Source organism: Marmota flaviventris, chromosome 1 (genome assembly GCF_047511675.1).
Source record: "Marmota flaviventris isolate mMarFla1 chromosome 1, mMarFla1.hap1, whole genome shotgun sequence".
NCBI lineage: Eukaryota > Metazoa > Chordata > Mammalia > Rodentia > Sciuridae > Marmota > Marmota flaviventris.
Window position 1 is genome coordinate 197,064,221 of NC_092498.1, and position 144,179 is coordinate 197,208,399.

The following is a 144,179-nucleotide window of genomic DNA, read 5'->3' on the forward strand; positions in this document are numbered from 1 at the left end:
TCATTGTCTGATGTTCTATCTTCTAAGTGTTCTACTCTGCTGGTAGTATTCTCAATTGAGTTTTTAAGTTGGTTTATTGCTTCCTGCATTTCTAGGATTTCTGTTTGTTTGTTTTTTATAACCTCTATCTCCCTGTATAGTTGATCTTTTGCTTCTTGGATTTGTTTATGTAGTTCATTGTTGAAGTGATCTTTCATTGTCTGATTTTGCTGTCTGATGTCTTCCTTGAGACTCCAGATCATCTGAAGCATGTATATCCTGAATTCTTTATCTGACATTCCATCTGCTGCAGCTATTACCTCTTCTAACGTTGAGTTGACCTGCATTGCTTGTGGTCCTTTCTTTCCTTGTCTCTTCATACTGTTCGCGTTCCTTTCTACTTGGTGAAACTGTTGTGCTATTGAATTTTCCCCCTATATATTTATATTGGTCTTGTATAGTTGCAAAGTCTCCCTTGCAGGTGCGGGCGGCGGCTCTGCCCCTCCTCCAATTGGGGCAATGTGCCTACCACGCCGGCAGGCCACTGGGCCTGCTCTGCCGGTCGGTAGCAGGTCCGCCTACCTTGCAGGCGCGGGCGGTGGCTCTGTCCCTCTGCGGGCCGCTAGGCTTGTTCTGTCGGTGGTCGCAGTTCTGCCTACTTTGCAGGCGCAGGCAGCGGCACTGCCCCTCTGCAGGCCTCTGGGGCTGTTCTGCCAGTGGGTCGCAGGTCCGCCTACCTTGCAGGCGCGGGGGGCGGGGCGGCTCTACCCTTCCTCAGGCCACTGGGCCTGTTCTGTCTGTCGGTTGCAGGTCTGGCCTGTTCTGATGGTGGTCACAGTTCCGTCTACCTTGCAGGCGCGGGGGGAGGGGGCGGCTCTGCCTCTGAGCAGGCCGCTGCTCCTCTTCTGCCGGTGGGTTGCAGGCCGCCTACCTTGCAGGAGTGATTGGAAGCTCTGCCCCTCCGCGGGCCACTGGGCCTTTTCTGTCGGTGGTCACAGTTCCGCCTACCTGGCAGGCGCGGGGGGTGGGGGGCGGCTCTGCCCCTCAGCAGGCCCCTGGGCCTGCTCTGTGGGTGGTCACAGTTCCCTCTACCTTGCCGGCGCAGGGGGAGGGGGCGGCTCTGCCTCTCAGCAGGCCGCTGCTCCTCTTCTGCCGGTGGGTCGCAGGCCCGCCTACCTTGCAGGAGTGATTGGAAGCTCTGTCCCGCCGCGGGCCACTGGGCCTTTTCCTGCTTTTTAACTCTTAAGATATATTAGATATTTAACTCTTAAGATAATTAACTGATATTCTAGATTTTAATGTAGTCCATGTCATTGTCTTTTACTTATTATCTAGATATGTATGTATTTCTCTTTATTCTAAAATCTTAATAGATTTTCTTTTCACATTTTGATATACCTGGAATTGATTTTTGAGTATGGTTTTGGTAGGAGTTTATTTTTTTTCTTTTGAAAACACAATTGTCCCAGCATCATTTATACAAAGATCCTCTTCTGCACTGCTAAGCTATCCCATCTTTTCCATATTTTAAGTGTTCCTATATATGCTTGGGCCAATTTATTTTTGCTATTGATTCTCAGCAAAGTTGTATTGCAGTCTGAAATGTACACTTTATCCTTTTTATCTTTTGAAAACTTTTGGAATCTTATTCTATAGCTAGGCTCATGAACTATTTTTGTAAATGTTCCTTAGGTACTTGAATATGTGTTTTGCACTTAGTTGATAAATATTTGCACAGTATACAATTTCTATTCTTTTATTTTTATCTTTTTGTTAACCTAAGGTTTTAGGTATATCCCTTGGTAAACATCATTTATTTGAATTTTTAGAGTCCTGCCTGACATTCTTTGTCTATATTCTGAAGTATTTGATCCATCCATTTACATTTAATGTAACTATTGATATATTGGTGTACAAATATACTATATTATTCTGTCTTTTCCACTTGTTATTCTTGTTCTACATTTCATATTTTTCTTCCTTTTTACCTTACTTTTTAAATTGGTGGATTGTTTCTTAGCTGATTTTCCCCATCCTAGTTTTGAAATTATAGACTCTGTTTCTGTTTTGTTAGTGACAACTCTAGTAACTAAGTAATGCATTCTTAACTTACCAAAGTCTAACAATAATGAAAACATTTTTAAAATTTTGTTTTAATATTTATTTTTCAGTTCTTGGCGGACACAACATCTTTGTTTGTATGTGGTGCTGAGGATTGAACCTGGGCCAAACGCATGCCAGGCGAGCGCGCTACCGCTTGAGCCACATCCCAGCCCAACATTTTTCTATTCTTCCATGTAATAATAAAGTTTATTAACCTTACCCTATTTATGTCCTCCCAACTACCTGATATTATTGTCTGGGATTTATACAGAGCTGTTGATGTTTTCGATGGGAGGAGGGATTTAAATAATCTACCCTATCACTACTGTAAACCTTGGAATTGCTTTTTAATTAATTTATTTTAAAATGTTCAACCTGTGCTCAACTCTAGACTGAGTGTCTGTGTATTTGCATCCCCAGGACTTTGGAAAGTGACTTGACCTTATCTTAAGGCAAATGCTTTAGTATACCAGGCTCTCCCTCTACTCACTCTTCTAGGTTGACTGAATGTTCTTGAATGGACTTTGCCGTTCATGTCTATGTGCAACATAGTTTAGTGGCATAAAAAAATCAGGGCAGAGTTTATGATGGTAGCATTTTTAAAGAACCTGCAGGTCAGCACCATTGTTCTGTGCCTTGTCTCCTTTCAGTGCTGAAGTGTCCATATATATTCTGGGCAGAGGTTGTTCTAGTGCCATCTCTGATGGTGAGGTTGATGATGTACCTTTGGCTTTCCATCTTCCTTGGACATCCTCAGGTTTGCTGCCCTGGAAATATAATTCCTACCTTGTAATCAAACCCCTGAGTAAACTTTGGAACTGATTTTAGTGAAATTTTTTTAACAATAATCTAGCATTTGCATTGGATACATTTCCAAAAACTCCTAGTAATGCAAGGTCTATTGTGTCCCTTTTCTAATGGTTCCCATTATAATTTGGGAAATGCATGTGTATGGAAAAAAATTGTAGAGTATATTAGTTTCCTAGGGTTGCTGTAATAAATTATCACCAACTGGGTGGCTTACAACAGAAATTTATTCTCATATTTCTGGAGGCCAGACATCTAATATCAAGGTATTCTCTGGGCTGTTCTCTCTTTGGAGTCTCCAGGGGCGAATCCTTGCCTTCCTCTCCTCCTCCTAGCTTCTGATAGTTACTGGAAATCTTTGCTATTCCTTAACTTTCAGCTTCATCTGTTTTCACATAGCTGTCTACTTTGTGTTTCTGTGTTTCACATTGTATTCTTCTCTGACCAAACTTCTCTCATATTATATCACCAGTTATTGGATTAGAGTCCACTCTAATCTAGTATAACCTCATCTTAATTTGATTATGCCCCAGAAGACCATATTTCCAAAATTTAATCACATTCACAGGTACCAAGAGTTAAGATTTCAATATATTTTTTTTTGGGGGGGGACACAATTCTACCTACAACAAAGGGCAAAAGATGTGATAAGTATGCCTTTGAGAATAATATTATCTACTTAGTAAAACTAGTCTTATGGCTGAATACATTTAATGGTTGCAGCTAACACTATAAAAATAAACCAGTCCCCAAGCTCTCTGTCTTCCCAGCTGTCTTATAAACACTTGAGCTATTATCATTTCAGTTGATGTTTTAAGTGACCACATGGGATTGAGATGCTGAACAAGCTGTATGGTCAATACCTGGGCATCCTGGTTCGCTGACATTAGGAAGGAAGGGCCATTTGATTGAAATTGTCTTTCACATACAAACCTAATACCAGAGGATAGCTGCTTTGGGATGCTAATCCAGCACCATCTTATTTTGTATATGTAGGTGTTGGCAACCTCCAACAAGCATCTTGAAAGCCTTTAGCTTCTAATAGGTCAACTGTGAGAAAAAGTAAACCCCAGAAAACTTGCTTTCAAGAGGCATATCCGATGGATCAACCTCTATGCTTTGTAATTGTACCAATGGAAAATTTCATAAAATGATCAAATATATGTCCAATTAATTGACCTGATCTTTGTGATTGTGGCTGGGAATATCCCAAGCATTAATACAAGACAAGATCACAGCTTTTGTTAAGGTTCATTATGTCCTATGTAGTCACATGAACTCTTTGTTGTGTCCTTCATCTGCCTAAATATATACCCTTACTAAATAACTCTTACTCCATTCACTGCATAATTCCAATTCATCTCTTGGGACTTAACTCCTATTTTATCTCATGTCTGCCATATCATAGGACTTTAATAATATTTGCAGATGAATAAAAAGAACTACTGGCCATATCTTTTATTTACCAGATCATCTTTCTCAAAATGTCCCTTTTCTTTTGGTTATACTAATTATGAAGTACTAGTCCCAAGGAAATATAAAAACTTTCCTTCTTAAAATCTGATATGAGATGTAAAAAGGCTCTGGAATGTATCCAATAGCTGCCTTGGTAGCCTCATAGCAGAAAGATCTGACCATGGGAATACAGAGTGTTTTCCCATCTCACGGGGACAGGGCACCACTGAATTATACAACACAATATTCAAAGGCTATGCAAAACCAAATGTTTCCCACTCCCACTGAATTTTATATATGGGAAAACAGGTTCATAGGGGAAAGAACTTAGCTCTGGTCAGCCAGGCAATTGGTGGAAGAGTTAAGATTAGAACCAGACTCTCTAGATTCCAGGACAGTGCTCCCTGCTGCCCTCCCCAGCCTCAAACTCATACTACAAAATATCTGGATCCCTGAAAGTGAGGGAGAAATGACTTACAATACATGTCAGTATCACATTAAGAAATCAATCAAGAAAAAGTGATGATTTAACATATGACATCAGTCTTGACATACTTTTAAAAATATTAGTTTTAATGGAGATCTCAAAGGTATTTCATGGCATAGACCACAGGTGTTAGTCTGGGTTGGAGAAGTTGTCCAGCAGCTCTCAACATGCAATCATGCAAAAATCCTAAATAACTGCACATCTCTATGTGGTATTTACAGGAAGACAACCTTAGACCTCCAGCAGTGCCCTTGCCATATCTTTGAAAGTTCTGGTCCTGAGAAATTTGTCTAGGTAGATAAAATCCCTGGTCACAACTAAAATAAATAGACCAGTGACATTTTCCTGAAAGTAAGAGAACCCCATCATTGGATATTGAAATTCAGAAGTTTAGTCAAAATAGAGATACTCTTGGCTTCTGACTATTGTTGTATGGAGACATTTTCAAAGGTAGGTACCAGCTACATTCCCTGCCCAGTTCTGACATTGTGACCAGTGACATGCATTGGTGAGGTTGTAGCTGGGGGCCATCTGTAGTGGGAAAGTTATGGCAGCCAAGGAACACATCAGAGCTGGACATGTCCAGCTGGAGTATCCTCACTCAGGGTCAGGTGCAGTCATCTCCTTACTGGTGGCTTCATCTTCATTTTGCATTGAGCTGGATGTGCTCAGGTTGACTCTATCACTGAGGCCTCTAGTGACGCTGTCATAGGATGGCGGGAAAGATGTGGCAGAGGCAGTTTCAGATTTGTCTGGAAGGACACAATTCTCATTTGCCATAAATTCCACAAAGCCTTCATCTGGGTGTGACAAAGCCTCCTCCTCAGTCCTGGGCACTCCAGAGGGGTTGGAGAGTGTCAAGGAGCGATATAGCACATAACTCCGATAGGCCTTTTGAATGACAGTGGCTGAAATGTCTTCTTGCTTCCACCGGAGGGTGGTTGCTATTGGTTCATAGGATGCTTTTGAAAGATTAGTTGCCATAAACTTCTCCTCCATGTTTGCCTTTAGTGAATCCAACTCTCCAGATTCTCCCAGCACGTTCTTGGTGAAGGCAAAGAGGATGTCCAAACAGTGGATCTTATCTCCAGGGACCAAGGGCATGTCCATCTGGATTAATATTTTCTGATTGGGTTTTGGGATTCTCAAGGGGCCTGAGAGAGTGTCTGCAAAGTCTGAGAGGGCAGAAAAGGTAATGAACTGGGTGGCTTCTGGGTCGAATTTCTCCCAGGTCTCATAGAACATGTCGAAATCGTCCTCACTCAGGGGCTCTGTGCTCTCCTCTGTGGCTACATTGAAGTTCTCCAGAATCACTGCAATGTACATGTTGACCACGATGAGGAAAGAGATGATGATGTAGGTGGTGAAGAAGACGATGCCCACGGCTGGGTTCCCACAGTCTCCTCTAGTGCCATTGCCATTGGGCAGATTGGGGTCGCAGTAGGGGGGCTCTGTGTTGAGGATGGGGCTGAGGAGGCCATCCCAGCCGGCTGACGTGGTGATCTGGAAGAGGCACAGCATGCTGTTGGCGAAGGTCTGGAAGTTGAACATGTCATCGATCCCAGCCTCCCACTTGACGTAAGCGAAGCTGGACATGCCGAAGATGGAGTAGATGAACATGACGAGGAAGAGCAGCAGCCCGATGTTGAAGAGGGCAGGCAGGGACATCATGAGGGCAAAGAGCAGCGTGCGGATCCCCTTGGCTGCTCGGATCAGTCTGAGGATGCGGCCGATTCGGGCCAGGCGGATGACTCGGAAAAGTGTTGGAGAGAAGTAATTTTCTAGTGATGTAAGAATCGCAGAAAACACTAGACCTTTGAAAGAGGGAGGAAATTATCTAATTAGTATCTCAACCATGAGCCCTGACCAAGTTGGATGTAAGCACATTTCCTCATCTCTTCTCAGTATGAACTTCCTCTCGGTTATCCACATTTGAGGACTCTGGGCCCCGTGAACCCGGCATGGTAGTTGACACAACTACCACTCAGTAAATGTTCACTGCCTTAATCCCCCCTCCATCAAGTTGATCTTACCCTTCTCACCATGTTCTTATCTTTTCCTCTACTTAGAACGACCTCTTTAAAGTCAGCCTCCATGGTCGACACCCCATCCTCTGCAGTACTGTGCACATGCCCACAATACTTTATTTCCAATATGACACAGACCTGCTCTCCTCTGAGTTTTCAGCTTTGGCCATCCCCATTCTTCCTTCTCGGTCCTCTGCTCTGGGAAGGCCGGGACCCCCTGTGATTCATCTCCTTATATCCTGCTGCGAAAATTGACTCATTTCCTGGCACATGGTCCCATAGATAATTGTACGGAGCCTGGGCTTAATTACAAGGGGGAGCAGGAGTTGGGCAACTTGCTGACAGCTAAAGCAGAATGGCTTTGAATGCCCAGCTGCCTGCATAATGGTTTTAATTTCTTTCTTTCACTTCCAGCTGTGCTTGAACTCTATGAGAGCCTAAGGATGGGCTTTTTAGGGTCAGCTAGTGCCCCTAACCCTAACTATGAGAAAGGTTAAAAAGATGATGAATATATATGTCCCCTTACATGATATCGAACATGAAGATTTTTGAAGCTTGGGTAATTGGGACCAAAGACCTCCACTGGGAATCAAGCAAGGCCTTTAGGGTAAGGGGATTAAAAAGAGGTAGAATCAATTTCTCACTCCTCATAGGATTCCCTTGACCCTCTTTCCTGCTATCCTTTGTTGTATGCAGATGGGTGGCCATGATATTGTGTTGAAGGAAACTGGAGGGAACTTAGGAAATCATGATAATTCTGGATTATAAAAACTTTGCAAAAACTCTTACAGTCCAGTTTAACTGGGGCATTTTTTAATAATATAGGTATATTATGTGTCTATATAATCTACTAAAAATTTCTGCCAGACAACTGTCTACATCTTAGTTTTAATTTTTTCCCAGTACTTTATTTCAGGGTAGAATGAGTCCTCATACTTACAACAGTTTGACACTCAGTATGTGTCTTTATGGTGGGAAGGAAGAAAGGGAGGCAGGAATGAGGACAGAAAAGTTAACAGGTAGATTCTTCACTTGTCTTTTAAGTTCTCTGAGAGATTTTTGCCTAAGGAGCTGCTGTGTTGGCCTCAGAAACTGGTAGCTTAAGGTGTCCTCTTCATAGAACTAAGTATGATAGGTGTATTTTATTTCTAAATTACTGATGTGGGAAGTTACATAAGCAAGCTCCTTTCTCTAATATAAAAGCAAAATGGACTTTCAAATATCTCACTTCAGAAGGCCAACAAAACAAAACAACAACAACAACAAAAAAAACCCCAAACAACCAACAACAAAATTCCTGTTATTCTAAGTGAGATAAACCTGAGATGTTATTTAAGAGTATTTCGCAATCAACTACTAACTAAGTAATGTGGGAGAAATTTTTGGAGGCAATGGATATGTTTATGGCATTGATTGTGGTGTTGGTCTCATGAGTATATATTTACCTGCAGATGTTTTAGATTATATACATTAAGTATATGTGGCTTTTTGTATGTCAACAGTACTCAATAAAGTGCTTTTGAAGAAATAGCAGCAATAGAAAACAAAACAAAACAAAAATGAATTTAAACCCTCCAAACAAATAAATGCAAACTAAGGCTATATTTCTGCACCAGGGTGGGAAGATTGATGAAATGCTGCCAAGCTGTGTTTGGATGCTATTAGCTCTTGAGGGTAAATCAATGGAAAATTAAGTCTACAGCTATGCCCTGACATGAAAAGCAAGCAGGTCAGAATATAACTGATTGGGATATACTTAAAATGACAAGGGAAGCTGGGGAACTGGGATTTGGCTTTTATAGCATCAAACTCTGGCTAAACCACAAGAAATCCAGGGATAGTCTCTTGGATGTGGGTGAGAAGCAGCTAGTTTATAAGAACTTAGCCTTGATATTTATCCAAAAGAAATGAAGTCAGCATAGTACGAATATACATGCATGCCCATATTTATAGGAATGCTATTCACAATAATCAAGTTATAAAACCAGCATAGATGCCTGTCAATGAATGAATGGATAGAGAAAACATGCAAAAGATGCACAATGGAATTTTAGGCAGCCATAAAGAAGAAAGCAATTAAGTCATTTGCAGCAAAATCGATGGGACTGGAGAATATCATGTTAAGTGAGATAAGGCAAAATCAAAGTCAAAGGTCATATGTTTTTTCCCTCATATATGGAAGAGAGTAAAAAAGAGGAGAAAGGAGAGATTTTCATTTCAGAAGGGAATAGAGGTTGGGGATTGGCAGGAGGATACAGTGAAAGGAACCAGGGGGTAAACAGGAGATAATGGGCAATAAAATTGACCAAATTATATGTTATGTGCATATACAAACATACCACAGTGAATCCTACTATTATATATACTTGTAATGCACCAATAAAAAATAAAAGAACTTAGCCCAGTCAAAATTCAGCTCCCACTCCTTACAAACTCTGTGAATTTGTATAACTTTCTTAATCTCTGAGGCTCAATTTTAAACGTTTCAAATGAGGACAAAAATATCTTTTTTATAGGATTGCTGTGAAGATTCATGAAGCCCAGGCCAGTGCTGAAGACTCAGTAGGTACTCAGCTCTTGTGGCTCTATCCCCACATTAGCTTCTTACTCTACCAATTTTCTCTGGATACTGTTGGGTCCCAAAATACTGGGTCTTTCATTCAATGGTCCCCAGACTGGACCTTTGAAGCACTGATCTCTTGATATTGATCAGTTGACTTTTCTGACACTCATATTCTCTAAGAGGATGATTACATATATATTTGACTTCAGACCCTCAATTTAAGAATCTTCTTTGAGGACTTAACATCAGCCTACTATAGTGACGCAACCACATCAAGGTTTATAACAGCTCAATTCACAAAAGCTAAACAATGGATCCAACCTAGATGCCCTTCAACAGATGGATGGATAAAGAAAATGTGATTATATATATATATATATATATATATATATATATATATATATATATATATATATATACACACACACACACACACAATGGAATATTAGCCTTAAAGAAGAATGAAATTATGGCATTTGCAGGTAAATGGATGGAACTAGAGAACATCATGCTTAGTGAATTAAGCCAATCCCCAAAAACCAAAGGCTGAATGTTTTCTCTGATAAGTGGATGCTGATCCATAGTGGGGGGTGGGTAAGGGAAGAATGAAAGAACTTTGGATTGTGCAGATGGGAGCAAGGGGAGGGGTGAGGCAGTGGGGATGGGAAGGACGGTAGAATGAGACAGACATTATTATCCTGTATACAAGTATGATTACCCTACTGGTGTGACTGCATCATATACAGCCGGAAGAATGAGAAGTTGTGCTCCATTTGTGTACAAGGTGTCAAAATGCATTCTACTGTCATGAATAACTAATTAGAACAAATTAAAAAGTTGAAAAAAAAAAAACACCCCCAAATGAAAAACAAAACAAACAACAACAACAACAAAAAGAATGTCCTTTGAAGGATCTCCTTCTAGACTTTCCCCACTTTGCTGGCAACCCACTTCCTTTTCTGGAAAGTATTTTACAAATCACTTCACATAACACCATCCACCCCAACTGCTTTGAAAACTATAATGGTGAGTCCCATTGGAAACTTCATCATCTTAGACTTAGGTGCTCAGGAAGAGTGATTGTTCCCTTAAGGTTCTGGCAGTGGGTTATGCACATAGTAGGTGACTGCAAACATTTCACCATAGTATGGTGAATACCAATGGAGCCTCTTCATTGTCCTGAGAAAGCATCCTAGGGGAATTTCAAATCGGCTGCTCTTGGAAGGCTGCATGAACGGGGCTTTTCTAACACATGACACCTATTTGAAAAATTAGTTGGTTGTCCTCCTCTTAGTATTAAAAGAGCAGCCAAAACATTCCCAAGCCCAGCTGGGCTTCCCTATCACGTGGCCCTACACTTACTCCCGATGGAGAGGATCACGACAATGAAGTCAAACACATTCCAGCCATTGGTGAAATAGTATTGCCTCAAGGCGAACATCTTCAAGACGCACTCGCCCGTGAAGACAGCCACGAAGAACTGATTGATTTTGCCGAGGATTTTTGTCTTTTCTTCGCTCTGCTCATCTGTCTCCACCATCATGGTGATCATGTTGAGGCAAATGAGGACCATAATGGCAATGTCAAAAGCTTGCCTGGTCACGACATCAAAGATGAATCCCTGGTACCTGTTCTGAGGAAACAAAAGGTGGTGGCATCAGGACCTTTGTCCCCACATAAATTAAACATCGGGAGGGCCTGACTTCTCCAGACATGAGTTTTAAAAGTCTGTCACCTTTGTCCCATTCACATTCCACCTCCAAACAGAAGCCACCTCCTGTTCACAGTCTCACCTTTAGTTGATTCCACCTCACTGCCCCATTCTAGTCCTCATCACCCTCCCAGACGCCCACCATCACCAGGTACCTCTTTTGTCCTCACCCACGATCTTCCCTCCCTTTGGAATGCTCTTCTAATGTCCCCTCTTGCTACCTCAATCCCAATACAGATTAAGCCATCTCTCCTAAGCCCCACTTCCTCCAGGGAGTTTTGCTTTATCACGTTACACCTGTCCCTTTGGCTTCCAGAGCCTTTGTAATCAGTCTTGAGCTAGGATTTCACATACGCCTCTCTTTTCTACCAGACAATGAGCTCTTGGAGGACAGGGGCCATGCTTACTCAAACTTGTGCTCCTGAAGTACCCCGTGCATAGCAACAGTTCAAGAACTGCTTGTGAGATGGTTGATTTGAGCTGCTCTGCTAAGTACAAAGTCAAGTGCAATGGTTTGACCCCCTCCTGGAAATGTTCCCTGAAGAGAACATTCTTGGGGTTTGTCAGATGTCTAAGCAAATGCAAGTGCAGGGCATGGGGTCAGGTCTCAGTCTTTTGCATTCTTGGAGGAAGGCAGAGTGGCGGGGGTAACCAGTAGATGATTTATATCCAGTTATCTTTATGATGGTTTTTAGAAAGTTCCTAGTGTGGCCCTCTCTTCTTTCTGTTGGTGTTAACATTAATGCTCTGTGAGTCCTTGGCCCACTCTCATTCTTCACCCCTCCCCTTTACCCAAGCCCTTCTCCTGACCTCTGTGGTGCTCACAGTCCTCAATCAACAAAAACCATCTTCCACTCAAAGGCAATCATCTCCCCCACCCCACGTGCCCCAAGGTAGGGGTCAGGCCTGGGGTCTTCCTTGTTCCCCACGGTTCCTTCTAGACCTTTGCTCTTCCTGTGTCTTGTAAAAGCCCTTCCTCCCTTGAAGCTCTGTCATCTAGCTGGTCCACCTTTACCTCTTCAATACGACCACTTACCCACCTCCTGTTCCCTCTGCTCCATTCCTAATAAATCAAGCTCTTGGCCATACTTGCCCACTTTGGGCTATTATCCTAGGCATCTTTAATGTCCATGGAAATGACTCTTACTCTTTCTGTTCCTTGGACAATCTCTAATGATTTGGGTTTTCTTAACCTAAAACAAAATCCTCCTGAGCTTCCCACTCCAGGTCTCTCCTCACATGAACAACTGAAGTTTTTGAAACTGTCTCCCACTTACTCCAACAGAGCTTTGGCCCCCTGCCTGCCACCAAAATGGTTCTCACTAAGATCACCAATAACCTTCATAATGTTCAAGGCAAGGACAGTTATTTGGCATTGTTCATGTCCCCTGCTCTGGGAAGCTCCCCTTTCTTAGTTTCCATCCATGCCTTACCCTCTTGGTTCTTGCCCTTCACATGGCTCTGTTTCAGTCTCCTTGACCAAATGAAGATATTAGCTCCATCAAGGCTCAGTCCTAGACACCCTTTGCCTTTCACCCCATCCTCCCTTGTTTATCTCTTCAGCCTGTGAATTATCTTATATGTGATTTTTCCTAATTATTCGCCTTGGTCACAGACTCGTAATTTCCTGCGAGGGCAGGAAATTTGTCCATCTTTCTCACTGTTCTGCTCCTACTGTCTGCATAGTGCTTTGCATAAAATAAATTGGTGAGTAAATGGAAGACAGAATGGACAGCTCCACCTTATGAGCTTTGATTAAATTTAATTCTATGCAGTGGGCGCTTACAGAATGGGTCCTATGGGCTGGGTTCTGCGTAAGTGGCCATGAGGCAGGAGGAGAAGACCATGTCATAGTCTTGCCAGGAAGTTTCAAGGAGTTTCTAAGCAGGCTGGGGGGTGGGTGGGGGGGGGGTGGACAGTGCTATGATGAGGCTTCTGCTTCAAGTCAGGGTGGGTTGCTATCCTGCTGGTTTAGAGCAAAGAATCTGACCCAAGTGGGCCCAGCTCCATGAATAATGGCTGGCTAGCTCATGTCTTTCCTGGGGTGGAAGGAGAATTTCTGAGTCACTAACCCTTTATTTCATCACTGAAAATGGTTTTTAAAAAAAAGAAAGAAAGAGAAATAGAGGCCCATTCATGGTTTCATGATTTCTAATTAAACAAAGCAGGCAATAGTATCTATAAGTGTCTAGGCATCAGGTTTGCCCTGGATATCCCAACTTTAGGGAATGCAGCAGCTTTTGGCTGATCCTGGTTTGGCCTGAGGGCAGAGATCACATCTTTGTGACTCAATGCTCTCAGAGATGATGAAGTGGGTGATTGAAGATGTGATTTCTGGAAACTGTTATGTCACAATGAAGTAGTTCTGCTTTTAGTCTGTTCTGTAGAGGTAATGTTACAGAATAAAATATACTGTTTGGTGGAACCCTTAGCTGTTGCTATGAGGAAACAAGGTTGAGACCCTGGGCTTTGCCAGAGGTGGGGAGTTGTGTTTGTGTGTGTGTTTGTGTGTGTGTGTGTGTGTGTGTGTGTGTGTGCATGTGCATGGGGCGGGGGTCCCTATTTGGTGTCAGTTTAACACGGCCATGAAACTTGGGGTGCAGAATTCCTCTGCCAAGGCTCTGCTTATCTAACCAGCTTTCCCTGTTGGGGCTCCCAAGAGAGAGAAGGAAATGAAAGCTGGGCCTGAGAAGATGGATTCTCAGGAATGGGAATGCCTTGTTTTTCTTGGGTTTCTTTCTTGGTTCTAGACTTTAAGAGGCATAGCTGATCAGGCTGGGTAGGGAGTGCCGTGATGCTGCCTGCCATCTGGATACCAGACAGGAGTTAGGATAGGCCAAAGCCTATGGGCTGTGGAGAGTTTTCATATGCTGTTGCTGCTCGAACCTTGCTCTGCTGGGTTCCCTAAGACTTCAAAATTTTAATGTTCCAGCCTTGCCTCAGCTTTGACGGCCCATGGAACAAAGGAAACAGTGTTTTTGCATGCTTAGGCCATGTTATTAAGAAGAGAGCCACGTTCCTGCATTAAGGGTAGCATCGTGTTGGTGCCTCTCCCTGAAAATAGGTGGAGAATCTCAGGAACAGAGTTGGGCTCTGAGATTCCATCCCCCACCCCCATTTGCAGGGCCTCCCTTATTGCCACTCCTGGAGGAATTGGAGAGCCTTGGTTGTGGCTTAATAAGGGAAAAGATGAGCAGCCTGGAGTCTCACTTGTGTGTTATATTGCTTGGAACTCCAGCATCAGGTTCAGACCTTTGTATTTAGATGTCCTCTCCAGGGTCCCGTTTTTGAAATGCAGTATACCCTATTCCAGGGACAAGGAGAGGAAGAGGCCATGGGTAGCCTGTGGGATTAATTGGTAAGAGGAGAGAAGCTGGGATGTTGATTGGTTGATTGAGTAGTGTGTAAGGGAAGTGCTCCAAGCTTTCAAGATTTTGCCAAAAGTTTCCCTAGCACAGGACTCTGAGGTTCAAATGTGAATTCAGCCTGAATCTAGCCACAAAGAAAGGACTGCAGAGACTCAGCCGCTTGCTTCTCACTAAGTCTCAGGATCATCTTCCTAGAGCCCTTGACTTGAGTCTCCTTGGCTGGGCTCAGTCTTTTCACCTACATCTTTTAATTTTGAGCATCTTCTTGCCCATTGGACTTCTTGACAGAGGGACACTCAGTGAACCTTGCACACTTTTATTCAGGCTCATTCAAGCCCATTTATCCTGATTTTATGAAAGATCTGGAAGAAATTCTCTACCCCTACAGAGGTTCTGAATCTTCTATCGCGCCCTATTACAATATTTCTTAGAAGAATCTAAATAGTAATAATTTTATGACCACTATTTCCAAATAAAGTGTGTCAAAAGTCATAACTTGCCAGGCATGGTGGTGCGAGCTGTAATCCCTGCAGTTTGGGAGGCTGAGGCAGAAGGATTGAAAGTTCAAAGCCAACGTCAGCAGCTTTTTAGTGAGGCCCTAAGCAACTCAGTGAGACACTGTCTCTAATAAGATATAAAAAGGGCTGGGGATGTGGCTCAGTGGTTAAGTGCCTTTGGGTTCAGTCTCCAGTATAAAAAAAATTTCATAACTTTTTAAAAAAAATCTTGTAAATGTTTTTGAGACTTTGTGCTCACCAAATTTGGAGGCACTCATGTAAGTACCATTACTTGATTTAGAAATCCTAATGCCTTGGCCAACAAAATGAATGTCTTTTAACTTCCTAATTCCTTTAGGGAAAGACCTGTTTCTTTATTGAAGGTCCTTTGGCTCTGCTCTTGTGTGGGGAAAGGGTTAATAATGAGATTGTGTCGTAGGAAGTACCTGTAGTTTTCTTCATAAATGCTGTATCTAAGCCATAGAAAGGTTATGCAAAAGGACAAGAGCCAATTCCATTCACTGCAGTGGATGGCTCAGAAATTCTTTGAAGAGGTTCATCTGTAATTCCTGACATATCACATCTTCATTCCCAAACCTGTTCATCCACTCCCAACAGGGCTGCCATCCTGGGGCCACCCAGAGTTTTGATATTTCCATCTTCTGGAGAGGACTGAGAAGAATTTAGGTGATATCAAGTATAGTTTGGGTACTGCATGTATGTAATAGAGGAATAAAGGGCATATCTCTTGAGATCTTTAGGAAAAAAGGAATCAAAGTAGAGTCTGGTTCTAATTTTTGGCCAATCTTTAAATTTCAGAATGGGATATTTTTTTAGTTCCTGCTGGGCCACTAGAATATGACCATGACTGTATCCGGCCATTTCCTCTCCAGTCTACCTATAGGCATGAGGTTGGAATGCAAGGTTAGTCTGGAGATCCATTACAATCTAGATCATGATGTATAACCACTCAGATGTTTCAACTCTGGATTCTAATCATCCTGTTATCATTTAGCCTAATCTGTTTCCAAACCTGTGCTTGAATCCTAAAATTGCTGGGAACTCACTGCTTCCACGAACAGGTCTATTTGTAGCATCTTTAGGAGTTATTTTCACTCCCAAAGAACAGAGTTTCTTCATCTAAACTTGTCATTCTTAGGGCCTATGTACCCTCATCACCCTCTTCACCCTCATCACCCTCATCTCTAAACACAGTCCAGATCTCCTCTACAGACAGTACTGGTCAGGCCTCTCCCAGCCCAGGCATAGCAGTACTCATAAACACAACATGAGAGAGAAGCTGTGTGGCTCACCAGGGGCCGTGGGATGGGCTTCTGGGGCTTTTTGGAGCCCAACTTCTTCATGGCATTGTAGTATTTCTTCTGTTCCTCTGTCATGAAGATGTCTTGGCCCCCTAAGTGAAGGAGGGAGACATACTATTGTTATTAAAGTAACAGGATCCCTCTGGGAAACCAAAGTCAGAACATTCTATATGAGAACCTTCTCCACTTCATGGTAGAAAAGACATGCCCAGCCTAGAATCAAGGAGAGTCTTGCCTGGACACCACAACCAAAGACAGTGGTAGGACGGAGCTCATCTTAGACTTCCTGCCTGGGTTTCTGAAGCCAAGCTTGTTTCTGTTCTCCAGAAACACAGAGACACTGCGTGGACAGGGGGTGGGGAGAGCTTGGGAACAGGACCCAAGGAGAAGATACATGTTCGTTTAATTCTGAGCCTTCATTTCATTTCAGTCAAACTCAGAGGACTTCTAGAGTCAGTCTCTGCTGGGGGCAAGAATTTCTAAGCAAAGATTGAGGACACAGGGTCTCAAGCCCTTTCTTGAGAGGAGTTGCTGAGGACAGTTAATACCTTATTCTTGAGTTCCTGGTCTTTAAGGGACCTTGAATGGTTTTTCCAGAGCCTCCGAGTTGCACTGCCCCTGCTGTTAGAGTGTCACATATGGTAATGATTGACTCTGTCTCCCTCACTGAAGACTGAGTGTTAATTTTCTTTAAGGATCCTCTGGACCACCGTCATTCAATTCCTCACCTTTCAATTCCTATTATAATCTGAAAGCCCACAGCATGACTGTGTAAATGAGTCTGCAAATGCTGAGAAATTGGGCTGATATCTATGGGATAGGAGAGGAAATATCAAAAGGCTTCTTGGGAAGAACATCTTGGTGAGGCCAGACAGGGGCTGGGGCAGTGAGTAGGTGAGCACTGGGTGGGGTCAGACTGAGACTTCTGGGCAAGGAGTCTGTGGTTGAAGTTCTTATCTCAATCTTGTCATTGGCTTATCTCACTCTATCAATCACATAACATGGCTAGTTCTGTTCTCTGGACCTCAGTTTCCTCATCTGGAAATAGGAGAAAAGATTGTTTGAATGCTCTCAAATTGCTGGAATGGAGTACTGATGATGATGGTCACTGCTGACTTGCAGAGCCCCTCTGGGGCTCCCATAGCTCTCTCCTGCTCTTTTCTAATACCTAGGGCCCTGAGCGAGGATTTTCTGTAGGTGGGATGCCTTCTCTAGTGGATATACATTCTAAATTATAATAGTAACACTTAGTATCTAGTGCCCACTGTGTGTTCAGTTCTTAACTAGATGCTCTTTGTATATGGTTTTATTTTTTTCTCATCACACTCCTGATAAATATTATTAACTCCATTAAATAGGTAAGAAAACTGAGACCCAGGGAGGTATATGATATTTCCAATATCACCTATTCAGCTGGTGACTGAATCAGGAACACATATCTGGGCTTATGTAATGCCAAAGGCTATTCTGTGCTATGTGACTCAACCATGTGACCCCTTTTCTCTTTGGATCTCAGTTTATACAAATCTAAAATGGTGCCACATCTAACTCAGGGGTATAGAGTGTAATTAACAAAAGGATAGTATGAAAGCATTTTATGCCTTCAATACTCTTATATTTTACTATATTATAAATGCAACAGTTTCCTATTAATCTGAGTCAATATTCATGGAGCCAAGATCCTTCCTCCCCATCCCAAGGATGATTGGAATTCTGCCAAAATCTGGGTCTTGGCCCTTCCCAAGTTTTCCTGACTTAGTCCTCTGTGAGTCAGAGCCCCAAACAGAGCAGCAAATATTGGATCCTAATCCTTCCCTGTAGATGTTTCCCAAGGTGTCACCTGTGACAGTCTCAGCACACTTGGTTCCAGCTGGGAAGACTGAGGTCATTTTGAGAAGGAGAATGGGGACCTAGGGAGGGGCATTTTTGACATGGGGTGCATTTCTTGTAGCAGCAGCAGCCCCAGGCACCAGATAGGGGTGAGGCCCACAACCAGGGGGCAAAGGTCAATTTGATGTTAAGTGCCAAAATTAGGTTCTGGGTTAGGCATAGAGGCCTATGAGTAGCATTGACTTTAGCCATGAGGTCAGGCCAGGGGGCAGCAAGTATAAGATTCCCAGAAACAATGGAGCTCCACATATCTTTTTTTTCTGTTGATTGAAGTTGTCAATTATGACCCCAACAAAGAGATTCAATGTGAAGAAGCCACCAAAAATGATGAAGATGACGAAGTACAAGTACATGTACACGTTGTCCTCCCACTTGGGCTGAATGTCGACCTGTGACCAGACAAGAGGGAATAGGAGAAAGAGGTTGGGTGTCTTAGCTTAGGTTTACCCTAAAAGTCAACCCTGGGACAAGAACCTGGGAGCAGGTAATTTTCCAGGAAGCAGGATTGAGGGAATTGGGGAGAATAAGCAGAAAGTGAAGAAAAGTTAATGAAGCAGGTGTTGTTAGGCAGACCATCATTGTGGGTAACTGATGCTCAATCCTGTTGGGGCCCCCTGAAGACTGTGTAGAACATACCTCAGAATGGAACCACCAAAGGACAGGGAAGCTGGAATATTTATTTATGACTCCCCAAGCTTATCAGTGAGGGTTGTGCCTAGGGATGTTAAATCCCCCGTCCTTGGGGGACAGGCTGCTGAGCACGGAACACGGGTCAGGGCATCACTGGGTCTGTATCCCCCAGGGCTGTATCTTTGGTATGCCTGGCATACCAAAGCTACTTGGTTATCATTTGTTGACTATGATGAATAAATGGTGGAATGAGTGAACTCGTGGGTAAATACATGACAAATGTATAAGCAATTGTATCAAAACTTGAGTGAAAAAGGGACTGAAACACTGAAGAAAGTCTTGAGACAGAGAATCAGAAAGGCAGAATGCAAGCGAACTCAGAAGTGGGCTGAGGGAACACCGGTCAGGGCATCACTGGGTCTGTCCATTAGCATCTCCCCCACTTCCCGAGGCACCTGAGATTCTGTCTTATTCCTTCAATGTCCCTTTTTTCTAGCCATTGCCCTGGTTCCTATTCCCGTCTAGGAGTGGCCTCCCATATACCATCCTTCAGAGATTACCTGGTGCTCTCCTGGTGAGCACAAGAAGAGTATGAGAGGCCTGGGAGAGTACATGGGAGGGGAATGGGCTAGGTGGGCTTAAACACAACGCAGAAGGCCAGCTGGGCACTACTGCAGGGAGGGACAGTTGAGACTGCTGGATGACCACACCTCTTCTGACACCAATGCCATTTTCATTTCATTTCAAATACAGACATGGACATGATGCTCAGAGGGGAAGGCTGTAGATACAATGAATTGATGAGACTTACCTCTCGGGAATCAACAGCCGCATACATGATGTCCATCCAGCCTTTAAAGGTTGCCTGGAAACAAGGAGCAGAAGCCACTCAGTGCCTGCCAATCTATCTGCACTGGACCCCTGCCAGGCCATGGTGGCCCAGTGAAAGAGCAGGATGCTTAGGAGGCTTGAGGAAGAAAGGGCTTGGGCAGAAAGTGAGAAAGGAAAAAGTCCTTTGGGTGACTTGACCAATCTTATAAGATAATTTAAAGTAATCCACATGTGGCTATTTCAGAATAGAGTGGCATCAAAGACATGGAACCTTCTAGAGTTTGGCATGATTGGCTATCTGGATGCTGTAGTGCCATCTGCTGAGACTGCTCTGTGCTCTGGATCAGGCTACCTGTCTTGGGGCTGCCATTTTCTCAATCACTTTCCCACCAATGCACATGACATAAGAATGGGATATAGCTACCTCTGGAATATCAGGAAGTTGGGAGTAGAAGACCTCCACATTTTTGTCTCCAGTTTTATTGTTCTTGAGGTCTTGAAATTGGGCATGCCTTTTAACATATGCTGGTCATGAAAGACATCTCAAGTCGTGCACTCCTAGGCCTTTTATAGCGTTAAATGGACTATTCCTATTCATGTATATGTCTGTTTTTCTCATATAGCATTGGTGCCTGAAACCAGTTCTGACTGTATCCCCCAGGGCTGTATCTTTGGTATGCCTGGCATACCAAAGCTACTTGGTTATCATTTGTTGACTATGATGAATAAATGGTGGAATGAGTGAACTCGTGGGTAAATACATGACAAATGTATAAGCAATTGTATCAAAACTTGAGTGAAAAGGGGACTGAATAAATAAGTGAATGAAAGCAAGGGATGAAGGAATAAATAGAAAGCATGAATGTGTTTGACTGTCATTATGAAAACATCATATATTATAGTAAGAAACTTAATTAGACTTGATTTATTACCATCTAGGAGACGATATAAAGTAGAAGACTGAGCACGTGGCTATACAATGGTCATTTTGTATAGGCAGTATGTTCTAAGTAATCCCTTGATATAACCCCATGGGAGTCCCTTCCCTTTATTCTATGCTCTTAACCTAGACTTGTCTAACTGCACCGCTGAAGATGGCACTCATTGGTAATGTCTTCTAGCCTAATGGGTATCATTTGTGTAGTCTATAGGAATGAAGAATGACCTCAGCCCACACTTAGTGATATCCCTAGCAATATCTCTATATAGCATCTTCTGGAAGATTCCAGACTTTCTTCACTTGTTGGGCATCCAAAGAAAGAGAAATGGTTGATCTCATAGTTGACTCACCACCTGAAGAAGTGCGAGGTAACCCATTGCAACATTGTCAAAGTTGACTTTCACGTTGACCCAGAAAAAGTTGTCACTGTTGTTTTGATTCTGACAATCAGAAATGTTATTCACAATTGACCAATGCACAAGAGAAAAGTCTTTGTTGGTATTGTTGATGCACCTCCAAAACTTCCCTGCGAAGAGGTTCACGCCCATGATGCTGAAGATGAGCCAGAAGATGAGGCAGACGAGGAGGACATTCATAATGGATGGGATGGCGCCCACCAAGGCATCTACCACCACCTGGTGGGAAATAGAAAAGGACCTGGGATACTGCAAATGCCCCTCCCTACTGGGTCCCATTTCCTTCTATACTCATTCAAGCTACTTCATGAGCCAGTGGGCCTTTGGAAACAGCAAGAGAAGTGTGTTAATTAGTGCAATAATTCACACTCAGAAGATTAAGAGACATTGGTCAGCTGAAGATGGGTTTAGATCTTGTTCCCCTAACCTCACTGAAGGAAGGTTTCAGTATCTTTCCTTAGGACTGAGAATATGGATCATTTTGTAACCATAAGCATACTCATTTAGAGGTATAAGTATATGTGTTGTATTCATATATGCAGGCTTTTCAAACCTTACTTTATTATCCTCAATTTCTGCATTTTAGAGAATTTGTACAAACATCAGTGAAACTAAATCTATATTCACCAACTCACTCATTTGAAAATCAGCAAACAAGAAAATGGGTACAAGCTGGGCACAGTGGTGCATGCCTGTAACCCCAATGGCTCGGGAGGCCGAGGTAGGAGGATTGTGAGTTCAAAGCCAGTCTCAGCAAAAACAAGGCCCTAAGCAACTCAGTGAGACCCTGTCTCTAAATAAAATACAAAATAGGGCTGGTGATGTGGCTCAGTGGTCAAGTGCCTCTGAGTTCAATCCCTGGTACAAAAAAAAAAAAAAAAGGAATCTGGGTACAAATTAAAATAAAATTCAAACTATTTCAATCTGTAGTTCCTAGTATTTGTAAAGATATAAATTACTTCTAAAAATCCAAGTTAATTTTTGAGCCGATGGTGGAGAAAGGGCAAGGTGGAGGCTGATAATAATAGATAGGGGAAGGGTGGATGGAAGGGAGTAATTCACAGGACGTGGAGACTGTGTTAGGTTGGAGAGAAGGTGCGTTCCAGTGCGTGGTGGCTGAGCTGCTGAATCGAAGATGTCACTCTATTTAATTGGACCACCAGAGAAAAGACTCATTCATCAGGGAAAGGTGGAGAGCTTGGGATGTTCTGGAGATGTTGTCAATAAGAACAAGAGGCAGAGTTGGGAGACTGAGATAATAGATGCTGTGGAGCTTTGAGGCAAGATCACTTCACAAAGGGAGTGAATCCTGGTGGGTGTGATATCTATGAATGAGAAGGAAAGAGGTTCTCACACAGGGTCTTGGGGAGAACCTGGAGAGTTGGGACATGCAGTACCACCAAAGTGGGAGCAGGAAGGGAAGATGCAGAACGACCTTTGGAGGTGGGGGTCAGTGGTATGAAGGCATGGGTAAGGGTTACCAAGTAAAAGTTTATAAGAGAAGTTCTGAAATAGGTCTTACCCGCATGCCTTCGAAACGTGACAGAGCCCGCAGTGGTCGCAGGGCGCGGAGGGTCCGAAGGGCTTTGATGGATTCCATATCAGAATATTCCAGGATCTTCGCTATGAGGCTCGTCAGTGAGATCTGAGTGCAGGCAGAGAGCGAAAGCATCACACTAGGGTTCCAAAAGGGCAACCTGGTGGAAGAAGACAGGAAATCTCTGCCCAGCCTCCCATTTCCTGCTCTGTCTAAGCCACTGTCCTGGCTCTGACCTTATTCTGTATAGCAGTGAGAGGTAGAGAAAGAGCCCAGTCCCTCCTCTTTTAGAGAAAATTTTATTCCTTACTTACTTGGACCTGTGAATAAGAAAAACACATTCTCCCACATTGCTACACAGGTGGTCAAACTTTCTTTCCTTTCTAGTGTCAGGTAGACCCCCAAACCTTGAAATTTTGATTGACTTTCAGGGATTTGGAGAGATGATGCCTCTTCATGGTGGCTATGCTTATAGTTTATTTTGAGGGATATAAAATGAGTCTTAATTGAATTTGCTCAGAAAAATGCACTGGAAAGAGTCCTGTTCTGGGTGGGATCCAGGTCCCTCTTTTCCTTTTCTTTTCTTTTTGGGTGGTGTGGCTCTTGAACCCAGGGCCTTGTACATGCTAGGCAAGCACTTTACCGACTGAGCTATATCTCCAGCCCATCTCAAGGTCCCTCTTGATCCCGAATTTTTTGTGACCTGCTAGTCCAGGATACTTTTGCCCTTTGTAAAATGAGGACGACAGACTAAAAGAATCCTACAGTTCTTAGAGCTCTGCAGTTCTCAACAAGAACGAATGGCAGGGGGGTCTAGCTTCAATAGATGTCTGAGATATAATGACTGAATTGTGAACCCCTGTTGGTCTGTCAGCTATAAGTTTTTTTTTTTTTTTAAATGATAACGGACTTCAAAGGACACAAACTGACATGGAAAAATGGTTACCCCTTCTAGGAATTTTGAAGGTGCTTGGGAGACACTCTGTGTACAGGCTCAAGCCTGCAGGGGGCTGTGACCTAATCCTGTGCTTATTCTGGTAGCCAGGTAGGGTTGTACACAATAATTTTAGAAAGCAAAGGGTTTACGCTTGGGTGCTTGAGCCTTAAATAATAATACCCATTCTCTGAATGGATGGCTCATTTCACTAGGACAAAGAACTGAAATGGAAAGGACCTCTTTGTTTCATTACAGAAACATCCAGACACTACCAGGGAGCACCCAGCTGCCTGGCTGGTTGAGAGAGATGGGAGGTTTGGGGCCAGTTCCATGTTAGCCCTAGTGAGTCTTTTGCTCATCTTTCTGGGAAGCCTGGATCATGTTGAACATTTACAGCTGGGGCACACAGGGGCTGCCACTTCTCCTGCAAATCCCACACACTCATCCCAGCTCTCTTCCCACTGCTCAGGCCACTAGCCTCCCAATTGGTCTCTAAGCCCCAGTATTTTATCCATCTCATTCATACTCTACTGCCAATTTGATTATGATCACATCTCTCTTATAGGCCCGACCTTTATTGGTCCTTTATCACCCTTAGGAAAAGTTTCTGTCTCCTTAGCCTATGTTACATGACTACAACCTACTCTTCTAGTCATATTTCACCCATGTATCCTACCCAAATCAAATTGTTCCCCCAACCACCCTTGTGTCTGTGCCTTTGTTCAAAAGCATCCTTTAGCTAGGATGGGCCTTGCCCAGTAACTCTGCACCTCTCTGCTCTTGCTCATGTGCATGCATCATATATAATACCATCTCCTGTATGAAACCTTCACAGCCGCCTCACCTCCCGAGTGAAAGAAAGTTCATGTTCCTATCTCCTCAAGACACTAACTGGCCCCAACAGTGTCCACCACATCCCCATCTTAATACACTAATTTCCTTATGTGTGTCTTAATCTGATGAAAGACTAAAGTGTAAACTCCTGGAGGTGGGGAGTATTTATCTCTTGCTTTTATTCCTCTGTGAGCACTTTGTAAAATAATCTTGTATTTGGTAGATTTGAATAAACACTTGATAAATAGATGAAAAGGTCTAAGTGTGTTGGGATAGATGAAAGGAATAAAAGAAGGAAGAACATCTGAATGGAAAGCCAAAAGGCGATTGGATAGAAAGACGGATTAAAGTTTACAAAGACAGATAGATTTGGTAGTCAAATGGAAGGATGGAAGGTAGAAATCAAAGGAGAAAGGAAAAAGTATGGAAGCAGGGAAGAGTATAAGAATGGATGGCTGAAGAATGGATGTAAAATGACTGATGGATGAGTGGAAAGATGCAGAGTTAGAGAGAATGGAAGAATGGGAGAAATCAGTGGATGATATGAAGGTTGATTGCGTAGATAGAATAAAGGAGATAAATGGACATGAGTAGATGAATATGGATGGGTGGAAGGAAGGAAGGGGAAGAGATGAATGAACAGTGAAACACAGGAAGGACAGTTGGATGGATTGAAGAATAGAAAGGTGGAAGAATGAATGGGTGGAAGAATGAATGGGTGGCAGATGCATGAATAGGTGAATAGAAAGCTAGATGACTGGATATTTGGATAGAAGGGTGAATCAAAAGAGAGAAAGATATAAATGTCGAGGATCGATGGATGAATGGATAGAAGAAAAGAAGAATGGGAATGGATAGCTAGCAGGAAAAGACTGGTGGAGAAGGACACATGGAGGAAATAAAGATAAATCAATGTTTAGGAGGAGGGAATAAAAAAGGGTGAATATTTGATAGATTAAAGGAGGAATGTAAGGGAGGAAGGGCAGATGGTTAGAAGAAAGGTTCTGTAGGAAGATGGATGGAATTAGGGGGTGACCATTTAAGGTGATTAGGAATGAAACTAGTGAGATCTACATAGGTAAGAATTACTACACCCCTAAAAGGGTGGGGTCAGAATAAACATTTTCCTTTCATGTATGAATAACTATTTTATATGCACAAATTAGCACCCATGACTCAGATTTTTAGACCTCGCAGCTAGTCCCTGTGGTGCAGGAGCCAGATGATGCTAGCACTTTGGCATCAGGAAAGAAGAGAGAAGAGAGTCGTATGCGCTGGCCTGCTGTGGAGGACCTGCCAACATGGGAGGCTGGACAGAATGTTCTGTTCTGAACTCCATCCAGTTTCAGGAGGCAAGCACCAAATACAGACACATTTCCTGACACCTCCAATGTGTAGACCTTGATGCTGGTGTCTGCTGGTTGGGGGAGGCTGAGATAAACAGCACTATGCCTCACCCTGCTTACAGGAACCCTCAGCTATGTGGCAAAGCCAAGAGTGGAGAGAGGGTAGGTGGAGGGAGGGAGGGGGGGAGGGAGGGTGAGAGAGAGATAGGGAAAAATGTATTGGTTAAGATACAGGAGAGGTGACTCCAAGGAACCACAAGTCTAATGTATGTGTGGGAAGCACATGGTAAATTCCCTAATGCAGAGGTTAGTGGTCACAGGTTACTGGGAATCTGAACACATGAGCTCTGGATCATCACCTCTCCAAAGGGACCCTCTTTCCTTTCCAATGGGAGGAGCCAATGGTATCAACTCAGTGGTTTCCAATCATAGTGGCACTTTGGAAATGCCCAGAAGATTTTACATAATACTGATACCTGGACCCCACCCCAAATTAGAAAGATCAGAATCTCTGGAGTAGTAGTGTTTGGTTACTGTATTTTTAAGAGTTCCCCAGGTGATTCGAAAGTAGCTAGGGATGGAGACCATGGAACTAGCAAGCATGCAGATTCTCTGTGCTCCCCAAGGTCCAGAGCCCTGGCAGTGGATGCAGGGTCTTAAGACCCTGGATAGCCCCTGAGTCATCTTGCTTTGGATATAAAAATGCAGAGGACTCTGGTAGTCTTTCTGGTTGGAGGTCTAAGAACTGAGGGCTCACTGGAGGGTCACCTTTGTGTTGGAGCTTACCACTCACAGGTATTCTCAGACTCAATTCGGTATTTAAAGATTTTCTTTGGGATTCCTCTGCACTAGCTGTCGTCATTAGTCAGAGGTGAGAACCCCAAGCCCCACGTGTTCCCACTGAGCCACTCACATTCACAATGAGGAAGTCCAGCCAGCACCAGGCGTTGGTGAAGTACTTCTTGAAGCCATAGGCCACCCACTTGAGCAGCATCTCAAACACAAAGATAAAGGTGAACACCCTGTCAGAGTATTCCAGCAAAGCTTTCACCTTGGGCTTCTGGTCCAGGTAATAATCTTCAAAGGCCTGGAGGGAAAGGAAGAGAGAGACAGGCTGCACAGGGGCCCAGGCAGACAGGGAAGGACCCTGCCAGCCCTGCTCACAGTCCCTGGGAGCAGTATCATTTTCTTGCCTCTGTTCCTGGGAGGGGACGTGGAGACTGGAGGAGGCATTGTGAGATATAAACCAAGACTTCCTCAGCCAACAGGGACATGAAGCCCTGCTGATGCTTTGCAGGGTTGTTGAATGCAAGTGAGAAAGGAAACCTTCTCGAATAGGATTTTGGAAGCCAACCAAAGGGATGCTAACAGTGACTTGGTTTAAAAATAAAAGCATCAAAGGATGTTCGCAGGCAGTTCACAAAAAAAAAAAAAAAAAGAGAGTAAGAAATGCCAACAAACTTCTGAAAAAAAAAAAGCGTTTTATCTCACTGGTAATCAAGGAAATGGAAATTAAAAGAAGATGCCATATTGTTCTTTTATCAGACTGGTGGAGATCAAAAAGAATGGAGGGGAGACCCCAGCACTGGTGTGTGACTGGTGGGAAGGAAAATAAAAATAGTTTTGGGGAAGCCAAATTGGAAACATGACTCCAAGGTTTTAGAAACCCAGTAATTCTGCCTTCAAGGACTTGTCCTAAGGGCACTAGATGCCATTAGGACCCTCTTTATGAGCCAGCACCCCACTCACCAGCACTGGGAGTGACTTTGTTGGGCCCACCTTGGGGACTACTTTGCGGATTAGATATCTGTTCTCTACCCAGGGCAGCCAATGAGGATTGACATGTGGGTTTATCAGGTCATCCCCTTTGTTTCAAGGGGAGGGCTTCCTGTGGGAAATTCATGGCTGAATTTCAACTTCTCTTAGCTCCTTTCCTTTGCTCATTTACTCCCCTCATGGACTTTATCTGAGAGTACCCCAATAAACTGCCAGCACAGGAAAATTGCTTGGGGTTCTGAATCTAGGACCCAACCTGACAGGCAATCATTGATATCTCCAAGGCGGTGCATATGGCTACGTGATGCTTATTAGAAGTAAACACAGGGGTTGGTTGAATAAATAATGGCACATTTCTCTAATAGAATATGTTGTAGTCGTTAAGTGAGATAGTATGAGAACAATTCCTAAGAAAATTTCCTGGGAAATCACAGACTCACAGATGTGATTTTAATTTTATAATATGTATTATGTATTCTGTGCATAAGAGAGATGGGAAGGAGATATACCAAAATGTTTTCAAAGTAAGCTTCACTTTGAGTGATAGGAACATGGGTAATTTTTTCCTTTTGACTTTTGCTATAATTTCCAACTTGGTTTCTCTCTCTGTCTCTCTGTCTCTGTCTCTGTCTCTCTCTCTCTGTCTCTCTCTTTTTGCATTTTACTTTGTCAGATGAAAACTCATGTTATATTTTAAAAAGTACTCCAAGTAAAAGCATAAAGACTAAATTTGGTGCAAGCCTGTTTGGCCCCATGGGGAAGGAGATGGGGAGTGAAGCTGCTGGGGTGGGGTGGGCTGGGGCAGAGTAGCTGTTGCAGGATCTGAGTCCCTGCTGGAAATGGGGAGGGTGACAGCTGGGGTGTGAGGAAGAGCAAGGGAGAATGGAGAAAAATGGAGAGAAATCAGCATTATCATTTTATCCAGGAGATCAGAAGGGAGAGAAGGGAAGGTGTGGAGAAAGCCCTGTCTCACCTCCTCTGGCTCCTGCAATGTGGCCTCAGCATGCTTGCAGCCCAGGTGGACAGTTGGCATCCTGTCCCATTGCAATGGCACTTTCAGAAACTGCCACCTTCTGCAATTGCCATGACAGCAGGCCAGTCCTCTTACCGACACTCTCCCCCCTTGGCTTTGTGTCATTCCTGCTGGGTCCTCCTCCACCTCTCAGGGTGGAGCCTCGTCCCTGCCACTGCTCTACTCCAACGTTGAAGCCACACTGAGCAGTTCTGGCACCTACATGGGAAGTCTGGCTCTGAAGTCCAGTGCTCAGATATTCAGTAGATTATTTTCAGGGCATCAATGATAGAGGAGGAACAAGACAAGTGAAAACGCTTCGAGCTGTGGAATCAAGACAGTGCGTCTCTAGTCCCAGACCTTGAACTAGTTATCTGGGTCCCCACGCAGTTTCCTTCATGTCTTTGGGCTTCAACTTCCTCACCTATAAAGTATGTACAACTGGGGATGACCAGTCCCTTCCGGTGTCTTTATCATCTATCTTGTTCTGTTGAGATGAGCACTAGAGATTGAACCCTGAGAGAGAAGGGATCCTCCTTCTTGTCTGACAAAGCCTGGCATTCAGCCTGGGGCTTCAGGAGTGTCTTGAACTCTGAGCTTCTATCCCTGAGGCCTTTCAGGTCAGTATGCAACGGTTCATGGATGATAGTGTCAGCCTCATCTGAGAGCGTGTTGGAAATACAGGCTCTCAGGCCCTGCCACCAGTCTTCCAAAGCAGAACCTGCATTCTAGCTAGCTTCCCAGGTGATTCAGTTTTGAGAAGCACTGCCATAGCAATTTCCTGTTTTGAGGGATGAATAGTAGCATTTGCAAGTGGTTTGATAAGATAAGAAGAATGGTCTCTGTAGGCCTTCAGGGAAAGCCAGTATATTTGGGGAGGTCAGAGGGAGGGAAATCAGGGATATGGGACTCAGTTGAGGGCAAAATTAGGTTTTGTTACTGCCAAGTTGGGTGAGCTTGGAAAAGTCCCCCAAACCTTTGTTTCTCCATCCATAAAGTGTGTGTGTATGTGTGTGTGTGTGTGTGTGTGTGTGTGTGTGTGTGTGGTAGGGAATATGCACTCACTGTTTACAATGCAATTTTGCAGCAGCCAGGCTGAGCAGGCCATGTTGTGGACCATCTAGAACCTTCCATCCCCTGCTGTTAAGAGGAACATTGACCTGCAACTCTCCTTCTCCAGCTTCAGGCTGAGAACTTTAAGGCCAGGATTGAGAGGAGCCCACTGATGCAGCTCCAGGGCTGTTAGATTGCAAGAGATCCCATATGGAGAGCTTAGGGGCAAGGACCCCTACTTCCCCTTACCAGAGACCCACTGCTAAGCAGGATCATGAAGATGATGAAGCTCTCAAACCAGCTGTGCTCCACGATGCGGTAGCAGGTCTTACGCAGCTGCCAGCCCATGTCCCACGGGAACTTGGTGGCATCCACTTTGCAGCAGGGACAGTGTCGCATGCAGCCTGTGGAGAGAGGTGCCTCATAGTGAGTGATATTCCACTGGGATCACTTCTGATCCAGCTCTGCAGAGAAACCACTCTTCTGGGAAACCCACTCAATGCACTTTTGGAAAAGAATCCTCTCCTGGAATAAGAGAGAAGGGGTCCCTTCCAGGTGGTCCTCCAATTCAGCCCTTTAGGTGATTCTCTCGAATTTTGTGGTCTAGCCCACTCTGATGTCCTCCTCAACCATCTTCCTTCTTATAGATGATACCAGTGGTCCCTATCTTTATGCTCAATCATCCCTGGAAGCCTGATGAACCAATGGGCATGGGTCTGGTGGTGTCTGATGGACTATGCTCCGAGCCCACACTGAACTAAGTGGCCACTGCATGGCTAGGTTGTGACCCATCCTAGCCCAGGGTCAAGTGGTACAAGAAACTCAATGAACATGATTTTTGTCCTAGCCCTCAACTTCTACTTCTTTAAAGTTATTGAGGCCACAATAACTGTCATAGTGTAAACTATTTGTTTATTCATTCATTGCACAAATATTGAGAATGTCATATGACTCTGTTTTAAACATGAGGGAAAAGATGAATAAGATACAGGCTGTGCCTTTAAGGGCCCTAAACCCCTCAGTTTGTGGGGTCTCCCTCTTTTCTCACTCTCCTTACAGCCATCCAGGGATGAGGTTCTGATGATGGTGTGTGAAAGCTGAAATTTACAGATTTGCCAGAGGTTGGCAGGGACTTAAAAATTCCCAGTATGAAAAATGAAGTTATACAAAAGACGGAGGGAAACAGATATGTTGTGGCCATCCTCCGGGTCTTTTATGTCCCAAATCAAGAGTTAAGGTAACGATTTTGGTAGTATCCACCTATTCTCTTTTCAGTCTCAAGGAGGCTGGCTTATAACTCAGTGAGGTGTTCTCAAGGGAGAAGGGGGAGGCTCAGCTCCTGTCCTGGGTCCATCTGATGTGGCATGAGGGGCAGTGAGTCATGTCATTTGTATCTGACACTGAAGCCCTTGAGCCTGGGATGAGGCTGTGGGGGGCCCAGTTTTTCTGGCCCCTGTGGACCCCAAGCCAAGGCCCTGGACCCAGAGGTGCCTTAGTGAGTATCCACCTGGGTTCTGGCCCTAATGAACGGCAGCGTGAGGAGGCCCCAAGCTGCCCCTTTACCTTCTGTGAAGCAGTCCTCTGGTTCTTCCAGGTCATCTGCCAGCTCAGGGATCTTCTTCAGCATCTCCTCGGGGTCTGGGCAGTCCACGGTGCTGCCCTCTGAGGAGCTTGTATCGTCCACTTCCTGCAGGGAAGAGGGCCAGGGCAGTGAGCTCAGTTCTCTGAGGGACCCACACGCAGTGTGGCCCCCACAGGGCCAACTGGCCGAGATCCCCAGAGGTGCAGGGCAAGCCCCTCAGGGCCCAGGTCCTGCCGCTGGGCCTGACCGGCATCCTGCATGCATTTGGTGCCTCAGCAGCTGAGGCCCGGAACACTGCTGCTCCCTGTGGAGCCCCCGAGGCTTAGCTAAGCGAAGCTGTAAACTTCCAGGCCCTGATGGAGTGCTGGCGATGGCCCGAGACACCATAATTACACCCATAAAGACTCTCAGCTTTCACTGGGCTTGAATATTTAATCGGGGAGCAAGGCTGAGGGGCCTGCTGCCCTCCTGGCAGCTCTGGCCCTATAATGTCTCCAGTGAATTCAATTAGGAGTTGAAGCTGCTCTCATATTAGTAAACCTGATAGCTTGGCTAATGGACCCAAATGGTGGGGTGGGTCCCCATCTGTCGCTGTCAGGCCCCTCCCTGCCTGGCCAGGGTCATAGACAAGAAAACAAAAACAAAACAAAACAAAACAAAAAAAATAAAACCAACACTCAGATGTTGTGTACTGAAAACATCAAAGAGGGAAAACTAACAGAGTCCTTAGAATGCTTAGAAGGGAACGTGACAGCCAGGTGTAGAATGTGACAATCTTCCCCACTGGGGTCCATCTGGCTTGTGTTCACCCACTGCCCCCAAATCCCATCTCAGCCCTCTCTCTTATCTTACCTGCTAGGGTCAGCCTTGCCCAAGGCATGCAGCCAGCAGCTGACAGGCCTCGTGCTGGAGGGCTTGATAACTTTGGGGTGATTTATGTCTGGCTTATCTTTGCCTAGTCCGGTGCCTGTCACACAGTCCACACTCAGGGACTAGGTGTCACGTTAAATTCTCTAATTCGTTAACCGGGGTAGTGAAGATGCTAAACCTTTAGAGGCACCTCTTTCCCGGTGGATTGTTTTCTTCCAAGATTTGTAAGCCACATTGCAAAGTTTATTTTTAGCTCCTAGAGGACATTCCTAAACCTGAGTCTTCTTCCCTCTCGCTCGGTCCCTGTAAGGCTGTCACTTCACCACTCACCGGCAGACAGCCTCTCTCCAGCCCGGATCTGCTTTTCGGCTAGGGGAAAAAAAATCAATGTGGACAAAAGAAAGCGGGGGAGCCTCGCAGGGGAGAAAGACTTCCCCATCCACGAGCACCTCTAACTTTTATCTGCTGCCTCTGAAAGGTATTTGATTCTCTTTGTGCAATGTCTTTTGTTTCCCTTTCTCTTAGCTGTCATTTTCTGGGCACTTACTCCATTTCAGGCAGGAGCTAAACACTTGACAAGCAGCATCTCATTTAAGCCTCAAAATAATCCTGCCAAGGAGGCATCACCCACTTCCCAATGAAGAAACAGGCTCAGAGAAGATGAGGAATGGCCCTAACCCCCCCCCCCCCAGCTAGTGAGGTCTCACTCTCTTCTCACTGTCTCTACAGCCATCCAGGGGTGAGGTTCTGGTGATGGCGTGTGAAAGCTGAAATTTACGGATTTGCCGGAGGTTGGCAGGGGACTTAAAAAATTCCCAGTATGAAAAATGAAGTCACAAGGTGGAGTGTGGTCTGGAATACCCTCCCCCAGCCCCAACTTCCACTGGTCCACCGGTCAGTACAGAGCTGGCTATCTGGACTCTCCAGGAAGCTCACATACCCACCTCTGCAGGAACCTGAGGAGCAGCTGTGTCTTTCCACTGCTCACCCACATATGGAGTTAGGTCCTCAGAGGAGATACCAGAGCCTGGGCTCCTAGGTGCCAGGTGGTCCTCATACCTCCCGACTTGCTGCAGCTGCTCCTGCTAGTGAGAAAGGGTCCCAACTTGAGTCAGTTTCAGCTGAACACTTGAAAAGATCTTGCGCACCACAGGCTGACAGAGCTAAGGACTTCATACATGCAACTGACACACATCCATCCATATGTACATTTGTGTGAAATGAGCTCAGACGCTATAGCCAGATAGATCTGCATTTCACGCCTAGCTCCATTGCTTAGAAGCTGTGTGAGGGTAGGCAAATTATTTAACCTCTCTTATCTTCTTTTTTCTCCCTTTGCAAAATTAAAAGGCAGGATCTACATCATTCCATTATTTTGACAACTAAATATGTTAATGCTTACAGAATACTCTGTAGGAAGTGCTTGGCTCAACAGATGTTAGCCATGACCATTAGTGCTTGTGCAGAAGTCAGACGGCTGGTGAACTTGGCCAAGTGGACCCCTCCAGAGAACCCCAACGTAACTGAACATGCCTCTTGGTGGCAGACAGAGTTCACGTCCTTTACTCTGGGGATGGTGACGCCCTGCCCTCGGCTGTCACCCAGACAAAGGCATGTAAAAAATGGCAGCTGATAACAGCAGCTGCTGGAGCGCCAAAGAAGTGACAGCTGTAGGGTAAGAAGGCTATGGGAGAGCTGCAGACTCAAAGCACAGCTGTCTGAGGCCACTTAGTGTCCTGGCCAGCAGCCCTCTATGTCCTTAGGGCCCCCACAGGGATCCTGGCCCTCCCACACTGTGCCAGAGGACGTGTCCCGAGTCAGTGAGAAGAGGTCAATAGGGTTGATGTACCAGCTTGAGGTAGTAAAGAACTGTGCAAAAAAAGTATAGACTATCAAAGGTTTAAATGTGCCTTCAATTTTTTGATGCTGAAAGGAGTGTCATTTCCCGATGACATCACTTGTCAGGAAAATCTCCTCAAATGAGTCACCTAATAATCAGGACTTCTTAGGGTGCTGGTGAAGCTTAGATGGGCCTGCTCTTGGAAAACATCCTGTTATTGGAGGAATATCATTAGTGTCTCATGTACAAAGTCTGAGCCAGGCAGAGTGAAGTGGCAGCCGTGTGACAGAAAATGCCCAAGCACCTCAGAGTAGCCTGGGATTCATCTGTGGCCCTGCCTGGACATTCGGACCCTTTCTTCCAGGCCCTGCTGATGGGTCACCTCCTCTGGAGAACTTGGCGTGGTTTTAGCTTCTTTATGTCAAGGTCTCCTATGCCTGACTTGCCAGGGGCTCTGTCAAGGCTGGGCCAGCCCTGATGCTGGAAAGCCTATGTACCTTCATTTCCCTTCTGTCCTTTGTCACTCTTACCCTGAGGCCCCTCCCTACCTTGTGAGGATGTCTCCCAGGGAGCACTCTTACCTGTACTTTGGGGAGCACTTCCTGGCAGGAGCTCTGAGCATCCTGCTCACCATCATCCTCCAAGTCATCGAGGTCAGATTCACCCTCAGCAATGGGTACAGAGACCCACACGTTAGGATTGGTGATGAAGTCACTGTGGTCCTCCCTGGGGTCTCTGAGAGCTGGCAGCCCTCCAGGGCTCCTCATAGGAGTAGCATCGGCAACAATGTGGTTCTCGGCTTTGGAGATAGAGATGGAGGGTTTCATCCACAGCGGGGGCTCTGTCTTGGGCCAGTGGGGCAGGCAGGGCCTGCTGAAGAGGCCGCGAAGTGCCTGCTTGGTGCGACGGCCAAAAGCCTGGATCCGTGCCAGGGCCACCTGCAGGTTGTTCACTTCCCCGTCATCCTCTGGTGCAGTGAGGTTGTCGGCACTGAAAGAGTTCAGCAGCAGGGCGATGAACAGGTTGAGCACCTGGAGAAAAGGAATGGAAGGGAAGATGGCTCCATCAAGCCTCCTGGTGGGCAGCAGGATGGTAGGACCACCATAGCCTGACCTCTCTCTCCTTATGTGCCCAGGATGCCTTGCTTCTTGGGAGAATGAGCTGTTGAGGGGATGTCCCAGGGTGACCTGACACAGAAGGACAAAGCTTGGAAGGACATTCTCCACCACAGTGGAGGATCACCCTGCTGAGCAAAGGGACACTCAGGGACAATACAAAGAAGCAGGCAGGGGCTTGCCCTTGGGTCACCCACATCTGTTGAAGCCCTGCTTTCTGTTCCCCATTCTGGAATCTCAGGCACATCTTGTTGTTTCTGACTTTATGTTCTTCTGTGAGCAGGGAGTGGAAGCTCCTTAATTTTCAGAGTAGATGTGAAGATAGGAGAGATGTCAAAGTGCTCAGAGAGACAAACTTTCTGCATGAGGGGTAGGTGTTCTCATAGCTCTGCAAGGATGGTGAGTGAGCTGAGCCTGGGAGAAAGGAGTTTCAGGCTGGCCCAATTCAGCAATGCAGGCAGAAAACATCTCTGGCTCGGGGACCAGGCTGGGAAAGATTTGGGGGTCTGGATATGTTCTTTCATCTCTTTGTTGAGCTTTCTCCTGTCTGTAAAACCTTATACAAAAGGAATCCAAAATGGTGGACTTCAATGGCAATAGGAAAATGGCTCTTGGAAGACCATGTCCTCCCTTGCTCACTTCTCCCACCACAAAAAACCTAGGGCTAGTCAGTTGCTCACAACTAGAGTGGGTGGTGCCAACTGAGGGCAAGGAACCAGGCTGGGATGGAGAAGGAGTGTTGGTACTAATTGGTAGGAAGGTCTGCAGAGGGATTCCCCCAAAACCTGGGAATAGATTTGAAAAACTATGATCTGCTAGACATGGTCCAATTTTTACTCTCTCCTCTTGTGCCCTGGCTCTTTCCTCTTCTTTCCTGAAGAAATGTATCCTCTGAGCACCCCCAGATTGCGGGGGAGGGGATTTTTCCTTCAACAATGAATAGCTACCGTTTATTGAGTTCCCAGACACTGCACTCGGTAATTTGCATATGTCATCTCCTGTCATTTAATTTTCCCAGCAAGCCCATGAGTAAGCACTGTTTTTTTTTTTTCTTTTGATTTTTAAGGAAATCAGAGCTCAGGGAGAATTATTAGATCTCTTGTTCTGGGTCACCCAGCTAGTAAACGGTGGTGGGAAATTTTCCCACAGGATTTTCCTTCCTTGTTACATGTGCTTGTCCCTACATATCAGTTGCTTCCTGAGGCATACTTCTTATTGCATGTCCCAAATGGCTTTGAAAAGTTTTAAGACTTCTCAACCAGGGGGGACAATGTAGGCATAAAAATGCACAAGGTCAAGCAAGGTTTTTTTTTAGAGTGACCCAGAAACCTCCTTCCTTGCCCATGATGTGGGACCCCAGTGGGGACTCACCACCAGGTTTCCCAGCACCATGACTGTCAAGAAGAGGATGAGGCATATGGATTTCTGGCTGACTTCCATGCAGGCCCACATGTTCTCGATCCACTCTCCACAGAGGATCCGGAAGACAATGAGGAAGGAATGGAAGAAGTCATGCATGTGCCAGCGAGGCCACTCGTCCCCTGGTACAGCAATAACAGAACGGTGATCCCCGTAGTCTTCCCCGAGCAGCTGCTTGCCAACCAGAGCGAAGATGAAGACAATGATGGCGAGGATGATGGTCAGGTTCCCCAGCGCCCCCACCGAGTTCCCGATGATCTTGATGAGTGTGTTCAAGGTGGGCCAGGACTTGGCCAACTTGAAGACCCGCAGCTGGGGAGAAGCAGAGACTGTCAGGCCCTGGCAGCTCTTCATCACCTCTCATCTAGTCTTGGCTGGAAACCAAAGTTCTGAGAAAAGCGCGAGGCAGCTCATCCCATAAGTTGGGGTGCTCCCTGAAAGTTGTTTCAGAGACTTCTTTTTATAAATTACTCAAAAAATACCATCAGCCATCTATGGTCCCTAAGTATCAATGTACTTCACTGACTGTCAATCAGGGTCTTATACTGTGGAGGGAGTCTCATGATCTTTGTTCTATTAGCCACAGGCCTGATCCCTCCCGAATGTCACTTGCAAATAATGGGAGTCATTGGGTTCTGATTGATAGAATGGAAATGGAGACAAAAGGAACAGACATTATGTTCAGGCATAGCTATAAATTTTCCTGCACTTTCTCTTCCCCTTTCATGGTCACCACAGAGGCTACCTGTTTAAAGCCATGGTATCATAAAATGGGATAATCCTGAATCACTGAGTTACTTCTTGGAGTAAACATGCTCAGGAAAGCTTCCCAGACAGCAATGGATGTGCTGTGAGACATCGACTTCTGATGCTATCTCACAGACTTAGGGGTTGTCACTGGAACTAGCTGCATTTATTTTGAGCAAGGTAGAAATTGGTATGATGAAAAGAGAGGTATTGCCATTTCAAAAACATCGACTGTGTGGCATTGGCCTATGATCTTGTGGTGGACAATGAGGAAACAGATGTAGGAAGACTTGGAAAGTGTTGATCTGTGTGATTCATTGGCAAAAATATTCTTTGCAATAATTCTGGGGTAGATCATATGCCTCATGAGCCAGCAGCCCCAGGAGAAGGATTGGCAAAAACCTTAGTATTGTGAGTCGCTTGTAATTTGGTTTTACCAAATAGTACAAGAAAGAGATGAGGAGTCCAGGAAATATTTGGTTGATTTACAAGAAACGAAGGGAAATAGAGTCCAGAATTTTAGGTCCTTGAATATTTGGGAACGTACAGTGCTTCCAGGTCCCAAACAATAAGGATTAAGTTTCAAAGTGTTGAAGACCTGTCAAAATTTCCAATGAAAAGAAGAAACTCTCAGCAAAGATTGCATTAATGTGTAGCCATTAATTTTTTTTTTCCTTTTGAGAGAGAAAGACACGAGGACAAGAAAGCAAAGAAGTTAGGCAGAATTGGGGACTATGTCAAATAATGTGCTTTGAGTGTGTAGCAATAAGAGGTCTGAAGCCATTTACATTTTTGAAGGAATTGTATTGCATAATGATCCCTGAGTGAAAAGCTTTTGACTGTTTAAAAATTAAGGCAAACCTTGGCCTCCCATGTTTCCACAAGCAGGAAGAACTTTGCAGACTGTAAAGGCCATCTTGAGAGGCAGCAGAGTCAGTTCCTGAAGGAGTGCTAGCTATAGACACCTGACTTGCATCAGGCTATGAAATGACTAAGACATAAATCTTTATGAGATTCAGCTACTGAGTTTGGGGGATTACTTATACAACAGCTAGCATTATTTGTCACTGATTAATGACAAAGTTTTTGGTCCTGGGTTTATTCCCATATTAGGCATGCATTCTACCACTGAGTTATATCTCCATCTCCCTAATTTTTTTTTAAAGAAGATAAAGTTAAAAAACTTAGTGCAATAATAAGCTGGGAAAGGATAATTGGAATGAAACATTTTCTGGAGGAAAGTGGAGAGACTTTAGCTAACTTTTGACTTTGACTAATTTAACTGTTTATGCTGTAGTTTCTAAGGTAACTACTCAAAGAATAAACACTGAGTATTTAGTTTTCAAATCAGTAAAGGGGAAAATAAGACAAGCAAAAATATAAAAATATACAATCTAAAATAAATCAAGAAGTGTGCGTGTGTGTATGTGTGTGTGTGTGGCGGTAGGGGGTGGGTGGGAGATTGATCCGTCTAATGATAAACGTATATTCAAATATGTCAGTATTTACACTAAAACAGGTAGACTAAATACTTTGGTTAAAAGACAAAGACTGGACTGTCAGAAATGAATAAGAACACAAACTCTGTCTCTATGCTATTGGCATATAAATACACGATTGTCATATAAAGACTATAAGTAGAAGTATGGATAAAAACATATTGGGCAGATTCTAAATCAAAAGAAAGAAGAGTTATGTAATTAATAGCAGGCAAAGTCATTTTTTAAAGGCAAAAACATATATAAAGATAAAGAAGGTCAATTTTAATAATATAAGTTTCACTTTACTGGGAAGACATAACAACTTAAAATATGTATGCACTTAATAGTGCAGACTCAAGGCAAAGCCAGATGAGAAACAGACCTGCTATAATCATAGTGGGAGATATTTTTATACACCACCTTCTCTGTAATTGCTAGAACAAGCAGTAGACAATAACAACCAGGGATATAGAATATACTGCACAATAAAATTTCTCTACCCAATGGATATATACAGGGCATTGTACCCTACAGCTAACAGGAAGACAGATTTTATTCAAGTACATAAGGAACATTTTTAATATGCTGAGCCAAAGAGAAATTATCAATAAATTCCAAAGCATTAAAATCATACCACATATGTTTCTCCAACTATAATACAATTAAGCTGGAACTCAATAACATAAAGATAACTAGAAAAACCACATATGTTTTGAAATTGAGAATCATACTTCTAATTAACCTTTGAGTCAAAGAATAAATCAAAGTTGAAATTAGGAAATATTTAGAGCCAAACAAGAAGGAAAATTCTACATGTGAAAGCAGTTCTTAGAAGGAAAGTGAAGTCTTAAATATATTGGAAAGGAAAATGGACTGAAAATTGCATCTTAAGAAGTTGGAAAAGAACAAAATATGTAGCATTGAGGATGTAATTAAGATAAGATGCAGGATTAATTGAAATAGGAAAACATCAATGATGTAGAGAGAATCAACAAGATAAAAGCTGGTTCTTTGAGAAAACTAATTAAATTGATGATCTTTGGCAGGACTAATGAAAGGATGAGAGGAAACACGGGTTACTATTATTAAGAAAAAGGTGGCAGAGGTATAGTTGACAGAGATCCTTGAAACACAGCAGGGGATGTACAAGTCTAGGCAATAAAACTCGAACATTTCTATAGGAAGGAAAATTCTTAAATAAATAATAACCAAAACCAATTTGAGAAATAGAAAATCTGACTAGTTTTCCAACCATTAAGAAACTTAAATCAACAGTGAAAAATCTTGACATCCACAAGTCTTCACTAGTGAATCCTACCAAACCTACAATGAAAAAAATTATACCACTCTTACATAAAGATTGGCAAGAGAAAAAGAGAAATATTCCTAAACTCTTTTTATGGAGATAAGCATAGTCTGGATACCTTGATACCCAACCTGACAAGGACAATGTAATAACAAAAATCACAGGCTAACTATTATTCATCAATATGGATATAACAATGGTAAGCAAATTATCAGCAAACTGAATCTTGCAATGTGTTAACAAGATGAAGATCATTTTGGGTGTATCCAGATCAAGTTGGGTGTATCCCAAGAATACAAAATTCTTTTAACATTAAAAAAATCAACTAATAAAATTTGCTACTCTATAGAGTAAAGGAGAAAATCTTCTGATTATCTTAACGTGATTATCTTTACAGGCAGAACAGTGATGTGATAAAATCAAGTGCCTGTTCATGATAAACAGTCTTAGCCAAATAGAACTTCCTAAACTGATAAAGGTTTTTTTTTTTTTTTGTTTGTTAAAAAAAATTAAAAAAAAAAAGCCTGCCACAAATGTCAGACTTAGTGAAATATTGAAAGCATTCTCTTTGCAATCAGGAAAATAGCAAGGATGCCTGCTATTAATGCGTATTTTCAACCGTGTACTGGATGTCCCAACCAGCACAGTAATACAGTGAAAAAAAAAATCAAATGGTAGAAGGATTAAAAGAGAAGAAATAAAACTCTTCATTTGCACATGACATGCTTGTGTTCAAAAATTTAAAAACTATATAGATAAATCATCAGAATTAATAAAAGAGGTTTTTGGATTGCAAAATATTAAATGTCAAAATGCTAACAAAAGGCAAGAAAAGAACATTTTAAAAATTTAAGATCCTTATGGGGAAAATCATGAAGACTTTATAGAGACGGGCATAGTGGCGCATGCCTGTAATCCCAGTGGCTCGGGAGGCTGAGGCAGGAGGATTGTGAGTTCAAAGCTTGCCTCAACAACTGTAAGGCACTAAGCAACTCAGTGAGACCCTGTCTCTAAATAAAACACAAATAAGTGGGGCTAGGGATGTGACTCAGTGGTCACTGAGTTCAATGCCTGGTATCCCCCATAAAACTTTATATAAAAATTATAGAACTTTATTGAGAGATTAGAAATAAATCGATATACTGTCTTCATGGATCAGAAGACTACATCTTGTAATGGTTACATTTCTTCTCAAATTGACTTAGAGATTATTAAAGTCCCAATGTGAAAAAAAAACACCCAAGAGTTTTGTGTATATGTCAGTATGTAACATGGCAAGCTGATTCTCATTGAATATGGAAGTGCAGGGGCCAAGATACTCAAGAGTAAAATGAGGTGGAAGACTTATAATGCAGACATATTCAAAGCTGCAGTGTTGGTACAAAGACAGAATTAATGGAGCAATGCCTTGGACACTGTCATGAGAATTGATGCTCTTCTGGAAGGGAGGAAAAGCAGAAAGACAGACTTGAAACTTTCATTTCTTCCTTCTTTCCTCTTCCCTTCTGACTTTTTTCCTTTGATCAATCAGCAGATGTTTATTGAGTTCTTACTTATGCACTGGGCCTTGGGCTAGGCCCTGGAGATAGAAAGGCAAACAAAAAGACTGTGTTTCTAGCGACATGAGGTATTTGGATGTAGTCATCATACAGCGTGAAGGACAGGTTGATTTGATGAGGGAATCCCTTGTTAGATAACAGGGTGGGGAGGTTCTCTGTGAGAGGACATGAGACTTAAACCCAGAAGGCTGAGAATTACTAAGCTCAGTGACTAGGGGAAAAGCATACCAGGTAGAGGAAATAAGTATAAAAGGCCCAAATCTAGGAAAAGTCTTGTTTCTAGTGAGGGAGAAGAAGAGGTCTCTCTGGCTGTTGCAAAGGAGGCAAGAGGAAGTTTCTTGGTAAGACAGGCAGGACCAGATCATGCAGAAATTTTACACCATATTAAGGACTTCAGATTTTATTCTCAGAGCAATAGGAAACCATGAAAAGTTACTTGTAACCAATATACCTTACCAACCTAAGATTTTGGTAATAGGGGAAACCGTGTGTATGTGTGTGAGGTTTTGTTTTTTGTCGGGGTGAGGGAAGAGAAGGGGATGATGGTATAAGGGAACTGTTCTATCTGCCCATTTTTTCTTTCTGAAAAAATTTAAAAATAAAATGTAGTGATTAAAACTGACCAACTGGACTTTGTTATTCTCTAGTAATTCCCACAGTTCAGGTGCAGGCATGGCAGTGGGAATATTTGACACCAGAATAGTGTTTTGTACAACAAAAAGATGCTTGAAGAACAGAGGAGAAGGATGATTGAGTTTGTGGTCAAGGGCATAATAATCTTAATGGACCATGAAACCTAAACCAAGTCATGCAGGAAGTGAAACAGACCTCAGGTAAGTGTGGTGCAAGAGAAGGGGGAGTTGATCAATGGATTAAGATCAGAAGGTGGGCCAGATGCTGTGGTGCACGCCTGTAATCCCAGCAGCTCAGGAGGCTGAGGCAGGAGGATCGCAAGTTCAAAGGCAGCCTCAGCAAAAGTGAGGCACGAAGCAACTCAATGAGACCCTGTCTCTAAATAAAATACAAAAGAGGGCTGGGGATGTGGCTCAGTGGTCGAATGTCCCTGAGTTCAATCCCTGGCTTCCCCCATAAAAAAGAAAAAAAAAAAAAAAAGATCAGAAGGTGGGGGAGACAAGTACTTAGAAAGGAGGGGGACATGCACGTGGAAAATTCTGTTGGCCCAGGTTGTAAAGTAAATCTGCCTTTTTTTTTTTTTGTCATTACTGACTTGAGACTTGTGGGATCAGAACAAAGTAGCACATAGACCTTAAAGCACCAAGCTTCTGTTTCCCTAAACTCCGTCCAAATATTCCCAGTCTATTAGAAAGCTAGCTTTGGGCCCTCCTGGGACAGAGGAGTATAAAGTCCTGCTTCCATCTGACATTGGCCATCAGCATAGGGGCCTGTCACTTGTCATCATCTTCTACATACTTACAAAAATTTGCCCTTCTGAAACTGTGACTTAATTATAATCTAAAATCTCCAGGTCACCCAGAAAGAGTCCTGGAAGCCCACTCTGCCCTTCTCCTCCCTGGAATCCAGTGCTAAGGGTGGTGGGAGGGAGGCCCGACCTGCTTAGGCAGATTGCATCAACCAGCGGGTTTAGGACACAAATGTCTCAGGACATTGATCTTTAAGTGTGATTGTTTAAAAATTGAATTAGTAGTCCATATTAATAATATTCACATAGAAATAGAGATTTCTGGTTTCTCATGAAAAATCGGAAACTCTGACAATATTGGGCAGGTCACTTCTTTGATAAAACTTGCATTGATTTTTCTGTAAACACCCCTCCCTCGTGTTGTGAATTGTGCTGGGTCTGCCTGGGTGGGAGTGAGTTGTCCTTGCCTGATTACCTGAGGCAAATATCCAGGGCTAGTGCCTCTTCCTTGGCCAGCTTTATTGCATGGTCTGCAGGCATTTGAGTTTGCCACCTCAATTCCAGGGCATCTAGGCTCAGGGCTTAGCTCTTTCTAGCACCATGATAAGGTCTTAAGCAGACTTCCTGTCCTAGGTCTCACTGTTCCCCTGAACCAAGTGACCTCTTCAGCCCGTGGATGTCCAACACTTAGCAGAACTTTCTATTCTCACTTGGAGAGATCATTGGTCACTCTCTTCTTCATTTTGTCACTTCTCTCCAAAACTAGACACAGGGTTCCTAGATGGCACCAAGAGAACACGGAGAACAAGGGATTCCTGTGCTAACAGTCATGTCAGTTCTTCAGGCCTCTTGTCTACTCTCAAGAGTCAGCAAGACATCAAGCTTCCTCCAGATGGTCTGGGGGCTTGGGAGACTCCAGTGACCCCAGCCTGGCCTCCTGGGAATCTGACAGATTTGGCTAACAGATGCAGCTCTGCTCAGAGTGGGTGGCCTGCAGGCACTGGGTCAGGAGCGCCTTGAATAGGGGAAGTTCTCCTGCAGGGGGTGTCCTGGGGCTGAGTCTGGAGAAGAGCCGGCACAAGAGCCTAATAGGCAGTTCTTGTGTGGCCTGTGTGGTGTGCCAGACATTGGGATGTGATTTGGGGAACCAGGGAGTGGGAGGATGTCTTTATTTTTTGAGGCAGGTAACTAGGGAATGAACTCAGGGGTACTTGACCATGCCACATCCCCAGCCCTATGTTGTATTTTATTTAGAGACAGGGTCTCACTGAGTTGCTTAGCTTCTTGCTTTCGCTGAGGCTGGCTTTGAACTCGTGATCCTCCTGCCTCAGCCTCCTGAGACGCTAGGATTACAGGAGTGTGCCACCACTGTCTCAGGTTTGTTGTGTCAAATAAGAGACATAAGGTCAAGAGTATAGCAAGATGCCCCACAAAGCATAAATGCTCAATAAATATTACTGCTTCAATTTATTGTCATTATTGCTATTTGATAGGAGAATAGGATGGTGCTTGGAAGGCTTCTGCTGGTGTAGATGAGGGGGCTGAGGACCAAAGAGGAGAAAATGTGTCCATACTTGGGACCAGAGAACCAAGCTCCAAAGCCATGCCCTTGAAGAAAGGGATGTTGGCTGGTAAAGTCCAAAGGACAGTGCATGTCCCTGGAGGTCAGCTTCCCTGCATCTGGGTGGCCATTTCCCAAGGGGCCAAGAGAAAACATTACCAAGCGGAAGGTCCGCAGCACAGACAAGCTTCCCTTTTTGGCCACGCTCAGCTCCAGCAGGCTCACGGTGACGATGACACAGTCGAAGATATTCCACCTCTTCTGGAAGTAATAGTAGGGGTCGAAGGCAATGATTTTGAAGACCATTTCAGCAGTAAAAAATATGGTAAAGACCTGCAGATGGAAACAAGTTGTCATCACAGTGGGGTCTCTGGGGTCAGGGATAATGACAAAGGGACAACAGGGAAAATGTCTGGTTTACAGTGTAGTAAATCCTCTTTGTTTTATTCCATTTCTGTTTTGTTTGCAGGCTCTTGAGGATGGGGGATGGCAACAATGTGGCAGAACATGGGAATTTGGGGGCTCATGCTCTGGTATGTGCATTAGAATTAGAAGGCAGGCCTCAGTTTTCATGTATATATGGTGGCAGGGTGGAGCAAATGGAGAATCATAAGATAATATAACGATCTTGTATAATTATGTCAATTCAGAGTCCAGCTTGGTTCAGTAGCTAAAAAGTGTGGGTGGGTTGTGGGACAACACAGACCTAAGTAAAAACTCCCAACTCAGCCGGGCGCGGGGATGGATGCCTGTAATCCTAGTGGCCCTGGGAAGTTGAGGCAGGAGGATTGCAGGTTCAAAGCCAGCCTCAGAAAAAGCAAGACACTAAGCAATTCAGTGAGACCCTGTCTCTAAATAAAATAGAAAATAAGGCTGGGGATGTGGCTCAGTGGTCGAGTGCCCCTGAGTTCAATCCCCAGTTACCAACCCCTCCAAAAAAAAAAAAAAAATCCCAATTCAGCCATTTCTGGATGTGTAAGCTTGGAGAGGTAATGCATTCTTTTTGTTTGTACCTCAATTTCTTCATCTGTGTGATGGGTGCAAAATGAGCTAATGCTTATGCAGTTGTTAGCAAAGGGCCTGGTGGGTTGGTAATTCCCTGATAAACAATAGTAATGAAGAACAATAATACACAGCTTCTTAGATTCTTTTTGGCTCTGTGTTTTTTTAATTGCCTTAAATAGGACAGAATTCTGACATTCAGAGAGGTCAGTGTTAGGCTCAGGTGGTTGAAGCCAGCAGGGAAGCAGATAATCAAGGAAGAAGGCAAAAAAGGGTGCAGTGGCTCCCCTGCACCCCTGCCTGTCTATTATCGGGGCCTCGTCTGGCCTGAGAAACCAGGGACCTGGGAAACCAGTGATCACATCCCTGTTCAAGAAGGGAAAAACTTAAGAATGTCCGTTACTTGCCTAACGCCACAGCAGTGCAACCGTGCAGTACAAAGGGCATTTACCAAGTGCCCTCTGCAGGCAGCATAGTGTGGGGAGTGGCCGTGGGGTGAGGTCCTGTGCCTTAGAGAGACCTGGCCAACTCTGCTTCCACTCTCACCAACTATGCAACCTTGGGCAGGATACTTACCCTCTCTGAGTCCTATAGCTTTCTTTTGTAAGAATTATGAAAACCTCATGGTGTTATGTTGAGTAACATTCCTAAAGCCCTGGACCCATCAAAGGCACACCTTCCTTCCTTTTTTCTTCCTTTCTCTCTGAAAAATGATCCCATATCCTGACACATGGGGAAAGGCCTTTTTTCTCTCTTGCCTCAACTTCTCCAATGGAAAATCAGGGTGTGAGTTCAAATGTCGACTCCCTAAGGCTCTCTGTGGTCTAATATTGACTTCTTAGGGGTAAAAAGGTATTCCCTCTATTTCCATTTTCCCTTTTCATGTCAACTTTAAATAGAATATAACCTCTTTTTTTTTTTTTTTTTGGTGGTGGTGGGGGGCAGTACTGGGGATTGAATCCAGGGGCACTTAACCACTGAGCCATATCCCCAACACTTTTTTGTATTTTATTTAGAGACAGGGTCTTGCCAAAGTTGCTTAGAGCCTTGCTAAGTTGCTGAGGCTGGCTTTGAACTTGTGATCCTCCTGCCTCAGCCTCCCGAGCTGCTGGGATTACAGGCGTGCAGCACTAGGTTTTATTCCAACGTAACCTTTAGCTTAGGTGCTGCTCAAAGAGGGGGCACACGTATGCCATAGTATGCTGAAACCTACTGCAGCCCACTTCACATCTGGGCTAAGGGGAAGGGACAGGTTTCCAAGGAAGTAGTCACCACTCCTTCTGGGACCCCCTCTACCCTTTGGAGTGGTCAGAAGACCCCTCAGGTCCTTGTAGACCTGGTAGGCCAACTCCAAGTGGTGGTGGGGGAGCCCAGCATGGACTGGAGGCAGAACCCTAATCCTTCCTAGTGTCTGCTCAGCACACACAGTAGCAGGGCCTGCGGGGTGGGTCAGCCCACGGGTTAGGAAGTGTGGGCTTGGGAGCCAATCTGCTGTGTTCAGATCCTGGTGCTGCCATGAACTCACGCCTACATTTTAGGCAAATGATTTAATCTTCCGTGTCTCAGTTTTTTCCATCTGTGAAAGGGGATAATAATAGTACCTACCATAGAGGGTTCTAGTGAAAAAGAAGTTGGATTAGCCTTGAAAAAAGCATCTGAGACCATGTCTTGCCCTGAATAAGTGTTCAAATAAAGTTAGCTATTAATATTCCTGTGAATCGAGCAAGGTCGGGGGCAGCTGTCTCCTTCTGAGTCAGCTACTTTATTCAGCATGCATTGAAACCCAGTACGGACTGTATCTTGTTAAAGCATATCATGCTAAGGAGGTAATGGAGGAAAATTTAAATTAGCATCATGTCTAAGCTCGATGCAAGAGCAAAGTTCTGACTCCTTGATGCTTTGGCTACAACAGCACATGTTTTCTGTGTCCTCCCCCCCACCCCCACTATCTTTCCCTTCCCTCCTCCACTCTTTCTGTCCCTCATTGACAACACTGAAAATCATAACCATATAACCATGGTTCATAGGAGTCATACAAGTAATCAAAGAGGAAAGAAACTTACAAGTTCATAGATTGTCTTTCAATGAGAAAGTGACATTTGTCCTCATTTGAAGGTAGATCACTGAGATCCAGAGTATTCTAGTGGTTGTCCTATGTTCTACAAAAAGGGAACCAGTTGTTTCTAGCTCAGGACTTTCTCCATCCACTTTCCTGTGTTTGCTCATCCCAAAGCAATTCTCCCTTCTTCACCCTCGCTCCCCCAGACGTGACCTCCGGAAGCCAGTGTCCACACATCTCCTGCACTGCCACTGTGCCCTCAGCTAATGAGATCACCAACTACTGAAGGCATGCTCCCCGACCCCAGCCACGGCAGCCCGGCCATCACTCACAATGTTGCCTACGTGGAGCATGGTTTCGAAGGCAGAGCTCATGCCGTGATGCTCCATGGCCATGAAGACTGTGTTCACCACGATGCAGAAAGTGATGGCGAGTTCTGCAAAGGGGTCTGTCACCAGCCCATAGAGCACTGTCTTGAGCTTCACCCATGTCGGGCAGCACTTCCAGATCAGATATTTCTGAGCCAAAGTGGTCAAGCAGGGTGGGCACCGCTGTTGAGAGTCCTCGAGTTCTGCATTATGGGTGGGATCAATGATAGCTGTTAGCCATGGGTCACTTTAGAATCCCATCCTGTGGTCATGCCCTAACATTTCCATACTAATAACTACCACCTCCAAGATCTTGACTTCAGCCCTCCCTCTCCCTGATGATCATTTCCTGCTAATTGAGCTCCTGCAGTCCTGTAACCACAACTCAATCGCTGCCCTATGGAGTCCTTCAAACAACTGGCCTTACACATTTTTACCGCCTAGTTCCAGTGTCATGTTATTACTCCTCAACTTCTTTTTTTTTTTTTAGCTTACAATAAAAGCTTTCTTTTATTGATTGTTCTGCATATACGTATGTTAATAAAGCAAAGTTAAAAAAATATATTACAGTATAAACATCAAAAATAATGAGTGATCTTTTTTAGTTCATTAATGTATTTTTAAAACGCTAGATGTACATATTGGTTTGCTGTATAAATGAATAATGTTGGTTTTTAGTTGTAGATGGACATAATAACTTTATTTTATTTTTATGTGATGCTGAGGATAGAACCCAATGCCTCACATATGCCAGGCAAGCGCTCTACCACTGAGCCCCAACCCCAGCCCCAGAAATGAATAATGTTACAATTAAATAACAAATAACAACAAGGACAGCAATTAAAGTGAATAAACTTTTAAGGCCAAGACTCAAATCTGTAGAATATTGCAGGTACGAGTGAACATTTGCCCTTACCAAACAAAAATATTATACCTCACAGTGTTACTGTTTTTTATTTATTTATTTTTATTTGTACTAATTAGTTATACATGACAGTAGAATGCATTTTGACACATAATACATAAATGGAGTATAACTTCTCACTCTTCCAGCTGTACATGGTCGTGTAATCATATGTGCACATATAGGGTAATAATGTCTGATTCATTCTACTATCCTCTCTACCCCCAAACCCCCTTGCCTCCCTCCACTCCCCTCTGTCTAATCCAAAGTAATTCTATCACCCCTAGAACCACCCTGCATTGTGAACCAGCATCTTACTTCTCATCTTACTCAGCTAATTCCATCTCTACCTACTCCCTTATAGACACCCTCAATTGCACCTGCCTGGCAAGCACCAACTCTAAATATAAACAAAATTTGCTGACTATTCTGCACTCACATCCAACCAGCTGAACCCGGTCAGACAAAATATACAGCCTTGCTTACTGGTCACAGTGGAGGTCCATGACTCCCAGCCTGTCCCTGCCTGGGAGTCCTGCTGTGTCTCTGTGTTTCGGCCCACTCCTCCAGCCTTCTAGGCCACTATTTCTTCCTCTCTCCTCTCTTTCAATCCCTAGCTCCTCACTTTCTGCTCCTGAGCTCCCTTTTATGTCACTGAAAATGCAAAACTGCTTACAGATGAACTTCCTCTTCTTCCTACCACTAGGTCTCCAAGGTCTCAAGTCCACCCCAGTTTCTTCCTTCGCATCCCTCTGTGCCTCCTCCTCTCACCTGTGAGGGGCTCCTACCTCTCTTGCCTGCTGAAGCCCTGTGCTGTCCCCTTCTCTCCCTTCTGGACCGGCCCCATCAGCACGTAAACATGCTTCAATTATATCTCAGCTTTGAAGAAGGTCTCCTAGGGTCCCATGTTCTCCTTCATCTACTGAGTCCTTATAGCTTCTAAGAGTTTTCTCCACCTTCTCACCTGCTCTTCTCTTTACACACCCTGGAATCTGGCTTTTCCTCCCAAACGCAAACTGTTAATTTACAGAGCTCTTCTTATTTCACTACTCATAGCATTTGACAGAATTTGTAATACTCTCCTTGAAACCTGGTGTCCATTTGGCTCCCAGAACATCATGATCTCTTGTTTTTTTTCTCCCATGTCAGTGACCACTTCTTCTCAGTTTCCAATCCTGTCTCACTCTTCCTTTCCTGTCTTAAATGAGGGAGAACTCAAGAATTCTGTCGTTAGCCTGTTTTTTTATCCTCTCTCTAGATAATTTCATTGAATCCTATGGCCTTAAAAAATGTCTATGCTGATCCTCCCAAATTATAATGCCCAGTTTCTTGTCTCTCCTGTGAACCCCAGGCTCATCTCTCTCTAGCTTCCTCTGTCAAATTTCTACTTGTATATGAAGAAATCAAAGGTCCACCTTCATGAAGGGCAATTTGGGTTAAATTGAATTTAAATTATAAATTCCACCTTCTGGCACACACCCTGTAGATATACCAGCCCATGTGGGCAAAGAAGATGATGTATTTTATTTACAATAATCATAAAAAATGAGGGGCTGTGGTTGTGGCTCAGCGGTAGTGCACTTGCCTGGTATGTGTGAGGCACTGGGTTCGATTCCTAGCATCACATATAAATAAATAAATAAATGTCTATCAACAACTAAAAAATATATTTAAAAAAATAATCATAAAAAATGAAATAAACAGTAAGGTACATTATGAAAAAGGATGAAGCAGATTTGTGATGATGTAAAAAAAATCTTTATATGATTTTTATGATTCATTCTACTATCTTCCCTACCCCGTATCTCCTTGCCTCCCTTCACTTCCCTCTGTCTAATCCAAAGTACCTGTGTGTGTGTGTGTGTGTGTGTGTGTGCTTATATATGCATAGAACATTGCTTGAAGGACTCAAGAGAGACTGGAAGGAGGGGCACTGGGAGGCTGGGGAGCAGGGATTGTCTCTAGGGGGAGGGACATAGTTTTCATTGTATACACATTTGTAGCATTTGCATTTTTTTTACAACATGCATTTTTTTTTTCAAAATAAAATGAGTTTATAGAAATAGTTGCATGCTCCCAAATTCTGCTAATGCCTCATTTTAGTTAAAATTTTTGTGTGTAATTAGATTTAGCTGACAGTGCCTCCTTGGTAGTTAAAATTTTTGTATGTAATTAGATTTATCATGTGTTTCCTCATGTGTTCTTCCTCTGCATATGAAGCCTTTCTCACTGCAAGGTTTAAAAAACACTATCTGTGTTTCCTTCTTTTCTTTGTAGTTTTACTTTTTTTTTCATTTAAATCTTTGGTACATTTGTAGTTTATTTGGGGTAAGGACTAAGATATTGATCCAGTTCATTTTTCTCAATATCTGCTTATTTGTATCAACAAGGATTCAAAATATTATTTGGTCACAAGTATTTATATATATATATATATATATATATATATATATATATATATATATATACCCATATATTTTCATAAACATGTCTATTTTTCTTCCATTGATCAAATTATTCATCTTTTACTCTCATGCTGCTTTGATTACCTACTGTAGATTTTTGAAACTACAGATATCAAAACTAGCAGAGCAGAGTTCTGTAAAGAAGTTGGCACAACCTGGGAGCAAAATCAATAATCTCTATTTAGAACAGAAGTGGAGCTTCCCCAGACTATTTTGGCACTAAAAAAGAAACACAGGACATAGTATTGAATGATGAAGCTTGCTGACATGCCATTTTGTCGGAAAGCAGCCTAACTGTGAGGCATCACAGGAAAAGAGAGACAGATTTGTGAGCAACATTTACATGGCTGATATTGATGCCTGGGAGATACAGAGACTAAAACAACCACATGCTTACTAGCTTGAAGCATGATTCTTTTCCTCTCCAGAAAAATCTTCAGAAAGAATTTCCCCCTGCTACAGTGAAAGAGGTGTCCTCTTCCTGATAATGGCCAATGTCTCCACTTGTGCATACTCTCCTGGGACCTTAGGAATCTGTTGAACATTCCCTTTTCTCCCTTAATCTTCAATCTCTCCCTTTCTCTCAGATCCTCTCCATCAACGGATAAATATGCTCAAAACAAACACCCCCCCCAATGTCCTTTAACTTTGCCCTCTCCCTAGTGTCACCTTACTCTCTCCTCCCCTTCCCAGGTAAACTTCCTGAAAAAGTTGTCTGTAAACAATATCTCCATTTCTACCCCTCTCACTCATTCTTCAAGCCCCTTCAAAGTGGCCTCTGTGGACTCATTTTCTCTGCCATTTGTTTGCTCAGGTTGCCAAAGACATCCATGCAACTGAAGACCCAAGATGCCTTTCAGGTTTCATTGTACCTAAATAGCAATGCCTCTGTTCATTTTTCTATTAATCCTGAAGGAATTTAGACTCTTGGCTCTGCATTGTGTTCTGAGGCCTCTCTTATACTGACCCTTTCCTTCTTAGTCTCCTCTGTTAGCTCCATCTCTCCTGCTTAACTATTAAACATTGTAATTTCTTAGAACTCTGTCCTGGGCTTATTTATCTTCTTACTCGATCCCCTCTACGGCATCTTATCCTCTGGCATCTTTTCAAAATTACCATCTTGCTTCAAAGCTCTATCAAATATACATCTCTGGGCCACACACTTCAACGAATTTCTAGCATCATTTATCACAAAGCCAATTTCCTACTGGACATTTCTACCTGGATGTCCCCAAAACACCTGACATCCAACATGTCCCAGACTCAACTCCTAATCTCCCCAGCTTATCTTTTCCCAGTGAAGCCTCCTCCCCCACAAAGAGCTCCCTCCATAAGCATTTGTACCCGCCACCCTTCCATTGCTTACACCAGAACCATGTGAATTATCAGGACCTGAATCGTATGCTCCTTAGGTTGGTAAGCCTTCCATTTTCCATTGTCTCTGCTGCCACCACCCAGAGTCTGGGAATTGCAGTCTCCCACTTGGTTCCTCTTAACTGATTTCCCTTCCCCTCCTAATTCCATTTTCTCCAAGTATTCAGAGTAACCTTTATAAATGCAAATGTAGCTCCCCTGCCTCCAGTCCTTTAATGGCACCTTGCTGCTCTTAGGATGAAGTCCAATGTCTTTAATAAGGTCTAGGAGGTTCTGTAGACCTGGCCCCAGCCCATCTCTCTAGACTTATTTGAGCCCCTCTCCTCCCTGGTAGATGTGTTACAGCTACATTAGGCTTTTTATTTCAGCTTTAGGGTATTTCTGCCTGGAATACTTCCCTGACTCCAGGCTGAACTTATCTCACTTCTCTTTGCATCCTGTGCTTCTCCTTCAAGACTCTCAGTACCCCACTAACAACTTGTTCCATGCCAATCTCTCCTGCCAAGCTCAAGGGCAGCTGTACTCACTGCTGTGATCCTGCTTCTGGTCTTCTGCTTTGGACAACTGTCAAATCTCAGCTTGTATGCCAAGCCTAGACAACTCAAGTGCCTTGAGCTCAGTGAATTGCCAAACTCTTGGCCCAAACTTTCTCAGGTACCATTACTCCCGGAGAGGTGGCTTCTGTAAATCCTATGCTGACTATAACAGCATCCTTCGTAAGTATAATGGAAGTAAAATCCAACCAAAGAAGGTCATGTGCCCAATGCTCTGGAATCTTTGACCTAACCTAGAAATGTCATTGCTTCTCCTGCTATTCCTAGCCTACTCTCACAGTCAGAGGTGATGTCTATCTTGCTCCAAGATGTCTGACTTATTTTGTTTTAGTTTTAGCAGTTCAGATAAATATAAATTGGCACCACTCTCCAAATATCACCTTTGAGTACTACCCTCATTAATTCAATCATTCAACAGTTTTTTGTTGAGTGTCTACAATGCACAATGCGCTGCCTCTCAAGGTACTAGAGATTTCCTTTGAGCAAAATGGGCACATCTCTGCCCTCGAAGAGTTTGCGACCCAGTGAAGAGGAACCCACAGCTGAATATTACTATGCACTTGACTTGACTCATTTAATCCTCCCAAAGTACTGCAAGATGAGTGTATTTGAACTTTTTTACTGGTGAGAAAACTGAAGTACAGAGAAGTTAATGGAGCTCAAAGGTCACGCCATTTTCCATAAATGGCAGGGCCACAATTCAAACCCAGGTGGTCGGGCTCCAAATCTGGGTTCTAAGCTCTGTTGCCTCTCCTTCACCCTGAGAACTTCTTCAGTCTTACTTAAATTGGGATGTGTTTGGGATGCATTTCACTCATGTCTCATTCCTGCAAATAGTATAGGCTGCTGATGACTGGAACTCTTTCCAGGTTCTCACATGGCTGATTCTCTTACTTCATTCCGATTTCTGGTCTCCTTAGGGAGAATGACCTTCCACAACCACTTATCAAAAACAACCCCTACTCTTCATCTCCTTCCTACTCTATTTTTTCTCCTATTTTTCATCACTACCCAAATATCTATTTGTTTTGCATCTGTGCCTCCCTTACCCCCAGTGTGAGGGCTCCATGAGAGCAGGCTTCTATCTTGTTCACCACTGAATTCCAAGCACCTAGAACAATGCTGGACACATAACAGGTGCTCAACAAATGTGTGTGATGAGTGAGTAAATATTACAAAGGGGGGGGGAGAGAAAGAGCATGTTTAATAGTTCTAAGGAATAAGTGAAAAAGAAAGATGTTTTGTACTTAACATTTGATTTTTGATGACTAATGGGAAGATAAAGGAAAAAAATCCACCTGGCCAACAAAAAATTGTAGGCAAAGTAACATGGTGGAACTCTAAGCAGTCATGAAAAATAGTGGGAGTGCTCAGTACTACAGTAAAAAGTGATTATTAAATAATCATCAACAAGGAAAAATGATTTAAAGTTGGTATTCATTCTTAAAACCAAAGCTCAATTCCATCCATTTACCAGCAAATGCCATAATTTCATTCTTCTTTATATATAGTGTATATATACCATATTTTTGTTATTCATTCATCTGTTGAAGGACACCTAGGTTGGTTCCATAGCTTAGCTATTGTGAATTGAGCTGTTATAAACATTGATGGGGCCGTATCACTGTAATATGCTGATTTTAAGTCCTGTTTTCTCTGATTTGTGGATGCTAAACTATAAAAAGGGTGGGTAGGGAGGGGAAGAATGGAAGTCCATTGGATTAGACAAAGGGGAATGAAGGAAAGGGAGGAGGGACGGGAATAGGAAGGACAGTAGAATTAATAAAACATAACTTTCCTATCCTTGAATTTGAAATACACGACCAGGATAACTCTGTATCATGTACAACCATAAGAATAGGATTCTAATTAGAATAAGTTACACTCCATGTATGTATAATACACCAAAATACACCCTATTGTTATGACTATTTTAAAAAAAACCCAAATAATTAAAAAGATTTAAAAAAAACCCAAAGCTCAGGCCTTCAAGAAACATGACTTAAAGGTGTCTCCCATCCCAGTAATTGAATCCAACTTAGACTTCAAGCTCCTAACCTGGGAACTTTCTTTTGGCTAATTCAATGCCTGATGCTATTTCATTTTCTCAGCTTTTTCTTGGGCTTTGGGAGTTCAAGTTTGGTGGAACACTGAGCTGTTCCTCAGTCAGTGCTAAATGTATTTTACTTGAATTTGAGTTCCAATGTAATCTCTGAGGGGACACTCCCTGCAGGTGGTTCTTTGCTCTTTCCTCTCCACCTTCCCTGTTTGGCTTTCACTTGTCCCCTTCCCTAGCCTTCATGGGTGGTGAAGTGTCTGTTCCACCACTCTGCTGCCATTCTGGAGACCCAGGATGTCCTCTGAAGGCCTGAGGTCTTCTCCACCAGGTATGTTACTCTACAGTTTCCATGTCATGATGAGCGTATAGATCTGTCTTTAAGCCTTGCCACCTCTGGCTTCACCCAGAAAGTAAAAGGCAAATTGGTTCTGGTTTCAAATCCTCCAAAGAGTTTCTGCTGCTCACTACACCCTACCTTGAAATGAAGCTCTAGCCGAGGGCTGCAAGGAAGGTACACTGGGTCCCCTCTCAGCAGCACATCAACATCAGAGTCCCTTTGCATCCACTAGACCTAAGCAACTTAGTGTTTCTAGGGCAGATACATAAGTGGATATAACTAGAACAATACTCTCCATACCTTGAAGTAAAACAAAGGTTGGATTAAAACAACCTCACACCCAGCATGAGGAAGATGTAGCCATAAATACGGAAACTTGTGTGAACTGGAGTCATGAGCCAATGCCACCCCCGTCTCCTCCTCCTCCCCTTGACTAGGTGTAACCAGCTAGAACTTAGACACATCCCTGAGGATATTGAGTGGATTCACAGTTGATTGGCAGAACCCAGAATTGACAGGGGTTTAGAGAAGTGAACCGATTAATTTACTTAAATTATCTTTCAATATTCAGCATAATGGGGACTTGAGACAGAAATTAAGTTACCACTGTGAAAGTTATAGCCATGAAAAGCATGAGGGTAATTTTGCCATGCTAGGAAATTAAAGACTGCTAAGTCTTTTGCACACCTGAGAGGTGACTTGAAATTCTCTGGTGCCTGTCCAATTACTTCTTTGAAAATCTAGTTTTGTGAATACATATGAAGGAGATGCTAATTTGAACAAGAGATGAATGAGGGCATTTCGTTTATTGGATTCTTTTGTTTTGAAAAATTATGTACATAAGAACTACATTAGTGAAGGAGGATGGGCTTGAGGCATAAGAGAGAGTACGCAGGTGAGACTTATCACTGCACGGTGGACGTTTGTCCAGAGTGCAACACTTACCCTCGATGACAGAGGTCATGATACTGACCACACTCATTGCTCTTTGGACTCTGAAAGGTTCATTCAAGTATTCTGCTGACAATAAAGTTTTCTTCTGTCCTGCATCGAATGCCTGCTGAGACACAAACAGATAGGATACTCCCCCAGCCTGAAGTCTTTAACAGCAAAGAACATCACCCAAGCCTCCTCCTGCCCAGTCTCCCATGACTGAGATGCTCTGTGAAACCATAATCCTTTGCAGACAGCCTTGGAGAAACAGGGCTGGCCCTTGAGTTTTGGGGAAGAACTCAGGCATGAACACAGGGCATAGAGGTGGGATGGAACCAGAGTGCAGGTTGGAGGCCAGTGGGGTGACTTGGATCCACCTGAGACTCTGCAGACTCCTTTTCCTAGGATGGGACTTGGATATCCAAGTGGTGATGGGGTTGCCTCTGAGGTCTCTGAGATTACTATCAAAGGGAGCTAAAAGCTGCAGGGGCAGTGGGCCAGGAAGTGGCCCTCTGGGAACTGCCCTCTGGGCAGTGCATATGACATTTACATGGAACTCTTACTCCACAGTGAAATTTCCTGACCTCCCTTCTAATAGACCCATTTCCTTCCCCAGCACACAACCCACTTCCAATTTCACATAGTCTCTTTCTTTCTTCAGGGAGCATGTGTGTGTCTTGATTGCCTATCTGTTAGTTTTCTTTAATAGACTGAATGTTTGTGATCTCCTACCCCAAGTTCATATTGAAATGCTAACCTTCTGTGTAATGGTATTAGGAGGTGGAGGCTTCAGGAAGTGATTAAGTCCCAAAGGTGGAGCCCACATGAATGGGATTCATGACATTATAAAAGAGACCCCAGAGAGCTCTCTCACTTCTCCCACCCTGTCAGGACACAGCAAGAAAGTGCCATTTATGAGTCAGGAAGGTGGCCCTCACCAGACACAGAATCTGCAGGTGCTTTGACCTTGAACTTCCTGTCCTTCAGAACTGTGAAAAATGAATTTTTGTCACTTATTTGACACCCATCCTGTTCTAAGAGGCTGAACACACATTGTCTATCACAATCTTTTTGACCGTTTCCTCTTTAAACCTTCATTGGAGGTTTCGCCTGTATTCTCCACCAGAGCCACAACTATTGTCATACACAGACTCTGGACATGGAGAGTTCAAGTTCCACAGCAGCTGACAGCTCTGCACAAACCTTTCAGAGTCCATAGACAACAAGCATTTATGAAATGCTTATCACAGGTGAAGCCCATAGGTATGTAGTTAACAATAAATACGAAATTTAAAGTTTCCAATCCTGAGGGCTCGGCAAATATTAGCAGCTATGCCTATTAGTCAGCCATGTATATAAATGTAGACACTTTATTATTTCACTGAACTCTCCAATTCATTAGGAAGCTTTTTACAAGGGGAGATGAGAAGGCAAGAAGAACAGAGGGACTTGCTAAAGGTGATTCAGTTGGTAAATGGCATAGCTGGGACTGCCACCCAGGTCCTTGCAACGTGGAAGGATTTAAGGAGTTAATCTGGCACTAGCTGAATAATTTAACTAGAATGAATCAAGGTTAGAACACTATTACTCTCCATCTCCCTGCCCTGCTCTGTGTCCAGGGAGGGCAATCTGTACAAAAATGCTTCACCCTTACCCTCTGGTTCTGTTCAGGCTTGGCCAATAGGAGGTACAAATAGGACATTAGAGAATGAAAAGAAAGAGAAGTCAGGTATTTGTCCCCTGACTTCTTCCTGCTGGGCTATGGCTGGGCAGCAGCTGTGATTCTCTCTCTAGGATGGCAGATTCTATTCCACAGCCTCTGACACACAGCTGCAGCTCTTGATAGGTTCTGATTCTGCTCTTTTCCTTCTCTCTTTCAGCACAGGTATGTAATAGCTCCCCACTGTTGCTCGTCTCCAGTGCCTTCCTTATCAGTTCCCCAAACTCAGCCCACACCTTTCTACATACTTTTCTAAAGTCTTTCCACTTTGCCACTGGAGTGACCGTCTTGCTTCTTGCTGGGACCCTGAATCACATGGCATCTAATCAGACTGAGTTAACACATCTCAGTTCTTAATACTCACTCAAGTCAGTAGAACCATATAATGACCTCTTGACAAGTCTGTTTGCAAATTGCTCTGTATCTCTAGCTAGCCACAGAGGGCACATGAAAAACACTAGAAGCATCTTTACTGAAACTGGATGGAGAGCACAAATTAAATCACAGCTCTAATCCAGTAAGTAGTCCCTGATTTACCATTAAATCTGTAATTATTCTATTAAAGAGTGCTAGACATTTAGTCACTGTTGTCTCATTTGTGCATTTTGTTTAGTTATTTCTTCTGTGAGTCAAGCAAGGGACACTTCATTTCTATTGAGGTATGTCCTGAGAACCTCCCAGAATTTTTCTGGGTCTCATTTGCCAAGTCTTGGGTAGTTTGCATATAACCAGAGACAAGTGCAGAAGGGCCCTGGGTTTTTCTCATACCTCATGCCCCTAGCAAGAAAATGGGATGGTCTCCAAAGCAGTGATGGTGAGTGGGGACAGAAATAATGAGAGGAAATATGAAGACAAATGGAAAATAATTGGTATCACTTCTCTGCACAGTAAGCCAGGAAATTTCTTTGACCTCAGGTAAAACCAGTTGCTCTGGGTCTTACCTACCCTGTCAAATGGGAGTCAGATGGGATGCAGAATGGTTCAAGGACTCCTCCATTGGTAGAACTCAGGGCTTCTTGGCCAAAGGCCTCTGGCTTGAGAAAGGTGGTTTTGAGAGAGTCTAGATCATGTACAAACTCACCGGAACTTCTGTGGCTCCAGGAACAAGCTCACTAGTGGTCAGCATTGGGTGTCCCTCTTCTCCATGCCCAGAGCCAACGCTGGGAGTTTGAGGCAGTGGGCCTGGCGGTCCAACAACCTTGCTCAGGAGCAGGGAACCCCGTCGGCTCTCATGGTCTCCATGAAAGACTCCATCATCTGTGATCCCATCGTGGAATGAGACATCTTGGCCAGGGGCTCGGAAATGAAACACACTGCCATGGCTAGCCCGACGCCTTCCAGGAGCAAGGCCTAGGAAAGACTGGGCATTGCCCCAGATGAGCAGGAAAGAAGGTGGGCTGGAGGCTGGTCCTCTGGCAAATCTAGAGCACACTTCCCTCCACCCACTTCCACTTCCTGACCCTATTCTCATGACCTTCCAGTAGCTAAATAATGACACAGATCTGAAGGGTAGACAGACTCAGGGATATTCTAGACAGACTCAGGGAAAGGCCAGGAGAGAGGGGAGGTTATGAGTGCTGAAGATCAGCTAACAGGTCATTATGGCCACGATCGGAGGACAACCTTGCATTGGATGGATGGGTCAGCTGTTTGCCAAACTTTGACCATAGAGCTGGACAAAACTGCCTTAAGTTCCCTCCTCTACATGCAAAGCTGTGATCTAAGAAGACTCTATTATGCACACCAGGACGGGCACGTGCTTGGAAAGTGGTTGTTGAATGGACAAGTGCACTCTATTGTCTGGAAATTAGGTTGTACAATTCATTACATCTTGTCTGTAAGAGAGTGAGAGTTTGTATTGCAAAGGAGGAGACAAGAGCTTTATAGCGTAATGAGTTTCCAGGATCCCTCGAGGCAAGCTTTGAACAGTCAACAATGGGAGGATTGAAGGAAGAGTTGCAGCCTAATTTCCTGGAAGAATAATGCCATTCTTCCAAATCAATAAACATTTCCCATCAAAATCTCCCACTGGGAGAACTGTGTGGCTTACAGGTTCCAGAGGAAAAGAGCTAGTTCATAGGCCTGGAAACCCAGAAAGTTAGTGCGTGAGTTAGCCAGGTCTCATGACCACTGTGGGAACCTGACCACAATAAGCCCTGGGTCCTGTATTTGGATCATACATAGTATTTCTGAAATCTAAACATTGATTCCCTATTCTGATCATACTGCTCAGCTCCTCCCATCCTTAATTCCTTTTATTTATTTATTTTTATTTTAAATTGTTTTTAGTTGTAGATAAACACAATACCTTTTATTTTATTTATTTCTTTTTATGTGGTGCTGAAGATCAAAACCAGTGCCTCACACGTGCTAGGCAAGCACTCTACCACTAAGCTACAACCTCAACCCTCCTTTTATTTATTAAACCACAAAAGTTGAATATCTTGCCAATTGGTTTTCCTCACATCTCTCCTTATTCCACAAAACTGAAGTTTTTCCTTTCTTGATGATTTGGAGCCTGATCTTATTCAACAACCATCATTGCAAGAACAGTATTATAACTTGAACATTCTTTGCTTAGAACACATGGCCAAGGACCCTAGAACTCAAAAAAATCCATGAATCTGTCCCACTTTTGAAGGAAAGGTGAACAACTGACCAATTCATATTTAAAAATGGGAAAACTGACTTATTTGTACTGAGACAACAAGTACAAACCAATCAAGAAAGAGAAAACATTTAGATCTAGTATTTGACAGTCAGTGCCTGCTTGGCTACCATTTATTTCAGAATTAACCTATTTGGTAAATTGTGGGCAATGACCTTTGAGTCTAATCATTGGTATTGCTTAAAGTGCATCAATCAAACAGGTCAACTAGTCTTCTGCATGTTCCTGAAAATCCCTATAATCTCTCCTGCCTTACCCCCAATCCCTATCTCATCACTCCTGGTCAGAAAAATGGCTTTATATAAAAGCTGTCTAAGGTCTATATTCCAGATGTCCATGTCTGGGAAAAGAGGAAGGGATGCATTCTTGTAATGGACCCCAACCAACCAGTTTGCATGCAAGAAGGACCCACATACTTTCTCCCTGTCTTTGTTCATACATGTTCTTTTTGTCTGGAGAATATCCTCCCAAGTCCTCCCACACCTTCAATTACTGAAAGAACCCTATACACTCTTTGCTATTCACCTCACTTTTCCCTCCTCCAGGAGGCCTTTCCTGACACACATCCACCCCCATATGAGAGGAAGTCTCTTCATTTATGTCTAAAACACCACATATATGCCTCTACTATAGTACTTAACACATAAGCTGTTTTTATATCTGCCTCCTCCACCCAATGGAAGTCCTTGGGAAAGAGGCCATGTTTTATTTCTGTCTACAGAACTAAATACACCAAGCACCCAGTATTCTTGAATGAATAAGACAAAGTCTCTCTTTTTTTTTCCTTAAGCAGGTAAGTCTAAGTGGAGAGACAAGTGCATACATCAAACAATTCTTGGACATCCAAATGCTAATCTGTGTGGGGCTGAGTGAATGGGAGAAATTAAAGCCCAATTCAGAGTGTCATTGACATTTCCATGGAAGCTGTGATTCATCCTGCTCTGTGATTGTCAGAGCTCTCGTCAAATTTCCTTTGAAACATCATCTGAACTGTGCCCTGTGCATGGCAGGTGCTGCTCAAAAAAGGCAGAGCAAGGAATAAAAGGGCACAGATGCAGATAAATTTTTCAGTGTGGGTATGTCACTAGGGTCAGAGTTCATAAAAGTGTGTCTGTGTATGTATATGTGCACACACATCTCAGGGTTGGAAATGGTGTTACAGAAAAGTAGAACATCCTTTAAATGAGAGAGATCAAGAAGAGAGATTGAGAGGGCAGGATGCCTGGAGAATAGCTATGTTTATCGTCCTTTCCACACTATTAGTGTGGTGACTACCCTTCCATAAAAGGAATATTATGGCTCAGGCCTATGGAAAGGGAATATTTTTTGTACACTGGATTTTCAAGGGACAGGGAGGTGGTGGGAGGAAGCCTGGTGAGGACTTAGAGTGCGGGACCTTGGAGTGGGAGCTAAATATTCGAATGGGGGTAGAATTGCTAAAGGGAATAAGGTGAGATTCTGACATTATTCCTGGGCTGGACTGTGTCACAGAGATGGGTTCTGGGATCTTCCATGCCAACAATAGGTGACAACTGTAGCTGCAGGCCCGGAAGTATGAGGTCGGAAAGACAGTTGTGAATGGTTTCAGCACCAAGGACAGAGACCGCCTGCCCCCTCCTCCCAGGAGCTGCAGATCAGAGTGTCCAGGGAAGCTGACCTTTGATGTTCCCAAACATTTCAAGGTCGGTAGGTCAACATGGGCTCCCTGCCTTCCTTACAACCCTGGATTCTTCCTCCAGTGCCCCTGCTTTAGAACCACCGCTCAGTTAACTAAAGATGACTCCTGAAACCCTAGAGTGATCTTGGACTCCTCTTTTTCTACATTCCACAATCCCAATCTTGTTGGTCCCTTCCTTTCAGAAAGATCCCTGTAATTTACCTCTTTCCCTATCTAACATGCCTCTGTCCTCATTTTTTCCACCATTGGGATGGAGCATCTGGATTACTAAAACATCCTCCTGATCTCTGTGCCTCCGGCTTTCTCCCTGCTACAGACCTTTTCCCATGTCAACCCACTGTCCATAACAGCTGGCAAGGTGGGGAATCTTTAAGGCACAAACCAGAGCCCCTTACCATCCTGCGTTGGTTGTAAGTCTCAGATTGGGGTGATCTGTTGTCATCTGTGGAGCAGTCCGACACTCTTGATTTCATTCTGTGCTTTCTCTCACTGGAATTTTTGGAGGCTAAAGGTGATCCATTGTGGGAATGGAGAGAGGCTGTGTCAATCCCCAGTGCTGTCAGCACCTGAGGAGAAAGAACAGCAGCTGCAGCCAGCAGGATCTGGTGGGCTTAGAACAAATGTGTCCCCCTGACATGGGGTGTCACAGGGATGGGGGATTTGAGACAGAGGAGGTTAAGGGTTAGGATCAAGGTGGTGGTGAGATTGAGACACAAAAGAAACATCCACCTCTGGGTCACCTCCCTCCCTCAGACCCTGCAGTCGACTCTTGGTGCCCCATTCAGTCCTTTTTACCAGGTTTGTATACTTGTCCCTAGCTGTTTGTGGCGGCTGTTAATGCACACACCTACATCATGGAGAAAAACTCCATAGGTTTCTTTCAGTGGTGCAGATATGGGGGTACAAAAGACCCAGACACTTGCCTCAAGGAGGGGCTAACTTTGTGGTACAAATCATGCTCCAGAGCTCTCCATGGACTCAGGCTGAAGCTAGTCTTGGATTGAGATCACTTCATTGTTTAGTTCTGTTCCCACGCCACCCTGCTTCCTTTATTCCACTTCTCCTGAGAAGACTCCCTGAATAAATTACTTGTATAAGAATCCTCATTCAGGTCCTCTTTTTGGAGAAAAAACTTCACTAAACAATCCCTGAGGTAAGAGGCATCCTCTTGCAGTTACCTAGAATGGCAGCTTATTCTAAGTGAAACTTGGTAATTTGTAAGTGAATCTAATTCAGACTCTATCCAAGAATATACACTGTGCTGTTGTGTTCATAAAGCTCTTTTTGTGTGTGTGTGCTAGAGATTGAACTCAGGGGCACTCGACCACTGAGCCACATCCCCAGCCCTCTTCTGTATTTTATTTAGAGACAGGGTCTCACTGAGTTGCTTAGCGCCTTACTTTTGCTGAGGCTGGCTTTGAACTCACGATCCTCCTGCCTCAGCCTCTCAAGTCGTTGGGATGACAGGCATGTGCCACCGTGCCCGGCACTCACAAAGCTTTTGACCCTTACAAACAAACCTCCTGCTCCTTCCGGAGCATCTCCAGGGCTTCCTGGAACTTCTTCTCCTTTGCTTCGATTTCAGCAATTGTTGCTTGGTTCTGTTCCTCGTACGCCATGGTGACCACAGCCAGGATCAAGTTGACTAGGTAGAAAGATCCCAGGAAGATGACCAGCACAAAAAAGACCATATAAATTTTCCCAGAAGCTCTGAGAGTCTGCAGATTCAAGGTAAAGAAGAGAAACCTGTACTCATAGCACGTAGGTCCCTGAGGTTAGGTGAGGATCCTCCAGGAGGAGTATAGCCATGCAGTGTACCCACCAGCCTCCAGCTTAGTCTGTGTGGGGACATGCAGATCAATACCTGCTGGTAGAGGCGTTCCCAGGAATCCTGTGTCATGAGGCGGAACAGTGAGAGGAAAGCCCAAGCAAAGGAATCAAAGCTGGTATAGTTAAAATCTGGGTTTTCAGAAGTTTTAAGGCAGATGGAACCAACAGGGCAGTGGCTGCAGCAAGAACAGAGAAGGTCATTGATTGTGCAGCCCTGCTTCTTGGGGCTGCAGGGAAATCACGGGGTTTGAAGTCAGAGATCAGAGTCAAAGGCCAGGCCTTCCTCTTATTAGCCGGATGACTCTTTTAAAAATGTTATTGGTTCTTTTTAGTTACCCATGATAGTAGAGTCCATTCTGATATAATTATACAATTGTGGAATATACCTTATTCTAATTAGGATGCCAGTCCTATGGTGAGATTCACTGTAGTGCATTCATATATGAACTAGGAAAGTATGACAGATTCATTCCACTGTCTTTCCTATTCCTATACTTCTTCCCTTCTTTCTCCATTCCCCCCTTGTCTATTCCACTGAATTTCCTTTCTTTTTAATTCTTTTTTGGTTATATTTTTATTTTTTAGGTGTAGATGGACACAACACAATGCGTTTATTTGTATGTGGTGCTGAGGATTGAACCTGGGTCCCGCCCGTGCTAGGTGAGAGCTCTACCGCTGAGCCACAATCCCAGCCCCTCCACTGAATTTCTAATCTCCCCCTCCCTAATTGTCGGTTAACTGCCACATATCAGAGAAACTAATCTATCTTTTCTTTTTTTTTTTGTGGTGGTGGGGGTGGGGGATGGATAATTGGCTTATTTCACTTAGCATGGTAGTCTCCAGATCCAAGCTGAATGATCCCTAAAATGGAGATGCTAGTTCTTTTACTCCGGAATTTTATGTCTAGGGGAGTATCCTGGGAAGGCCAGATGACTGCCCAGACCTGATTCCATAAGGTGTCAAGTTCTTTTCCAGTTCATACCAGGATAAGGAGATTCCGTAATAATAATGCAGAATGTAGTCATGAGCCTGTTGGCATTGTCTGCACAGCTGCCTATCAAAGGAAGACTGACCAATTATAGATAACAATAAAAACAGCACTTTCCATTTGCTTTGCTAACACTGCAATTTGTTCATTTCAATAATCCTTCTTTACAGATGAGGAAGGTGGAGCTCAGAGAGAAGTCAGTTGGCTAAATCCACAAAGATGCCAGCATATTCATTAGAGAGGAGAAATGTAGCCATAAAGGAGCCCAATACTTAAGTCAGCCCAGTCTCCTCCTGAAGACAGAGAGGCTGATGGCTACTTGGTGAGGGCTGGGGTGGATGTGCTGGACTTTCTCTTATATATATACACACGTGGATAGATGAAAAGAAGTATCTCTCAGCTCAGGACATGTGAGTAGCTCCCGTCCACCCCAGTGGGGATGGCCTGATCAGGGACACAGTAGCAGAAATCTTGTGTGAATTACAAGATTATTTTACTCCTGGGTGTCATTCCCAGCACCAACCTCAGGGATTCTTCTTATTTCAGACATCCATGTGAACACATAGCTTCAAGACCCATTGAATTGATTAGAATGCTAGTAAATTAATTACCATCAATTCCAGTTCCATCTCCACTGTGAGATTTGCAAGTTCCCTGACTCTGCCGACCCACATTTAAAGGCAGTCTCTTGGGTTGTTCTCCCAAGGAGGTAGTTTTCTAATGAACTCTGAGGACGGGCTTATTTCTAGGTCTTCTGTAGGACTCACCCTCGTCACTGTACATCGACAGCTTACCGCTCAGTGTAGCAACAGTTAACTGATCTGAGGATTTAACAAGATCATCGTGCACAGTCTCTTGCACAGTGCCTTTCGCATATTAAATATTATATTTAAAATGCAAATTAAAATTCTGGCTATTGGGAGCTTCCAAAAGGAGGGACTGGAATAGCACAAGTGAAAGAATGCTGAAACTCCTCAGGTATTGCAGTACTCATTCTCCACCTCGAGACCCCAGATTTTCCTCCCATGGTGCCCTTGACCCATGGAGGACTTTACTCAGGACCCTGGCTCTTCTGTGGCCCAGCATCAGATCCAGGTTTGGTGTTCACAGCAGGCTCCCTCGGGGCTCACTGTGCTATCATTTTGAGCTGACCTGTCAACTAACTTCCAAGCTGGGTCCATTCCTCCACTGCCTGGTTTGGACCTGCCCAGGGGGAGGTCTGGCTTCTCTGTGAGCTGAGGAGGGAGGCATAGATGGACCCTTTACAACTTTATAATGGGAAAGTACTTGGGTTGCTCTGGAGCTACTGCCTTGAGAAATGCCATCATCTAGACACAAAAGGGACATTTGAGGTGGGGGGCTTGGTTTAAATCCAAAGGAAAATGGAAACTGACATCAAAACAACCACCCTCCCTGAGCCAGAGACCCAAATGCCAAGTGCATTTGTGAGGACAGAAACCAAGGAATCGGATGCAGACTAAATTCTCTCTCTTGTCCCCACCCCTCAGCTCTATCTGAGATTATTTTCCTAGTGATCGGATTAAGGTAGAGCTTTATAGGTCCTGCCCAGTTCCACTTGGAGAATGGGGAGCTGTCAGATGATCAGGGAGTGACAGCACTGTGAGTGTGGATATTCCAGGCTCACAGATATGGAGGCGGGAGAGAGGGACCTGACCTTTCTGATCTGCTGCTTGAATCTTTTCTGCTCATGTCTCACTCCAGAGGCCTAGAACTGAGGGATGCTCACCCCTTAGCTTCATCTCACTTTCTGTTCTGCCACCTGGAATGGTCCCCATCCAAGCATCTCTTGGAAATCCTGCCTGGAAGCATCCTACCTGCAACTTGACTATTCAACCACTGCCTCTAGGAAGCCTTCTCTGAACTGCACCCCCCCACCTCACTATCTTTCCCCAGCCCATAGAGCCTGTAGCTCAGCACTTGTTCTCCACAGTGCAACATTTTTTTTTTTTTGTGCGTGCATGAGAAATAAAACACCAAACCCCCCTGGCAGCTTACAAGCCGAATTTAGCATGTAGACATATTTTGTTTGGTCAACACAATATGTAGACATTTTGGGGAACGAGTAACCAAGTTTATAGTCGGGGAATTTCACTTAAAAAATCAAAATTTCCTGTCTTTCTTTAAAAGTGAAGAGAGCTAAAAGCAGTGGGCCCACATTTCCACATGGCAACCACAGGCTAGACTGAGCAATGACTGTTCCCTTCAGATGGGGAATGAACTCCCAGTTGCTATGGTTCCCTCCTGGCTTGCTCTACTCATTTGTTGTTATGTGTCTGACCTCTGAAGAAATTTGAAATTGCAAAGTGTTATGCATGTGTTTCTTCCTCTAGTATGCAAGAATAATGAAACCCATATAATGGAGTTAGCTGTGATGGTTAAATGCAGAGCATTTGACATAAATATACTTAATAAATATTAGTTTCTTCCTGGAGTAGGTCATTTTCAAAATGACTGTAATTCTCCCCCTTTCACTATCTTACCTCACCCCTTTGCAATATGACTTTGCAGCTCTTTCCTTGAGCCATGAAGTCTATTTCCTCACCCCTTGGATCTGTACTGGTTTGTGACTTGCTTTGGTCAATAGAATACAGAAAGTGTGACATCATACCAGTTTTAAGTCTAGACTTCAAGAGGACTTTCACACTTCTACTATTTCTCTTGGAACTCTGGTCCTGCATGAGAACAGGCTCAGGCTAGACTGCTGGGGAATGAAAAAAAATCACACATAGAAGACAGGTGTTCTATATCAGCTGTCTTGCCATTGATCTGTCCACTGTCTGCAGATGCTCAAATGAATCTATTCAATGCCACCTGATCTCAGCCCAAAATGCTGGTGCATACAATCATGAGCTAAATAAATGGTAACTGTTTTAAGTCACAAAATCTGGGGGTTGTTTGTTACATGGCAAAAGCTAACTCGTACACTTCTCTAGTTTTTTCCTCCAAAAAGAAAAAAAAAGTATTTCCTGCAATTTCAGAATCCTAAGCAATCACTCCACCTAATTCCTATTCATACTGATTAGGTAGAGTTGATTAGGTAGGTAGTTATTCAGTATAGTTGATCTAGTATAAGCAGTTGGTTCTGATGATTTTTAAAATTTGTTCTAATTAGTTATACATGATAATAGAATGCATTTTGACACATTGTACACAAATGGAGCACAATTTCTCATTCCTCTGGCTGTACATGGTGCAGAGTCACACCAGTAGGGTAATCATACATGTATACAGGGTAATGATGTCTGTCTCATTCTACCACCCTTCCTATCCCCACAATCCCCCGCTCCCCTCACTCCCCTCTACACTATTTCCATGAAGTCTAGGATGGCAAAGACCATGACTTATCCATCTTCCTCACAACCTGCAACCCAGACTGCTGGGCTTTGGGGCTGTCATGGGTTGGGTACTCACCCTGCATCAGATCCATTGCCACACAGTAAAGGATCAGAGGTGCCTGGCTTAATAACATAAGATACATCTGCCAAAGAAAGGAAGAAATAAAAGCCTTACATATACGATTCTGAATCTTCTGACACAGGCCTATATAGCAAACACAACACTTTCTAAATATTCTCTCAGAGTGAAGGTGAGCTCCCTCAGCTGCATATACTCAGTGGGCACTCAGCTGACATCCTGAGCCATGCAGAAGGTGTGAAGTCCCATCCAAGAAGGGCTGATCAGAGACTTCAGCTCTAAGTCCTCCCCAGCACAGTCAGAATGACTTACTTCTGGATTTAAAGCTAATTTCCTTGCAAAAGGGATGCTGAGCAACAAGCAATGGTGACCCCAAAGTGAAACAACTCAGAGGAAGCATTTCAGCAGCATTGAGGAATCAAAATATCTGTCTACACAGATCTGCAGGGGCCTCCCCCTCCCCCTTGTCCCTATGTCCATGTGGTCCTGCTGTCCCAACCAGGCCTGATCTCCATGATAGAAAACCCACTCACGTGTTCTGTGAGATGAGTAATTAGAGGCATCATCTGGAGCTGTGTCATTCCTGACACACTTGTTCTTGAGGTTGCCCTTGAAGAGCTGCAGGCCCACCAGGGCGAAAACACTCAGGCAGAAGACGGTGAGGATGGTCACATCAGCCAGTTTCCTCACCGAGTGGATCAGGGCTCCTACAATGACCTTCAGCCCTGTAGGAGGATGAACATGATACTCCCATGTGAATGAGGCACCCCACAGGACACAGGCATGCATCTGAGCCATCCTCCCCACTCTCTCCTTATAGGTGTGAAATGTTTATAAATTCCAGGGCAGATCCAAGCCCAGCTTCTCATCTGGACCTTGCAATAGCCGTGAGAGACAGGCGAGCAGGGGCTATTATTCTCATTATAAAGATAAGCAATTGAGTACTAGGCAATGCATTTCTTATCATCTCAGGGCTAATAAATTTCTGATACAAGCAATTCAATTTTAAAAATTGCTGAATAACCACTATGTTCTCATGTGAGGTTACTCACTTAACTCCAATCATGTGTCATCTTTCAGTGCTCATCTTAGTATCTCTGTTCTGGAGAGAGGCGGTTCAAGGCATGGGACTCATGAATCTCAGTGTGTATGTGGGTGGGGGGAGATATGAACTTAGCAATAGAGTGAGACCATGAAAACCACTGAGAATTACTGAGGTAGAAACCAAGAGACATTGAGGAAGAATATCTCTGAGCCAAGCAGAGCTGGCAGCAAAGGTGTGGGCCTTGCTCATTGAAGAAGGGGTGACTGTTGCTCCTGCAAATGAAATTAACTTCTTTGGTAGGGAAGCTTCACAGGCAGCCGAAAGAGCTTTGTCTAGGGAAGCAGTCAGGGCTGTCTTTATGGTGAACCAGTAATCCATCGAGCACTCCACATGGCAGTCCCTAAGCTGAGAGCTGAGTGACAGCTGGGGCACTGGTGTGCAGTGGGTGGTTTGACAGCAGAAGGGAAACTTCATAGTGCTATCAAGAGGAGGAGCACACAGAGGAGAGTTCTTAAACTGAAGTTCACGATGGGAATGGGGTGGCTGGAGTGTGGGGAGGTTGGAAAAGACCAGGGGGTGTCCTTACCACTATGTTACAAACACTTTGTCCTTGGCAGAGCCCTGAGAAATGAGTGTGAGCTGAGTAAGGAAAGGAGGAAGGACATTCGAGCCCCAGGCTGGGAGATGAGCATGGGTTTGGAGTATTTGTGGAATCACGGGTTGGATTCTGGAACATGGTGGTGCAAGGTAGATAGAGGTGAGAGAGGAAGCCACAGAGGGAGATTGGACAGGCCAGGTCTGTGAACAAGACTCAGGATCTTCTGGCTAAGAGTAGGTGAGAGAGACACCAGAAGACACAATTGTGGTTTCTTCATGGACTTTGTCTGGGGGAGTTGGAAAAAGGGTTTCAAATCTCTCCCTGCAGAGCCAGACATGGACTGGTAGAAAAGGATTTCTGCTCTAGAATTGGTGTTTCTATTTACCCAGTGAGGGAAGAGATTTTCAGTGGAGAGGGGACATCCTCCTCCAGGCCACAAGGGGGTGAACAGAGGGCTGTTTCAGGGTGTTTACTTTATCTCTGTCTTCATCATCCCCACCATCAAACTAGTAGGGATTGAGTAGTCACAGAAAGGTGACAATAGAGATCTTGGAGACCCAATAGATGAGCTTTGGTGGACTACACTTGTTTCTGAATTCTCTGTAATCAAGATTGCTTAGTTTGGAACTGGAGAATGTCAGGCTAAGTGAAAAAAAAGCCAGATTCAGAAAGTCCTGGGCCCCATGTTTTCCTCTCATATGTGGAAGCCATAGAGAAAAAAAAAAAGGAATAAAAAGGGGGACCTTGCAAACACTGAAGGAGGATAAGGAGTAGAAGTGAGGGGCCAATGGGGAGGGAGGAGGGAAGGGAAAGGGGATGTATGCACGTATGAACGTATCACAATGCATTTCAATTTTACATATAACTATAATACACCAACTAAAAAATAAATAAATGAAAGATCAATAGAGTGGAGGCAGAGGATCAGGGAAGAGAGTTGGGGAGGGAAAGTGGAAGTATTGGGAATTGAAATGGAGAAAACTATGTTATATGCATTTATGAATATGTCAAAATAAATCCCACTATTATATATAATCATAATGCACTAATTTAAAAAATTTTTTTAAAGAATTGCCTAATTTTTTTCTCCTCTATAGGTCTAATGACAGGATTGTGGCTCAGGCTTTTAGATCCAAAGACCTGGTGAAAATGCCAGAATCTAGGATTGCTTGTTCTCTTCCTCCTCACTACCAAGATGAAATCTTCAGTTCAAGGTCTACGTGAGCACACAACTGCGAATTTTGTCTCAACCTCAGAGCAAGAACAGAAAACGAGGACGTGGCCTTCTTGTCATTTACTGATGGCAAGGCATGGGGTGTGTGGACAGTGCATGGCCTAAGAGCAGGACAGTGGCTTTCAGCTCACACTTTTTTAGTGGGGGCGGGTACCGGGGATTGAACTCAGGGACACTCAACCACTGAGCCACATCCCCAGCCCTGTTTTGTGTTTTGTTTAGAGACAGGGTCTCACTGAATTGCTTAGCTCCTCACCATTGCTGAGTCTGGCTTTGAACTTGTGATTCTCCTGCCTTAGCCTCCAGAGCTGCTGGGTTTTCAGGCGTGAGCTACTGTACCTGGCCTCCAGCTCACATTTTGCTCTTACTAGTAGTGACAAGGCCTAGAGATTGTGTTTTCTATACTAAGAGCCTTGGTTTCTTTTTCTCTTAAATAAGGACAGTAGTCCTTACAGGTTTTTTTGTGAAAACCAAAGAAGGGCGTTAGGCTGTGAAGACTAACATTTGCTCTGTGAATACATGTGCTGGTTAAAGCAGCTCACCTGGAATCACGGAAACTGTTTTTAAAGCTCTAAGAACTCGGAACGTCCTCAGGCCAGAGATTCCTCGGAGATCTATTGCTGTACCAACATATCTGTAAGACAGAAGCCAGTCAGCATTTCTGCAAGGAGAGGGCCCTAGGAATTCATGCAACATAAGTAAGGATAACGTCCGATAGCGTGAACTTAGGAAAACTCAGGACAGAGACTTAGAACCTGGAGGCACTACCATCTGTAGACACAGGCACTGATTTAATCATCACATTCTCTTTTGGAAAAGACCATTTCAGAAGATGCACCATGATCTAGAGGCTCTGTGCACCATACAGATGATGAATATTCAAGCACGCAGCCTCGGCCAATCTATCTGCTCAGACATGGTTCCTCTGGAGATGCCTCCATGTTGGCTAGTTACCCAATATGGGCAGGATGAACTTTGCCTCATCATTATCAGGTCAGAGCTGAGGTCTTTGACTTGTTCCTGTGGATATGGAACTAACCTAAGTGACTTCAAAAGCAAAACTCAATGGCAAGAAAACCCCAAGCCAGATAAGGAAGCTGAAATGAGGTGAGGAAACATGTCCAGAGCGTGAGCCTGAACACACAGGGACAAACACAAATCAGTGTGGGCAAGTACTCACGCCAGGGTGATGACGCTAAAGTCCAGCCAGTTCCAAGGATCTCGCAGGTAAGTGAACTCATTTAGACAAAATCCCCTTGCCAGAATCTTGATCAAAGCTTCAAAGGTGTAAATGACCGTGAAGATGTACCTGGGGAGGAGGGTGGAAAGGGACATTAATGGGGCCGCGGAGAGAGCTCAGGTGGTTCCTTCTGGATCTGGGAGGGGAGATGAGCTGCTGTGGTTGTTCCAGGGCAGCAGGTGCAGAGAACATCACCAAGATGAGGAAGGGGAAGAAATTGAGGGAAGGAGACAAGACACAGAGTGAGGAATATCAAGAGTTGCACAAATGGGTGGGGTGGGGTGGAGTGGGGAGGGGCTTGTGTGGCTGAGATGCCAGTAGCCTCCGAAGGTAGACAAAGGGCAGTGAACAAGGATCCTCCTGTTCCAGGAGCCTTCCAGAGGCTGCTGTCTTATGGATCTAGAGGCTCCTTTTCCAACCTGTTGGTAGTGGAAGGAGTAGAAGAGGGATGAGGCTCTGCTACATCCCTCCTCCCCAGACTTCTCTACTTCCGACTCTCATTCCTTCTCCCACTTTGTCTGGTCTGCCTGGGTTCCTGGTCTAAGTGCTGTGAAAGAAAAAGGCATCTAAATCCACAAGTGTTTTCTCAGGAGGATAGATCCAAGCAGAGGAAGTTATCTCTAAACGGCCTCTTTATTTGACTGGGTGCCCTGTTGGGTTTGGATTTGAAGAGATGACTGTGGAGTTCATGTTGGGATTTAGGTTTCTCAAGTATTTGGAGTCCCTCCATCACCTGTGGCAGGTTCTCACATTCTAGCAAGCATCGGAGCCACCCAAAAGTCTTGCACATTTCTAGACTCTGTCTTGAGGGTGTCTGAATCTGATCCAGTAGGTCTGGGGTGGGACCCAAGAATGTAAATTTCCCAACACATTCCCAGCTGAGGTTAATGCACTGGCTCAGAGAACCACTCTTTGATAACCACTAACTCGAAGAATTTAGTTGCACACAAAAATTGCATATAATTCTGGATCTATTGAAAAAAACCTTTAAATTATAAATATATTCCTATTAAAAATAGGAAAGGTTTTGATTAGATATGGCAGATAGAACACATGTATTTACCTTCATCCCTCCTGAAACCCTTCTCAGATGACAGCTAAAGGATTGTTTAAAAAGGCATGAACCTACTAGGACAAACACGATGGAGAGTACAACCATAGTCTTCTCGAAACTAGAGAATAAACTGATGAGTTTATTCTGGCAGAGCAGACCTCAGAAAACTGATAACTAGCTACAAGTAGGATGCACCCGAGCAAGCCAAGCTCTCTATAGAACCTCCAACAGCCCAGGCCTTAGAGATGCTCAATGGCTCCAAGGGTGGGCTTTGGGACAAGAGGCAGGGGGAGCTGAGAGGACTGTTTGAAAGTCTCTACAAGAAGCAATAGGACTGTCTAGACCTCACTGTACCCTCCACTTGGTGATGAACGCTCTCCTCTGTTCCAGAGGGAGTGGATGTTCATTCTCAAGGGCTGAACAAGAGGAAGAGAGCCGCATGCTGAAACATGGTTATAAAGAAGAGTTTGTGTACTAAAAGGTTGACATCCCTCTTCTGCCCCTCATTAAGTTTCAGAAGGCAGTCAGGTTTATGACTCATGAAGATTATGCACTTTACCATTCTGGAAAGCAGCATGGAGATTTCTCAGAAAACTTGGAATGGAACCACTAATTTGACCCAGTTATCCCACTCCTTGGCATATACCCAAAGGACTTAAAATCAGCATACTGTAGTGATATGGCCACATCAATGTTTATAGCAGCGCAATTCACAATAGCTAAGCTATGGAACCAATCTAGATGCTCTTCAACAGATGAATGGATGAAGAAAATGTGGTGGTATATATACACAATGGAGTATTTCTCAGCCATAAAGAAGAATAGAATTATAGCATTTGCTGGTAAATGGATGGAACTAGAGATTACCATGCTAAGTGAAATAAGCCAATCCAAAAAAACCCAAAGGCTGAATGTTCTCTCTGATATGCAGATGCTAACACACAATAGTGGGGGGTGGATAGAATTTCATTGGATTAAAGGAGTCTGAAGGGAAGGGAGGGGGAGTGGGAATAGAAAAGACAGTAGAATGAATTGGACATAATTTTCCTGTGTTCATATACAAATACATGACCAGTGTAATTCCACATCATGTACAACCACACAGTTAAACCCTGTGTATGTATGATATGTCAAAAAAATTCTATTGTCATTCATAACAAATAAAAAACCAAAAAAGTTAAAAAACAAACAAAAAACAAGACAACAAAAAGAAAGATGCTGAACTCTGAGTAAGAACAGCCAGGCAAGGAGAGTCAAGAATTTCCTGTTGAAAACATTTATATTCAGTGTACAAAAATTCAAATACATCTTACATCTTATAATCCAAATGTTTCACCCAAAATGAAATAAAAGACTATAAGCAAACCTATATTTGTTTACTTGCTAGTTCACTGTACCTGAAATATCGAATAAAAAGAAGAGAAAACCCAGAGTCCTCCAAATGGCTCTCAGAATGCTTTTCTACATCTTGTCTGTGTGTGACACCTTCTCTGTGACTTTGATTAGGCGGGGACTGATCAGGGTGGTGTTTTGTAGCTCCAAATAACTCTTGAATTCCAGTTCTATTCAGCCTCCACTTGTTCTCTTGACTTCTGATATGTTTTCTCAGGGGGAAAATACAAGATATTTTCACAAATTGCTGATAGCTAAAAAAAAAAAAATACTAGAGTCTGAGAAGGGCTGTCTTTGAACAGTCGACATGTCTGCTGCTCTCTAGAAGGGGTTTGCAGGAGGGCAGTCTGATGGGCTAGGCAAGTGGGGACTAGTGAAGGCCTGGCCCTCCAAAGCCTCTTCAAGGGGCATCAGGAATCTGAGGGACACTTCTGACACTCAAACCCAAAGCAACCAAAGTGGGGGAGAGGGAAGACAGTAGAAAAAAATTTAGAGAGAATGAAAGTTTTTAGAGAATTAGGAGGTGAAATTAACACTTAGTAAAACAAGATTAGAAGGCTATTTTTTTAAAAAAAAAACCTCTCAAGAATAAAACAAAAAATTGAAAACAAAAATATAACAGCAAAAGTAAAACATTAATAGAAGGACTGGAAATAAAGTTTGAGAAATCTCATCGAAAGCAGAACAAAAAGCAGAAATGGAGGAGGTGATAAAAAAGTAGGAAAATTAGAGGATCAGACTGGTAAGTACAATATCTCCCTCATAAGAGGTTGAAAAAGAAATAGAGAAAGAATAGATTGGAGAAAGGTATCAAAAAATAATTCAAGAAACAATTTCCAAACTGACGGATCTAAGTCATAGACATACCCACCAACGTTCAGGAAAATCAGTGGAAAAAAAAGCCATATCTAGGCATAACATCATGAAGTTTCAGAGATTTGTGTTACAAACAGAAATGCTCAAAACTTTTTTGAGAAAAGAAACAAAACAGGCCATGGAAAGGGTTAAGAATCAAACTATCATTGGATTTCTCAGAAGTAGCCTTGGATGTTAGAAGTCAATGAACAATGATTTCAAGATTTTGAAGAAAATAACTTCTACTACAGAATATCATCCCCATCCAAACTGTCAAAGATGAGGGTAGAAGAAACACAATTACAGACAGGCAAAGTCTCTGAAAATTGACTTCCCAGCTCCCTACCTATGAAAATTGCTAGAAGATGTGCTCCAACACCAACACCAAGAAAGTAAAGAGGCGGGGTGTGGGATGCAGGGGAGAGACAGAGGGAATCCAAGAGGATGGAAAAATCTCCAGGAAAGAATTTGGCATCAGATTCAGAGAACACGTAGGTCAGGATGAGGCAGGAGATGAAGCACCACAGAAATGATTTCCCCAAGAACAACTGAAACTGATGGATCATCGGATGGGTTCACATGGATTGAAGAAAGAATTAAAGCTCCGGAAAAGAGTTTTGAAACAAATGAGGGATAAAGATAATGAAAACTGAGCCAAGGAGGAAATGAAATCCTTATGAAGTCCAGAGAGAGCGAAAACTCTGTACAAAAAGGAAATGTAGTCAAATGACCCTGTATTACACAGCAATCCCATTGTGTAATCATATGGGTGGTCGGCCAATATGCATGTTATGTGATGACTTAATAAAAAAATTATGATATAATGGGAAGATGTGGATAAAGGAAATGAGTGTGTGCCTATGGTCCTGATTCCTATTTTTTCAATTGTAGGACGCTCAGAGGAAGTCACCTGAATGGAAAAAAAATAGTACTGTGAGCATATTATTGGAAATAGGGGAGACACCAGGAAAAAAAGAAGTGAAAAAGAAGGTGATTTCTTCTGGAAAGGTGGGATTAAGGGTAAGGAGTTGTAGAACATGAAATTGCTTGCTGTTTTTTGTTAGAATCCTCATAGAACTATGTGATCTTTAAAACCATGAACGTGCTTATCTTAAAGAAAAGTGGAAATCAAATTAAAAAGTGAATAATAGAAATGTATGTGTTTTATTGTTTTTTGTTTTGGCATTTCTAAGAGGAGAAAGTGTTTGAAACTGTTCATGAAGGAATCTATATCTGGCTACAAAGCCTCTTGAGCTGTCGCACAACCACAACGGTTGGTCCCCCCTCCCCCCGCCCCCACTTTTTATGTTTTCTAAATTAGAAAATCTTAACTCGGAATTATAGGTTGTTGGGAAGCATTGACGGATATTTCCGGCTTTTCAGATCAAACGCAGACCCAGAAATTATGGAGAGGGTTCTGTTGAAAGACTGTTTTCAGTGTTTCTCCAGAGGACGAGGGCCCCAGCTCAGTGCAGCTAAGAGCTGCCAGGTTGACGGTCTCTGGACACAAGGGCTAATAGGCGCGTGTACCTCTTTGGTGGCATTTGGCTCTGGATGCTCTTTCTTGATGTCCAGTTGCAGCATTTGGATGTAATTTTTAAGATGCCCAATATGTGTTTCCCTAAGTGTTTTTTTTTTTTTTTTTTTTTCTGGTGAATGAAAAATATCACTAGGTATTGGGAAAAAAGTCAAACTGCAATTCACACTGTAAGAAATCATGATGTTTAATCATTAGATATCCTGACATTTAGGCCCTGCAGTTAAAGATCCATACTATTCAAAATCCTGAATGGATCACTGAACTATACTGCTTGTATTCATTAAAAAAAGATCATTTAAAAAATTTCCTTCTGCAATTCTGAAACATGATGGAAGGTGTATTTTGTTTGCCAGACAGAGTTATTGTTGTGGTGGTGGTTGGGGGCGGGGGGCACAGCGTCTTGGCCTCACTTTTTGTCTCTGCCTAGTAGGTGGAGGTGACGTGCACTAAGTGGCCACAAGCAGTTTGTATTCACAGTTTCCACCGTGTCCCTCAACAGCAAATCAGGGTCTGGAGGCTGTTGGGAGTCACTGGCTCCAAAGACTAACTTCCCCATCTCCCAAGAAGAGCCCTCCAATGGTGAGCCCTGCTGGCTCACATGATCCTTACCCACCAATCAGAGCCCTGCTGGCTCACCTGATCCTTACCCACCAATCAGACTAGCCCTGCTGACTCACCTGATCCTACCCACCAATCAGACTAGCCCTGCTGACTCACATGATCCTTACCCACCAATCAGAGCCCTGCTGGCTCACCTGATCCTTACCCTCCAATCAAAAATCACCGATGCCAACTGTTAAACCACTCTTGGCTCTATAAATATGCAGAGCTGTTCCTCAATAAACGGCTTGACAAGCCTTGTTCATTCTTTCATTGGTGCCAAAACCCTGGAGGGGGAATGCCTGCTGCTCAAGGGCCCCCTCTCTCAAGCCTTGTTCGTTCTTTCAGAGGCAGTCTATGGACCCCAGCTGTTTTCCAGGAATAAGGTGTGTGCTGGCATCTGGAAGCAGCCTCTTGCCTTTGGATAGCATAAATTTTGCCTCTTTAACCATTTTTAAGTATACAATTCGGTGGTATTAAATGCAATTACAATGCTGTAGACTCTTCACTTTTTCATCTTCTCAAACAGAAATGTACCTATGAAACAACTCCTCATTCCCCACTCCTTGGGAACCTCTACTCTCTGTCCTTATAATTTCTCCTACTCTAGGTCCTTTATATAAACAGAATTGTGCATTTGTTCTCTTAGTTTGGCTTAGTTTACTTGGCATAATGTTTTTTTTTCAAGGGTTCATGTCGGGACATATTGGCATTCATTTTAAGGCTGAATAATAGTCCATCCTTTCTGTATAAACTACATGTTGTTTGTCCATTCATCTATTAATGAAAATTTGAGTTATTTCCACCTTTGGCTCTTATGAATAATACTGCTACATATACTGGTGTATAAGCCAACTTACCTTCTTTTGGTTTTTTTTTTTTTTTTGGTACCAGGGATTGAATGCAGGGCCACTTAACCACTGAGTCATGTCCCCAGCCTTTTTTATTTTTTATTTTGGGACAGGGTCTTGCTAAGTTGCTTAGGGCCTTGCTAAATTGCTGAGGTTGGCCTCAAACTTTTGATCCTCCTACTTTGGCTCCGGAGTCGCTGGGATTACAGGGATGTGCTACCCCACTCAGCAAAACCAACTTACTTTTTAAAGTATGTTTCATAGTTTAAAACTAATCTTTAATTAAAAAAAAAAAGAAAATCTCTTCTTTTAAAATCAGCTTCACAGTAAGTAGAACAAAGCGTCATTAAGCACTTCTCTCACATATAGATGGAACATATGCTGACAACTGATTAAGTCGGTTTTGTTCAATGATAAAGTAAAATGTCTTTGTTCACATACGTAACAGTCATTGATTTTAAATGCCAGTCACATTATAAGTAATACAGTGGTTCTGCTGAAAGAATTCTACCAATTGTTTTTCTTGCTTCCTTTCCAACCACAATATCCATCATTGATTTTGAAGCTGGTTTCCTGTCTTAGCAAGAGTGTGCTTGTTTTTGATATGAAGATGAACAGGTCACTCTATAGTTATGGTGTCTTTTCAACCTTTAACATTGAATCTGACAATTTTGTATAGGAAAAGCCTTAGAGATAGCCAATTGTTTAAAAAGTGGGGTTGATAAGTTTTATTGGAAAATAATATAGAAGTTTTGGTAGTTTAATATCACTATTTGATAAAAGTGATAAGAGATAATAAACTGGGTTCCAGGGCAAAACGATCCAATAAAATTCAGTGATGATTATTCATTGTCATGATTTATATTTTCTTGCATATTTTGTGAAGTTATTGACATCCATTCTCCACTTGTCTCGTGATGGATTGGTGCTTTATATTTATATATAACATAATTATAGACCCACCTCATTTACCAAAATAGATCAAATATACTGGCAAACTGCATCTGGCAGAAATATCAGCTGCATGAAAAACAGGTTAGCAGATCCATTAATGTAGACTTCCATATTAACAGATGAAAGACTTTCTGTGGATCTTAATAAATACAAAGATATCGATAAAAATCCAACACATATTTATAACAAAAATCTTAACAAACTATAAATGGAACGAACTGTCCACAACTTGTAATTATGAGAATTCATGGACACCATGACAATCAAGAAACCTTAGAAACACACTCTTTGAAAACCAGGAAGAAAAGAATCTGCTCATGATTACAACTTAGACTCAGCAGTGCACTGAAGGTCCTGGCCAATTTAATAAGACAAGAAAAATAAACAAGAGGCATAAAGACCATAGAGGAAAGAAACAAGTTCAACACTGCTTGCAGATGATATCGTTGTCCATATAATAAGTCTGAGAGCATCTATAGAGAAACATAACTTGTCAAGGATCTCAGCAAATTTGCTGGATGCAAAACCTGGACATATTTAATAATAAAAATAAATATTCAAAAGAGCAATCAAAATTGTAATGCATGTGGGGACAAGACATTATAAAAATCTCCTGGAGGAATATAAAAGAAGTCCTATAAAAATTAAGAGATATGACAGGCTGATGTGTGGGCAGGCTGTATATTGTAAATATGGTGATTCTTCTTGTGATGATAGATACATTTTCAACAGCATTATCAGAATACAGCTTGAAAATATGACCCTTAAATTGATATGTGCTATAGAAATGAGAAAAAAGAAACAAGATCATTTTCAATAAGACAAATAAGCAGGTGCACAAGCATCAACGCTCCATGTCTTATTATAAAGCATTAAATTTGTGTGATGCTGATGCAAGAAATGAGTAACGTATTCCTGGGAGAAAAGATTCAAGAGGGAGTGGGAATTTGGTATGTGACAGACTCGATAATAGGAATCACTTGGGAAATGATGGTCCATTAAAAATGAGGTTGGGATGATTTATATGGAGAATTATTGGAAACCTGTCTCATACAACACACATGCAAAAGTAAATTCTAGAAGGATGAAATATCTAAATGAGGAAAGAAAAATTATGACCTTTAGAAGAAAATACAGAATATCTTTATGGAATATTATATAACAGTGAAAATTAATCAATGAGGTCTACAATTGTCCATTTAGATAAATAACCAAAGCACAATATTGATTTTTTAAAAGCATCAGATAAAACATGCATACAATATGATAGCTTTCTCATAAATTTGAAAAGAAAAAAACTATACTTTATGTATGCAGTGCCAGGGACCTAATTCCCTGTTTGTCATTAGGCTCAGCTTCACGTTTGTTTGGTTTTCCCTCAAATGATAAAACACTTCTCTTTTCACTATGGTTTTCCCTGCAACCAAACTGCTGCAATTTGTCAGTTGTCTTTCCAGAGTCTCAGTATGGTTAGTGATGAGTGTCCTAAAACTATTAAAGTACCCTTTCCATGATTCTGTGTGAGTCCCAGGCATGAGAATAGTGGGAAAGTCCTACTCTACTCTCTGCTAACAATCTTTTGCTACCCTGCACCTTTCGCCTCCTCCTGAATATCAATCTGGCATATTCTTCTCTATTTTAGCCTTACTGGATCTCTTGCTACTTTGTGAGCACAAGAAGTGATTTAAAAATGGAATACTTATCTTCCTTCCTTCAAGCAAACAGATAGTCAGGGAGGTAGGGAGCTATGACTATCAGCAGGTAATAGTGCAAAGTTAGTGTTTCAGGGAGAGTTAATGAAAGAGAGGGAAGATAAATGCAGGGAACTACTTGGGTCCACAAGATTGTATCAAGAATGCAGAGATAGGATTTACTTCTGATTCTTCACTGGCTACAATTTATTTTTCCCTTAAAAATACACAGCATGATCCTTGGAGCTCCAGTCTATCCCGAGGATATTTATTTTCTTCTTCTGGACTCCCAGCAATGTATCAAACAACTAATGGTTGTTATCAGTTTGCATTTCAAAAGTAAAATCCACAAGGCCAAGGACACTCAGCATCACCAGATACTGTCATAGGAGTTTCCAGGACTAGCATCAGATAGGAAGATTTTTTATATTTTATGTTTTTTCAAAGTGTGTTTATAAGGGAAATTATGTCAATAATTCAGTTAACGCAAAATCTGATAAAGAATGGATTTAATAATCACTAGGAATGGATATTGATATAACTCTGGAAGACAATTGGACAATATCTCAAAAATTAAAGTGGTACATACCTCGGTCCAGGTAATTCCACTTCTAGAAATTTATTCCTTAAATTGACCCACATTATGTGTATAAAGATATGTGCATAAAGCTATTCATCAGAGAATTAACTATAATGGCAAAATATGAGGATTACATTGATTAGAATCAACATGAATGCCTATCAATAGGGTAATCATTAAGTAAATTTTCCTTCATCCATGCAAGTAAAAGCTATTTATCCAATTTCTGCAAAACTATCGCTACTGAGAGTTTAATTGACATTTCACTGAATCTATAGATTAATTTAGATACCATTAACATTTTAATAGTAGTGAGGCTTCTAATCCATTAACCTGAGATATCCTGAGTTTATTTAAGTGGTTCAAAATTTTTCTCAATAATATTTTATCATTTTTAAGTATAAAGGTTTTGGGCATTTTTTTTAAAAAAACAGCAGCTTTTGTATGTATTAATTCTCTTGTTTTGCTTTCCAATTTTTTCTCCTTTTGTAATTATTTTTTCTTTCTATTTTCTTCTCATTTATTTTATAATTTTTTGTCTAGTTTTATGTTAGGTATTTAAATATTTTTTCAACTTTTACTAATATAAATATGATATGATTAATGCTGTAAATTATCTCCTGAACATATTTTTACATTTTTAAGGTTCCAATTAAATTGGTTTTTAAAACATTTTGCTTCCCTAGAAATTCTATAGTTTAAATTTATAAATCTTTTATATAAGAGTTTATTAAGAGAAGATTTTAAAATTATCAAGTGAAAAGATTTCCCATTTTTTTCTGATTTTACTACTATTTTCTAATTGTATTCATTGTAATCAGATAATTTTTTATTATGTTAATTTATGTTATTTCTGGAACTTATTGAGGTTTTTGGGTGATTTACTATTTGGTAATTTGTATGGTCTTTTGAAAAGGAGACATAACCTCTATTTTCAGAGAATATAGTTTGCAATATAATAATCAGATATATCATATTTATAAAGCTTAAGTCATATTTTTCTTTATTTTTTTATTTACTTGATCTGGTATAGGCTGAAAGAAATTAACTAATCTTTCCTAGTCCTCAATGTTTGTGTCTATTAACACACTTTTTAAATTTATAAATAGTGTTGCCATGCTACTTGTTAAAAAGATATGAATTGCCAGGTGTGATGGCACATGCCTGTAATCCCAGCAGCTGGGGAGGCTGAGGCAGGAGCATTGCAAGTTCAAAGTCAGCCTCTGCAATGTCGAGGCGCTGAGCAACTCAGTGAGACTCTGTCTCTAAATAAAATACAGAACAGGGCTGAGGATGTGGCTCAGTGATCGAGTTCCCCTGATTTCAATTTCCGGTACAAAAAAAAAAAAGATGAATTACCATTATGAATAAACTTTAAAACATGTCATTTTTGTTATATTCAATGCTTTTTAGCCTAACTTCCGCTTTCTCTGATACAGATCATGACTTGCTTTCTTTGCCTTTGGGGGTATCTTTGTCAATTCTTTAGTCTTTTGTGTCACTCTGAAGAACATCTTTCTTAGGTAATACTATATGAATTTTTTGATTAAGTGAGTCAAATCCATTTATACTTGCTGACATGACAGATTTGCTTGTATTATGTATTTTATGGCCTTTAAAATACTTGATTACCTGATATGTTTTATTTGCTTTTATTTTTTTGTGTACAATTCTTCTGATGGTTAGAAGAGTTTGTAATTTTGCTGTAGTGTTTAGCTTTGTAAGTACAAACATCACCGTAAATATATCATCATAATTAAAACTATGTAATACATTACCCTTAAAATGCTATTTCCTGAAACAGTATCTCTTATTTACATTTGACAATTCTGTTTCCTCTTTGGTTTATCCATCCATTGCATTAAATAACAACTTCCTTAGGCTTACCCTTGTGCTGTTGAACATGACTTTCCCCCCACCTTCCTTGATTTATCAACCCTAAAGAAGATTTTTTTTAACTTCACTATTATAGAAACAGCAATAAGTGAACATATTCTCTGCTCCCACGTTCTTTTTTTCTTTCTGCTCCCATTTTTTTTTTTTTTTTTTTGCTATTTGTATCCTGTCACTGTTTCCAGTACCTCTGGAGCTTGCAGGGGGTAAAATGCCTGATCCTCATTTTTATTCCCCTCTGCAGGCGCCGTGGCTTACCAAGCCCTGATCAGCTAAGTGATTTACCATTCTCCCACCCACTCTTGGTCTCCCAAGATTGTTTTGACATCCTTTGTCCTCTGTGATTTCCATTCTCCTCTCTTTGTTCTTGTGTATTTATACTGCTCTTATTTCCATGCTGTCATTTTATTGGCATTTTGAGAGAGTGGGCTAAAATATATGCATGTTACCATCCACATTTAACCAGAATCCCCAGATAACTCCCAAATAACTCGTTTTGAGAAAAAAATGCTTTGTATGAAAAGTTCAAAAGAAGGATAAAAGTTTTACATGCTATGTGATTTTAGTGACATCCAATAGGATTTTATAATTTTGCAATTTCTCTCCTCAATTACTGTCTTCTGATGTGTATTTTTATTTATTCAATGCAATTATTTTTTAAAAATTGTTTTGTTTTTAAAACATTTTGTTAGAATATGTAACATGCATAATAAAAATGCACATGAGATGTAAACTTTTATGTTTTTATGTGGTTTTCAAATGAATGCTTGTGTATTAGTCAGCTCTGGATGCCATAACAAAACACTGTAGAACAGAAGAATTGAACAAAAGAAATTCTCTCTCAGTTCTGGGATTGGAAGTGTGAGATCAGAGTGCCAGGAGGATCCAGGGCTAACAAAAGTCCCCTTCCTAGCTTGTAGATGGCCATCTTCTCCCAGGCACTCACAGGGCTCTTACAGGAACACAGTTCTATAAGATAAGAGTTTCACCCTGGTGACCTCATTTGACCTCACTCATCACCTTAAATGCCATATGTCCAACACAGTAATGTGGGAGGTTAGAGTTTCAGTGTATGAATTTTCAGTTCATAGCAGCTTGTGTGACAACTACCTGCTTCACAAAATGGAACATTATAAGCACTCTGAAGCCTCTTCCCAATCTCTCTCTTCTGTCTTGGGGGTTTCTATTCTCCTAATTTGTAGTGCTTTCTCTTGCCTAATAATAATAATAATAATAATAATAATAATACTCCCCATAGCCTTTCCCATGCAGTAGCCTCTACCTTGGTATAACAGACAGGGCCAAGAAGCAGCTACATCTTGGAGTAGGCATCCCAAAGCCAGTATAAGGCTCACCCTTTCAGTCCCATCTCTGAAAGAAGTTGCATCCCTCTTGGGCACCTCCACTGCTATCTCAATTACCTCCTGTTATTGCCACCACCACCTATAGTTGCAGTAGCATCCATCCTGGGACATGGCAGGGTCTGGAAGCCCAACACCCAGGTGAGATACAGATAATCTGCACAGATTATGGGTAGAAACTGTAATACCTCAGATTGACACTCCAAGTAAGGAAATCACATAGACAACATGAAAAAACAAAGGAGGAAAGTGCCCCAAACAAACCAGGATATGATAATAACAGAACCGATGGTAGCACAGTTGATGAAATGTCAGAGAAAGGGTTCAGAATGTTCATAATTAAAATGAACTGTTAATTAAAGAATGACCTAAATGAGAAAATACAGGCAAAAATTGATCATTCTAACAAAGAGATAGGAGAGCAAATATAGGCAACCATTGATCACACCAACAAAGAGATAAGGGAGAAAAGATAGGTAGCAAAAGATTACTTCAAGAAAGCAATAGAGAGTCTGAAAAAAGAACAATCAGAAATCCTTGAAATGAAGGATACAATAAACCAAATAAAAAACTCAATATAAAGCATCATCAACAGACAGAACATAAGATAATGAAGACAAGGTATACAATCTGGAAAATAAAGTTGACCACACAGTGAAGATAGTAAGGAACCATGATCAGAACATCCAATAATTATGGGATAACATCAAAAGACCAAATCTAAGAGTTATTGGGATAGAGGAAGGCACAGAGTTTCATCCAAAGGAATGCACAATCTCTTTAATGAGATAATATCAGAGAATTTCCTAAACATGAAGAATGAATTGGAAAATCAAATACAAGAAGCTTACAGGACACCAAATGTACAAAATTACAACAGATCTACACCAAGGCACATTATAATGAAAATGCCTAGCATACAGAATAAGGATAGAATCTTAAAGGCTGCAAGAGAGAGGAATCAGATCACAAAAAGAGGGAGACCAATTTGGATCTCAGCAGATTTTTCAACCCACACCTCCAAACCGGGAGATCCTGGAATAGCATATACCAAGCTCTAAAAGAAAATGGATGCCAGCCAAGAATTTTATATCCAGAAAAATTAATCTATAGATTTGATGATGAAATAAAAACCTTCCATGATAAACAAAAGTTTTAAAGAATTTACAAATAGAAAGCCTGCACTACAGAACATCCTTGGCAAAATATTCCATGAAGAGGAATTCAAAAACAACAATGAAAATCAGCAAAGGGAGGAATTACACTAAAGGAAAAACTAATCAAAGGAGAAACAAAGTCAAATTAAATACCAAAAATAAACAAAGTGGCTGGGAATACAAATAATGTCTCAATAATAACCCTGAATGTTAATGGCCTAAACTCACCAATGAAAAGACATAGACTGGCAAGATTGTATTTTAAAAATTATATAATAATATGCTGTCTCCAAGAGACTCATCTCATAGGAAAAGACATCCACAGACTGAAGGTGAAAGGTTGGGAAAAATCATACCACTCTCATTGACTGTGGAAACAAGCAGGAGTTTCCAGCCTCATATCAAATAAAGTAGATTTCAAGCCAAAATTAATCAAAAGGGATAAAGAAGGATATTTCATACTGCTTAAGGGAACCATTCACCAACAAGACATAACAATAATAAATGTATATGCCCGAGTGTCTATATTCATCAAACTCAGGTTCAAGAGTCAAATAGATCACAACACAATAATTCTGGGTGACTTTAACACACCTCTTTCACCCCTGGATAGATCTTCCAAATAAAATCTGAACAAAGAAACTATAGAACTCAATAATATAATCAATAACTTAGACTTAACTGACATATATAGAATATTTAATTCTTCAATAAGCAAATACATTTTCTTCTCAGCAGCACATGGATCCTTTTATAAAATAATAGATCATACATTATGGCCCAAAGCAACTCTTAGCAAATATAAAAAAGTATAGATACTACCCTGAATTCTACCAGATCATGATAGAATGAAATTAGAACTCAATGATAAAATTTAAAAAAAAAGCTACTCCAACACCTGGAGACTAAATAATATGCTACTGAATGAACAATGGGTTGCAAAAGACATCAAGGAGGAGATTAAAAAATTCTTAGAGGTGAATAAGAACACAGATAAATGTATCAAAATCTCTGGGACGCTGTGAAGGCAGTACTAAGAGGACAGTTCATTGCATGCAGTTCATTCCTTAAAAGAAGGAAAAAAATCAACAAATAAATGACTTAACATTACATCTCAAAACCCTAGAAAAAAACACAAATCAACACCAAAAGTAGTAGAAGACCTACAGAAGGCTAAAGAAAGAAATTACAAAAGACCGTAGAAGATGGAAAGATCTACCTTGTTCTTGGATAGGCAGAATTAATATTGTCAACATGACCATACTACCAAAAGCACTATACAGATTTAATGCAATTCCAGTCAAAATATCAATGACATTCCTCATAGAAATAGAAAAAGCAGACATGAAATTCATCTGGAAAAACAAGAGACCCAGAGTAACTAAAGCAATCCTCAGCAAAAAGAGTGAAGCAGGCAGCATCACTATACCAGACTATACTACAGAGCAATAGTAACAAAAGCAGTATGGTATTGGTACCAAAATAGACTTGTAGACCAATAGTACAGAATAGAGAACACAGAGACTAACCCACATAAATACAATTATCTCATTCTAGACAAAGGCACTAAAAATGTACATTGAAAAAAAGATAGTCTCTTCAACAAATGGTGCTGGGAAAACTGGAAATTCATATGCAACACAATGAAATTAAATCCCTATCTCTCACCATGCACAAAACTCAACTCAAAGTGGATCAAGGACCTAGCAATTAAACCAGAGACACTGCATCTATTAGATGAAAAAGGAGGCCCAAATCTCCATTATGTCAGATAGGCCCCGACTTCCTTAACAAGACTCCTATAGTGCAAAAATAGGAGTCAAGAATCAGTAAATGGAATGGATTCAAATTAAAAGGCTTCTTCTCAGCAAAAGAAACAATCAGTGAGTTGAATAGACAGCCTACATTTTTGGAGCAAATTTTTACCATACACACATCAGATGGTGCACTATCCTCTAGGATATATAAGGAACTCAAAAATCTTAACACCAAAAAAGCAAATAACCTAATCAATAAATGGGCCAAGGAGCTGAACAGACACTTCTCAGAAGAAGATATACAATCAATCAACAAATATGTGAAAAAAGTTCAACATCTCTAGCAATTAGAGAAATACAAATCAAAACTACTCTAAGATATCATCTCACTCCAGTCAGAACGGCAGCTATCAAGAATATAAACAACAATAAGTGTTGACGAGGATGTGGGGGAAAAGGTACACTCATACATTGCGGGAGGGACTGCAAATTGGTGCAGCCAATATGGAAAGCTTTATGGAGATTCCTTGGAAAACGGGAATGGAACCACCATTTGACCCAGCTATCCCACTCCTTGGTCTATACCCAAAGGAGTACTTTAGTAACACAGCCACATCAATGTTTATAGGAGCATACTTCACAATAGCTAAACTGTGGAAGCAACCTAGATGCCCTTCAGTAGATGAATGGATAAAGAAAATGTGGTATATATACACAATGGAATATTATTCAGCATTAAAAGAGAATAAAATCATGACATTTGCAGGTAAATGGATGGAGTTGGAGAACATAATGCTAAGTGAAGTTAGCCAATCCCCAAAACCAAATGCCGAATATTTTCTCTGATTTAAGGATGCTGATTCATATGTGCTGGTGGGAGCAGGGGAGGATTAGATGAACTCTAGATAGGGCAAAGAGGAAAAGGGGATGGAGGGGAAGGGAGGGGGTATGGGGGTAAGAAAGACTGGAATGTGATGGACATCATTACCCTAAGTACATGTATGAAGACATGAATGGTGTGATTCTACTTTGTGTACAACCAGAGATATGAAAAATTGTGCTCTATGTGTGTAATATCATTTGTAATGCTTTCTGTTGTCATATATAAATTAAAATTTTAAAAATGAAGAAAAAAAGAATACACCAGAAAAAAAAGTTGTCCTCTGATGAACAGAAAGGCTTAATTTTAGTATATTGAAATGTACTGGTCTTTTCCTTCTATGGTTAGTGTTCTGCGTCATATGTGATAAAACTTACCCTTCTTATGTGAATACATGACCAGTGTAACTCCACATCATGTACAACCACATGAATGGGAATTTATACTCCAAGTATATAGAATATGTCAAAATACACTCTACTCTCATGTATATCTAAAAAGATCTTAAAAAAAACCTTTTCCTATCCTGAGGTCATATTCTTTAATTTTTTTCCTTCTAAAAGCTTTACATCTTGGTGTTATGCAAAGAAAGTTAGGTGTCAGTTCTCCTAGAATTAACTCTTGTGTGTGCTCTGAAGTTGGATGTTCAATGTCATTATTCTTCTGGGATTCCTGATTATCCTGCATCATTTACTGAAGATTATCCTTTTCCTGCTGTTCTGTGGTGTCACCTTGATCACAAATCAGATGCCTATTCATTGGTCTGTTTATGGTCTGACTGATCTTAACACCAGTGACATACTACTCCATTATTACAGCTTTAGGATATCTTCACACCCAGTAGAGTGAGTTCTCCTGCCTTGATTTTCTTCCTCAAAAGTGTCTCGGTTATGATTTGCTCTGTGCATTTTCATACAAATTTAGTCACTTTGTCAAGTAATGCAATAAAAGCCTGATGGAATTTCTCTTGGGAATCATATTCAGCTGACTAGTCATTTGGGGAGTTTTTCCAATATTGAGAGACTTTGAGTCCAACAACATAACATCATCTCCCCCATTTATTGGATTTTATTTAATTTTACTTAATAGATTTTATAATTTTATGTGTAGAAATCTGACTCATACTTTGATAATCCTATTCCTAGGTACTTGATATTTTTAAATACCAATGTAAGTGGTATTTTAAAATTTTCTAGTCTGTTGTTAGATGTGTAATTGATTTATGTATAATTAATTCAGATTCAGCTATTATGCTGTACTACTAATTTTAATAGTTTGTAGATCATGTTGGATATGTTGCATACATAATATGATACTAAATCACCACACTTTGGTACTTTTCTTATTCTTGAACCCTTTATTTCTTTTCCTTGCCTTTGTATACTCCTTTACAAAGTTGGAGAGGTGAAAATAGACATCTTTTTGTTGTTGTTGTTGATCTGAAAGGGAAAGACTCCCTGATCATAATTATGTATGGTGCTGGCTACCTTTTGAAGAAGGAGCACCCTCTCTCAGACCAAGGTGATTCCATTCTATTCCAACTTTTTCTAAGAGTTTTTAAAACATAACTGGAAATGGAACTTTATCAAATGGTTTTTCAGCATCAATCAAGGTGACCACAAGATCTTTTCTCTGTTAATCTATAAATAGAAATAGAATACATTCTCTATTGTGGGGTGCATTACTGCTACGGTTGGCAAAAAAAAAAAGAAAAAGAAAAGAACGAAGGAAAGAAAGAAAGAAAGAAAGAAAGAAAGAAAGAAAGAAAGAAAGACCCAAACAAACAAACAAGCTGGGGAAAAAAAGAAAGCTTTGCAGTTCAATTCACAATAGCTAAGCTATGGAACCAACCTAGGTGCCCTTCAACAGATGAACGGATAAAGAAAATGTGGTACATATATACAATAGACTATTACTCAGCCATAAAGAAGAATGAAACTTTGGCACTTGCCAGTAAATGGATGGAACTGGAGACTATCATGCTAAATGAAATAAGCCAATCCCCCCCAAACCAAAGGCTGAATGTTCTCTCTGATGTGTGGATGCTAACACACAATAAGGGGGAGAGAATAAAAGTTCACTGGATTAGATAAAGGGAAATGAAAGGAAGGGAGGGAGGATGGGAATAGAAAAGACCGTGGAATGAATTGGACATAACTTTCCTGTGTTCCTATATGAATACAAGACCAGTGAAACTCCACTTCATGTACAACTGCAAGAATGGGATCCTAATTAGGAGAAGTTTTACTCCATGTATGTAGAGTATGTCCAAATATACTCTACTACTATCATGTATGTCTAAAGAGAACAAATAAAAAATATTTTAAAAAAAGCTTTGCAGAGATCCTGTTGTTATACCTGAAGGAACATAAGGTACAAACTGAGGTAGGGGCTTCTGTCCCAGATGTGGTGGTGCAGGTGTTTGGGGAAAGGACTCCTTTTGAAACTACAGAGGCTTTGCCTGCTAACCCATGGAGACAGAATAAGCTCAGGAATATTAAGGCCAATTTGAAGGATGTGAGTCATGACAACCTAAACATCTACATTCATGAGTTATTTTGTGAATATCTTCCCCCCTCCATTTGTTTTTAACTTTGTTATAACTTTACTCCTGCCTCTCTTTCAGAGTAGGTCCTCCCTCAACTTCATTCACGTGCACACCTAGCAATGAGTGTGTGTTGGCAGGGCGTGGAGAGGACTCTTCTGCCCAGGGCACCCTGTCCAATGAATTCAGACCCTCTGGGCAACAGGATTTTAAAATCTCTTTCTGGGAAATTTCAATGTGCAACTAAGGTTGAGAGCCACGAATCTATACCTTTTTGAAATTGAAGATTATATGTGAAACACAGTCTGTTTCACAAAGAAGAAGTCTAATCATTACAAAGTCAAATAGATAACAGAATTTAGCATTACCCAACGGAGCCATGACAGGACAAATGAAAGGAAAAAGCCACCAAGAAAAAAAAATTTAAAAAAAGCAAGAGGACAAAGAGAGAAAACAGCACAATGATTATAGTCAATCTACTCACTCGATTTTCTCTGGAAGATCGGTTCGGGTCATGCACACACAATTGACCACAATGGTGACAGTAATAAATACAGTGAACCACCTGAGAGGCCAATGTTAAGGAAGAGCTGAACGTCACCTTGTCTCCTTGATGTCATCTAGGATCATCTTGATGCTGAATGATCAAGTTCATAACTCTTAGCTAATATTAGCATCATGGTCTTGTCGTATAATAACCACTGGTATTTACTGAATACCTCACCTGGGCTGAAAACCCTGCCCACTGACTTCTAACAGCACACAACAATCTATGGCTGGATATTATTATTGATATTTTTGATCAGAGCAAACTGGTCTCAAAGCTTAAATAAATTTTCTGAGATCTTGCAGCCAGTTAACCATGGTGTGGAGATGTGGGCTCAGCTCTGTCTATAACAGACCCTTTAGAAAAAAAAGAGAAGAAAATAGAGTCCCTTTTCCAAAATGTCCTTCTGCCCTGAGGCTTTCATTTCACCAGACAAGGTGACCTGAAATTCCAACCAGCAAAAGTCTCTTTTATTCTTTTTTTTTTTTTTTTGGTGGGGGGTTAGGGGATTACCAGGGACTCAGGGGTACTTAACCACTGAGTCACATCCCCAGCCTTATTTTGTATTTTTTTTAATTTAGAGATAAGGTCTCACTGAGTTGCTTAGCATTTCACTTTTGCTGAGGCTGGCTTTGAACTTACAATCCTCCTATCTCAGCCTCCCAAGCTACTGGGATTAAAGGTGTGTGCTACCTCACCCACCTAAAAGTCTCTTTTATTCTAAAAGCCAAAGAGAAGTTAGGAAGTTGGAGATAAGTGGAAGGGTACCAGCCTTTATGGGATTGTTTTAGTCAGATCATTTTCCTAATGTAGCTGAGTTCAGTCTTATTGAGGAAACAGACTTCTAAGTAGGGATGGAGGAGTCAGGCACCAGGAAGGGACCTACTCACTTGGGAAGAAAATCCTGAATAGAATTAGCTATGCATTGCCACAGAGGTAAATGCCAGGAGCAGGGAATAGGCAAAGGTATTCTGGAAGTGGAAGGAGACTTTGAAAGGAAGGTGAGTGGAAGAGGGTAAACGTGGAAGAAAGTGTGGCTGGGAGGATCCAAAGACAACTTTCTCCCATTTGGACATTTCCTCAGAGCTAGATGGCCTCCTAACAAGATTTCCTACAGGAAAGCAAAGACAGGAGAGAGAGAGAGAGAGAGAGAGAGAGAGAGAGAGAGAGAGAGAGAGAGAGAGAATTACTCATCTTTCATCATTTCAATTTGAGCAGAAATATTTAAATTGGCTTTAGTTTTCTGTAAGTGCCTTTAGTGACCCTTGTTTTATGGTTACTTAGGAACACATCTATTTTGAACAGGGAAATTCTATTAATTAAACCACATTTTCTTGCTGACTTACAATTAAATTAAGAAATATGTCCACAGAGGGGGAAACGTTAACCCGGGTTTAAATTAAAATCATATCTCTACTTCTACAAAACCTTTAAAATGTTATATATTTTGTGCATAAGATTACAAATGAAAATATTCACAGAACGTGTATTTGGAATTGTAATTTTGAGTGAAATATTAATTATAGACCCTGAGGATTCCACACCTTGAAGAATATCTTTTGGGGCTACAGTCACCAAATTGATGAGATTCAAATATATAACTGCTCTATAACATAGACTTTTGTGAGGAAGAGACCCCTCAACAGGTGTCCTATGTAGCTTGTGACTCCACTGAGGAATTATTTACTTCTCAAATCTCAAGATGAAAAGAATATTTACCGGTCACTTGGTTCTTTAAAGGGATCTTATTTCCAATTAGCTGTTTCTTACTTACCTAGACGTAATTCAACCAAAATCCACGAAGAGGAGTTTATGTATGTGTTATTTCTCTGTTTGTAATTTCTGTGTAGATATATATGTAGATATACATGTTTTTAAAGCAACAACTGCCAAGTAGAGACGACACACTGAGAGAATAATTACTCTAATTTATATCCATTAACTACCTACTTCCTCACTGTAGGTACTACCCTAAGAAGAATGGAGGCTGGACCTCATAACTATCTGTGAGACCTTGAGCAATTTACTAAATACCTCTGTTTCATTATCTGTAAAATGAGGATGCTAATCTCAGGTTCCAAGACTTCTGTACCTAGGACAACATTGACATTTAGAAAGTATTTAGGAAAAGGGAGCTTTGCTTTTGAAGAATCTGGAAATCCAATATTCAATTCAGAAAATACAACTTCTACAGGTTAACCATAAAGATAAAACATGAAAACAGAAAATGGAATGCACCTTCATCAAGCAGTGCAGTTTCTTGTTGAGTGTGCAGATGATTCTATGGGATGCTTACTCAGTGAGAACTGTGCAGAGATCCCACAAGCTGTTCCCCCCATGGCAGAGGGTGGGGTGAGGTGGGAGCTCCTTTGTACTGGAGTTTCCTAAGAAGCAGCTGGCCACCATCTGCCAGGCAAGGCTGCTCTTGCATATCAACTTTCTGGAAGTCAGGGCTGAATTAGTCATTGGGAATTTCCAATTTGGACAGTCACCAGGGAAGATCTTTGGAAGCCAAGCCAAAGTCTCTTTTGTCTACTAGCTTGGCTTGCCTTGAAAACAAAATAAAACAAAACTAAAGACGGCTTCTGCTGCTACCTAAAGCAACTCATGTAATATAGACGTTTGACCAATGAATCCCTAGTCATCATTTTCCCCCATGGCAGGAAACTCAGACTACAGATATTGTAACCTGCTAGTAGTTTTGGAGTGACCTGTAATATTGGCAGTGCCTCATGTCCAATGAGGTCCCATTGAGACAATCTTGGAACTGTTTTGGGATATTGGGCATATTAAAGCCACAAATAACTTTATTAATTTAATCTCCTCATTGTCTCAGGATTCTAGTTTAGGAAGCTCTACTTTTAACTTCTAAAGAAGGTACTGGACAGAACCAGATTCTAACAAACAGAAGAAGCAACCGTGCAAAGGATATGAGTGGACAGACATTTTGATGGCCGTTCTTCTGATCAGGTTGAAGGGGCTGAATATCCAAAGGGCTCGAGTGGCACTAAATCGGGAAATGGTCCTGCCTTTGTTCAGCACCATAAACGTCTAAAACAAAACAGAGGTGGATCTCCAGTGAGAAGCAGAAATCCTGACACAGCCATGTTTTTTGAGCATGAGTTGTGTTGGGTCAGGCATGTGAGCAAGAAGGGGCCTGGGAGCCACAAGTCACTGATAGCCGGAGGGAGGTCCAGAGAGTTAGGAGGATCATGGACTCAAAGCCATATCCTCACTCTCCCAGAAAAAGTTCTGTTTTGTGGTTCACGGAGAGTGCCTGATGGACAGACAGCTGTCTGGGGGCTAGTAAGACGCGCCTTGCCCAGGGGAAGATTTTAGCAACATCATTGTGGAGTTCTGGTTGCATTTAATTCTGCTTCTGATTTGAGGACCATTCCTGGTCCTGTGATGCTCCTTCTGTTGTTGTCTCTTCCTCCTAAACTCTCTCCTGGTTCCTTCCTTTAAGCATTTAGGAGAGTGTAGGCTCTTGGCAAGGGAGAGGAGAGAGAAAGATATTCCGGTGCCTTTTTATTTTCTCTACAGACCATATTGAGATAACTGATTCCTGACCTTTGTGACTACCAAACATGTACTCACCATTTTCTTGACTGTGTAGAGCACCTACAGTATGATACAGGTGATGTAACTGTTTCAGAGCACTCTTGTTTAGATTAGTAGTTCTCAAACTTCTTGATTTTAAAAAATCATTATTTCCCCAAGTGTTGAGAACTCTAGAGTTTTTGTTTATGTTTATAATTTTTGATTATACCCAAATGTGCGTGTGTATATGTGTGTCATTATGGTTTGGACCTTAGATGTCCCTCAGAGGACACATTTTGAAGTCTTGGTCATCAGCCTGTAGCACTATTGGGAAGTGGTTGGATCTTTAAGAGGGAGAACTAAGTGAGAGGAAGTTAGGTCACCAGTGATGTGCCCTTGAAGGGGATATTGGGATCCCAGCCCCTTCCTCTCTCTCTCAGTTTTGCTTCTTGGCTACCATGAGGTGAGCACTTTTCTTCTACCATGAATTTCCTCCATGATGGTCTACCTCACCATAGACCCAGAGTAATGGGCCAAGTAGCCATGGACTGAAACCTCTGAGACCATGAGCCAAAATAAACCTTTCCTCCTTTCTAAGTTGATTTTCTTGGATATTTTGTTGAAGCAAAGAAAATCTTACTAATATATAAGCATATACATACAATATGTATGTACATATGTTTATGTATGTGTATATATATCATATTAAAAATGAAAAACTTGGGAAATTTTCAAACACAGGAATGTACAGACACACATACATTCCAGTAGCTGTTCGAGTGATGATGTTCTTCTCCAACAACAGCTTCCATGTTTACCACTGTATGCTCGAAAGAACATGCACAAAAAGGACAAACGATATCGAAGTATTACTACAAAAGAGTTTCGATTTCACATATCCACTGAATGAGTTTGGAAGTCTCTAGGGTTTCCAAGATCATACTTGGAGAATCACTGGCTCAAATCATTCTATTTTTTGTTCTCCTTTCCCACGTCCCCTCTCCCAACCTCAAGATCTCTGTCCTCCACCTACAAAGAAGGCCAACACCTCTGGGGGCCTATGCCAGAGCTCACCCAAGAAGCTACCAACTTTTCCTGCAAGTTCTGCAGCAGTTGTGTGCTTTTTGAGGATTTGGGTTTAATTAGCTCTTATCATAAATTTCATAAAGATTCAAAGAAACCATCAAGGTAGTGAGTTAGCTATATCTTCCACGGACTGAGTCTTTTAGCAGACTATCATATCACCCAGGGTTCAGGAAGACTCCCTAGGCCGGGTGGAACTGAGACTTCCTCTCCAAGAGCTGAGGGTAGACATTCCTACTGGTAGCTCTTACCCGGTGTGTGCTGTAGAAGGGGTCTAGATCCTCCAGGGGCTCCCCGACCAGTTCTGCTGGGAGCTCACCATAGAACTTGGGCAGCTGGTTGCAGGCTTTCAAGTCCAGCTGGGGCCGTGGCTTCTCTTCTTGGTCCTTCTTCTCTCTAGGTTTATCTTTGACTTTCTTTTCTGCCTGATGGGCAGCAATTCGCTTCTCAATCTCCGCCAGTGACTCTGGAGTGAACCGACGGAAGTTGGTCGTTTCCAGGGACCCCAAGGGGAATTCCATTTTTTCATTCTTCTTCAGGAAGAATGTAAACTCTTATGAGAGTAAAAATAAGCACAGAAAGGTGACAGCTTGCTCACTCACCCTTTCCCTCCCATCCATCATGCCTTGATGGATAGAACATCTTCCCCGCCCTCTTCTTCACCTGCTCCCTTAACTCACAGTAGGCTCCTCCCAGGAACCCATCCCCTGCAGTGCTCATATGTTTATGGGAGACTGTTTATTCATCCTATTCCAGGTACCTCAGGTCTTGTCTCCCCAAGCACTAAGTCATTTCTTCTTCACCAGCCTGAAACGCATACCCCTGCCCCAGCTTTAGCCATTTTGCCCTCTTTGCTCATTTCTAGGACTGAAGAGTTCCAGGCACTCCCCTACATTCGTCAAACACTTGGGTTCATGATTGACTTTATCTTAAGTCTCATCCTTCTTTCTGAACACAATATTTGATTTATTGACATTTTCAGTATTCCTTCCTTTGAACTTCATTAGGATCTCCTGGTTTCCTGCTCTTTGTTCATGGCTCAACAATTTTCTTCATAACCAGATGAGATCTGAGGTGTGCCATTGTTAGCTATGCCCTCATTCTTATCCTAAATCCCAATCCCAGGTCCATCTAGGGCAGTCTAATTCAGGTTTCTTTGAACCTTAGACAGCTGAGGGATGCTGGGGAACATCAGTGTAATCTAGGAATCATATTTTCCCTAGTCAGCAGTTTCTTCTAGCCTGAGATTGCAAGTACACTCCATCGTTCCTGACTCCTCTCTCTCTCTCTCTCTCTTAGTGCTGGGGATGGAACCCAGGGACTCATGAATGCTAGACAAGTGAACTACCACTGAGCCACAAACCCACCCCTGTCTGCTTCTCTTCTCGCTATAAGCCAATGACCATGTTTCCTAGTTAAAGGAGAAAAAGAGACTCTGTCCACTTTATGCCACCAAACCTCAGCTTACCTTTATACACCCTATCATCCGTGGCTCAGATCAATTCTTTCCTTTGACTTAGAATCTTATTCCTTTAACATTTCATTTTTGTTTCTCTTCTTGTCTCACGGCCCCTTCCTATCAGCATTTTGAGATACTTAACTCTTTTACAATTTTAAGAATATCCATTTGAGGCACAGTCCATCTAGATCTTTCCTTCTCCCTGTTCCTATTATCTGCTGGATTTCATAATTCCTACACACCCTGAAGGCCTTGCAGCTTCGTTTCTTTCTTTCTTTTCTTTTTAATCTGTTCTTTTAGATATATATGACTGTAAAATGTGTTTTGACATATTATACATACATAGAGTATAACTTCCCATTCTTGTGGTTGTACATGATGTGGAGTTACCCTGGCTGTGTATTCATAGATGAACATACGAAAGTTATGTCTGATTCATTCTACTGTCTTTCCTATTCCCATCCCCCTCCCTTCCCTTCATTCCCTTTTCTCTAATCCAATGAAATTCTATTCTTCCCTCTCACCAGTCTGCAACTTGGCTCTGCCCCCACCACACTAAAATATTTCCTTGCAAGGATATCAGAGAACTTTGGGGAGCTCAATTCAGGGGACCCTTCTTGATTCTTATCTTGATGGTACCACTGGCTATTTTAAACCACTATCTTCTTGAAATACTCTCTTGCCTTGGCTGCTATGACATTCTCTTGGTTTTCTTACTTTCTGTCTGCACCTTCGCGATTTCCTCTTCCTCAGCTTCTCCTGCTGTGCTTCTTTGGGTTCTATGTTAGGCTCTTATTGTGTTTCAATAATAGCAACAGGAACAACATCAACAGCACTAATAATGGCTTAGCATTTACTGAGATTCCATTATGTTCCAGACTCTGGATCAAGTAATTTACACTCTTCATCACGTTAAACATCACTGTACCCTAGGAGATATTATTTTCAATATATAAATGATAAACCAGAGCGGCAATGTTAAATTTTCCAAGGATGCATTACTAAGTGATAGAACCAGTACTTAAACTCTGACACAATCTCCTGAGGGACATCTCCTCCATTCTAGCGTTGTCCATTCTCATTCATATACAGATGAGTCCTGAGTCTTTATCTTGGCCTCTCATGAGTCCTTGGGGACCATGCCCTCATTTGGCATCTCCACTTAAGTATCTCATGGGCACCTCAAAATTCAGCCTGCCTCAAACTCATTGTCATCTCCACATCCCTTTCTAGTACCTTCCTCTCCTCTATGGCTCTCTCTCTTTGTGAATGGCCCCACATAGCCTGCCCACAGACTGGGTATCACCATAATGTCCTTTTCATTTAATTTCCATCTACAATAAGATACCAGTGATGTTAATTATTGCTTCTCAGGATCTGCTCTCCGTGTGTCTCCAACCTCTCGGTCACACACTGGCCCCGCCCCTGACATTCTCATGGCTGCCTGTTTGTCTTCTTGCTTCCTCTTTAGCTCTTTCTGACCCATTCTTTAACTGTAAGCAAATATTTCTGAAGTGCAAACCTCATTCTTTGTCATCTTGAGGCCTTTCTAGGTTCCATTGCTCCTCCCTGAAATTATCCTACCACTTTGCTTTTCAGGAAAACCCTTTCTCATTCTTTAACTTTTGGGTCTGAAACAACTTCCTGCACCCTATACGAAGTCTGTGTTAGGATTCCCATTTCATGCTTCCATAGCTTTCTTCCCTTTCTCAGGAAATCTCAGATTTGTCATTTCTGATTGCTTTTTGATTTCTCCTACTAAATTGTAAGCTCAGTGAGAGCTGGGAACACATCTATTCTGTTTAGCATTGATTCCCTAGAGCCTAGCCCAATGCTCAGCATTTAGAATCTGTTGGCATCAATGGATATTTCTAGAATGAGAAGCTGTAATTCCAAAACTCATAAGTTGAAAAAAAAAACTAAAGAATATTTCCTTTGGAAAAGTGCAGCAAAATCACAGATGCAATCATAAGAATGTACAGAATAAAAGAAATGATTTTTAAAATCCATTTTCTTAAAAATATTATATAGCATCCCTCAAAGTCAAGTAGAGGGTGGCAGAGGTAGCATTTGACTCTAACACCTCTATAATGAAGACTCTGTTTGCTTCCACCAGATCTAGAGACAGCTGTCGATCAGTCCCCTATGATGAAGATTCTACCAGCTGAGCCAGTCCTAGAAGAAGATCTTGTATCCAGTACCCACACTAGGAAACCCTGTTTGCTGTTGCTGGTCCTTCCATGTTCTGTGGTCCTGAGACAAGACCCCATTCCTCTGACACTTTTTCTCTTCCTTAATGCCTTTCAAGATTTTAGCCTGGAAATTTTTCCTCCCTTTCTCCCTCTCTTCCTGCCCACTTGTACCTGGTTTTCCACTTGGGGAATTCTTCAAAATCAACTTACATTATAGGACTGAACATCTGTCTTGCAATTCTGTCTCTCCTAAAGGTCTATGTGCTGTATGTCCATGTGTTGATGAACAAGGCATATTTATGCAGTGGTCATTCAAACATTGTAGACTTAATTGGATCCCATAAGTGTCTTTAATTCTTTCCTTTTGAGTGACAAGAACTACTTTATCTTCCTTGTCTTAGGCAAGAAGAACTACTTGTGGGACAAAATTGGAGTCCCAGGCCTTTGTTACAGAGGAACAATGTAGGACCTTTCTCGGTGATACAGAAATGCAGTGCTAAGGATTAAAAACAGGATCAAACCAGAAGTTCAGGTGCTAGAGAAGGGTCTTCATTGAAGTTAAAGTGGTCTCAGCCCTGAGGCTGACTTGATGCCAAGTGTCCATAACTCTACTGGGCCACCATAAATTTCTCTGGTCAAGGTCAAGGCTATTCTGAGAGTAGTGGTGAGACTGTGCTCACAGGTGGGATGTTATAGAGATGTGTTATAGGTACAAGGGCCCAGTACTTTCCTCAAGACTTTACAATTAGGAAAGATCAGCCAACAGGACTATTCTATTTCTTTTGCCTTCTCAATATCAAGTGGGAGAAGGAATTTAAGAAAAAAGATTGACTTCCTCTAAAGACCTGGGGAAGGTTAAGACTCATTAAAAATAACCTGAGTCATGGGTAGGGCAGATTAGCTACAGGGCCAGTTCTTTCTTTGTAAAGGGGACTCTCTCTGCTCCAGCTCTCAGGGGCCAGACCCAGACCTGTAGAAATTCCTCAGCCCCCCTTACTCATGCTAAGTGATCACTCATAAGGATTTTGGCTCATAGCTCTTAGAGTAGTTCTACCCCTGCATTTCCTCCAATTTGCTTTCCAGAAATGTAGTGTGCGATGAACAAGTGTTCTGTGGGAAAAAACAATGTTGATGAAAATCCTTCCCATTAAAATGCACTTGCTAAAAACTATGAAAGATGTTAACACTTTTGATTGTCCTTTTTATCATGTAATGGTATGCTTTTAAGAAGTTACATCTATTCTTTTTTAAAAAAATTTTACTTTCTGAGTTTGATTTATTTTACTTTATTTCATAATGTTCTAAAGTTCCATCCATGTTCCTGCAAATGACATATTTTATTCTTCTTTATGACTGAATAAAACTCTGTTGTCTATATAGACCACATTTTCTTTACCCACTCAACTATTGATGGTAGGCTGGTTTACAGATTGGCTGTAGTAAATTGTGTTGCTATAAACAAGGGTATGTACGTGTCACTATAGTATGCTGACTTTAATTTTTTAGGATAAATTCTGAGGAGTAGTATAGCTAGGTCATATGGGGGTTCTGTTCCTAGTCTGTTAAGTACTCTCCATACTGATTTCTATAGTGGTTGTACTAATTTACAATCCCACCATTGTAAAAGTGTTCCTTTTTCTCCATATCCTCTCCAGTATTTATTATTGCTTGTATTCTTGATGACTGGCATTCTGACTGGGGTTAAGATGAAATGTCAGTATAGTTTTGATTTTCATGTCCCTAATTGCTAATTATGTTGAACATTTTTTTCATAAATTTATTGGTCATTTGGGTTTCTTCTTTTGAGAAATGTCTGTTTAACTTGTGTTCATTTATTAATTGGATTATTTGATTTTTTGGTGTAAAGTTTTTTTTTGAGTTATTTATATGTTCTGGATATTAATCCTCTATCAGAGGAAAAGCTAGAAAAGATTTCTCTCCCGTTCTGTAGGTTCTTTCTTCACATTGCTAATTGTTTCCTTTGCTGTGCAGAAGCTTTTTAATTTGATGCCATCCCATTTACTAACTCTTGGCATTATTTCCTGAGCTTAGGGGTCCTACTGAGAGAGTCATTGCTAGCACCTATATGTTAGAGCGTTGACACTACATTTTCTTCTAGGAGTTGCACAGTTTCTGGTCTAATTCTTAGGTTCTTGGTCCATTTTGAGCTGACTTTTGTGCAGGGTAAGGGATAAGGATCTAGTCCAATTTTTCTACATATGGATAACCAGTTCTCCCAGCCCCATTTGTTTAAAAGTCTGTATTTTGCTCAATGTGTTTTTTTTAAAAATATTTTTATTTGTTCTGATTAGTTGTACATGACAATAGAATGTATTTTGACATATTATAAATTCATAGAGTATAAGAAGTTATAGCTATACCCTCTTGAAGTAGGTAGCAGGAAGGTGGAAAAAGAGGTCAAGTCCTTGAGAACATAGCTGTACTTGAAACTTGAGTGTTATAATATATAGTTTTATTTTAAAAAATTAGTACTGGGGATCGAGCCCAGGACCTTGAACATGCTAGGCAAGCACTCTACCATTGAGCTACACCATTAACCCTCTATATAAATCATTTTCTATTATTTCTTCAGGCAATTAAATTATGAGTCAATTTGGGGTGTATATTTTAATCCATGTCTACCTTACAGCTCCTGAGAGACCATTGATGACTTAGCAGTACATGATTATTTTCAAGTTGTTATGATCTCATAAGTTTACCCAATCCTGATCTAACACATGTTCTCTAATGCTGCCAGGAAGGGTCTCTGGGACCTGGTTCACCATGGCCAATGAAAACCCTGGAAGGCACTTTAATGACTGTCTAGGTTTTCCATGGGCCTCAATGCTCTCAGGAAGCCTGTTACCTGTAGGGTTAGCCTGGAGGTAAACAGAATGACTCGTGGGTTGAATAGTATCTATGTGGTATTTTCCCTGCTTGCTCTAGAGAAGCTAGATTGAAGCTCTTACAATAGCCTCCATTCTCCTAATTCACTAATCCAATACCTTAGGACATATCACCTTAATGGGCTCCATAGACACCTCAAAATTATTGCCTCCCATGATCTCATCATCATCTCCCCTCAAAACCCAGCTGCTTCTCCTCTTGTGTTTCCTGTCTTAATAAATTGTGCATTTTTCTAACAGCAATGGAGAGGTCCTCCTTCATGCCTCTTCCTCTCTCAAAGCTTCTTCCCTTTTATCAGATGCTATTTTAGACTCTGGAGTATAACAGTAAATAAGCTTGAGGTTTATAACTTTCGGGAACTTAAATGTATCTGTGGGCCTCAGCCAATTTATCTGGACAGCTTCCTGGGACCCTTAATTCCCAAAGGAGAAGACTGCAACTCTGGTGGTAGTATGAGTAGTCTGGAGCCACATCCAAAACACAGATCTAACTCTCATCTTTTTTTTTTTTTTTTTTTTTTTTGCACCAGGGATTGAACCCAGAGGCACTTTACCACTGAGTCATATCCCTAGCCCTTTTTTTAATACTTTATTTTGAGACAGGGTCTCACTAAGTTGGCCAGAGTGGCTTTGAACTCACAATCTTCCTGCCTCAGCCTCCTGAGCCTCTGGGATTATAGGTGTGCACCACTGCACCTGGCTAAATTGGCATCTTTAACCCAGGTCTATCATCTGCATTCCAGATTTCTTGTATCCAACCATACACTCACCAACCCCCCGCATCCCCCCATCCCTGACAATGTATAAAATCCAACTATCATCTTCATTTTAAGCACACTCTTCCCTTAGTCTCTCTGCTCCTTTTAATACATCAAAAGCTCAGCCTTCCAGTAGCTGAGGGTCCAAACCTTGAAACTGTAGTTATCCATTACTTTTCTCTCTCAGCTCTTACGTTCAGTGTCTCAGAAAGCCCCCTCTGGAAGAATGGCTGTCTACTTCTCACCACAGCCACTGCCAGCGGTCAAATCCTCGGCCACCCACCTCTGCTGCTACTGCCAGTCCAGTCCACCATCTTCTCTTGCCTGGACTGCTGATGTATCTTCTCAATTTATCTCACCACTAGTGTTTCTTCAACCCCCAAGGTCTGAACTCTTTGCAGCAATCAGAATGATTCTTTTAAAAATACCCTGTAGTGTGCTCCCATAAATATCACCTCTGGAATTTATGTCATTTTCTCCCTTGCTCACTGGACCCCAGTCCCACAGACTGATTTGCTCTTTCTTGAATGTACCAAGAACACTTTTGCCTTAGTATCTTTGAACTTGCTACTCCTCTGCCTAATGTTTGCTTTTCATTTATAACCACATGGTTCATTTCAGATATTTCCTTGCTAGGGATGGTTCCACTAACCATTCTTCCCAAAACAATAGTACCTGACCACCACTATGTATCCCTTTACCTTTCTTGATTTTTATAGCATTTTTACTACTTTCATTTGCCCATAACTTATCTCCTTCAACTAGATTTTTTCTCCATGAAAATATGAACTGTTTGCTTAATTGTTTGAACCCTTAACATTGATAATGGTGCTTGACATTGTAAGCAATCAACAAATATTTGTTGCTAGTAGGAGTGAAGGAACCACTCCTAGCTCTTTTTTAGTGAAGTAGGGTAACTATCAGGAAAGACAACTAGAATATATTTCAGAACGACTAGAAAAGAAGAGTATAAAATTCTTGGCATATATAAAGATCAATGGTTGAAGAGATAGAAATGCTTATTGCCCTGATATGTATATAATATACATATTATATACATATATTGAATTGTTATGAAATACCCCATAAAGATATACAAATTGAAAATAAATATTTATTGAATAAATGAATAAATATTTAAGGGATATGAATGATGTGAATCAAATGTTTATGAAACAGAGCTTCTTATCTGACCTCAGAATGAAATTTGGGGAAAATTGGGAAGAAAAAGTACAAGTATTTAACTCTCACTCCAGGACAGGTAGAAACTGACCTTATCTTATGTTCTTGAAAAGCAGTGGCTTGTGTTCCATAAAAGTTGCTGAAATCCATCCTGCTGTGGATTAAAGCAGCTCTCTGAGGAGGGAAGAGAAAATGAATGCTGGAACTAGGAGGGTCATGGGAGGTGGAGAGGCACTGAACATCCCCTGTATGAGGTAGCCTAAAATAAGGGTGTCCATTTCATATAAAGAGCAGGCAAAGAGCTTTTAAGAACAGAAGAGTTTTGTTCATGAGACAGTAATTTTAGTCTTGGAGGGACTTGGGGGAAGTGTGATCAAGTACCCTGGAGTAGAAAGGATATGACTAGATAGCTTGAGCTGCAGAAAAGGGAATAGTTGGGATGTTGGTGCAGCTGCACACATGGCCAGGGTAGTTATAAGAGGCACAAAAAATAAAAAGTCAGTTTCAAGTTCCACTGGTATGACTTAGATGTCTGGTGAAACAGCAAGAATATTGTCAACGGTGTTACTAGGACTTTGGCTGAACCTACCATGGCACTGGGTGAAGAGTGTGATTGAGCTGGTACTGAGAAATAGTAACTGAACCATTTGTATATTTGCTTGAAACTCTTGTGCACGGTGCCGAGAATGGGGCTCAGTTCTCTATTTCATGGAACAAATAACCAAGCTGGCTCCCGCACTGGGAATATTGCTGTGATCTCCATGGCAACAGGAGAATGGGATTAAATGTCCTTGGTTTGGGGGTGTGGTCAGAGTGGTCAAGCTTAGAGAAGATTTTTTTTCCCTGAGATTTCAGCATTTTATGTAGTCAGTGATACCAATACGTATCTAGTTAAGCTGTCCATTATTCTTAAAATTTTTATCTTTAGATGTTTTATTGGAGTAATAGGGTTTTGGAACATGTGAGTAAGCTGTCCAGAATTGAAGTAGGCATGCTAAAAGGAAAACACAATGAGCTGTTTGGGGTGATACAAGGGAGACCACAACTAGCCATGATCCTGCTGAGTGGTTAGAGATGAAGCCTCAGCTCTCTGCGGCACTAGAAAAATAGCACCGGGCCATCTTCAAAATTGAATAGTCCTGAGTTATCCCAGAGGCTATGGGAATGGGGCTGGGGGAATCCTTGCTGATCATGACAACCTCTGAGTGATGCAGAGATGACATCTGTCACAGTGCTGAAGAAAATGCATGTGCTCTCCATGGTGCTGCAAGAACAAGGAAGCCCCTAGGCTGTGCTTGAGCTGTCCATGGTACTGAACGATCGAGGCAAGGCTGGGGGAGAGCTGCGTGGAGATGGGTTTCTGTGAGGCTTGGAGAGTAACCGTTTATTGTGCTGAATGAGTGTGCCAAGATGAAGTGATGAGAAAATCTGTGTTTCTGTAGGAGCAAAAATGGAAGGAGAAAATAATTTAGAGAAGAAAGGTGGGTGTTTGGGGGGAGAAAGTGCCTAATCAGGTATTTAATCAAAATACTTTCAGAATGGAGGTCCAAATGAAGTTGAAGAGGAGGAATATTTCTTTCTCAAGAGTCCTTGAATTATCAACCAAAAAATGAATACGAGGGAGACCAATGGATGAGAGGAAGGAGACACTGTGAAGGGAGGAGGGGAGGAAATATGGAAGTATTGGGGAATGAAATGGAGCAGATCACATTATGTGCACATACAGATATGTCACAGTGGCCCCTACTATTATGTATAATTACAATGCACTAATAAAACATTTAAAGGGTCTCTGCCTCCCTGATATCTCACCCAACACATTGAAAACAGGGTCAGAAGGAGAGAAAAGTTTGTTCCCCAAGGAAGAATTTAAGTTCCATATCACATGATCTGGAAATATTGTTATCCCAGAAACTCAGGTGACAGAGAGCCAGAGACTCTGAGTTGCCATTACTCAAACTATCCAGAAGAAGTAGCATAGTTTTATTGAAATAGGCAGTAGGCATGGTGACAGAAAGCAGGGATTCTGATACTGAGTGAGTTTTCTGAATTCTATAACCCTCACTTCTGTGATTCATAAACTAGACATGATTACCTCTGCCCTACTCATCTGATGTTGTTGGGAGAATCAAATAATGTATGTGAAAGCACTTTGTAAGCTAAGTGCTGGACAAATGCACAACACAGACATTAATATTCCCATTACACACGTGATTTAATAGCCAATAGCCACTTAGTCTGTTTCAATCCCACACCACTAGCTTTCAGCATATAAACTAAACAAACACGTGAGATCATTTGCAATTAAATTCAATATAAAGAACTTACAATGTTCCACTTTACTTCTCTATACCCCATCTTTAGTGTGTGAATACTTTTGAATATGATTCAGCTGCCCAAAATAAAAGCATTCATTTAATGAGGTAATTTAAATTACAATAGGCCCAAGAAACTAAAGGAGATTCATGCTGCGGATAAGAGTTTTTATTTAAAAAAAAAAATACAGAATCTACTTCTTTTCTCTTATTCCTAATCGCCCCCCTCCCATAATTCCTATTTTATTCAATAGGAATGTAATAGAATATATCACTAACAGACTTTTGGAATTCTTAGAGGAGGGGACCTGGCAAGAATAGTGAATTCTTATTATTTTAAAAATGATGGATTAACATTGCCAGGTATATTTAAGTAAGCCAAAGATTTTGTAAGGATGAAATGGAAGCTTGATTCCAGTTTCATGTCAAAATCACCAATGCAGACAGTTCTTCACCATTTGTTGAGTTCAGGTGAGTTGTCAATTTCATAAGTGATGTAGGCTTTCGAGGGATGCTAACATCCAGGTTCAAGTAGGAGGCGCACACTTCAGAGAACATACAGGAGAAACACATCAGTACTTGTCATTCAATCCACTCTACTATGCTCTCTCAGTCCCTTTCACCAAAGCTTTCACTAAGTTGCAAATGACCTCCAGGGCACCAATTTCAGACAAACTTTCAAACCTCTGCTTTTACTTGACTTAGCAGGATTTGATGCAATTGATGACCCTATTTTTTTTTCTTGAAATCCTCTCTCTTTGTCCATTCCATCTGCAACTTCCTTGAAAGCTTCTTTTCTATCAAGTCATTAACTATTGGAGCTTCTTGGGATTCTGTCCTACCCGTCATTTTATCTGCCTTTTATAGAAACCAAATCTTTTCTCCCAACTTCCCCTCAAACTTCTCTTCTTGGCCAGACCTGACTACATACTATTCTTTTTTAATACATCCCCCTCTAAATTGGCCTCTTCTTTATCTTCTCTTTTTTAAATGGCACCACCAGAAACTCAGTTGATCTCATAATAAATCTACAGACATTCTTCTCTACTCCAATCACAAAGTCACAACTGTCTCTTATCTGACTATGTTCATAGCAACCAGCGTGATCTTTTAAAATGCAAACCTGATCATATCACTCCTCTGGTAATACCTTTCCAAGACTTCCCAACTCCTTCAGATTGTGCCTAAATTCATTCATAAGTTACAAAAGGCCTGGTACAATCTGTTCCCTGTCCCTCCTTCCATATCACTCTTTCCCTGTTTCTGTACTGTTATACTCGCCTCTCCTCTTTCAGTTACAAGGATTCACCAACTGCCTTTCTACTTTGGTTTTGGTAGTGGTTTTTCCATCTTTCCCCAGGCTGATTTCTGTTGCTCTTTCAGTTTAGTTTAAATGTCACTTCTTTAGAACAGCCCTTCCTGACCCTCCAGAATAAACTAGGTTTCTTAGTTATTCTTTTGCATAGCAGCCTGCACTGTCACGGTAGTTATTTCAGTAATTTACCTGTTCACATGTCTACTCCTATCTGAGAAAATAAGGTTCTTGATGCCATGGGTCATATCCATCATTCCCCTGCCCCAGATCTGAAATAATCTATGTTCAGTCTTTGGGCATCTTCTCTCTCTGGATCCTAATCTTCTCATCTGTGTAAGAGGATACATTCTTGATGCCATGGGTCATATCCCTCTTTCCCATGCCCCAGATCTGAAATAATCTATGTTCAGTCTTTGGGCATCTTCTCTCTCTGGATCCTAATCTTCTCATCTGTATAAGAGGATTGGTCTATATGTCTACCAAGGCCTTTCTATATTGACAAGAAGCCATTTCATTTGAATTCCCTCAGAGGCCTTTGAATCTGCTCAGGGAGAAAAGAAGCCCTCTCAATCATAACATAATTAGAAAAATATATAGGGTTTAGAAATATATGTGGCTCTGAACATGGAGGTAAGAGGGTTTTGTTTGGTTGGTTGGTTTTGGTAATGGGGACTGATACTGGGGTATTTTTCCAGCCCTTTTTATATGAGACAGGGTCTTGCTAAGTTGCTGAGGCTGGCCTTGAACTTGCAGTTCTCCCAAGTTGCTGGGATTATAGGCAGTGACACTCAGCCAAACATGGAGTTTTAAGCAGCAAAGGTAAGTGCCTCAAGGTGTTGAGAAGGGACAGAGCAACATGGATGAGAGAAGCTGGAGAAGGGATACTGCAGGGGGCTTTTGGCAGAGTGTTTTTATGACTGGATATGTCACAAAATGAATGCCACGTCCAGTGCTCTCTGATCTCTGGGACCCTGAAAAACATGCAAACTCCCATCCAGTCTGCCCCCCTGCCCCCCGCACTGGGGACTTTTTATGTGTTTGGTTTGATTGGTCACATCCTGAAAGCATTGGCCTCTAAATGGGACCCCCATCCATGAGGCAATTCTCTGATTGTTAATCTTCTTAAACACTAATTATTTTAGAAGCAAATACATTTCTCATGAACAATAATTCCTTTTTTTCTTTTCTAAGTTTCTAAAGAAGAAAATATGCAAATTCTAATAAAAATTGATGGGTAGAAATTGGTTTTGGACAAGGTTCTGAGGCAAGAGCACTGTGAACATTATGTAAATGCCAACCAACATAATGCAACTCATCGATTTATCCCAGGGAGGCACAGGGACTCAGAAAAATCCCGTGTTGCTGCACAGCTCCTGACGTGACATTGAAGGAATCCGTCTTTTGTTCACAAATCACATTCTGATTCGGTCCTTCAGTTCTGCTTCCCAGTGGCAAATTCTGACAAAAATCGTGCATCTCCTTTTTGACTGAAGCTTCAATGTGGCTTCTTTAGAGAGACCTTTCTTGATCTCGCCTGTCTAAATTCAGTGTCCCCTAGATGACCTCCCAAAGTATTCTGTTTTTTATCTTTCCTGGCACTTATCACAATTGATAATTATATTTATTTATTTGTGTGTTTGTTTAGTGTTGATATGCTCCGTTAGACTGTAAATTCTAGGAGAGCAGAAATGACATTTGTTCTGTTCATGGCTCTGTGTCCTCAGTGCTTGGCACAGCGAACAGCGTGTAGCAGATGCTGCATGTGGGTTTGTTGAATATTTGCATGAAATATTGTCATTAAGTAAAAATGGGGTCTCGGTGAGATCGTCACATTCTAAAAAACTTTGTAGCATATGCTTAGTGTTTCAGATTTTTCAAAATGCATTAGATTGAATCAAATGTTTGCATCCTCTATTTTTTAAAACACATTTTGAAAGATTTATCACATTTCTCCCCCAGTGCAGAAAAATCTTTTCATTGGTTAAGAATGCCATTGGTTTAGAGAGGCATCATGGTGCAATGGTTAGGTTCTTGGATTCTGGATCCAGACTATCTGGGTTTAAATCCCCACTCTATAAATTACTAGCTCTGGGATTATGGAACAGTTAGTTAACTTCTTTGGGCCTCAGTTTTCTCACTTGTGAAATAGTCATAATAATAGTAGTATGAGGGAGTCATGAAAATTAAATGAGTGCATGTAAATATATGGCTTAGAACATAGAAATCATTTATTTTGATTGTGTTATTAATATTATTATTCTCCAAGGTAATATCATTAAGAAGAGGATCTTAAAGTGCTAACTCAATCTATTTGATTTCACATCAAACCATGCAATCTCCATGGAATACAATTATCCCCAATGAACAGGGGAAGAATGTGAGACACAGAGAGGTAAAGAATCTTGCTCAAGGGTTCCAGTCAGAGCTGCACCATCAATCCAGATGCTCCAGTGTTTATTATACCCCAGCACCAGCATAATCCATTTCCTTAGGATTCCCTTTCTCTTACCCACATACTGGTTTCCCACACAAGCAGGACTGGAATAGATTGGAACAGGAGATCCAGTGTAATGCCCTCAGTCAGCCACTGAGCCAGTAGTCTGATTGAGATGTTCTAAGTCCTTTGAAGGGACATTTTGTTCCTCACTTGGCTTACAGAGGGGCAATGAGTCAGGAATCAGCTGATACCTTTTGCATGCTGCTGACCTATGATTGGCCTATGATCAGACAGGGATCCAGCTAGCACTTTTTTGGGATGGGTGGGTGGGTACTGGGGATTGAATTCAGGGGCACTCGACCACAGAGCCACATCCTGCAGCCTTATTTTGTACTTTATTTAGAGACAGGGTCTCACAGAGTTGCTTAGCATCTCGATTTTGCTGAGGCTGGCTTTGAACTAGCCATCCTCCTGCCTCAGCCTACTGAGCCACTGGGATTTACAGGTGTGCACTACTGCTCCCAGCACCTAGCACTTTAAAAAAAAATAAATCTTAGCTTTATTAATTTAGAAATCAAACAAAAATAATGGTTGCTTTACATCTTTGTTAGTACACTGGGTACAGCACTGGAATCTTATGCACATTGGCTCATTGAATCCTCATACAATCATATGAAACAGCCACCCCCCCCCCTTATCAACCCTTTTCCACAGGTAAGGTACTTAAGTCATGAGGCTGTCTTAGCTAAGGTTGAAGTTAGCTAAGCTAAGTTAGCTACTGAAGATCTAAGTTATTACTCTTTTTTTTTTTTTTTTACTTCTGCCAGTCAGTAATGAAAAAAAAATAATACTAAAACTGCTTACTCTTGGGGTGTAGTAATAAAGTTTACTAATCCTAAATTTACAAGTTCATGCTTTTTTGAACATATGCAAACATCTGTGTTTCCATCACCATGACCAAGACAGAGAATATTTCCTGCACCTGAGAAGATGTCCCTGTGTCCCATACCAGTGGCTACCCCTCTCCCTCTGGAGGTAACTATTATTCTGACCTGTCATCAGTCAGCCCTATATCTATGTTTCTGGTTCTTTGCTTGTCATTGAACCCTGAGCACAGTAACCTCCTCCACTATTTTCTATCTATCTAAATTTGGCCTACTATTCAAGGCCCCTCACTTCCCCTTTCCCGGAAGCATAATCTGATTTGTGCTGCTGGTCAACCCTATGAGTCCCATGAAATAATAACAACAACAACAGTAATAATAATGTACAGCTTATTCCACTCTCTCTTTCTGAGGACTGTGTCTGACGCAAGGTCAAGCTCATACCTGCTGATGCACTTATGCTGGGCTTCCAAAGCCTTGGTTCCTCCCTACAGAGTGTGAACAAAGCATCGGAGCCAGGCAGTGCCAAACCATTTCGGGGGCATGCTGTGGGCAGGAAACTGGGTTCCTGTGACCTGGAATAAGTCACTGGAACTGAAACTTCAGGTTTCAACTTCTGTATCTATAAAATGAGGGCATCAGACTAAATATAATAGGAATAGGAGCTAATAGGAGGCCAAGAGCTCTTAACATACATCCACCTGTTTAATCTTTAGAGTAGTCTTGTGACACAGATATTATTATGCCCATTTCACAACCGAGGAAACAAAAAGAAGCAGAGTACCATGCCTAAGGTGCTAATAATAGCAAAGCTAGGACCCTAACCGAGGCTTGGCTCAGGGCACAAGGCCCATGCTCTTAATCCTTGTGTTGAATACCAGGCCATGGTCACTCTGACCCCTTTCTGCTCTTACAATCTGATTCACAAAACATGGCCCTGGTTATCTTTGGAGAACCAGCGAGAAGCACAAGTGAATCGCAAGGTAAGAAGAGTGACCATGAGATCTAATGAGCAAGATGGACCAGAATGACATCCTCCCAGGGGACAAATAGTTCTTCTAAGCCTCTCAGAATTGATGCTGGCGTGCAAGGGAGAGAACATATTTGCTTGAGTGGGGAGGGTGAGAGAAGGTGCTGTCATATTTGAATCTTATTCCCATATGGTCCAAGACACCAAACCCTGATTTTTATTCAGTAAGTACTCACTGAGCTGCTAATGTGTACAGGTTTTGATGTTGGTATAAAAACCAGAGAGACTGATATCCTGCCCCTGATAACCTCACTCTGGTGGAAGAGAAAAAAAAAATATACACACAGCTTCCCAATTTAAGACAAATAAACACAAATGAAGAGGGGAGGTGGAATCAGAGAAAGGGAGGAAGTGCGCTATGCCTTGGGGAGAATGAGCTCCACCTGGGACTTGAAAGACAGGTAAGATGGGGGTGAAGAAAGGGTAAACTCCGTGAATGCAGAATGAGTGAGAAAGGACCCAGCAATCAGAGAGGATAGTGTTTCTCTCCTGACCTCAGTTATGGAGTTCAGGGTCAAATTATTGCTTCCTATCTGAGGATCCTCAGGTCAGTCTGTGTTCTGAGAGAGGAGGAGACACAAGGAAGCTTGGAGCCTAAAGCTGAGCCCTCCTGATTGACTGGGCTCTGACACAAGGGAATCCATGACCACATGGGCTCAGAGTCAGAGATTACCATTTTTCTCCTCCTGGAATAGCACTTCCTTGGTATTATTTGTTTGTGGAAAACTCTTTGTCACCATTTACCATTACAGACCATTCTCAGGTTTCTTTTCCATTTCCTTCTCATGATCTCAAAAATCATCCTTGTAGATATAGGCTCTTTCATAAGCCTGGGGAAAAATATGCTGTTTCCGTTTATATGCTTGTTTATCATTATTATTATTACCATTATTGGACGGCTAAGTGAGTGGACAGAGGACTGGGAAATTACTTTTCAAGACCACTCTAAAATCTTCCTAACATTTTAAACCAACTTCATGCCATTTCAAAACAAATTTTTCCATCAGTCTAAAAGCAATTCATTTCTCTGTGTCATTTCAACCTTCCTCCCACACCATGTGGCTAGAAAGCCCAACCTTTGGCTTCTGTTACTCAAAATATGTATGTGTGGTTCTTTCTACCTGCTTCATTTTGCAAGTCCAGTAAAGCTTACCCAAACTACATTTTAAAAATCATAGCGGACGTTTCTCTTTCTCTGCTGCCAGTCCAATCAGGTAATCTCAAAAAGCAAAGTCATGAGCAAGAATCAAATTTACATTAAGTGCACTAGAGCTATGGAAAAAAAAAAGTCAAATAAAGCCAGAGCCACAGAAATGCCTGAATGAGCCATTCTTCTTCTAGATTGAAGATGTAGGGCTAAGAACAAAGTATAAGTGGCTGTTGTCACTTCTCTGAATGTGCATAAATGCGTCACAGCAGGTTGGAAAACCCCCTGGGCCACCTGGTCTGTCTTTTTCATTACAATATCTTAAAAACAGGAATTCCTCTAGTGTTGTCTATCAGACTTCTCTGCAGAGCATTGAAAAATACATGTTCTTGGCTTTCAGAAGAAAGCCTAGGCATTCAGATTCAGTAGGCCTAGAGCAATGTCCAGGTGTTTCTAAAAAGTTCTCCAGTTTATTTCTCAAGAGTAGAAATCACTCCTTGGACCTTTACCCAAACCTTTCTATCAAAAGTATTTGTTTCCTTGAGTTCAAGGCAAAATCATCTACCAAAGACTAGGACTCTCTTTCTATGCCTTTGTCTATTTTTATTTAGTTTTAACAACCTCATCAATACACCCAAGATATTTGGCCTCTTTTATCACAGTTTTAGTAAAAATTTCTGAAACCACACCTATTAATAAAAGAGCTTTCTCTATCCATGTGACTCTATGAAAAGCATACACTTGACATAGAGGGGGCACGTAGAAATGAAAAGTTTTGAGATTTAACTTTAATTTTCCCCCTTATCCTTCAGAGGAAAAGAAGCAGTCGTGGGAATCTTCTGTACAAATAGATTAATCTTTAAATATTTTTTAAAGAACCATGGATGTTTTGTGAAGGCCATTAATCTAAAAAGCCCTCAAAACATGTTTTAATTTTTGGTTAATGAACATAATCTACAATTCTCCCAATACCCCAAGCATATATCTTTACACTGTCAGCCATTGTCTGGCCCCTGAGCCCCACAACCAAACCTTTGCTTCTCAGTCTTGCTTTCTTCTAGATAAGTGTTCCTCTCTTCTATCCCAGACTGCCTCCTCTGGAAACCATGAGCTCGTGGAACATACGCTCAGCTTAACATTCAAACCTGACAAGAAGAAACTCCATCTGATGTCTGCTCTCCAGCCCAAAGGTCAGGGGGCATCTCTAGTAGGGCAAGCAAGTCTGAGACCCTCCCCCCGCCATATTTGCAAAGACTTACACTTGTTCGTCCTCCTCAAGGAAGGTAGTTTGCCTTGTTTGATGGAACCTCGCTGTCACTCAGGAATCTACAAGGAAGCATGCCTTCTTGGGTGCCATTCCCATTTCCCGTCACGAGTTCCACCCTGGTTGCTGGTGCTCCAGAAAGTGCACTCTTTGGATGGAAGGAAGCAGGGCGGGGGAGTGTGGGGAGAGGCTTATGTGTGATTAGATGGTAAAGTAGCAAATGTGATTTTAAATGATCTCATGGGACATGCTGAAACCTAAGGAAGCAAAGAAGCTGCACTTAGATAACGATGCTCCCAGCATCCAGGATGGACTCCCAGCCTGGATGAGGCTGTCTTGGTAACAGGGCAGGCTGTCTCCTACCGTTGACCCCCAGAGAGCAGAGCTGCCCTCAATCACTGGTGCCTTCCTTGTCTCTAGGCCCCTGTTCCAGAATTAACAGTTACCTTTACTGAAATGTTTTTGTTTCTCTTATTCAATTGAAACCTAAAATTTTATTTTTTGTGTCTTGGAAGAATTTAATTGAAAAAGAAATTGGGAGTAATTTTCATATTCTTTTTGCCTATATCAGTAATAAAACAGGTCTTATAAAGCAGTAGCTTGAAATGAAATTACAAAAAAAAAGAAGACTCAAACCCCATATGAAATATCTTAAAAGAGCAAGAGAAAATAACTTGTCCACAGTGCCATGGGACCAAAAGGAGATGGGGAGGTGATTCCAACCCAAACCGACTCTGGCGCTGCTGCTTGATTCACTTTCTGATTGGACTAAGGGTTGTCGCTCCATGTCACTTGATAGTGCCAGAAACTGGCTCCGTGCTTTATGACATTACAACTCTATTTATTCAGACTCTCCAAATCAACCCAAAGCAGCTTCTTTGGATCCGAGTTCTGCTCTGATAAAGCCTGGGCTTCTCCCTACAGAGGCCAACACTTGTGAAGGGACAGGCCAAAGAGAACCAACACCCCCACTCCAAGGTACCACTCAACTGAAAGCATGGAGGTCTGAGGTCCTAGGCACCAGAACAGCTCCATGGGGACAGGGGGAGAAGAGGAGGATGGTGCTGCCTCCACCTCTGGAAGCTTCTTTAGGGTGCTTCTGTTGGTGGCCCACCTAGGAAATGGCATCTGGGGTGCCTGACAAGAGGATGGTTCTGAAATATTTATGAGTGGAAAGTGTGATATCTGGGATTTGTTGCAAAATAATCTAAAGGGGAGTGGAGTGGAAATGAAACAAGATTGGTTCTGAGTAGAAAATTGTGGGATTGGAGTAGGTGAAGATTTATTAGACCATTTTTTTTCCTACCTTTGGAATATACTTGAAATGTTCTCTAATAAAACGTTTCCTGGGAGAAAAGTCTCCCAAAATTTGAGTGTTTGTATGTATCTGGTAGAATTATAGATAATCCAAATTTCCTTTCCTTTTAAATTTTTCTCCATATAAATTTTTTTCTCTGACAAGTGCTGTAATTGAAGCCAGTGTTTACAGAGCATGGTGAGGGCTCCATATCTTAAATCTCCACTTTCAGAGTCTTGGTCTGGTCAGAAGGAGAGACTGCAGAGAGCGAGTGTTACTGGGAGAAGGGAATCCTTTCACTGTGGGATGTTCCTGGAGATTCTGTCATCATCACCCGAATGAATCTGCACAGCTAGAGAAGGGCTGCTCTCTGCTTTTAGAAGCCCTCTTTTTTGCCTGCTCCCTCTTTCCATGCCTAGACCCAGGGCTTCGGCGCCCTCAGAGGAAGCCTAGTTAGGGGAAAATAGCCCTGGATACTATGTCAGTGAGAGTCTGCTCTGGCACCGTCAGTTTTGTGTTTTGGACAAATTGGAAATTGCCACCGCATTTCTCTGGGTATCATTTTCCTTTACCTGTGACCTGAACAAGTCAGGTTGAGGGGAGCTCTTCACGGCCTTCTGGTTCTCTATTTCTGTATGAACTTAGAAATGTCATAAAAATCATTAACCACCTCTTTCCTTGCAGATGCTCCAAGGCTCACCATATGATTGGGATGGTGTGATCTTTCCCCTCCTGTAACTAATTACCGCATCCAGGGTTCATTTAGATGGATGTTTTGGGAGAAGCTGCCAATTTTTTAATCTGGCTGTTTTTATGGTGGTTCCATTAGGTTGGAAGCACTTTTGCTCTTTGGTGTGCCAGATCTCTGCCAAATGCCTTCACTCTTTGAGGTAAAGTGGAAGCTGAGGGCACCGAGAGTGAAGGCATGTGGGGAGACACAAATGGCACATGTTGTACCATTCAATTTATATGAAATGTTCAGAATAGGTAAATTCATAAGGACAGAGAACGGATTGGTGGTTGCCAGGGAAGGGGAGGGTTATGAGTGACTGCTAATGGACATGAGCTTTCTTTTTAGAGTGAGACCATCTAGAAGTAGACAGTGACAATGGTTAGACTACTTAGTGACTATATTTATAAAACATCAAAGTGTACACCTAAAAGGGACGAATTCTATGGAATTTGAACTATATCTTCATTTTAAAAACACAAAAGCTTAGTTGTGCTAAAATGTTATGCAACTTCACACCAAAAGAAGAAGATGGAGAAGATGAAGAGGAGGAGGAGGAGGAGAAAGGGGAGGAGGAGGAAGAGGAAGATGCATGTAAAAGCTAGTGTACTCCATATAAGGTTTGTGCCTAAGTTAGTAAGTAGTATTGTACCAAAATCAATTTCCTGGTTTTGACAATTGACTATGATTGTGGAAGATAATATCATTGATGGATACAAGGAAGCTTTTTTGCAACCTTTTTGTGTGTGCATGTGTGTTTTTAATCTGACGTCATTTATTATTATACACACAGTTAGACACCCCACACACACACTTCAAAAGACACCCCAACCATGTTATAAAAACCACAAACAAAATACCACAGCTCAAGCTGAACCGTGAACAAAAAGCGGCTCTAATAACGATAAGACAAACACAAAGCACAACATCTCTGCATATTGATATAAAAATTGTCACGGCCCACAGGAAAGTCATTGTAGCCATGTCAATAAGGACCCTGCAAACCCAGGGCACTGGGAAGGCCAAGGCAGCTGTCACTTCCAGCCATAACTCCTGGGCTTTGCTGCAGGAACTGGGGATGCCAAGTCGATAAGTTCAGGCCACTGGCTGGGTGTGCTTTCTGTTGGGGAAAAGGCTTTCAGGGTAAGAGGGACTCAGAGCTTTTGGGATGAGAACCCCAAAAGCCTCTAGGGGCCCAAGAAAGGGAAGCCAACCAAGAGATTGCCCCTCTCCATAAAGAAGATCCCAGTGGAAAGAGTTCACTGCCCTGGGGGTCAGCATGATTGCATTCTCATGGCTTGAAACCCCATGGCAACCGTGACCACCAGAGAGCTGAACAGTAAGGACCCTTCTGATTAGCAGAGCCTGGAAGAGGCTGTTGATCTGGGGCTTCCCTCCAGGAATCTCTGCAGGGGTGGAGCTTTGCACCCAGCTGCTGGCACGGTTGGTGGTGAAGCTTTGGTCCCTGCAAGGGGCTCTGGTCCTTGGGGTCCTGGATCAGCAGCTCCTCAAACAGTAGAATGTTGAGCAGGAATGCAGTGTTGGCCTCTTCAATGACCCTCTGCCTGACCTCAGGGGTCATCTTCTGAGGGTTCATGCAACCATAGAGCTGCTTGAACTTGGTGGCAAGGGCAATGTGGGAGAAGGTGAAGAAAGCCAGGCCCTTATGGGAGCTGGGCAGGCCAGTGCCTTCTAAACAATCTTCTTTAGGATCTGGTCCTTGGACAGGTTACCCAGGTAACATGCTTAGTCATGGATCACCAGCAGCTCAGGGTCTGTGTGCCCCTGACCTCCTGGAGTCGCCCCACATAACACTGTTACTGGCATGCAGGGAGTGGCCCCCTGTCAGTGGGGTCTGTACTAGAAGGCCATGTCCTACTCTGGGCCCTGCAGTGCAGTTCCTCTGGGAAGTAGGTGGGCATAGACAGAGCTGTCCCTGTGCACCTGATCTCCTCTTCAAGGCCACATAGAGGTCATACCAGGAAGCCATCACCGGATTAAAGCCATTTCAGGTCACTCTGTCCTTCTGGAAGTTCCTCATGAACTTGGCATTCTCTACCTGGGTGTACACCTACTTAGTGGTCTCTTTCAAGGCCTTGGACCTATCCTGGGGCATGCTGTAGTGCTGGGGGAGGTCCATGCCCAGGGCTGCTCAGGGGGAGGTCCATGCCCAGGTTCTCAAATAAGGCAGAGGAGCAGGAGGCGGTGGTGGTCCTTTTGTGAATTTTAAATTATTTCAAAAATGTAAAAAGCATGCATTTAAAAAATAGTAGGGGCGAGAGTGATGGTGCCTGGCTTTAATTCCAGCAGCAAAGGAAGCTGAGGCAGGAGGATTGTGAGTTCAAAGCCAGCCTCAGCAGTTTAAGGAGGCCCTAAGCAATTTAGAGAGACCCAGTCTCAAAATAAAATATAAAAAAAGGGGGGAAGGGATTGTTGCTCAGTGGTTAAGCACCCCTGGATTCAATCCCTGTTTAAAAAAAATAAAGAAAGAGAAAGAAAGAAAGAAAGAAAGAAAGAGAGAAAGAAAGAAAGAAAGCATTGTTGTAGGGACAAACGAGGCAAGGCACCGAAGATAGCTGGAAATGGTTTTATTTGGCTGCAGCCAAGTTCAGAGGGCACAGCTTTTGCTATAATCAATTAATCCCCTGAACCCCGAGTTCAGAGGGTTTCAGAGTTTTATACCCAGCATGTAAGGGGAGGGGCTTAGAAGTTCACAATCTGCAAAAGTTCACATAAAAGCAGGTTTTTCTTTCACTGTTCTGGGCATGTTAACCCTTCAAGGACAACACCTGAGAAGGGGAGAGCTTCTTCTCCCCTTTCTTTCCTCCCCCTGCCAGCTGTTACCATGGGCCCATTTGTAACTTATCTTAAAAATGTAGACATCTTTGTGAAGCCCAGCTCAAGGCCAGAGGCCTTGTTTGCACATTTCTTCAAAGTACTATACTGGATATGTTTGTGAAAAACTAGTAAGGGGGTGTCCAGCACCTGGAGGGCTGATATCTTGTCAGCCAGTGGCCAAGTAAACAGAGTGACAAGAAAATAGGAAGTTTATCTGTATTGAACTCTTTTGCTGACCTAAAATCAGTCTGGGTGAAGATTTCTGGAGAGGCCCAGTTAAGACTTTTCAGTGAAGAAAAGGGGTGCCACTTCAGTATTAGGGCAAACTGATAACAGGAGGAAGGGTAGTAGAATAGAGAGAAAGTGGGCGAGTCCTGGATTCATGGAACAAATGATCGAATTGCTTTCAGTACCAGTTATTCATGTTGACATTTAGGGTTCTGTCTTAGATTCCAAGGCTCTGTTGTTTGTAAACTGTCATTGGTAGCCCTGATCAGACCTTCATTCTCAGCAATCCCCTCTCTGCTGGTTGAAAGGCCAATTTTTAAAATTTATTTATTTATTTACTTTGGTACCAGGGATTAAACCCAAAGACACTTAACTACTGAACTATAACCCCAGTCCTTTTTATATTTTTTATTTAGACACAGGGTCTCGCTAAGTTGCTTAGGACCTCACTAAATTGCTGAGACTGGCTTTGAACTCATCATCCTCCTGCCTCAGCCTCCTGAGCTGCTGGGATTACAGGCATGCACCACCGTGCCCGGCTGAGAGGCCAAATCTTAAATGGTCAATCTTGTTAAGCTATCCAGAAGCCATTCATTTAAGGGAGAAAAGAGCAAAGGAAGTAAACATTCAAGTCCCCTGATACCTGGGCTGGGAGGTAATTGGGGGGTATCAGCGAGGCTGTTGGAGGCTGGAAGAGGACCAATTTTGGAGCGTCTAGGCTGCCACTGTTGAGATTGTGTATCTACAGGAGAGTAATGATGATGACTACATGTGATGAAGATTATTCCAGAGGATTTTTCAATGTGTCACTAGCTGCTTGTTCCTCTCACCAGCCTCCAAACTCTAGCTAAAGAGAAAAATGAACTGGATCTTGAATTCCCATCCAGAGAGAGCAAACTGGGGGAGATGGGAATGGATATATCCAAGTAAGGAAGAGGCTTTGATGGTAGACTCAGCCCTGAGGACAGCAGAATCACAAAGGATTTCTATTTTATTCCCCTGTGGACAGAAGAATTTTTTCTCTTCTCTCATCTTCGGTATTCAACATGACTGGCCACATCCTCTTTGCAGAAGCAATATCCTCCCTGGGCTTGGAATGCCAGAGGAGCCCCCTTTGCTGGCTCCCCATTCTCTACCTGACTAGTCATCATGGTATTACTTAAGATTCTGTCCTAGGCCTCTTTCTGGTGATTTCCTTCTTTCTGATGACTTCAATCATCTCCTACTTGAGAAGGCACCTAAACCTTTATCTCCAACATAAATCTTTTCCCTGCATTCCAGATTCAAATATCCACTAATAGTAGAGTCTCCGTTCATGGATACCTCACAAGCATTCCAGAATAAATCATGTTTAAAAATCAAGCTAATTTTAAAATGGTCCCTGTGCCCCACTCAAAATGATCCTCGTCCAGAATTTCCTATCCAATAGTGTCACCATTCACTAGGATACTCAAACCAGAAATCCATAGATTAATCAGGAGTCTCTCCTCTCCCTCACCCCGACATCCTTCATTTTCCAAGTCCTTTAACTCTAACTCCTAGAAGTCCCCTGATTCCTTCAGCTTCTCTTCATCTCTGGCCACCATCATGATGAGATCACCATCTTCTCTCTCCCAGATGACTTCAGTGACCTCCTAGCTGTTTTCCTTATTGTCACAGCAAATACAGACTCCAATGCATTCCCCACAAAGCACCTGGAATGTTCTTTGTGAAAATAGATATCTGGTCAGAAAACACTTCAACTGAGAAGCCCTAAATGTCTGGTCATTGCTGCTACAATGAAGTTCCAAACCCTAGGAGTGGTTTATGAGCTCTTTGTAATCTCTCAGCTTCATTTCCATGGTGGCCCTCCCCACCCCCACTATATGATACGGGGCTATTTCTGGATCTTTGAACACACCACACTCTTCCAATTCAGAGTCTTTGCTTAGGTTGTTCTTCCTTGTTTTCTCATATTTCATTTGTTCTTCTCCACTTCACTTACTAATTTCTAGTCATCCTTCACTCCTTAGACTCCATATCCCTCACCCTCTTGAGAATACATTCCCTTCCCTTGAAAACAAAGTGGATATTTATGTTATAGCCTCATATGAATTCATTTATTCACTCAATACATATTCATTGAACATCAACTATGTGCCAGAAGCTTACCGCCCAGTGGGGAGACATATTGAACAAATAATTCTGAAGATGATCACCCTTAATGTCTTGTGATGACATTTCTCATAATAAAGCAAACTTAGACATCAATCAGTGACTGACCCTCATCCTTAGAAGCTGTCTCACTCTGGTCACTTTGTAAGCCTTGTGGTAATGCAGCACACATTTTCCATAACCGAACTTTTTGGGCACTACTTAAGGCATCAAGGCAGAACTTTACTACCAATTGAGGTAAGAGTTTTGAAAGAAAATGAAGTGATTATCTCACTGTAGCTATAAAGCACTTCTTCAAGCCACTGGTTAAGTCCCTACTTGTTTAGTGCTTAATGAAAACCTGCTATGTATCTATGCTGAATACTGAGGGTACAGAAATAAAAACATAAAGTTCTACTCTTGAGGAGTTTTTGTGCTAGGGAGGGAGTTAGAAAATAAGCAGTAAAAGGAATCATCAAATGCATATTAAAGGACAAGAATTGTTTTCTAGAAAGCAACATATTTTGCAAAGATTTCTTTTCTTTACAACAGCAGAGAATGTTATGATGCAAACCAGTGGTTAGCTTCCTTGATGAATCTTTTTCATGCTGTATCAGGAAGTCTCTTGTGCCTAATAAAGATACACATTAATGTCTTCTCTAAGTTATTCCCCTCCTTCTGTGTTTTGTAGGTGCATCTCTTATGTTCACCTCCCTAAGAAGTTTTATTTGTACTCCTTGAAAACAGTGTGACTGTGTTTATTTACGAATGCTTCACAGTGCTAAGCACACAGTAGGTCAATTAAGAACACTCTCAGGAGGCTGAGAGTTCCTCCAGAGCAGGGGCTATGACTTCTTTCTAGATTGTTGTAGCACCCTGCCTGGCCAGGTAGATACTGACTTATTGAAGGAATAAAGAAATTTCTGGTTTTAGTGATCCCTTAGTATTGGGGGTTTATGTATTTACCTAATTCTTGTGAACATAGATAATATTTGGAACCTGCTATAATAACAATACCTTATACATACAAGGGCTTTATAGCTTATGCTTTGCCTGTGACTAATGATACCTGGTGAGTATCTGGGGAATACTCAGTACTTTACATGTAAGGAAACTGGGCTTAGAGAAGGCGAGAGGCTTCACTAGCGACACCCAGCTGTTAAGCATCAGAACAAGAACAAGAATGCAAGATTTCCTGCTCCAAGGCCGCTGGCACCAAAAGTGTTCCAGATTTGACTCTTGCCTTCTCTGGTTATTGCTCCCTGGGTAAGTCGACTCTTTTCAGGGAGCACCTGGTCCTGGGAACTGTGGCAGTGATCAGATGAGGTGGAAGGGAGAGAATCATGGCCAGTTTCTTGGTCTTCTCTGATCCTTTGAGCTCCTGCGTCCAGCTTTTTGTTCATGATGTACCCTGGACACAGGCTGAGAGCGTGGGGGACAGGCTCAGGGATGGGGATGTGCTGGTGGAGTCTGGTATCCCTGTCAGAACTCTGAACACCAGGGAAAGGCGAGCAGTTTGGTTTCCATGGCAACCTGCCCACCCGGTTCCTGCAGCTGCAGCCCCTCACAGCTCCTGTGGTGGGGGCTGTGGGTGCCCCCAAGCCAACCCTGTGCCCCCACATCAGCCCCCGCTGGGTTCTAGGGCCACAGCAGGCGGGAGGAAGTTCAGGCCAGAGGCAGCTTGCTCACTCTGAGTTGGAGCTTTGCCTGACACGGTTCCCATGGGGACGGCTGTGGGCACACATTGCCTGTGGTCAGACGCCCAAATCAAGACTGCCCTGTAATTCAGTCAGCAACTCCTGGTCTCAGAGTCTTTGGAAGACAGACTGAGTTTCAGGTGCCCAGCCCCCCAGCCTCCCCCTCCCCAACCAAAGGAAGATTTAAAAACTTGGGGCTGTGCAGCTGTTTCATGCATAGGGCGTCCCCCTATGCCAGGCCCCAGAGATGCCAAGATGACTGAAGCAGTCACCACCCTTTAGAAGGGGTAAGGAAAACAAGCCACAGGGCTGATCATTTCAAAGCAACATGGCTCAGTAATGGTGGGGCTCAAAGCAGGAAGCAGGAGGGATTCATAAACTCTGGGAAAGTTCCAGAGGTGGAGGTGGGCATTCCTGGCAGAGGGAGAGGCTCCTGCAGAAATGTAGGGTAGAAGAACACACTGTGATATCACAGCTTTTGGGGTGGAATGAAAAGGGAGGAAAGGGGATGCATCTGGGGAATGGGTAGGACCTGAGAACTGAACTGCCCTTTGCAAAATCCGCAGAGTTGGGGTTGTATCCCATAAGAAAAGAGAGGTCACCCTATGTGGGAAGGAAGCAGGGTGACTTAGAGAAGTTTCGTGATTCAAGGAGTTCTCTGTGGAGGCTGTGAGAGGACCCATTTAAGAAGAGGAAATGAGATGGGGAGGACAGTGAGGGGCCTGCAGAAATCCTGTCAAGAATGCTGAGGCTGGTAACTAATATCTCTTAGCATCAGGGTTCTCTGTCCATGTGGGCTGTGGCCATGGCGTTGATGCTGTACATTTGTTGGAAACAGCAGGAACAGGAACTGAGAGAGAACTGGCTGTCTGCTGGCAGATGCCTCATTCACCTACTAAGGTAAGTTCTTGGGAAGATGCTCAGAGATGAAGATCAAGCTAGAGGAAGCTTATGAGGGAGTCCTCTCAGGCCAACAAAGGAGGAGAAAGGAGAGGCAGTGGCAGTGCAGGGTGACAGGCCTCGCCAACTTCATGCAACTGTGGAGCTGAGATGCCTGTCAGAGTTGGCCAATGTTAGGCGAGATGGCTGGGAATGGTCACTGGATGTGGGCCATCCCTAGAAGGACATGATCTCAGGGACACAGCTGTCTGTAGCTGAGAGTCATAAAAGATTGGCAGCTGGAGTCTACACCCAGGGCTCCCAGAACTGGCCAGAGAAGGATCTGCTCACAGTTCATACCACAAACTCTGCATCTACTAACTTTGCCCTGCTTGCTGTGGGACCCTTGGCAGCTCTCACAGCTGGAAAATGGTTGGATTTGGACTTGAGTGGTTTGGAAAGTCCTCTCATGTTTGCCTTTCATCTTGTATGGTCCTAGAGCGGCAAAGATGGTAATAATTGCAAAAATGGCAATGTATTGAGTACCTACATCATGTACATGGATTCTGCACCTTACCTACGTCATCTTGTTTTGTCCCACAAGACTGTTCACCTAGTATCCCATTTTATGGTTGAGGACACTAGGGTCAGTGACATGGATTTCCCTATACAGCCAATGGCATGTGATGGCAGGAGGGGATCTGAGTCCAGCCCCTGGGCCTGTTTCCTCAGTGCAGTTCCCACCGCTGTGCTGGAGACTGGCTGCAGATGTGACCCCAGACTTGTAGAAAGATTTGAGGGATGAATATGTGACCTATCGTGTGAGTACAGGGCAATCAGAAAGCCTGGTAGGAGCCCCGTGTCTCAGCAACAAGGAACTCAGGAAAGCCTCATCCTGCTGCCACTTCAGGGTCTGTTGTTTGGGCTCATCTCCCTCCAGAATCTGCATCCCTTCCCTTGTAAATACCATCTGAGAGGTGAGCTCTCTTTCTCCCTTTCCACCTCCTGATTGCTGGTTCCTTAGCAACATGGTCTCCTGCAATGTCCCTTGTGTTCCCTCACCCTAGCCCTGGGAGGCAGGTGCTGTCACCTCCATTTCAAAGAAGAGAAAGTTGAGTTCAAAATGCAGGCAGAGACTTGCCTGAGTCACATGGCCATTATGAGGCAGGGATGAATCTAGACCAATCCATTTGCACAACCCTGGCTGTGTTGAGGGCGTTGAGAGAGGGTCTGGATCAGAGGGGCCAGGGTTACAGAAAGACAGAAGCACAGAAGGATACAGTCTTGTCAGCTGCAGTGAAAGGAAAGTGAGTCATGCAGAGCTAGAGGGGTGTTGGGGCTGGTTAGTCTGGAAGCCATAGCAAGGAGACCTCTTGAACTGACTCTGGAGAAAAATCTGGTATGTGGGGAAAGCTGTAAGCTGGTGAATGTCTCAGGGCATCTTGAAGGGGTTTTAAAAGGACAGATTAAATGACACTGAACTAGGAACTCAGGAAACCTGTTCTCTCCTGTCTGGGTCTCAGAGTTCTTTGATGAAAATTGGGGGTGGGGGTGGGATGAGATGAAGTGAACTAGATTGTGGATCTCAAAGAGAGCTTGTTAAAGCAAAATCGTGGACCCCAACCAGGGATTCTGAGGCAGGAGGAGGTCTGGGTTGGGGTGAGTTCCCCCTTCCTAAGAAAGCAATAGGTCACACTGACATTCATGCTGCAGTTCCCAACTCACCATGCTGTGGCGAGCACCAATGGGATGGCCTCTCCTGCCCTGGCCTCCTAGCTTTCTAAGGCTCTGGGTTCAACTTCCTAAGCAGGGCCCCCCTCCCTAAGGAGGGTCTCTACTCACTCAGTGAGTGGGGTTCTTCTTCTCCAGGAGCCATGATTGAAAGTGGGTGCCACTAGGAATATTATTATTATTATTATTTTGGTTTTGGTGAAAGTTTACAGATAACAAACCTGGAGCTCACAAAGGTTATTCCAGATTGAATACTGGAGTTTATCTGAGGCCCAAGGAGTTGAGGGGGACTCATGTGAGACTCTTCAGGACCTTGAATGGCCACTGTTCTGTAAGAAGGTATAATGGATATTTTGAGAGGAGGCTTAGGGTTCTGTAGGCATGAAATTAATTGACCCACTTCCCATTCCAAACTGCTAGGACAGGGAAGTTGCTGGGATAAAAGGGGGACATTCTGCATAGGGGTCATCTGAGATGAAATGGATTGTGTTTTTCCCCTAGGGTCTAAATTACCAAAACATGGATGGACAGAGTTCAATGAATCATTGGGATTCTTGACCTTTTCATGAGCAGGTGGCACTTGGGAAGAAAGAATCCTTCTTGGTGAACAGAACTGAGCTTGGAGTCTTGTTCATCTGAATACTAAAAGAAATGTGTTTTGTTTTGTATCTCAAGTTCCTCATTACAATAGGCCTGGGTGGGGGTGGGGAGAGAGATGTACTACTGCTCACATTATCTTTGAAATAGATTCATATTCATTTAAATGACAATTGTTTTAGAGTCATAATTGATCCCTGTTTTTATAATTGCAAAGTCAGAGAAAAAGATAGGTAGGAAAAAAAGACACCCAAATCAGCAACAGCGATGTAAACCAAAGGCACCATCCTCAGACAATAGCATTTCATTGTACAAAGGCCTGTTCAAAGAAAAATGCCTCACATGCTGCGGATTCAGAGCAAGCTGGATGAAGAGGTTTTCATAAGAAGAGAAAACATTTGGGATCTCGACCCTCTTAGCCCTGGGCAGGAAGAAAACTCAGAGACAGGCAGAAGGAGGCAGGGTGTGCTCTAAGAGCTGCGCCAGGCCCGGGAGAGTCAGGAGTCGGAGTACAGCTTCATCTAAATGGACAAAGGAAATACAGAATGGATGTTAATGGATATTTCAATCCAAGATGAAATATGAGTCCAAGGAGCATTTCAATATAATATATATTTAATTGAAATGAACTACATATCTTAAATCAAGAATGATGTTAGCAATTCTATGCCGAGGGAGAATTGCTTTGTGAAATTTATTTTTACCCTAACACTTTATCTGGGGAGAGAACTGTTAGCTCAAATATTCATCGAATGAATGATTGAATGAATGAATGGATGGAATGGAAATCGGCAGAGAGGGGTTGCAAAAATGGACTTTTCATAAAGCAAAGAATCCTCTGTGCTTTCTAGGTTTTCTGCAGTGAAAAGATACTATTTGATTGTTGGAATAAGATTGAAAAAAGGTTGGGGGAGCCGGTCAGGGGTCTGTTCTCTTGGGGAACAGTTTTCTAAGGTATCCACTCTCCCAGGCCAGGAATGGTGCCCTGCCCACCTATAAACCAACCACAGGATGATGTGTACAGCCAGCTGCTGGTCCCAGGACCGGGGCAGTGATCAACCAGGACCGGGCTTCTCTGTATCAGAAGTTGTGGTAGAGCTGGATTCCAGGGGAGGGTGCGCAGATGGCCTCTCCCTCAAAGAGCTTATGGTTTGGCTTTGAAGGCTCATGCACTTAGCCCATGTAACTCCAGAACAACCTGTCTGTGCTTGTGGCCATAAAGACAGCAGGCTTGGGAGCTGAAAGATAGCTGGCAGATGGAGGGAAATGTGTCTATTGAGAAACCACTGTGGTTGCAAAGGAGAAGTGTGCACCTAACCCCGACCCTCTTGCCAGTCAGAAATGACTAGTGGGACACAGCAAAACCATTTTGCATCTCTCTAGCTGTTCTTCCTGGCAATCAGAGCAGATAATGCATGTAAGGATTTCACTGGAGTTCTGGGATTGAGGTGGGACTACAGCTTTCCTGTAAAGGGCGGGGCTGTATCTGGGCTCCCTGAGATAGGGAGTCTGGAGAAGTAGGATAGGGAGACCCAGCAATGGGAGTGGCAGAGGGATAGCAATGTCATTGGCAGCTGTGCCTGTCAATCTTCAGGAATCACCCAAGGCGTTCATAAAATGCAAAGCCCCCATTCTAGAGTCCCATTCCTGGATTTTCTTTTCTTCTGTTTTTGGGTAGATATGGAGTTGGTGCCGAGAATTTACATTTTTCACAAATGCTTTCAGTGAGCTTGATGCAGAGAATTAAGCATTATATTTTTTTATACTGTATTAGACAGCTCGGACAGCCCTAACCAAATAGAATAGGCTACATGGAAGAGATCTCTCACTGGTCCTTTTCTTATAAGATTACCAATGCTATTTAATTAAGGTCCAGTCCTTATGGACTCATTTAACCTTAGTTATCTCCTGAAGGTTCCATCCTCAAATGTAGTCAGATTAGAGGAGGTTAGAGCTTCAGCCTATGGATTTTGGGATTCAGTCTTCAGCCTGTCTCTCTTGTGGGAGATGGGGCCGTCCAAGGATGGTGGAGGATATCCAGAGAGAGGAATGAAGACTCTAGTGAAAGAGTCAGTGCCAGAAGATGACTGGGCATCAATGCTGCCTTCCCATTCAGATGCTCTGAAAACCTGTGTGTAGCAAGCGGGGATTTTACTCCATTATAATTTTGTGGGGCAAGTCATGCTACATGACTTTATTTTTTTTTAACTAAATTGAATGGCTGTCTGTGCCCCAGTTGCTCCAGGGGACAAGAACTTCATCTCAGTCATCCCTGAGGACTCTTCATCTTTCCACATACTCCTGGGGGCCAATGAAGCTATCCAGCTCTTCCTTACAGAATCTAGAACACTGGAGAAAGGAACTCTGGCCTTGTACCCACACTGGTCATGGTGACCATGCTCATGATCTAAACCTGCATGATCTTTTGGAAGTGGTAGGCCACTGCTTGGTGTCCTTATGGGAAGACTTCTCCTTCTAGGACTGGGACATCTAGGGGTAGGATTCCACCATCCATGAGGCTATTTTGTTTTGGTGCCTTCATCTTCCCCAGCACGTCTACTACTCCTATCTCAAAATGTCTCCCCAGCCAATTTTTTTTTTTGAGCGGGGAGTGTACCAGGGATTGAATTCAGGGACATTCAAACACTGGCCACATCCCCAGCCCTTTTTGTATTTTATTTAGAGACAGAGTCTCACTGAGTAGCTTAGTGCCTTGCCGTTGCTGCGGCTGGCTTTGAACTTGTGATCCTCCTGCCTCAGCCTCCCAAGCCGCTGTGATTACAGGCATGTACCACCATGCCCAGCCCCCCCTGCCAATTTAAGAGAACACATAAAGTATTGAGGTCTCTGTTACTCAGGAAAGTTCCTTTGCTAGTTCCAGAGAATGTCCATTTCATCCTTTGGACCTGGATGGTTGATCCAGCCCTGCTCCATGCTCTCCTGCTCTGGAAGGGTCCCACATCATCTGTGTCCAATAGGCCTGTGACAAGATAGTGCTGTCCCTCCTTGGAGATGGGGTTTGGAAAAGAACAGGATGAAGATGGGTAATCTGCTGAAGTTTGAGTACTGCTGCCCTGCAAAGATTAGTGATCTATCCCTTGATCACTAACCAGTAATCAATGTTCAGGTCTCTGGTGCTCAGGGTGCAGTATGTGGCATCACTTGGTCTTATAAGGCAGAAAAGAGACAGGCATATGTTTTATCATTGAGACCATAACAGCCAAAAGGGATGCAGATTAGCTCTTCTAGAGTGAGTGCATCACGGAATGTCAATGGGGGAGAGAACCTAAAGCTCATCTCATCAGCCTCCTAGTTTCAGATAGCAATCAGAGACCTAGAGAGGGAAGGGGACTTGCCCAAGGTTACACAGCCATTCAGCATCAAAGGCAGGAATAGAGCCTAAGACCCCTGATTTCAAACTCTGGCTCTGTTCCTCTCATTCTTATTTGGTGTGAGCTAGCTTCCTCTGCTCTAACTGAATCCTGTAATTTACTTGGTTTTGCAAAGCTTAACATTTGGTTTTGCAAAACCGAAACTCACTATGTGATTCATCTGAGAATTCTTAGGGAAACACTGTTAGCCCATGGGGCATATTCTTCCAAGATATGAAGAAAAACACCTGTCTTGGAGCTCTGGCATGCAGCTGGGATAGCAGCATTCACACTTCTATTTCTGAGCATCCTCTCCACCTGAGCAGAGTGGACGGCTGCATCCCGCCCTCACTGCCAGGCTTGTAACAGGAATGTGAGCTCAGAGGCAGTGCTGCTGGCCTGGAGCAAAGAAAGAAGGACCAGATATTCCATTCTAATACCAATAGACCCGCTGAACTGGAGAATCCACTGGGCCATTATGCAAGTGCAGAGACATTCAGTGTATTTTTGGGGGGGACATGGAAGCCACACATCTTGACCTAGGAATGCTGCAGTCCAGACAAAAAAGGCAGAGGACTGGGGTTCCTTAGCCAGCAATGACCTTCTGTAGAAAACTGTTCTGGCCTATGGAGGAAGGGTGAGGCCACAAGAGATGGTGAGAACAAGGGAGAACAGCATTAAGGCTACCCTAGTTACACTTGCTGATATATTGTGTGAAAAGAGCCTGATAAGGATTATCTCATTTAATTCTCAGAATGAAGTGTGGACAAGGGTGGTGGAGCTGGAGGTAAGGAGAAGGGACTCCATGTGTGACATTTGGGAGCTGCAGCTGACAGGGCACGCTGGTGGGTCTGCATATAGCACAGGAGAGGGAGGAAAAAGAACAGTTCCCTGGTTCCTCTGATAGAATATTCTAAGGGAGTGCTACCCCTGAACTTGCCCATGAACTCTTCTGCTGTCAGCTGGGACCCACCCTGGTTTATCAAAGCAAGTGTGTGCTTGTGTGTGTGTCCTGCTGGCCACAGCTCCAAAGAGAGGGTGAGCAAAGGAGGCTGCTCTCAGGACTCCTTCCTTATCTGAGTCTGGCCCCAAAACCACATTTCCCCCTCCCCACATTTTTACGCCAGACTGATGCCAGGAGAGACAGCCACATGCAATAGGGGCATAAGAAGTTAGCTGTCGGTAAAGAGAGAGGAAAGCAGGCTCACTCGGGCCAGTTTCTTGTATGGAAAGTCAGTCCTGGGCTGAGCCCAGACAGGCCTCAGACAGGCAGCCCTGGGGGCGGCTGCCGGGCTCACTGCCTGCGGAGCACTGACTCATTTATTTGGATAAGTGGTGGTTTGCCATAATTATTCACGGGGCTCCCCCTCCTTCCACAACTCCAGGCCCAGCACCAGGAGGGATGCTCCAGTTCTGTTGTGAGCAGTCCTCTGGCAAGCAGCCGGCTGGGCTGGCAGGTGGGCCCCGGCACACAGTTATACAGGACACCCGAAGGGGCTAGTGAGCTGAGGTCAGGGATAGGCAGATGCCTGGCTCCTTCACCCACAAGCCAACCCTGAGCCCGGCACAAGCAGCTCTGGACATGACAGGCTTTATCTTTCTCATCTTGATGCCAAAGAAAACAAGTCAGTAATATACCTTTCCCAGAGAAAGTTCCAGAAAGCTGCTGAAGCAGCCAGTTCCTTGGAGACCTCAAGCTATCAAGTGCCTGGAGAAAGTCAGTTAGAATTCACCCGTGTCACCCCCAGGGGCCCTTGGGTTCCAGCTCCTGGTAGAACATCCTGGGTTCCGGGCTCCAACTTCACCTGTGAGCTCGACTCTTTGGCAGCATCTGAATCATGCACTTAAAAGGGCATCAAACACCTCCCAGGAATGGGACTGGGAGTTCCTTGAGGGAACAGGACTGCTCCTTTGTCATCTTTGTACCTCCATCCAGATCTTTCAAATTCTAGCAAAAATACATCAAGTACAACGAACATTTAATACATAGTGATAGTAGTCGATGCTAATTGAGCTATCTTATTTAAGGATCTCAACTCTCTCGAGAAGTATGGTCATTATTTTCTCCGCTTTTTAGATGATTAGAGCCTAAGAAGATGGAGGAGTGGGGCCAAATTCACCCCACTGCTATTTGGGAGAGTGGATGTGATCTCTGTCTGGTCTGTTTTTCCCTCGGGAGATTTTAAAATGTTTTTTGATATTTATTTTTTAGTTTTAGGTGGACACAATATCTTTATTTTATATTTATGTGGTGCTGAGGATTAAACCCAGTGCCTCATGCATTCTAGGTGAGCACTCTATCACTGAGCCACAACCCCCATCCGTCTCTCCAGAGATTTTAAGAGTCCTTGCACTGAGGTTAGTTGAGGTCCTGGAGTAGCCTATCCACATCTACTCACAGACCCAGTGGCACCCTCTCTAACTCTTCCCACCCAAATTTGTGCATTTATGGTCATTTTAAATCCAATTTCATTTCCATTATTTCATTCTGGGAATGAAATAATACATAAGGACATGTTATATTGCCCTTTAGGGTTGATGATAGAATCACTGTATCAGTTAGAAGGTCCCCACAACTGCTTGAAACAGAGACTCACAAAATAGTGGCTTCAAGAACACATAGGCTGCTTTTCTCTAACATAAGGAGATATGTAGAAGTAGGTCCAGAGTCATGCAGCAAATCCATGATTCCAACAGGTCTCATCCTTTCCATCTTTTGACTCTGCCATCCTTGTGTCCATGAGATACTCTAAAAAAATGAAAGGTATATCCTAAGGATGGCAGAGTCAAAAGATGGAAAGGATGAGACCTGTTGGAATCATGGATTTGCTACTGTAGCCCTACTTTTACATCTGAATTCCAACCAGCAAGAGGGAGGGATGATGAAGGATAAAAGGGCATATACCAATGGATTTAGCCTCTTCTTTTAAGGATGTTTTCTGGAAGTCTCATCCAACAATGTCCACTTATAATATTGGCCAGTATGCAGTCCATAAAAATCTAGCCTCAAGAGAGGATGAAAATTTGCTGGGCATGGTGTCACATGCCTGTAATCCTAGCAGCTTGGGAGGCTGAGGCAGGAGGATCGTAAGTGCAAACCAGCCTCAGCAAAAGCAAGGAGCTAAGCAACTCAGTGAGACCCTGTCTCTAAATAAAAATAGGGCTGGGGATGTGGCTCAGTGGTTGAGGGCCCCTGAGTTCAATCCTTGGTCCCAAACCCACCCCCCAAAAAACACAGGATGAAAATTATACTTTTTTGTGGCTGGGAAAATGATCCTTTATTTAAAAAAACACTATCTGATGGTTCAATTTAATCATATTTGTGAATATATATATATTAAATTTTTTTAAAACTTGGAGTCAAGCACAAAACTCTATTCTCAACCAAAATTTTTTAGATGTTTCCAGATAAGATGAAAATTGACTTTAAATTTTCTCATCGGTTCGGGAGTTCTGATCCCTGAACAAAATAAAAATTAAAAAAAAAAAAAGGTTCTTCTAGTGTGAGGAGAACATAGGGTTTAAAAAAGTTTGTTCGGTTGCTTTTTCTTTCCAATGTGTAAATTAGAGCAAAAAATTAGAGATTGGCAGAATTTTTTGAGCATGGTGAAGGGCATCATAGAGTCCCCTGCAGCCTGGAAAACAGACCAATAGCTAAATGAAGCAAAGCTGGTAGCAACCATGGCCAGAGAGATGATTACGTGGAGTTTGGAGAAAATGCAAGTGTGGTTGTAATTATACCTGTCTGTTATACAGCACAGCCAGTCAGGGAAGTGGTAGGTACAGAAGGTTCTTTTCATATCGGTCCACAAAATGTCCTAAAGCAGGTTTTCAGAGGTGGCTCCTGGATCACCAGCAGCTGCATCGCCAGGATTGTAAATTCTCAGGCCCATGCCAGACCCACGGAAATCGTATTTTGTTTTTTTAAACTGGTCACTGTGTTGCTTCCAATAAAATCAGATTTCTTTCCCTAAGTAAAGGAAGGGGATAGATCCTGTATCAGGTGTCCACCACCTTTGGCCTGGCTTTGTTCTCTGTAGTCAAGGATAACTCCGGAGAGCATTTTCATAGAAATGGAACTGTTAGTGACTTCTACCCTCCAGAGCTTTGAAGGGCACTAAGCTCATCAGTCCCTGCACTAAACTCATTTCTATTTCAGCCTCACCAGCACAGTCCCTCTCTGGGCTGACCTCAGACAGGAAAACACCTAAGGATGGAGAAAACAGGCAACTTTGGCCTGGCTGTCCCCGCAACAGCAGTGAGCCTGGGGAGAGCCAATGCGCGTGACACCCCATCTTGCACTCTGGGGCCTCTTCCCGGTGTCTTGCAGGTTACAGCTGCCTATCTTAGTTCATTTTGTGCTGCTCTAACAGAATACCTAAGGCTGGGTGATTTGTAAGGAGTAGAAATGTGTTTCCATGGTCTGGAGGCTAGGAAGTCTACGATTAGATGCTGGCCTCTGATAATGGCCTTCTTGCTTCATCATCCTGTGGTGGCAGGATGGAAGGGGGCAAAGGGGACTGAACTCACACTTTTAAAAGGGCATTAATCCCACCCATGAAGGCAGAACCTTCATGGCTCTGTCATCTTCCAAAGGTCCCACTTCTTATCACTCTTAAAATGTCAGTTAAGTTGCACCATGAATTTTGGAGGAGACCAACAATCAAGCCACAGCAGTGACATTGTCCAGGACCTCACGACTCAAAGGGTCTCATGACTCACAGCACTGACATCTCCTGGAGCTGTTAGAAATGAAGAGTCTCAATCCACTGCAGAGCTATGGAATCGGAATATGCGTTTTTAACAGAACCTAGGAAATCCGTGTGCATGTGATAGTTTGAAAAACACTTCCCTAAGGTCTGTGAGTGCCTCTTGATGTGCCCCTTCTCCCCATCCAGGGTAGGTAAGCACACCTGAGGAGCACTGGGGAGCCATGAGCCCACTGCTGAGTCCGTGAGGTCTGGTGACAGGAGGAAGGTGAGCCTGCCTGAGACACTTCCTCCAGACTGATTGAAATATCAGGAAAATCATCTGCCCTGGCTTCAGTCTTCCCTGTTCAGTATGAGGGTGTGCACTGCACTCCTGCTCCATGAAGTGTGGCCTTGAACCTGCAGCATCAGCATCACCTTGTCAGAAATGCAGAAACTCAGGCCCATCCTGAAGGGACTGGATAGGAGTCTGCCTATGAGCAGGCTCCCTGGTGATGCACCTGTGCATTAAAGTTTGAGAAACCCTGAACGTAGGCAGCTGGTTCCAGACTCCTGAGCAGGTGTGGATGATGGAGATGACTGATTCCCGTAGCCCCACGAGTCATGTTGGGTGGAGAACAATGCCCTTTGAAGGCACAGTGACTAGCAGACCCCAGGTCAGGGAGCAGTGAGTGTAGTGAGTCTCATGGCAGGTGCTACAGAAGCCTGGGCCAGGGAGTAGCATAATTGGGTCAAATGGTGGTTCCATACCAAATTTTCTGAGGAATTTCCATATTGCTTTCCCAAATGGTTGCACTGATTTGCAGTCCCACTAGCAATGTATGAGTGAATCCTTTTCCCCCATATCCTCACCAACATCTATTGTTACTTGTATTCTTGATAATTGGCATTCTGACTGGAGTGAGATGGAATATCAGTATAATTTTTTTCAAATATTTTTAGTTGTAGATGGATGTATCTGATTCCTGTAGCACCATTAGTCATGTTGGGTTATTTGATTGATTGATTGATTTTTATGTGGTGTTAAGGATTGAACCCAGGGCCTCACACATGCTAGGCAAGTACTCTACCACTGAGCCACAACACCAGACTTCAGTGTAGTTTTAATTTGCATTTCTGTAATTACTAGGGATGTTGAACATTTTTTCATATATTTGTTGACCATTCATATTTCTTCTTCTATGAAGTACATGTTCAGTTTCTTTGCCCAATTATTGATTGGTTACTTGTTTTTTTTTCATGTTAAGTTTTTTGAATTCCTTATATATCCTGGAGATTAATACTTTATCTGAGGTAAGATGGCAAATATTTTCTCCCATTCTGTAGGCTTTCTCTTCATGTCCTTGATTTTTTCCTTTGCTGTGAAGAAGCTTTTACTTTGATACCATCCCATTCATTGATCCTTTTTTAAAAAATTTTTTTATTGTTGGTTGTTCAAAACATTACAAATTTCTTGATATATCATATTTCACACTTTGATTCAAGTGGGTTATGAACTCCCATTTTTACCCCATATACAGATTGCAGAATCACATCAGTTACACATCCATTGATTTACATAATCATTCATTGATTCTTGGTTTTACTTCTTGCGCTTTAGGAGTCTTGTTGAGGGACTCACTTCCTAAGCCAACATGATGGAGAGTTGGGCCTACATTTTCCCTGGTATATACCCAAAGGACTTAAAATCAGCACACTACAGTGATGCCACATCAATATTTATAGTAGTTCAATTCACAAGAGCAAAGCTATGGAACCAACCTAGGGGTCCTTCAACAGATGAATGGATAAAGAAAATGTGGTATATATACCCAATGGAATATTGCTCAGCCAAAAAGAAGAATTTGCCAGTAACTGGATGGAACTGGAGAATCCCATGCTAAGTGAAATAAGCCAGTCCCAAAAACCCAAAGGCTGAATGTTCTCTCTGATGCATCGATGCTGACACATAATAAGGGGGCAGGGCAAGGGAATAGAAGTCCATTGGATTAGACAAAGGGGAATGAAGGAAAGGGAGGAGGGATGGGAATAAGAAAGACAGTAGAATGATTAGGACATAACATAAGGATATATTCATATATATGTGTGTGTATGTGTGTGTGTGTGTGTGTGTGACCAGTGTAACTCCACATCATGTACAACCACAAGAATGGGATCCATATTAGCATAAGTTATACTCCATGTATGTATAAAATGTCAAAATGCATTCTACTGTCATGTATATCTAAAATGAACAAATTAAAAAACAAAACAAAAAAAACAAAAAAAAAAAAAACAAGCCTGGACCAGGTCTGGAGCAGGGATCAGGTTTTGCGGGAGGAGGTTCTGACACTTCTCTGTAGCTGGATGGGTACCTGGAGACAGAAGGAGGAGCTGCAGGCAGTGCCCTTGGGACAATCTTGGGCTACATCTCCCTCCTCTCCTTCTCTCTCAGGGTAGGAGGGCACTCGTGAGGGGTGCACGGTGGAGTGGATGCCATCTGCTCTCTCCGTAGCAGAAGGAAGCAGAGCCCCCCTTGCCAGTCTTCCTGCCACTGAACACTTGGTTGTTAAAAAGAATCCTTTAAAACAGTTTGATGTTTGGGACTAAATAAAGCTATGCTCCCACTCCAATTGAGCTTATAATGGAGTCTAATTTTATAAAGAAGCCAATTAATGGCTTTGTAAATATAAAAGAAAGGATCCCTGCTTTTTTTTTTTTCTTGACCAAAAGGCCCCAGAAGTTAGTCCTGCAAAAATGTCAAATTTTGCTCTAAAGAATGGCAGGACTTCTTGGAGGAGAATAACAGGAAATGACTCACAGAGGGCACCCTGAGGCCGCTCCTCCATACAAAGGGGCCCCCTGTGCAGTAATGCCTGGCTGCTGGCCCCTGCCAACTGCAACGAGGAAAGTGCCCCGCCCACGAGGAGGGCCCTTGCCCATCTTCTCTAGGCAGGGGCTGCTCTGTGGGGCCCTGGGGACTGCTGGCACCGGATTGGTAGAGCTGGAGCAACGCTTGAGGCTGGGAGCTAGGCAGAGTCTGGGTTGGATGCTCAAGGAAAATACATCCAGGAGTAATGCTAAATTAACAGCAAAGAATGGTCAGCCACTAGGCTCTTACCTTTACTGGATTTGCTCTGACTCTCGCTTCTATCCCATAATTGAGTTCGGTGGGGCTCCTTGCAGAGCAGATGGTGTCCTCAAAGATGTCTCTCCTGATTTCAAGCTTGAGACTTTCATTTTCCATCTGCTCCCCACCTGCCCACCCTGTACTTCCCTTCTCCCATTTCCCTTCTCTGCCCTCTTGTTCTAGTCCTTCCTCAATAGAACTCCATCCCATCCAGACTTCCCAGATCTCCAAGCCATGAGTGACAGGATATTCAGACAGGACATGCTGGTATAACCAGAGTATTGTTAAGTCAGCAAACCTCTCCCATTCCTGGATGCTGCCCTGAGCTCCTCTATTAGTCAAAAAGAAGAACCCACCTCAGATGGTGCAGGAAACTAATGAAATGGCTATCTGCACAGATATGGATGGAGTTGTATCAGTTATCTCCTGCTGTGTAACAAATCACTCCCATACTTTCAGTTTCAAAACAATAAACACTATCCCAATATTTCTGAGGCATGAGAATACAGAAGTGGTTTTGCTAGATGATTCTGGCTCAGGGTCTCCCTTAAGGCCAAATAGACAAGCTGACTGTAGAGAGGTGACAGCCATCCAAGTCACCTAGAAACTTGCCTGAGGCTGCAGAATCTGTTTCCAAGCTCATTCAGGGAATCTTTAGCAAGCTGCTAAAGATTAGCAGCTATTAGTTAGGAGACTTCAGTGTTCTGTGTGAGCCTCCCTCAGGAGCTACTCACAATGTGGTGGCCAACTTCCCTCCTAGTGAAGACAGCAAGCCAGAGGGAAATCAAGACAGAAGTTTCAATCTTTTGTAACTTAATCTCAGAAGTTGACATACTATCACTTCTGCTGTAAGTTATTGGTCACACAAAACGAACCTGGTCCAATGTGGAAGGGGACCTGGGAGTCATCTTTGAGGCTGCTACCCCAGGAGCTAAAGAAGTTGAGGCACTCAGAGTCAGGAAACCATTTCTGCCCTTGGACTGGAAAGGGCACAGGGAACACAGTGTTACTGGAGCCCAGGGAGAGCTGGAACAATGGAAAACAAGTGCACAACAGGAGCTGTAGCAGCCACAGAGTAACACAGCCATGGCTACAACCATGGCCAGGAGCAAGGAGGAAACAGGGAAGAAATGCCCTGAACAAATCAGTCTCTTGCTGGTCTCTCCCACCCACTGAACCTCACTGGAAGTCCAGCCACAAGAGAGCCCAGTTGATGCAGCCTGAAAGGATCTGTCTCCCTGGACACAGATCGAGGAAGATAAAGGCAGAGAATGGATCTGAGATGGGCATACAGTGAATGGTTTCTAACCAGCACTCCTAAAGGTTCCCTGGGCCCCCCAGCTGCCCTGGCTCCTCTTCTGATACCTCAACCCCCAACATGTCCTGGGATCCAACGACTCAAGGGTCACAACCAACCACACCTCGGGCTCACCGGCTCACTACCCTGATTTTAGCCAATGTCAGGGACCTACTCCAACACTCAGGGGCATCCATTCTGTTGGGCCAGCATCTAAGCCTTAACCAGAGGTTAAATACTTTGAAAATTGCCTCTGAGCAGAACAGACAACAAGGAAAATAATTGGAGCCCATGCAGAGCATGACAGCTGAAGGAGAGGTGGATGGGGAGTTTGGTTTAGAAAGGGGAGAACCCACATTGACCCACTGGTCTCCATTACCAAAGCAGGCTCAACCCAGAGCAGAAACAATCTCTTATGTCCCATGGTGGAGGACTCCCCTAGTTCAGAAGAGCTGCCATTTTGGATGGGTATGAGTCTTTTGGGATTGCCAACATTTTGCCTGTGGCCTGGCATACTTTATAGGATCTCAGTGGCAGGGTGAGGGACAGGGTAGAGGAAAACCCACATTCTCAGATGGAACCTCCTCCAAACTTATTTCCACCATGTTCCCTGCACTGCACTAGAGGGATAACAGGCATCTTCTTAGTTAGCTTGGAAGGAAGTGAAACAGAGAAGACTGAGTTCAGGGCTGCCTTGGGGAGGAAGTGAGAAGGGAAGGGCACTCCAGTGAGGGAATTGGTGTGAGGAGGGCAGGAACCACCGAGCTTATGCAAGTAACAGCCCAGGGAGTGGTGGAGCCTGAATGAGAAGTAAGGAATGGGTGGTTCGGAGGTGAAATGACCCTTGAGTCCTGCACAAGAAGACCATGGTGCCCTTATCCCCTCTCTTTCTGGGGCCTGCTGGAGCTATTTAGCCCATGTCCAAGGCCTGCCCTTGCACCTCTGGGCCTGCTGATGAAAGGATGCCTATGATGGATGCCATACAGGAAAGGTGGCCAGGTCACTGTGACCTGAACTGTGCTTTTGCATAACTCTTTGCATCTCGATTGTAGTGTGTTTACTCTCTAACTGAGCAGCAACCCATCCAGAATTTCTCCCTGTTTTCAAGAACTTCTGGTTATTGGCATTTCTGCCCTTGACTGTTCCCTTAGAGACATTCAACCAGGTGTGTGTGCCCTTGCTCTTGTTCTGCTACCCAAAGATAAGGGCCAGTGAGGATGAACAGATGGAGCTACACCTCCAGAGGTAGCACAAACAGCCCTTGACATTTCCTTAATGTCAAAATTAGGCTCAGAGAGGGGATAGGCTTTGCTCAAGGTTACTCAGACAATTGGTGGGAAAGCAGGGCTCAGCTTCCCTCCACCACCACACTCTAAGGAAGGGCAGGGAGGTTTTCTCAGCATGGCGTGGTGGGAGTATAGAATAGTAGCTGCAGGCCCCAGTGGCTCTGAGCAAAAGCTGCTGTTGGACTCATCAGAGCATTCTTAAATGTAATTGACTTTTAGGCATTAAACTTTTACCATAATGAGCTCACATGGTCTGCAGGGAGAGGGAAAGTGCCTGGTGTTTCCTGCCTCCTGGGGCAGCGTCTGGGGTGCAGAAAGCCCATCTTCCTGACTGATAGAACTCTCTCCTGGGAGGGAGAAGAGGGGCGAGGCCCCAGGAGAGGGTAAAGGCCCAGATGCAGTGGCCAACTGGTCCTCACCAACTCTGGTTGGGCTGGGAACAGGGCTAAGATCACCCACCCAATGGCCTTCAAGCAGTTGTGTTCTGCAGTGAGTGACTACAGCAGGGCCAGGAGGAAAGCCATCCCATTCCCCCCCTGCCCATAGGGCACACCCCTTCCCTTCTCCAACCCCATTTGCTTCAGTCATCCTCAAATCTGTGCTACCATCCATCAGCACCCTGTTTAAACTTCTAGCAGTCTCTGGGCATCAGTTTTGTTTTGTTTTGTTTTATCTGTGCAATGAGGATCTGGACCAGATGGAGTCAAGTTTTCTGAGCACTGTCATTCCCTAATGTGGGACTTAGAGTTCTTACACGCAGGGCTTCTTCCATGTGTGGGGGCAGCCACGTCCCTCCTCTGGAGGAATCACCTTGGTTTGCTGTCCCAAAGGCAGGTGGGCAGATGGCCAGTCTTGGAATAGCAGTGGCTTCTCCTTCAGATGTCAGTTCTAAAATTAGGGATCCATTGGCTTAGGGAGACCCCCACTTAGTCCCTATACCTCGAGGGCTGAGTGTTTTTAGTTATATAGAACATTAGGATACATTTTGACATAATCACAAAAGCATGGGATGTAATTTACTCTAATTCAGTTTCTAGCACTTCCCCCTCCCCCATCCTTCCTTCCTTTGCTCTCCTCCCATTTCTGATCTTCCTGCAATTCATTTGTAGTGTTTTTAAAATTAGTGTCTTGGAGACATTCTTGACGTTGATATTCACTGTGGTATATTCATGTATGTGCAAAGTTCAATCATATTCATCCCATTTTTCTTTTTTTTAATTTATTCTAATTTGTTACATATGACAGAAGAATGCATTTCAATTCATATTACACATACAGAGCATGGTTTTTCATGTCTCTGGTTGCACACAAAGTAGAGTCACACCATTCGTGTTTTCATGCATGTACTTAGGGTAATGATGTCCATTTCATTCCACTGTCTTTCCTACACCTCCATCCCCTCCCTTCCCTTCCCTCCCCTTTGCTCTGTCTAAAGTTCATCTATTCCTCCCATGCTCCCCCCATCGCCATTATGAATCAGCATCCTTATATCAGAGAAAACATTCAGCATTTGTTTTGGGGGATTGGCTTGCTTCACTTAGCATTATATTCTCCAACTCCATCCATTTACCTGCAAATGCCATGATTTTATTCTCTTTTAATGCTGAGTGATATTTCATTGTGTATATTGTGTGATATTTCATTGTGAAGGGCATCTAGGTTGGTCCCACAATTTAGCTATTGTGAATTGTGCTGCTATAAACATTGATGTGGCTGTATCACTGCCGTATGCTGATGTTAAATCTTTTGGATATATACCTGGGAGTGGAGTAGTGGGTCATATGGTGGTTCCATTTCTAGATTTGTGGGGAATCTCCATACTGCTTTCCATATTGGCTGCACCAATTTGCAGTCCCACCAGCAAAGTATGAGTGTGCCTTTTCCCCCACATCCTCGCCAACATTTATTATTATTTGTATTCTTGATTATTGCCATTCTAACTAGAGATGAAATGTCAATGAGGTTTTGATTTGCATTTCCCTAATTGCTAGAGATATTGAACTTTTTTTTCATATTTTGTTGACCAGTTGTATTTCTTCTTTTGAGAATTATCTAGGTTTATTGCATGAACTGCATATATTTAAAGAGCACAATCTGAAAAAAAATTGGCAAATATTATTTAGTTGTGAAAATAGCACCATAATCAAGATAATGAACATACTCTTTATACTTAAAAGTTTTCTTAAAGGGGTATTTTAATCTTCCTTCTTATCAACCCTACCTCATCTTCTGATT

At 42.7% G+C, this 144,179-nt stretch overlaps 1 protein-coding gene and 1 pseudogene across 2 annotated transcripts; both read right to left on the reverse strand.

Annotated features, from left to right (window-relative positions):
• Positions 1–5,428: 5,428 nt before the first annotated feature.
• On the reverse strand, positions 5,429–97,674 carry Scn10a (sodium voltage-gated channel alpha subunit 10). Of its 2 annotated transcripts, none has more exons than XM_027932320.2 (27): positions 97,405–97,674; positions 95,454–95,581; positions 92,468–92,548; positions 72,814–72,942; positions 72,176–72,267; positions 69,290–69,481; positions 68,754–68,820; positions 64,368–64,509; positions 64,024–64,221; positions 62,899–63,069; positions 59,239–59,517; positions 56,450–56,561; positions 47,776–48,014; positions 44,542–44,715; positions 36,300–36,659; positions 34,395–34,844; positions 32,918–33,055; positions 31,085–31,208; positions 29,771–29,925; positions 26,594–26,767; positions 22,549–22,671; positions 20,961–21,245; positions 19,651–19,704; positions 18,461–18,598; positions 16,311–16,415; positions 10,784–11,054; positions 5,429–6,645 (listed from the first exon to the last, which is right to left on the reverse strand). In XM_027932320.2, exons 1-27 carry the CDS (start codon positions 97,672–97,674, stop codon positions 5,429–5,431), a joined length of 5,868 nt encoding a protein of 1,955 aa, XP_027788121.2. The 2 variants fall into 2 exon arrangements, with proteins under 2 accessions (XP_027788121.2, XP_027788119.2); XM_027932318.2 differs by having other exon boundaries at positions 32,918–33,058.
• A 21,669-nt stretch (positions 97,675–119,343) lies between these two features.
• LOC114090134 (heme oxygenase 1 pseudogene) lies at positions 119,344–120,209 on the reverse strand (annotated as a pseudogene).
• Positions 120,210–144,179: the final 23,970 nt, after the last annotated feature.

Bases quoted from the DNA above. Each gene is read 5' to 3' on its own strand.
- Scn10a (XM_027932318.2), bottom strand. From the start codon at position 97,674: ATGGAATTCCCCTTGGGGTCCCTGGAAACGACCAACTTCCGTCGGTTC. The intron at 69,482-72,175 runs GTGAGCTGCTTT...ATCCTCCTACAG, and splicing joins AACAGTTTCCGTGATTCCAG to GGCTGAAGGTCATTGTAGGA. The intron at 31,209-32,917 runs GTGGGTATGTGA...TCTTCCCTGCAG, and splicing joins CTCCTCAGGTTCCTGCAGAG to GAAGTGGACGATACAAGCTC.